The sequence below is a fragment of the Mytilus trossulus genome, chromosome 6 (genome assembly GCF_036588685.1).
Source record: "Mytilus trossulus isolate FHL-02 chromosome 6, PNRI_Mtr1.1.1.hap1, whole genome shotgun sequence".
Lineage (NCBI taxonomy): Eukaryota > Metazoa > Mollusca > Bivalvia > Mytilida > Mytilidae > Mytilus > Mytilus trossulus.
The window spans coordinates 64788686-64932138 of NC_086378.1; the positions used below are offsets into that span (position 1 = coordinate 64788686).

Consider the following 143453-nt stretch of genomic DNA (forward strand, 5'->3'; position numbering starts at 1 on the left):
GTTACAATTTATGACAAAAATAAGCAAAGACCCATCAAAACAACATCTGATAAACAAATTTAATAATACTTTTAGATATTTGGATGATATTTTGGCTCTCAATAATGACGACTTCAGTATGTATATTAATGAACTCTATCCTGGTGAACTTACTTTAAATAAAGCTAATATTAAAAATTACCACTGCCCTTTCCTCGATCTTGATATCTATATCACTAACGGAAAGCTGAATACTAAAATTTATGATAAAAGGGATGATTTTTCATTTCCTATCGTTAATTATCCGTTTTTAGATGGTGACGTTCCCTTGTCACCATCTTACCGTGTTTACATATCTCAACTTGTACGATTCGCTCGTGTATGTAACAATGTTTTAGATTTTAACGAGAGAAATGTATGTATTACTGAAAAATTATTACACCAGGGTTTTCGATATCACAAACTAGTCAAAACATTTACTCAATTTTATCATCGGCATAAAGACATCATTCGTAAATATAGCTCAACATGCAGACTTCATATACGTTCAGGTATTTCACATCCAATTTTTTATGGAAATATTCTTTATAAAGCACAAAGGTGTCAGTATTCACCTCAGAAACTTACAAAACCTTTGAATAGACTTACAGTATTAAGAAGGGATATAATTACGATACGGTTGTCAAGTCATTAAAGATTGCATATTTTGGCGTTAATATTGAGTCACTGATAAGGTCTTTGCGTCGGAACTAAACACATGTATTCTAAAAACAGTTGTTGGCATGACACGGGTTATGTTCTTCTCATATATGTTATGAGGGTATGATACTAAACCCCTAACGGGACGGATTGTGCCTGATGTTCATATGATGAAATCATAATCTTTCAGTCAGTTTAATTGAAGTCTGGAGCTGGCATGTCAGTTAACTGCTAGTAGTCTGTTGTTATTTATGTATTAATGTCATTTTGTTTATTTTCTTTGGTTACATCTTCTGAAATCAGACTCGGACTTCTCTTGAACTGAATTTTAATGTGCGTATTGTTATGCGTTTACTTTTCTACATTGGTTAGAGGTATAGGGGGAGGGTTGAGATCTCACAAACATGTTTAACCCCGCCGCATTTTTGCGCCTGTCCCAAGTCAGGAGCCTCTGGCCTTTGTTAGTCTTGTATTATTTTAATTTTAGTTTCTTGTGTACAATTTGGAAATTAGTATGGCGTTCATTATCACTGAACTAGTATATATTTGTTTAGGGGCCAGCTGAAGGACGCCTCCGGTGCGGGAATTTCTCGCTATATTGAAGACCTGTTGGTGACCTTCTGTTGTTGTTTTTTTATTTGGTCGGGTTGTTGTCTCTTTGACACATTCCCCATTTCCATTCTCAATTTTATATTCGGTCGACAATGGTTGATTGTTGATTTTTATATAGGTATTGTATTTTAAATATATTTCATTGTAATACCAATGTACCATAAATTGTTAATATCTATAAAAATATACTTCATCTGATTAAAAGTATTTAATGTCAATCCATATCGAATCTATTGATTACGAAAACTGTTACATGGTATTTCTCAAGATTTAAACTTGAAATTCATCAAATACTAAAAATTAAAAAAATATCATTAACAAAATGACCTTAGCACTGGTAGAACATGCCAATTCATTTATGTGACGCATCATTGACGATGGTATAAAGAAAATAAACCACAATTAATGTTGTAAAAGATATATAAAAAAGGATGAGAGAGGGCAATGTACATTTAGCTAACATTATAGCAAAGGAGAGGGTGGCACAATATAAAGATCCTAAAGGAACATCCAAGCTCATGAGTCGAAAATAAACTAACAACGTTATGGCAAAAATGGAGAGACAAGCAAAAGTACACAAAATACAATATAAATAATCAAAGATCTAGCAATACGAACTCCATCAAGCCCAAGGACACGAAGAAATAAATGAATAACGACAACAACTGTTGTTAGAGATAGAAAAAAAGAGATGAAGGGGACTATGTAGATAGCAATAATAATTAAACAGACATTATTGGTGGACAAGGCAAAAATGTTCTTGGCAAAAAAAAATTTCTATTAAAAATACATTTGTTCTCACAAGAAATTTTACAAGTTATCAGCTTATATTGCAACTTCACAATTTTTTCAATTTACTTCGTATACAATATGTTTTGATATTTAATGAGATTAATTTTCATATCCGATTAAAATCTTCAAAAATATCGCTATAACTTAAAATACTACACAACATAAGCCAAAACAAAATTTATATGATTTAAGAGTATTGATATAAGCCTGAATTCACAAAGAAGTCAACCACTTTTGTGCATTCTTTAAAAATCTGCGTTTACAAATCTTGGATAAACACTTTATATATATTGCTTTTCTACATTGTATCAACGGTATACAATAAAACATGTCAGTGTAGCCATCAAGTTAGACGAGGACATTGATTGTTTTTGTTCAGATCAAATGATATTTCGCATAGTTTTTTCTTTGCTTCTAAAATAAACATAGTCTAGCTTCATTTATCGTGGAGATAATTTAACCCGTATGAATTAATCACGATGAGAACAGGAATATCGGAAATCTGATCGACAAGTCAATGACAACCAGATTTATATGTCAACTTGAGCCATCAACACGTAAGAAAGGTTCCCACTAAACAAAATCCAAACAAATACAGGAATGCTATAATACATGCTATATAAAAAAATAGACGTAACGATACTTGACATCTTTACATTATTTGCAAATGAACCACCCATTATTTTTACCTCGTTTTTTTTACGTTTGTATTGGTTTTGAACATTCAAATATTTTAGCCTCGAGAATTATGGAAATAAAACCTACACTGCATTTGCTGAAATGCGCATCGAGTACACAAACATACTAGGTTCTATTCATGTTATTTTTTACACATCAATTTATACATGTATCACCATGTTTTGGAAAATAATGTTCTTCAATAAAAGAAAACATTAACTCTGATTTTCAAAACGTTTCTCCGTATTTGATTTATAATGCTTCAATCTCAACAATAATAGCGTCATGCTTCAACATACCCCAGTAAAAAACATTTTAAGACGTAGCTTTGTTTCTTTATCTGAATAATACATAAAAATAAAAATGACAGCTTTTACATAAACGATGAAGCATTGACTTATAACTGTATTGATCAATGTTATAGTTATCTTAGAATCTTCATAGCGACATGTTATTTAAATTCTGAAGGCGTTTTCAATCAAATATGTCTGATATGAAGGAAACACGCTTTATTAAAAAAAACATGCAGAATGAAGGCTTATATTGAGATACTTCGAACTTTCAGTAGACATAAATAGTAAACGAGTGTTAACTTTCGCGTTTATCCCCGCGTTAACGTGAAAATGGCGCGGTTTATAATTTTGAAAAAAGGAAACGTACGTTTACAAAATTAATTGTATAAATGTACAAATTTTCAAGTTTTTATGATAAGTTACGCAAATAGTTAAACCGAAAAGTAACTTGTGTTTCCTTTCAAGTGCAAAAAAAAAAGAAAGAAATACACTTGTGAAATATGTGGTAAACGTTCGATTATTATTAAGTACATGTAAACACAACTTGTGGGAAGACATTAGAAATTTTCATTTTGACCGGCTAAATGTAATTATAGTAAACTCGAATATTTAAGTTAACTAACGAAATATGCGTTTTAAAATATGGACATATATGAACGGGCAAACTCATCAAGTAAAAAAAGTTTAACAATAAAATTAACAAAGAAACAAATAGGTAAGATCTTAATCTACAGCAACCAACAGCAACTTTTGAATAGCAAGTCAATAGGAGAAAAGGCATAGAACATATGTAACGAATGTGGCGTAGTGAAACATGTTTTTGAGCACTCAATCTTTATGTAACCTTAGACAGTGATATAGGAAGCACAAAATTAAATCAAACTTAGTAAATCGGTTACAAAAGACATTACTCAATAGAGCGATACAAAGCACAAAAAGAACACCTAATATAAAACAATTGAAACAAAGCACAAAAAGAACACCTAATATAAAACAATTGACACAAAGCACTCAGCGTACTCGCAGTTTTGTTTTAATGAAATGTGAATTTGTTTAATATCATACCACGTCAAACTGTAATATTTATCCTTAGATTTAACAATAACAAAGGACAAACATAAAAAGACAGCTAAATAATGAAACGTATTTGTATTAAGATTGCAACGAGAAACTATGAAACTTTGAACATCTTAATTGAGGTATTTGGTTTTATTTATCAAAAAGATTTTATTCGGAAAAACACGGCACAATAGTACAAGACAATTACATTATTAAGTTATTTAATACCAGTACTAAATATTTAATGGAAACAATCAACTTAAAAAAAACTGCTTAAAAATTCATGATCATTCACCGCATGCAATACTTTTACAAATCAATTTGTTGTGTACAGATGTATGTACTGTGTGATAATTTGATCTTTTATTTTCTATAGTTGTAATACAAGATACATGCATTATTTGATTATTGCAGTTTTTAAGGGAAAGTGATGTTAAGAGATTTTCAAATTCAGTCAACCAGGTTATAGACACATTCACATGATGATTGTATAATTTTCTCATTCCTCTGACATAGGCTGAAAATTTTTCCGATATAACGAGATTGTCAACAGCCAAGCGATATGCTGTTTCAGTCAAGCGCTTTGACTACCAATTACACAATTGTTCACTTGTCCTAAGAATTCAAATGACACTGGTGCAGGCAACAGTAACAGTCATCTTACTGCTTTCAACCTTTCACAAAACCAATACCCAAACCTTTTTTTTTATCGTATGATTACTAATATTTAAAATTTGAGTAAAGCAGTCCTTTCTCATCAAGTGTCTTCAAACTTAATATATACGTTTTAAAGATAATCGACAGTTGATTTGATACATGTTTTTCAAGTATATTTTTAGAATACCATCTCAATTACTTGCATTGCATACATTTGTAGAGTTCACACTCAGTTTTTATGTGGTTCGTGATGCTTAGCCTTTAGTTTTCTATTGTGTGTCTTGTGTGGGTTATTGTTTTTGTGTTTATTTATCTTTTTTCGTTTTGCCATGGCGTTGTCGGTTTATTTTCGGTCTGTGAGTTTAAATGTCCCTCTGGTATATGTCGCCCGTCTTCAAAAAGTACAACAACAGTCATGAAAAAAATACATTTTTTTTTATATCATATCAATAGCACCATGTATCACATATAAAATTCAATTTTGTAAAAGCACTCAATGATTTTTTTGGTCTCGTTTATTTAATGTTTAAAACAGTAGTATGGAAAAAAAATCATTTAATCAGAATCATCCATTATATGTGTTTGTCTAGTATAAAGACAAAACTTAAACAGTCTTTCTAACAGTTTATAATATTTTTTTACAATAGATTCAGAATTGCGATATTTCGTTTGCACTAACTAATTCTTGTTTATTCTTTTATTAGAGATGAAAACGTCTTGAAAATTTAAAAATAAATTGCATATATCATAATTTTTTACGAGCGAATGGTAAGAATAATACTACCTTAGATCTCTAGATAGGGCTGACAATTGCCTGTAAAATTATCCATGATTTACTCTTTTTAAACTCAGTCATGTAACAAATGTGTAATACCCGTAAAAATTACCGTTGCAGTATAACTTTAAAATCACTTTCCTATAAATGTAAATATCCAGTAACGATCAAAGTTAATTGTGATTTTTTTCTTAAAATAGAGACGATATGTTTGCAAGAACGCTGTTCGGGTTGTTGTCTCTTTGACACATTCCCCATTTCCATTCTCAATTTTACACTCATTATTTTATATGAATGCAAAAACCAGATAGTACAAATGTAGATAATAGATATCAAAGGTACCAGGATTATAATTTAGTACGACAGACGCGCGTTTCGTCTACATGAGACTTATCAGTGACGCTCATATCAACATGTTTATAAAGCCAAACAAGTACAAAGTTGAAGACCATTGAGGATCCAACATTCCAAAGAGTTGTGCTAAATACGGCTAATGTAATTGATGCCTGGGATAAGATTTTTTTTCTCGCAAAATTCAAAGTTTTGTAAACAGGAAAATTAAATAAAAAGGGCACCACCTGAAATTATAGGTTTGGGCAAAAAAAAACTAGATAATAGCATGCAAAGCACAAAACAAAATTTGAGCAAATAGCACTCTACAAACGCCCCAACATTGTAAAGATTGAGCAACACGAACACCACTAAATACCGTGGGCGGTCTTATGTGTTTTGTTTACATATCGGTCATCTTATCAATTTAAAGACAAGAGCATCGAAATCGGAAAAATAAAGACAGGTTTGCCTAATACGGAGAAGTCAATCAATGCCATGGATAGAAAAAGCAGTACATATATAGAAAAGTAAATTATCAATGATAAATCACATGAAAACACAATTGATGAGTACAAAACGTTTAAAAAGTAGCAGTTATCTCAGATGCTTCGGAAGGGTAAGTCTTTTTCAATGAACTTAAAATTTTAGTCATTCAGTGGAAATGATGAGTTTAAAAGCAAAAACTTTAAAATATGGTTTCAATATATCTCATATTTATAAAATTATTCAAAGCTCAACTATAGACTAACATTACAGATATTTCAATCTTTGTCAGGTTTCGGCCATTTTATTTGATTGAAGTCTAATGGAAAATTACGCCAAAACAAATCAGGTGTTCACAACATATTACAAAACAAATACGATAAGTTTACAAGAACCTTAAACCTGTAATTTGATATAAGTCATAGCTCATTGTTGATTTGGTTATTCTGTGCTCGGTTGTTGCTTTGATTTATTACATTTGTTTGTTGATGTATAGTCTTCGATTTGCATGTAATGAATGAATATCATGGGAGTTCTACTATAAAACGATAAAGTGTTAATCGAAAAAAGCCGTATCAAGCATGACATTTATCAAGTTTTTTAAGATTACAGAATCTCGTGGGTCATCTTGATGGGGTTGATATTTTACATCTTCGTTACCTTAGTTTCACGAATTAGTACACATACACTTGTTTTTTTTTAGAACGAGTATAGGAGTATCGTATTCATAAAAGCTATAAAATAAAGGACGTAACATATAACTCACTGGTCTAGATTTTTATTCCGGTATATAAAAGCAAAAGACAATTAAGCAATAATAAAACATTATTTCTCTTCGTGAATTAAACGAACAACTTAATGTTAAATTTCGAATTTTGGAAACATAATAATCACAAACAATTGTTTTGAAGTTAACTCAAATAGTAGGTCTGTACTGGTCCTGAATAGGTATTAAACATTTGCCACTGGACGTTTTTGTTAGCTACCATTCAAACAACACTTTAATAACACATATATATGTTATGTTATGAAAGAGATCTCTAGGATATCGAATTTAACAGCTGTTAGTAGTATTTTTCGCGATTAAGGGGCAGATTAAAATCAATTATCGGACAAATATTGTCCATCGATAATATAATCTTCATTTTCATCAAAAGGAAATGTCGGAAGTATTTAAATGCAACCAATCGATTAACTGAAAATGTAAAATCATTATTCACTTACACAGAGAGAAGCTTAGACTTTGTCAACCAATAAAATGTCAGCTGAAATCATATCAATCAATCAGAGAGCAGGTACATTACAGTTTATTGAAAAATATATCGTGAAATTGCCGTTATTAGACTTGTTGTAAGATTGTTATAAATATTGAAAGATGTTGATTTTTATGAATGGCTGTTCAACAATTCAAATGATATAAATTCTTTGCGGACATAGAAATATTGAATGGAAATATTTAGGAATATAAAGGGAAATAAACTAGCGACTTATTAAAGAAAATTATGCATCATAATTTGCAAGAAGTTGAAGAAGGAAAACTAATGTATTTCGATAAAACGAAACGTGTTCCAAGTCCATTGATTGGAGATCATAATTTCAGTATGTACAATGAAAAATGTATTAATCCAAAACCAAGAGCACGATCCACTTCTATGAAGAAAGCTAAAAATAAGACGTTTGAAAGTTATGAAATTGATGGAATTCGACCAAGAACAAGCAGTTTACCAACGAAAAATAACTACAGGAGACCTTTAATAAAGAACTTAAGAACAAACTACGAAGACCAAGATCACGATTTGTATAGACTCAGAACTTTTGAGATGACATCGAAAGGCATCGTCAACCGTGGGGATTCCATCAAGTCTCGGAGTACAAACAGTATTGTTTCATCTGAGGGTGATGGATATGCCGTGTCAATTGGATCAAGTTCTTGTTCACAAAGCAGTTTAGCTAATAGTGATGGTTCTTTACAAAAATCTAAGCCTTATAAGATTGTGATACTGGGTGCCTTGGGTGTTGGGAAATCTACAATTGCCCAGCAGTTTTTGACATCGGATTATCGGTTCGATATCAGCATCGGTAAGTCTTTCTAAAATATCTTAAAGTGCTATGACATTTTATATTATGTCTTTCAATTTCAGTATGTGATACTTTTGGTTCAGGCTGTTTGGCACCTATAAAAAAGTTTAAACCCACTGTATTTGGTTGCACTTGTCCTTACTCAGGACCCTGATGTTCAGTGTTTGTTGTTTGGTGATGTGGTTCATAAATGTTTCTCGTTTTTTATATATATTATACCGTTGGTTTTCGTGTTTGAATGTTTTTACACAATAGTATTTTTTTCTGGAGTCCTTAATAGATGGCTGTTCCGTGTGAGTCAAAGCTCCTTGTTGAAGAAGTACTTAGACCTCTAAATGGTTTAATTTTACAAATAGTAACTTGGATGGAAAGTTGTCTCATTGACACTCATACCACACCTTCTTACATCTGTCTCAGATTTTGATTTCAGTTTTACTAAATCTTTAATGTTCGTTCATGTTTTAGAAGTCTTTATAAAACTACATTATTTGCATTACACTAGCTAAACTCTTTTAATGTGTAAGGACATACATAACGACTATTGCTCGATTCCAAAGAGATCGAGTTACAATTGGTGTTTAGTATCCATTATCAGAGTAATTATTAATATTTTATATTTTAACATTTTATGACAAGTGCATCTTGCCCATGATATAACATATTTTTAATATTGAACATCGATTATTCTCCAATGGTATCATGTAATAAATTAGCTATTAGCTCGAGTGCTGATATACAAAGGCTACAAATGAGTTAAAAAAATTATCCCTGAAACAAGAATGTGTTCATAGTACACGGATGCCTCACTCGAACTATCAATTTCTATGTTTAGTGGACCATGAAATTGGGGTAACAAAAAGTTGGCATTCAAATTAGAAAGATCATATCATAGGGAACATGTGTACTAAGTTTCAAGTTAATTGGACATTAACTTCATCCAAAATTACCTTGACCAAAAACTTTAACCTGAAGCCGGACAGACGACGGAAGGACGGACGGATGAACGAACGATCGGACGCGTAGACCAGAAACATAATGCTCCTCTACTATCGTAGGTGGGGCATAAAAATCATTTAAAAATTATGCTCAACTTTTACCCACATAAATCATATTATCCTTTATTTAGTAGTTTCTTTTTCTCCTCGTGTCTTTTCACATAACTTGAATGCGCATTTTGTATACAAAATAATTTACTTTAAAAAATGCTTCATATACATGTCGTAAACTTTGCTTTGTAAAGGTGTTATTTTGAAATCATTCTGTCTTATTCTCCTACGTAATACGTTAAAAATTCATTTGCCCACCTACATTAGAAATTGTCTTTGAAAAAAATAATTTCATCTCAAAAGGCATTTCTTGTAAAATATCAAAATTCTGATAATCGCTTAAATATACTCTTTACACAGCATATTTATCTATATTTTACCATGATTACATGTCAATTTTGAGAGATCTTCTAATTATCAAAGATTTATCACCAGTCTTGTAGTGTGAACACCTTTGTATTCACATACATTATCAAAGATATGTCCAATGTCTGTAATTGATAAATTGACAAATGCTGGAAACTGCTACATAATTCCAACAGTATTAGATTTTGCATAGGTCTTCAAAAGTCAGAGCAATTGGTTAAATGTATTGTAATTGTAATACACATTTTTAAGCTTTCAATTCAATATCAATAAAATATTTGCTAAATGACATAAAGCAAACAATTGCCAATCAACCAGAAAAAACAAGTGCAATTACATGCAACTAATTTCATAAATAGAAAACAAAGATAATCAGAACTTGTTTAGACATTTATTTGCATTTTGGAATAACTAGAAGTTGATGCAAATGTAAAAACATTAAAGCTATTTACTAAAAGAAATACCCAAATTAAGCCAAAAAAAACAATTGTAAGTCGTAATTTTTCAATCTAAAGTCACAATTTGTAAAAGTAAACTATAATGTACATTTGCAACCCAAATAACGTAGAAAATGACATCCTGTATCAAGTTTTTATTACTGTTAACACAAACACATTCGCATTTTATGTAGTATACATGTATTTGCTGTGGTCACTTACAACTCAAAGGGAATTTAAACTCATAGATCGAAGACAAACTGACAACGCTTTTGCGTAAAATGAATAGACACATAACAGTCAACAAAAGCACAAACCGACTAAACAAAAAAATTTAACAAATCTCTTTGACATAAAATATAGTTAACTATAGACATCCACTTCATTTGCACTCCGCGGATAATTGTTTAATAGGTAATCATATCAAATCTTCTTATTTTTTGTTTATCGATACGACAAAGTGAGAGTAATTTGTGTTTTTTTTTGTGAATTATGTAATTACTTCACGTGATAAGACTTGAAAACACGTGTTATGTTTTATTCATAGTATGTAAAGTAAGCAAATGAAGTTAGTTACCTCCCGTTAAAATGTTCATTTCAATTATTTTGAAATATTTGAAAAATAAAACATATTTACTCTTTTAAACTTATAAATTCAATAGAGTGATGGAATTTGTATATACAAATGAAAGTAACATATCACGAGTTGCTTTCTTTCAAAAGTTTAACTGCAAGAATTATAAATAAATAATATCGCAACTAGCATTATTTTGATTTTCATAAAATGATTCATTTCAAGATATAGGTTGCGCTCTTACCTAATGAAGGTAACTGAAGGTTAGTGCGCCAATCTTTCCAAAGTTCTGGTAGGCAGTGGTGTTCTCGCCGACGGAGGAGAACCCATTACTGCTTTAGCCGTGCACCTTTTACAAGGTGTATTTTCTTATGGGTTAGTAATAGCCCTAAAGAATTTACTTTGGAACGGATCCCTGTCTATCTTTCTACTTTTTCATTCTTTTTTTTTTTTCTTTCTTTCAATCTTCGTTTCAATCTCTCTTATTTTCTATCACTGTATATTTTTTACACGTTCTCTCTCTCTTTTACCTTCAGTTTTACTTTAATCTCAATTTTTTTTCTCTCAATCTTTCTTTCTATCTCTGTTAGTGAGTGTGACAGAGAGAGGATGAGAGAGAGAGAGGATGAGAGAAGAGAGAGCGGATGAGAGAAGAGAAAGAGGATGAGAGAAGAGAGAGAGAGAGAGGATGAGAGGAAGAGAGAAGAGAGAGAGAATGAGAGAAGAAGAGAAGAGAGAAGAGAGGATGACAGAGAGAGGATGTAAGAGTGAGAGGATGTAAGAGTGAGAGGATGTGAGAGTGAGAGAGGATGAGGAGATGAGAAGATAGAGAGAGGGACAGTAAGTGAGTGAGTGAGAAAGAGAGGGAGAGTGAGTGAGAAAGAGACAGAGTTAGTGAGACAGTGGGTGCCTGAGAGAGACGGTGAGTGGATGAGAGGGTGAGAGGATGAAAGACGGTGAGAGAGAGTGAAAGAGGGTATGAGAGTGATAGGGTAGGAGAGGCTACTAGTGTGAGAGAGGGTTTGAGTGAGAAAGAGTGAGAGAGAATGCTAGTGTGAGATAGTGTTAGTGTGAGAGAGTTTGAAAGAAGACTGTTAGAGAGAGAGTTAATGGATAAGAGAGGGTGAGATTGTTTGAGAAAAGGTGAGACCTAATGTGAGAGGGTAAAAGTACGATATATTAAAAATCCCACAATACACGAGACTGCGGCGAGAGAGTGACTTTCGCAAATACGTGTTTTCCAGTCTTATCACGTGATAGTTAACATAACTAGCAACAAAACATAACATAACTCTCACTTTTATGTATCTATAAACAAAATATAAGAAGATGTGACATGATTACCAATTAAACAACTATCCGCGGAAGTGCAAATGAAGTGGAGGTCTATAGTTAACTATATCTTATGTCAAAGAGATTTGTTAATGTTATTTGCTTATTCGATTTGTGCCTTTGTTGATAGGTGTCTTTTCATTTTACGCAAAAGCGTTGTCAGTTTGTCTTCAATCTATGAGTTTAAATTCCCTTTGAGTTTTAAGTAACCATGGCAAATATACCACATTAAAGGCCACGAACGTGTGTGTGTTTACAGAACTAAAAACTTGATACAGGACGCCATTATTTACATTATTTGGGTCGCATATGAACATTATGGTTTACTTTTACAAATTGTGACTTGGATTGGGAAGTTCTCATTGACACTCATAAAACAAATGATTTCAACGAATAATTACAATGGTGGAACATTCATAGTTTACACTAGACAACGAATTGGTAATGGTTCAACACCACTGATCAGACAACGTTAAGCTCTGACGGATTTTTACGTTTTGTTCAATTCATCTAGGTTTTTAAATAAAGACAACACACATGTAGTATACCTCTGTTCAAAAAATTTAACGTATGCGATGAATGTTATTATAGGACAACTTAGCGTTTACACATAATTATCAATGTTGCAAAGCTTGAATAAATATAAACAATGTTCTGCAAGGGACTTAAATAATACATTGTCAAAGTCTTGTATGTGAATCATATACAGTTTTGAAAATCTATTGCAAAAACAAATATGGAAATGTTTCGCCCAAACTAAATAACAGCACACAAAGCACAACAAAGAACATTTAAGACTAAGCAACACGAACTCCACTACGAGTAAGGGGTGATCTCGGATGCTTGGATGGAAAAGTTTATCCCTCTCGTGATATGGTAGCAGTCGTGGTTATCATGTATGTACGAAACCGGTGACAAGTCTAATTTGATAGGTCACATTCTTGAAAAAAATGGACGGGGTTGTAATTTAAGACAATTAGAACATATTAATCGTCATCTGAGAAGCAGATTTCACTTAACGGTCAACCAACTCGTGATGGTTACCGTAAACCTTACGAATGGGTGCTGTTATACAGTTACTAAATAATAAAAATTGTTTACATTTGTTTGTGTAATGTTTTCTGTCAAAGTTTAAGTAAGTGGATAATTTACAATTTTTATATTTAAAGATCAATAAATTAATGTGAAATTTCTTTTTGTGACTTAAACAAAACTGACAGCTGTTTTTGTATTGTTATTTTATGATATTGGTTTTGTATTATTATTATAATGGCTCCGATATCAATTTTGTCACGCATTTACAGCAAACACCAACAAATATCTATTTTCTACTTTTAAGATGTTTGTACGTTTAGCATGTTTAGTTCTCTATTAAGTTGATGTTTACCGCACATATCATTTTATTTTAGTATGCTCACCGTAACTACAAAATAAGAGTATATAGTCGTTGCTATTGTCGTCCGTCTGTCTGTCTGGCTGTTTCTTCAGTTTGCTTGCCTTATTTGTATGAAAATTCTAAAAACAGAGATAGGCTAAGAAGTTTATGACTACTGCTTGTTAGGTCAATAGGTCAATGTAAAAGGTAACTGTTACTAAAGTTTAGATTAAATTTTTAGGAAAATGATATCCAGATGGTACATTTTAACTTTTAAGAAAGAAACTTATACCACCGAAAAATATTACAAAAAGATGGAGTAACATTGGTACCGTTTGTTATCATAAGCCTCGTATCTTAGATGAAATTTGTTTTAAACTTTCATAGCGGGTATACAGCTAAGTATTCAAAGAGCTTTTACCATCGTAAAGAAATCAAAATACTGAAACAGAATATGTTGATTTTCGCAAATAATAGTATAACAAATGTTCTTTAATCAACTGATAATGTCCATATATTGTAAACTTATACGTATGGTTTCCTTAAGACAGCAATGATCTAACATTTTATGAGGATTAACAAACATAGCATATAAAAATCATTGTGATTAGACGAAACCCGTGAATGCTGTCAACAGAATAGCGGAAAGTTACGACCTGATACAATCACTGAAACTTCATTTCTGACTCAAGTTAAGAATCCAAAAATAGAATTGTTTATACGGATATTCTTACGCGGGTAGATAGTATGAATGAACTACAGTCCTGAAAAATAACATATATATACAACTTTGACATACTGATATTTTACTATAATGACAAGATTTTTGGTGTTTTGAAAAGAGACAATATGAAATAGAATTATTTTGAAATTTTCTCCTTAGAAATTATTTGGTCAGATCTCTGAACTATTAGTTCAGTATGAAATTGGCATTTATTGGTAGCATTATTTAAAAAAAAAATCAAAAAAGAAACAACCGATAATTACAAGATCGTTTATGGTTTCGCTATCGTGTTCAACATTTTAATAACGAAGATCTGACATCCAGTTCACTAGATGATATTTGTTTGAGTGTATAAAACATCCACGAAATTCGCTTAAAGGACCAGATAATATGGGATACCTTTTGATGGAAGTTTTAACGACCTTGACCTGCTATATATAGCACTCGCACGGTCGGATTAGGTGTAGCTAAAAAGAGCATACAAAAAATAGCTAGACAGTCTACTCTAAAATATGTCTGAAGGGATTCGAAATACTCTATAATAATGATTCCACATTTATTGGGGTCATTCTTTGTTACGTTAACTATTGCAAGTGATGAAAATGAACTACGTATTCATTTGAAAATCCAACACATTTACAAATCCCGCGATAAAACTGACTAAAATTGTTATGGGGTTTTATAAAACAGTAAACCTTGCATAGTCTATCTACAGTAATATTCTTGCAAACATTTATTATATTATATAAATAAAATCCTAACACGGTTATCCTGCAAATATTGTTTAGATTATAATCTAGTTTTGATATAAAACCTATGTATGATATCGATATATCAATCGAACTTTCTATCACCTTTGCTAAATAAACAGTATTGAAGTATAAAGCCTGGTATAATAAATTGAAATGTTTTATTAATGAGTTAACTGTTTAGCAACGATGTACCACATTGCTTTTTGAATAGCGTGAACGGTACATTACACATCGGAAATTAAACCATGATAATCTACGACAAATTTTATAACAGCAAGATATTGACCGGGAAATGAGCGACAGAAAATTGATACTTAAGTGATAAAATGAATATTATATCTTGATATTAGGAAAATTTGCTTCCTTTTTGTATATCCCATCAGCATGCAAACGTATTGTTTTCAGTTCATGTGAAATTACTCTATAAAGTACTGCAGTCAAAAATAAGTTGTTTATCTGTAGCAAGTATCGAGTATCATTATCAGCTATTTTCATTACGATCTTACAAAATAAACACAATATGTTTATATCAACTCTCGAACTGACAATTACTTGCGTATTAGTAAACTATACATGGTCTGTAAAAATTAAGTAGCTAAAGATTACTCAAAATTTTCATTCTTTTTTCTTTTTCAATACATTTGTGCAAACATAGATAACAGTGATTTTCTGGATTAAAGTAATGCATACAACGTGAATGCACAAAACAGCTTGTAACACGGATATGAAAGAAATCTTTTATATTTCAAATGAAGCTTGAAAGGCGTTTAGTTTCACACTTGTGAGCATTACGCTTGATGCATAATTGAAAAATCATCTTTTATTTACACCCAATTTACAATTACCTTGACAAATCTCATTACATGTACTAGCCTTGTTTGTTGTCTGCTCGACTGTCTTCTCTACTACTTTAGTGTCTATTATTGTCCTTTGTACCCTAATGTATTCTTTAGACAATTGTTTAGTAACGCTTCGAATACCGGCAAAATAAAGTTTGTTTGGTGTATAAATCTCATCAGTTACTCGATTAGTCTTTGTTGCCTATTCATAGTTGCTAATGAATTACATGCAACTATTAAGGACACTTTTGATTCACGTTAAAATGTTTCATATTTTGTCGGGCCCTTTAAAACTGACTGCAAGGTATCTGGGTCCAGTTTCACAAAGCTGTCTTAGGATGGTTTACGACATATATAAGTCTTTAAATTGGTCGTAAAGTTAGGACTACGCGAGATGTGTCTCATGATGGTCTTAGGATAGCAATACGTTTATTTATAAAAATTACACTATTTTTATGTCAATTTTTCAAATTGTGTTAATACTATTTAACTTACTTATCTCCTTTTCTTTCTTGCAACTAGATTTTTATAAATTGACGGACTACTATGATCTATGGTTAGGACTTAAAAATGAATAACCTCGCCCAAACCGCATAAAAATGTATAATTTATCCAACACAATGCAGTAAATAATGGAGTAACAAATAACCTAACGTTTGCACGTCAAAACCGTACAAAGTTGAAGATATATTTTCCTCAGAAAACAAACACCTTCCCCTAAACATAGCAACTGGTTGTCCCCTTAGTCTTTTCATTGGCAATCTTAGCATATCTCCTTATTTGTATACGTCTTTCAAAGAACCAATGCAACAAATTGAAATATACCATAATTGAAAGACAACGGGTATTCTGATCCGTGAAAGATACTACATACTGCACTATGTTAAATAAAAAGTACGACAATGAAGATCGACGAAGAGGTACGGGTAGATAGTAAACTATATATGCTAATTTCATATTATTTTATATATGACGTTGGCATACAGATACTAGTATACAGACATTCATAATGGACTAACATATTCTTTTCATCTAGAAATAGACTTAACCACATTCAACAGTAGGGGAAAAGACTATAGAGTTACACAAATGTGATTCCAAGGTCACGCACACGGCAAAAACCCTTCATGGGTCATTTGGAATTAATTGGTTTTATACTTTAGGTCTTCAATGGATTTCATGAGATTGATTTGGAAAGTATTGCTTACGTCTCGGAGACGCTGTTGACATGAACTTTCACTACGGTAGATTCGCCGCAAATACCCTTATTTTTGTTGGACACCCTCATAAAGATTTATCATATCAACTTAACTTAAATTAAGTAAAAAATTTACACGTGATTCTTTTCTGAAGTGTATTTTCTTAGGGGAATGACGATTGTACATAGGTCAATTGAAGATAATTGAAAGTATAATAGGAAAAAGGAACTTTGCATGATAGCTTATTTATAAATCTGACATAAGGTGAATACTACATGTACTATGACCAAACCAGTTAGATACAATAACATTTCGAAAGAGGCTATTTATAATATAATAATGACTTATCAACTCATTGAAAAGTTTATACAGCCAAATTAACTAATTATCTGGTATTCGAATCGTTACTAAATGAATTTATAAAGAATTCATTGGGGGTACAAAGAACACTAATAGACAATCAAGTAGTAAAGAAGACAGTCGAGCAGACTAAAACTAGGCTTGTAGAGAGATTTGTCAGGGTTATTGTAAATTGGGTGTAACAAGAAAATTTAGCCTATGATTCAGCATAAAATGATACTATAAAAACAAACATTTACATCGCAATGCAGAATGTATCCATCAACACCACGTAGACATTTTTTCTAAACATATAAAACTTTTTACCGATTTTTAACCTTAATGACTATTAGAATCTATAGTTTGTTGGTTTGAACATTGAACAGTGCAACATATTACAATGCAAACACTTCCGGTACTCTTGGGGTTCACCTACTACTCTGAGTGGTTTCGTCTTACTCAATCTCTGTTTTTGCAGGGCTTGTTGTATTTTCATAACTCTTATTGGTGGTCGTTGAATTTTGGTTTGACTTGTTTGTTTGGATGTATATAGCGGTCGGACAAGCTTGGTAACGACTAAGTTCTCCCTATTATTCTATCATTTAAATACTTGTTGGTGTTTTAAATTTGTTTGTAGTTGTTTTACATATGCTTTATTTTTTCAAAAGGATGGTTCTCTGTTTCGTCTGATATCAATCAAATATAATGGTTGTTACAGGCAAACTTTCCCCGGTTTTGGAAGGTTTCGTGTTACTTCATCCTAGTTCTCTGTATACTGTGTGTCGACAGTTTCATTTTTATAGCATTTCCTCAAAAAAAAATTTTAAGATTGCCCTCTTTATATCATCTGACTATTTTTAAAACAACTAGTTGCTTAAAATACACTCATAATATAATCTTTCTCTTGAACGCTCATTCAAAACCTCATTAGATATAAAAGTTAATATCTGGGCAGGGAAACAATTATTGCAATCATGTCTAAGAGAAATCCAAAACGAGAATCTTTCTAAATGTTCTTTCCTGCTAATTACCAGTCTATAACTCTTATCGTGTCGCCTTTTGGACACTCGAACAGACGGCTGTAATCTTGATGACCTTGGAAACAATATTTTTTTTATCAACATCTGAGATATATTTCTGACAGCTCTGGTGAAAAAAGTTGTCGCTTTCATTTGCATCATATATTGGTTAGCTTTTAACAAGTATATAATGTCATTTTTGATAATCAGATTTTAATTTAAAAGGCAAATAAAACCTTTTAGTATTGCATAAAAAACAGTAAAGAATCATATAATAGTAACAATTGAGTGTTTAAATAGTCTTTGTTTTTTAAAACAGAACTTAAAACTTTAGAAATAGGAAAAACCGACTACACAAAAGAAAAACGACAAACCAACGTCAACAAAACTGTAATCATTTTGAAAAAACCCATCTACTAAAAAAATTACAGAACACTAAAATCAAAATTCAAAAAGGGAAATCGATATAAATTTAAATTAAAAAAAACCCTGTCAAACCATATCTCGACTATATCAATCATATAAATGAGAATATGATTTTGTTTCTTTTTCTTCTTCTCAAAAATATAATTGATCGAAATTAATAAACAAAAAACACAAGATTAACCATGGCCAGATGTTCCTGGCTTGTTACAGGCGCAAATTTGCAGCCGAGTTTAACATGTTTTGTAAGATCTGAACATTCTTCCTTACTTCTAACAAATGTGGAATAACAAACACTTATCAATTCGAACAGTTCGATGCAACAAAAGGTAACAGAAGAAACTAAGATAAATGACCATAATCAACATAAATTAACAAAGGACTACTGTCGTTTACTGACAAGCCAGCTCCTGGCCTTAATTAAACTATTAAAAAAGATGATGTCTTTCTCATATTAGAATCAAGCACAATTCCCCCCGTTATTGGGTTCGATATCCTATCATTCTAAACTATACGAGAAGAAAATAACCCGTATCGTGCTAAAAACTTTGCAAAGACCCGATGAGTGAATCTTCTCGAAAATACCAGATTCATGTTGCTTATTATTTAGTTTTCTGTGTTGTGCCATGTGTTCTATTGCTTTTTCATATTTAGCCAAGGCGTTGTCAGTTTATTTTGGACTTATGAGTTTGACTGTCCCTCTGGTGTCTTTCGTCCCTCTTTTATATTGACCTGACAACAGTATCGTAACTATATCACTTCTGAATAAGTCTGTTTACGGTTTGGTAAGTGAATATTGATAAATTGGTGCTTGTTTAGAATTTTACTATGAAAAATGGAAGTGAAATACCTGAACGTATTAAAGATGTCTGCACTCTCCTTTATATTTTCAAATAATATCTTTGTACCGATGATAAAGTTTAATGAAGGATTTGACTGGTTTGTGATATTGAAAACCCTGGTGGAATAGTTTTCAGTAATATAGAGTTTTTAACCGTTAAAATCAAAATCATTGTTACATACACGAGCGATTCGAACAAGTTGAGAGATATATATATTTATATAAACAACTTAGTATGGTGCCAAGGGGACTTCACAATCTAAAAATGGAAAATTCACAATATGAAATGAAGTATCATCTATAATATATACGATGTAGAAAACACGATCTGATTCATTCGTTGTTCACAAGATAATCCATGATAAACTTCTACAGTCGAGAATCATTGACAAAGGATGACTGATTTTCCAAAATTGACTTTTTATTCCCCAGCAGCGATATACAAGCTGACATTGTTTATTGAATATGTTTGTCGCAGCTGATACCACACGTCAGTCTGAACGTAATAAGCCAAGGCCTTTCTTGATAGAATATTTTTGACATAGACAGCGGTTTATAACTCAATTTAAAGCCTTGTTTCCCATTTGTACTGACGATATCATGTCGATCACTTAATAGTTGTGTATATCTACCCATTATCGTATTAATTCCGAGAAATAACCTTATTAGATTTCAAAGAAATTCGTTTTCACAAGTTTTCACAAAATCTCCAGCAAACGTGAGATTATGTTTGTTTAGTTTTTTGATACATTTTACTCCTATTGACCGTGCCCTAATTTTCAAGTTAGTTTGAAAGTTTTTATAAAATCAATCTACATTAACTTTCTGTAAGTAATTTCGAAATAGCTATATCGATTAATTGAGAGATCTGAACGTGAAATATCTTTATAAATTTACTTTTTTTTCTTTATCTCATTAACACGCATCTTAAATTTAAAAAAAAAATGTGTTGAATTCTTACAGCGTTACACTATAAAAAAACGTGTTATCTCTTTGCTAGCTCATTAGGTTTCGACTCGCTCAATACTAAAAGCTTTCATAAGATAACGCAAAAACGCCATGACAAACAAAGGATTTTAAACAGCATTGTCTTAAATAGGATCGACCTTGAACTTTCTGAATATCGATACGTTTCATTTCTTTGAGGTAAAAGAACAATACTGCTATAATCGATTCTTGTTTTATATATAACATTTATAAATATGAAAAAGTGCACCATAGTAAGATTCGAAATGGTGTAATTTTTTTATAGGAAAGAATCTATACTAAATTTTGACTTTGATTTTCTTAACTCAAATGGCACGCCAAATTACCGCCCTTCATGAATCTGGGGTTTACTTACATAACTTAGGCCGTTTGTTTTCTCGTTTGAATTGTTTTACATAGTCATTTCGGGGCCTTTTATAGCTGACTATTCAGAATGGGCTTTGTTCATTGTTGAAGGTCGTACTGTGACCTATAGTTGTTAATTGTTGTGTTATTTTTGTCTCTTATGGAGAGTTGTCTCATTACCAATTATACCACATCTTTTTTTTTTGTATTTACTGTTCAGAACTGACTTTTTGGATTTAAAGTTAATTTGTTCGCTTTTGACGATGCATGATGCGTCACACAAGACATCCGAAAAAAACATGTTAGAGAAATTACACCATATTCGATCATTGTAAGCTTCAGTTTATTACAAATATTACAGACAAGATAATTGAATGTCATTTAGCCTGATGACAAGTTACTTTCTAACAATTTACAGACTCCTTAGCAATAAAGAGACCTGGCCAGTTTCGTATTGCTCTTTTAAGAGCAGCCTCACAACTTTACTATAGTTTCTGACTGAAAAAAAAATCACCAAAAAAACATATATTTATTTACTTTTAAAATTTGTTATTTGGATGTAGAGTTTTCTCAGTGGCACTCATACACCAAATCTTCCTCTATCTATATAAAATGATTACATTGTGACTTGACTCATTTTCACGCATACCATATCGTCTAATGTATAGCAATCCAAAAATAGTTTTAAACATTTTTATCAATATCAGATTCTGACAATTATACCATAAAACAAATTTGATCAGTTTTACACAATACGATACACCATAGAACTTCCTTAGAGCATTATAAAAAAAAATCCTAAATTCAAATGTTCCTCGTCATTTTGAAAACGATCGTATGCTCAAGACTTTAACAATACTTGACAAAGTTTAAGAAAGACATGTAACATAATTTAAAGGAATTAGCTAGAGATGAAATTTACATGGAAAAATATAATAATCGAAAAATTTGAAGTTTAAAATTTATTTGTAAATAAAAGAGATGGTACATACGATTACATTATAACATCGAAATGCAATAAAATGTGGTTAGGAAATCAAAACACATATTTTTTTTAAATGTTTAACATTGAAAGGCATATTTGGAACTAAGATAACACATGCCCCACAGTATGGATTTTGCGAATGGTGGGTTTGATTGCTAATGATAAGTACGTCAATTGCCTTTCCAGTTAACAGAAGATATGACTACTTTGTAGTTTCATTCAATTTTTTTTTTTACAATTCTATAAAATACGACTCACATTAATTGGAAAAAAATATTCGTTCAAAAAAGTGCACAAACAAATGCAAGCTATAGTGATATATGAGATCAAAGACAATTTTTTTTTTAAACAAAATAATCAAACTGGTTACTCATGATTAGTCACGATTAGCATCAAAGTTAAGATATTCTTCATAACCTACGAGTGATTTCTATCTTTAAAAGTTCAAGTGGAACCTAGCTATAAATCATTCATATAGGGAAATTTCAATTTCCGATGTACAGTTATTTTCAGATAGATGCAGCATGAGTTGTTTATCTTAAATATTGATAAACACAAATACAAGATTCGATTGATTATCGATTAATATATTCCACGTATGAATCATACTGTGATCGAGCGTCACTGATGAGTCTTTTGTAGACGAAACGCGCGTCTGGCGTAGAGGCTAAATTTGGTCCTAGTATCTGTGATGAGTTTATTTATTCATTGGTAATTCAGTCCACATTTTGTTATTTGTCTTTGCATCCTCAAATGTTGTTTACTAATCGTTCGAGCAGATAAACTTAATACTAAAAACAAAGCAAACAAAAAACAAACAAACATAAAAACGAGAAGGACAGGGCATAGTTTCTTTAAGGCAAACAGAAAACAGAGTTAACGACAATCTTTTAAAGTGGATCTTCAAAATGTATAACTTGATTATAAAATTCTTTTGTGCATATTTGCTTTGATAACTTTTCTTTATACTCAAATTTTTATTCTGAACTTCCACAAATTATTCAGGTTGAATGTTAGTTGATGATTTCCCAGCTTTCTTTTTGTACGATTCAAGAAATTTTGGGACGTAATTTGGAGAAAATTATGGCGGAGTAGAATCTTGGCTGTATACAGGTGTGTAGACAAACAATTCATACACAAATGGATAGACACAAATCTCTAACACAGTGGTAGACAAACGTGTATTGTACAGAGATACAAATCTGTCTTTAACAAGGGTTTGGATAAACATTTCTAAGACTGATCTAGAGGTGTAACAAACAAGATATGTAATATGATTAAACGCCCTAGGGCAATATTAATAACTTTTTAAAATTTAAATACATCGCGATCATACTCAGATTAGAATTTCGTCAAAAGATGTGAAACAGAATAGAAAGATTAATATATATTGACAAATTACAGTAAATAGTGCATTTGCATTTATACTGTATAATCTTCTTCCAATAAAGAATGTCGTCAATCAATCATAACTAATTCTTAAACATGCAATGTGCATTGTATGTGTCTGTCATTGATCTGCAGTTTTGCAATTGACTTGATTGTACTGACTTGTATGATAATTGGTTTGACCTGTAAGATAATGATCGATTCAAGGGCAAGACGTCATGTTTTTTATTTTTATTGATGTAGGGATGAATAGATTATACTTTTCATCCGTTTCGGGGTATACATTTTACAAAAAACTAAAATTCTTTCACAGCTACTTTTGCATATGTACTTTCTTTGTACTAAAAATCTGTAGTACTGGAAATTTACTTTTAATATTCAGTACTATTTTGTTACTTTAAAATTATTGTAATATTTAGGTACCTGTATTTTGCAGTATTTGATTTGTACTTGAAATTTTGGTACGACAGATTTTTCGTTACTACTGTTACATTTTTAGCATTTTGAAAGTTTTTCTATTGCAAATCTCTTTAAAATATGATTTTCAAACATGGAATATTGTATTATTTCTGTACCAAAATATTTAGTACAAATTAAGTACTGTAAAATACAAGTACCTAAATATTACAATAATTTTAAAGTAAAAAAATCGTACTAAATAATAAAAGTAAATTTCCAGTACTACATATTTTTAGTACATAAATAGTACCTATGCAAAAGTAGCTGTGTAGACCACATTCGAGTTCATCTGTCACCATGAAAAACTCGTCAATTATGCATACCTTTGTGACGTCATTTACCAAATTGAGGGGATCGGCTGTATCCCTGCACTATTAACGTGTATCAAGCGTCTTAGTGATCGTTATTGTGAAGGATAAACTTGAAATGAAGTTTTGTTTTAAAAGTACTTAATCAAAATCCTCAAATGACAGCAGTGCTGATTGTCAATTATGAGAATTTAATTTACCGAATAGTACGTGTTATATAAAATTATAGTTTTCCAACCACTCGCTAAACATTGAAACAAAAGTGACAATGACCCTAAGCGCACGAATGATGTTGACGAAAATGCATTGAACTCGAAAGTTGTCTGTTGATTTATTCCACACAAGTCCTTGAAAATTTAACTAATAAATTGCCCTTACATATTCCTGGTCTCTATCCAAAATTAATTGCCTTAATTAATTAAATAGTATAATTATACATCAGTATGAATTCACTCTGCTATTCCATAAGTAATGATGATTCAAGAACTTATATGAACCTCTTTTAAGGTTACACGTTTTTTGTATTGTTGATATGTACATATTAGGTATAACGGGATGTATGGTAAACATCAACAAAACACAAAATTTAGAAAAAAAATCGACACAACTTAAACACAGAATATGACGAATATGATGGAATGTTAAAAAGCAAGATTTTCATTAATTTGTAGGATTTATGTAGTTGTGTTTGTACTTTTTTTTGGTACCTCACTAAAAACGGTAATTAAAATTAATTCGTATACCAATACGAGGATTCAAATATATAATGCATATGGCATGTATGGCTAAACACCTACATTATAAATTTGACCATGCATTGCTATTTTAACTATAGATTCATGTTTAATGTTAGTATACATAAATATTTGTTCTATATATATGGAACGCCGGAACTGTCTTATAGTGTAAATATTTAATGTGTTATGTCGCTTTGCCTTTACGTCCTGTCATTTCTTCTTTATGTTATGTGCAGATGCCTTTATGTCCTGACACGGCATCTCTGTGTTATGTCAAATTAGTAATTTGTTTGGTCAAACAAATGTATGATATGTCATTGCTAAACTTTGTTGTGTAAAATATGCATTACAATATGCTGTAACTACTATATATTCTGTGAATACTTCGGAACTTTATGATCAATCACCTTTACATTCTCTCATATTTTATCTATGTTGTGTCTATTCTTCTTTTACGTAGGTCAGTTTATAATTGCGTCCTGTCTCAATTGTTATTGTTATGTCAAATGTTCTAAACGTTTTGTCGTGATACACCTTTGTTCTATGTAAATCTCATGATATTATAGTCTTTTGGCGTTATGTTGTGTTTATTCAGATGTATCTCTAGTGAAAAACATAATACATCATGGTATAATTCATATGCGTTTTGCCGTAGAGTAAGGACTCTCTGTGAGCATTCATTTCGTCATGTGCAAATGCCTTTTACATTATGTGCAAACAACTTATACGTTTTGTGCAAACCTCGTTTACGTTATGTGCAAACATTGTTTACCTTATGTGCAAACACCATGTAAGTTATGTGCAAATACCTACTACAGTATGTCCAAACATCTATTACGTTATGTGCAAACAAGTATTACTTTATGTGCAAACACCTATTACGTTATGTGCAAACACCTTTTACGTTATGTGCAAATACCGCTTACATTATGTGCAAACACCATGTAAGTTATGTGCAACTGCCTATTACATTATGTCCAAACATCTATTACGTTATTTGCAAACACCTATTACTTTATGTCCAAACACCTATTACGTTATGTGCAAACACCTATTACGTTATGTGCAAATACCGCTTACATTATGTGCAAACACCATGTGAGTTATGTGCAAATGCCTATTACATTATGTCGAAATACCTATTACGTTATGTGCAAACACCTATTACGTTCTGGTAAACGCTTTTTTGACCCAGATTTAAATAAAACGCATCAATGATATGCATTTTGAAAATGAAGAAAATTAAAAATTTTACTTTTTTAACAAACTGTGGATTTTCATAATTATATTGAATGGTGTAAAAAGGCTATATGCATACTATGTATTTAGTTTTATGGGAAATTATTTTGCTCCACATTAAAAGTGTGCGTTATGCAAACCACATTAAAAGTTGTGCGCTATGAAATAATTATATTGAATGGTGTAAAAAGGCTATATACATACTATGTATTTAGTTTTAGGGGAAATTATTTTGCTCCACATTAAAAGTGTGCGTTATGGTTGCATAGCGCACACTTCAGGTGACCCGCCCCTCTTATCTGACAATTTTTTTTAAAAACTCACAGGGATGTTGGAAACATTTGATCCGATTTTCGATCAGACAGGTAGACGGGTGAAACAAAAAGCTGCATTTTCGGTAAAAAAAAACCTGTTTGTTTTTATATTAAAAACTGCCTTATCCTGTATCCACAATAATGACGCATACATATATTAATCTTTAAGAAAGGGTTATCAGCCTTGTTTAACCTTCACTGGCCATACTCAAAATTAAATTCCGCAACTTGAAACTCCAAATAGTGACTTTCATTTATCCGTATTTCGTCCGGTAACTTTTCGAATCGTGTCATCAAGAACGATACAAAAAAATACATAATTTAGTAAATTGTTATTCTTTTCTTCTATTATTTTTTTTATAAGTGATGTACATATTGTTTCTTTTGTTGTCTATAAGAATAAATAGATAATTTCGTTGCTAAAATGGTCATCATAACCTAATTTTTCCTTTGAATTTCAGAAAATACTTACTATCTTTTAAAAAGGATGTGGTGTGAACGCCAATTAGACAATTCTCCACGAAATACCAAATGACATGGAAATAAATAACAATAGATCCCCTTATGGCCTCGATTTTCGACCTGTTTCTAAAGCTCGTACAAATAAATTTTACGTTTACCGACAAAGGACATGGATTTATCTATTTGTTCAATATTTCAACGAATATCGTCGTATAAATTAGAAACATAAACTTATTTTCTGAACGGAGAGTCTTAAATTCAATGAATATTACGGGATATACGGTATAAACGGTAAGCTTCGATGCGTTTAGTTATAAGCGGGAATGGTTCGATCAATATAGCTAAATACACAATTAAGCCAAATGTTCATAAAATGAATTTGCTGCACATCATCATTCTGACAAATCTTATTTAAAAAAATATAAAGTTTCATACAAATATATTCTATTGGATTTCAATGTTATCATTCTAAAATATGTTTTGACAGTTTCTGTAAAATATTGCCATTTTTGTCGAGCCTTCCACAAATATTCACTTTGTGGTTAAAGCTTTTGAAATTGTAAAAACTTTCTTAAACTACATAAATGTATACTGGATTTCTTCCAAACTTGGACAGAAGCTTGTTTATGATCATAAGATACATGTACATGTATCCTGAATTAAAATAAGTAGAAATAAAATATTTTTTTTCCCGTATTTTACTTATAAATAAACTTAGATTTTCTGCCAGGAAATAATACATTTACACTGTGAAGCAACACATTCACTCTGTGGTTAATGTTTTTAGAATTTTAATAACTTTCGTATACTCTTTTGGATTTGTACCAAACTTGGACAGACGCTTGTTTGTGATCAAAAGCTAGTATCTGGAAAGAAATTTTGTTAAGACCTGTGTTTTACTGACGAATGGACTTCCAGTTATCATTACAGTCTGAAGTTCTTCTGTAATTTTCCTGCTACTGGTTATAAATTAAGAGAGTTCACTTGTCATGTTTTGTATTAATGGAATTTCGGAACCCTCTTGTTCATCCGTTTAAAGCACCATGCAACAATTGCCAGGTAACTCCCAGTTTTCAAGAATCTTAAAATGTGCAGTATGTCATTGATACGATTCGAGCTCTCAAAATGAATCAAGATAATATAAGGACAATAAGACATTTGTAAAAAATATAAAACCCTTGTTATGTTTTGTTACTAGTTGAGAACATCTTTATGTTAAATATATGAATCAAAGCACTAAAGTACTGAACATCGGATAACCGCAAGTTCTTGTGGACAGTCACAAGCACTTGTCCCAGAAAACAAAATCACATCTCTTTACCTGAAAGTGACGTTAAAGTACAGATAGATAGTTTTTTCTGCGCGTGGATGATAAATTCAACCTCATCGCAGAAGTCATAAAAATCAGTAAAGTCTGGGTTTTTTGTTATACATTATTTTAATATTTGTAAATTACAGTTACATGTATATATAATTTTCATCCATTTGTATATCATTCTATTGCACTATATTAGTTATAGTGCTGTGCAAGTGCATGGTGGACACTCTTCTGTAATATTTCGATTTTTGTAATAGATTGCATTTGAGTGGGCATTCATATTTTGCAGCAAAACATTCAATGTCCCACGAAAGAGGAAGCAAAGACAGATAACTCTGCATGTGATATCGCAAACGTTCTTGAGATATTCTTCCGCATGCGGTAACACACTTTTTCTGTACGTGTGTATAAATATTAAAGATTTGTTTACTTTATTTATGTTTCTCTTTATTTATGTTAAAATATCTTCGTCCTCAGACAATATAATCTGAAAAGACGTATATATTATGTGTTGAACTTGTCAAAAGTCTATAATAAATAAATGTAATTTGGCGCCTCAAAAACTATATGTTATGATTATGTATGCATGATATGGCGACCTATGAAATGCCCCGCTTGGTGCAGTTTGAAAAGAACATTACATAAATAAGGCCGTTAGTGCTCTCGTTTGAATTGTTTTGCATATTCTTTTCGTGGCCTTTTATTGTTGACTATGCGATATGGGCTTTGCTCATTGTTAAAGAACTTACGTTGACATTAAGTTGTTAATTTTCCGCGTCATTTTGGTCTCTTGTGGAGATTTGTCTCATTGGCAATCATACCACGTCTTCTTTTTTTTATATCAACTTATTTTCCGTTCACATTTTCCGTAAAGAAATGAGGTTGCATTTTGTTATTTACATGTAGCTTTTTTTTTGCTTCGAATGACAGGGCGGACCTTTTAGTTTCAGTCGACATACACGCTATCTTGAAATAATTACTTTTCACATATAAATTATGTTTGTTTGCTTCATGATGTGGCTGAAATTCAGCAACAACTATTGGCTTACATGAGATAAATATTTACAAACTGTTCTCTTCTGAGGATATTAAGCTATCAAATGCCGGAAAATTAACTGTGTGTATTACATTTCATATCAAATGTAATTAATTCATGGTCGTTTTATTATGCATATATATTACACACTGAAATTGAAAATTGAAATATCAATCATTAATACGTCTTTACTTGCATTGCTAATCTGCAATATGTAGACGTTACGAGCGATGTTCGTGTCTATAAGCGTAACATACGTTATCGCTAAAATCGGACGTTTTTCATGGTTTAGACGCTACAAAAATACTTCTAGAATGAGTAAAGTTAATGTACCTGTCTGGTTAGGGGAGGGTTTGGATCCTGCTAACATGTTTAACCCCGCCACACTATGTATGTATGTGCCTGTCCCTAGTCCATGTAGTCAGGAGTTCATAATTCAGTGGTTGTCGGTTGTTTGTGTGTTACATATTTGTATTGCGTTCATTTTAAATAAAATACAGCTCTTAGTTTTCCAGTTTGAATTGTTTTACATTGTCATTGCGGGGCCTCTTATAGCTGACTATACGGCATGGGCTTTACTCATTGTTGAAGGCCATACGGTGACCTATAATTATTAATGTCTGTGTTATTTTGGTCTCTTGTGGAGAGTTAATTGTCTCATTGGCAATCATACCACATCTTCTGCGGGACCCCAATAACGGCTTTAGTTGTTCTCGACAATTGTCGGTATGGTGGCCTTATACTTCAAATGGAATATTTATGCAGTCTTTGAAAGTACCAAAAAAATAGTTTTCACAAGAATAACATGACAGGTACGTAACTGTCAAATAAGCACCTTTCAAAGCAGAAAAAAAATTGATAAAGACTATTGATATTAGGAACGATTTAAAAGACATTGTCTCACGATCTATACTCCCGAGTTCTGCCCTGTTATTCGAAGCAAAAAAAAACTATATGTAAAAATCAAAATGCACCCTTATTTCTTTACGGCAAATGTGAACGGAAAATAAGTTGACAAAAAGGAGACGTAGTATGACTGCCAATGAGACTACTCTCCGCAAGAGACCAAAATGACACAGAAATTTACAATTTTAAGTCAACGAACGGCCTTCAACAATGAACAAAGCCTATACCACATCGTCAACAATAAAAGGCCCCGAAAACAATATGTAAATACAGTTACTTAGTGTCGTTCAAATGTTTTCCGCAATATTTAAAAAATCTACCACAGACTGTATTATTTCGTTCCCGCGAAAAAAAAATCTTGTCTACTTCAAAAAGCCCCCGGCTGCGTCCTAATGTCCCTTTCACGAAGTTTTGAAATATTATTTTTGAATAAAAATTAGATATCCGTGTTTGAAACAAATGTCGGTTTAGTAACATTCAAAACCAGTTGCTTGACTTACATGTATACTGAACCGAGAATATAAAGTGATAGTACATTAAATATCCGGCAAACTTTCTACTCCGTCTACCTCTATGTCGATAAATGAAAGACACATACATAAATATCTCGTTGCGCTGAAGATAAGTTTGCAACCGTACTTTTTGGAATAGTCTTGAATTATATTACAGTGCTAATATTGTATAGATAATAAGTTTTCTTTCAAACATTACTATGCACGGAACTGATGTCTAGCGAATTTGTCTTAAAGTTCTCTAAAGTAATTCAACATGTTACCCGATCTAGTGTATTTTCTGACAAGTGTAAGTTTTTTCTTAGTTTTTACAGTTATATATTCGTATCGTTTCAAAGAAACATTGGGAGCATCATCCGAAACATTCTTCGTCCGTAAATTTTAAAGAAGACTCTTTAATGTTATAAGATAGAAACGCAAACAAAAAATGCTCGTGCAATTACGCACCCAAGTTTTACTCGTTTAAACTTGCAAGTGTTGCACTCAATTCAAAATTTGCGAATAACAATAAAACATTCAATCTGTTCCGGGTTGAGGGCAACATTTATCAATATCATAGAATGATAAAAATAATCAGAAAAATCAGTAACATATAGATAAATCAAATCGTAGTTTAAAAAGTATCTCTCTATATATGCAGCACAATATATGCACCGACAATCGACTAAGTTGTGCGCTTGTTCTGTGTGTTTTTATGGCACTGCGTTTTTTGTTTCGTTGACTATTCAAAACCACGCTAGGTTGCCGCGGACATTACCTTGAACAAGAACTATCTTTAAATTTAAATTTGAGTATATGTTTAAAACTATCATTTCGATAACCTTCAGAAGCACAATGACTTAATGATGCAGGACCTCTTTAATTAAATCTCCATCTGAATGTAACTACAAGAAATTCTATACTAAGTCTGGTTATACTAGGGCAATAATATATAAGAATATTGTGATGTCACCTAAACAATTTATTTGTGTTCAGTATTCTTGGTCCTCGTATCTTTGTGTTTACATTCACCAAAACCCCACGGAAATCTCACATGCGTAGGTGCGTTCTAAAAGTCATGTACGTTCGTACAACAAAGTTGACATTACAAAAATTATAATTATCCCGAATAAACAGCTGTCATGGATGCAAAGAGCTATTGGAGAAACAATTATTTTAATAAAAATATAAATCTTTGTAAGATCTAGTTCAAATATTTATAGTTTTTCACTTGCTTTCTATCACGATATAAATAACGAGACGTGTTTTCAAACACAACCAAATCATCCACCATGAGATCATTGTGTCCAATCACAGAAAGTATTTTCGAGCATGCGTATTCTGTTGCCATAGTTAAGCGTCCTTAAGTTCAAAGATCACAAACAGAAACTACACCGACTACGTCGGAAAAAGAATACAGCGAAGTAATTCAGAGCTTTTTAGAAATCTAAAACTTATAGTTTTCAAAGTGTATATCACTGATGCGTTTTGTTTTTATCTGTGTCAAAAAAGCGTTTACCAGAACGTAATATGTGTTTGCACATAACGTAATAGGTGTTTAGACATAACGTAATAGGTGTGTGCACCTACGTAATAGATGTTTGGACATAATGTAATAGGCATTTGCACATAACTTTCATGGTGTTTGCAAATAATGTAAGCGGTATTTGTACATAACGTAATAGTATTTGCACATAATGATGAAGTTTTTATACATAACTTAATAGGTATTTGCTGATAACGTAATAGGTGTTTGCACATAAGGTAAACGATGTTTGCACATAGGGTGAACAATGTTTTCACATAAGGTAAACGAGGTTTGCACAAAACGTATTAGTTGTTTGCACATAATGTAAAAACCATTTGCACATGACGTAATGAATGCTCACAGAGAGTATCAGCTGTACGGCAAAACGTATATGAATTATACCATGATGTATTATGTTTTTCACTGGAGATACATATGTATAAACACAACATCACGCCAAAAGACTATAATATCATGAGATTTACATAGAACAAAGGTGTATCAAAACAAAACGTTTAGAACATTTGACATAACCATAACACTCGAGACAGGACGCTATTATTAACTGACTTACGTAAAAGAAGAATAGATACAACGTAGATAAAATATGAGAGAATGTAAAGGTGGTTGATCATAAAGTTCCGAAGTATTCACAGAATATATAGTAGTTACAGCATAATGTAATGCACATTTTACAGAACAAAGTTTAGCAATGACATATCGTACAATTTTTTGACCAAACAAATTACTAATTTGACATAACACAGAGATGCCGTGTCAGGATATAAAGGCATTTGTACATAACATAAAGAAGAAATAACAGGACGTAACGGCAAAACGACAGAACACATTAAATATTTACACTATAAGACAGTTCCGGCGTTCCATATATATATGTTAAAACAACTTATGTTGCATATTATTTATGTATTATATAAAACTCTTTAACGGTTTTTTAACGGTAAAAAATCTATTTATATCAATCGATTTTTGAAATGAAGACAAATAATATAGGTAATCCACTTATTATCATGTTAAAATTTCATATCTCTGTCATGGCTTAGCACAAACAGTTTCTACAGCTGATCAATAATGTAAGACTTTCCAGTACATCACTACGAGATAAACTACTTTAAAACTACTTTAACGTTAATTAAGTGTATTATGAAGATTGTTTTAAAATTGTCTTAGTTGATACTATACACCAGGTTTTTTTTTCCATCTTAATTTCTTAGATAGAGACTTGCTACTCAAATTGAAGCTATTTTAAGTTCTAAGTGGTGGAGTTGAAATCATTCCTTCGTACATTTTAGGGTTGCATTCACGAGCTGTTTCACGCTCATATAATATATTTCATAGATTATAGCGGATATGTTCTTAATATAATAATTGCAATCCCGTCCTTTTTATATAACAAATGTGACATTTCGAATAAAACTTATTACTGGTTTGATTTAACTTGAGCAACACAGCAGTTGCTTTATGTAGAGCAGGATCTGCTGTATTAAAACGCAAATGGTGCTTACCTATCCGGAGATCATCCACAGATTTGGGCGATGGTCGTGTCGCGCAGTCTTTAGTTTTCTATATTGTGTTTTAGTAATTTTGTTTGTCTGTTTGTTATTTTCTTTTTTAGACACCGCATTGTCAATTCAATTTCGACTCATCATTTGGAATGTCCGGTCTGCTGCCGTTCGCCTCTCCCCTAGATTAATGAATTTTGCACACATAATCAAAGTAAAAAATTAACTACAAGAAAGTGCATATTGGTGATTTTGAATCTGTTCAAAGTTTTGATTTGTCTACCCTGTATACCACATTGCCTCACATTCTCATTAAGAAAAAATTCACACACCTAATTAAATGGGCATTTAAAAAATCTGAATGTGAATATATATGTTCAAACTCTTTTAGGTCATTTTTTAGTAGCAATAAACAAAAAAAATATGTAAATTGGACATGCTTTGATACTATATATGCCCTGGAATTTTTACTAGATAACATTTTTGTTCGCTTTGGCGATTCCGTATATCATCAGATTACCCGAATTCCAATGGGGACTAACTGTGCACCACTTATTGCGGACCTCTTTTTGTATTGTTAAGAGTTACAATTTATGACAAAAATAAGCAAAGACCCATCAAAACAACATCTGATAAACAAATTTAATAATACTTTTAGATATTTGGATGATATTTTGGCTCTCAATAATGACGACTTCAGTATGTATATTAATGAACTTTATCCTGGTGAACTTACTTTAAATAAAGCTTATACTAAAAATGAACACTACCCTTTTCTCGATCTTGATATCTTTATCACTAACGGAAAGCTGAATACTAAAATTTATGATAAAAGGGATGATTTTTCATTTCCTATCGTTAATTATCCGTTTTTAGATGGTGACGTTCCCTTGTCACCACCTTACGGTGTTTATATATCTCAACTTTTACGATTCGCTCGTGTATGTAACAATGTTTTAGATTTTAACGAGAGAAATGTATGTATTACTGAAAAATTATTACACCAGGGTTTTCGATATCACAAACTAGTCAAAACTATTTACTAAATTTTATCATCGGTATAAAGACATCATTCGTAAATATAGCTGAACATGCAGACTTCTTATACGTTCAGGTATTTCACATCCATTTTTTTATGGAAACATTCTTTATAAAGCACAAAGGTGTCAGTATTCACCTCAGAAACTTACAAAACCTTTGAATATACTTATTAAGAAGGGATATAATTACGATACGGTTGTCAAGTCATTAAAGATTGCATATTTTGGCATAATATTGAGTCACTGATAAGGTCTTTGCGTCGGAACTAAACACATTTATTCTAAAAACAGTTAATTGTTGGCATGACACGGGTTATGTTCTTCTCATATATGTTATGAGGGTATGATACTAAACCCCTAACGGGAAGGATTGTGCCTGATGTGCATATGATGAAATCATAATCTTTCAGTCAGTTTAATTGAAGTCTAGAGCTGGCATGTCAGTTAACTGCTAGTAGTCTGTTGCTATTTATGTATCATTGTCATTTTGTTTATTTTCTTTGGTTACATCTTCTGACATCAGACTCGGACTTCTCTTGAACTGTATTTTAATGTGCGTATTGTTATGCGTTTACTTTTCTACATTGGTTAGAGGTATAGGGGGAGGGTTGAGATCTCACAAACATGTTTAACCCCGCCGCATGTTTGCGCCTGTCCCAAGTCAGGAGCCTCTGGCCTTTGTTAGTCTTGTATCATTTTAATTTTAGTTTCTTGTGTACAATTTGGAAATTAGTATGGCGTTCATTATCACTGAACTAGTATATATTTGTTTAGGGGCCAGCTGAAGGACGCCTCCGGGTGCGGGAATTTCTCGCTACATTGAAGACCTGTTGGTGACCTTCTGCTGTTGTTTTTATATTTGGTCGGGTTGTTGTCTCTTTGACACATTTCCCCTTTCCATTCTCAATTTTATATTCGGTCGACAATGGTTGATTGTTGATTTTTATATAGGTATTGTATTTCAAATATATTTCATTGTAATACCAATGTACCATAAATTGTTACGTATCGTTATACCTAATCATCTATGTATTATTAATATCCATAAAAATATACTTCATCTGATTAAAAGTATTTTATTTTCTTCTTGAGACGAAGAGATTTAGAATCTTTTGATGGTTGAAACGGAAAAAATTGCACACAGTGGAGTTAACAAATATATGGAAAGCTTATCCGTTGTGATATAGGTTTATGTTTCACTTATGTCAATCCATATCGAATCTATTGATTACGAAAACTGTTACATGGTATTTCTCAAGATTTAAACTTGAAATTCATCAAATACTAAAATTAAAAAAATATCATTAACAAAATGACCTTTGCACTGGTAGAACATGCCAATTCATTTATTTGACGCATCATTGACGATGGTATAAAGAAAATAAACCACAATTAATGTTGTAAAAGATAAAAAAAAAAAAGGATGAGAGAGGGCAATGTAGATTTAGCTAACATTATAGCAAAGGAGAGGGTGGCACAATATAAAGATCCTAAAGGAAAATCGAAGCTAATGAGTCGAAAATAAACTAACAACGTTATGGCAAAAATGGAGAGACAAGCAAAAGTACACAAAATACAATATAAATAATCAGATCTAGCAATACGAACTCCATCAAGCACAAGGACACGAAGAAATAAATGAATAACGACAACAACTGTTGTTAGAGATAGAAAAAAGAGATGAAGGGGACTATGCCGATAGCAATAATAATTAAACAGACATTATTGGTGGACAAGGCAAAAATGTTCTTGGCAAATTTTTTTTTCTATTAAAGATACATTTATTCTCACAAGAAATTTTACAAGTTATCAGCTTATATTGCAACTTCTCAATTTTTTCAATTTACCATAACTTCGTATACAATATGTTTTGATATTTTATGAGATTAATTTTCATATCCGATTCAAATCTTCAAAAATATCGCTATAACTTAAAATACTACACAACATAAGCCAAAACAAAATTTATATAATTTAAGAGTATTGATCTAAGCCTGAATTCACAAAGACGTCAACCACTTTTGTGCATTCTTTAAAAATCTGCGTTTACAAATCTTGGACAAACACTTTATATGTATTGCTTTTCTACATTGTATCAACGGTATACAATAAAACATGTCAGTGTAGCCTTCAAGTTAGACGAGGACATTGATTGCTTTTGGTCAGATCAAATGATATTTCGCATAGTTTTTTCTTTGCTTCTAAAATAAACATAGTCTAGCTTCATTTATCGTGGAGATACTTTAACCCGTATGAATTAATCACGATGAGAACAGGAATATCGGAAATCTGATCGACAAGTCAATGACAACCAGATTTATATGTCAACTTGAGCCATTAACACGTAAGAAAGGTTCCCACAAAACAAAATCCAAACAAATACAGGAATGCTATAATACATGCTATATAACAAATAGACGTAACGGTACTTGACATCTTTACATTATTTGCAAATGAACCACTTACCACCCATTATTTTTACCTCGTTTTTTTTACGTTTGTATTGGTTTTGAACATTCAAATATTTTAGCCTCGAGAATTATGGAAAAAAAAACCTACACTGCATTTGCTGAAATGCGCATCGAGTGCACAAACATACTAGGTACTATTCATGTTATTATTTACACATAAATTTATATCACCATGTTTTGGAAAATAATGTTCTTCAATAAAAGAAAACATTAACTCTGATTTTTAAATCGTATCTTCGTATTTATAATACTTATATCTCAACAATAATAGCGTCATGCTTCAACATACCCCAGTAAAAACATTTTAAGACGTAGCTTTGTTTCTTTATCTGAATAATAAATAAAAATAAAAATGACAGCTTTTACATAAACGATGAAGCATTGACAGATAACTGTATTGATCAATGTTATAGTTATCTTAGAATCTTCATAACGACATGTTATTTAAATTCTGAAGGCGTTTTCAATCAAATATGTCTGATATGAAGGAAACACGCTTTATTAAAAAAAACATGCAGAATGAAGGCTTATATTGAGATATATTTTTTTAATCATCTGGATTCCTTCTGTACTGTACAAAAGCTTGCTACTAACCACTCAATGTTTTATATAACATAGTATTTTGATAGCGGTTTTATCCAGGTACTAAAAGCACCTGAAATAATTTCGCCGCTGAGAATAATGCAATATAATGAATACACGAAAATTGATTTACAGTTGACTAAGAAAATAGTACAATTTAATCTCTCTGGAATGAAATCATGTCTTTGATAGACAGATTATTCAAACTTGAAGGATCTGCCGTTGTTTCAATCATAAAGTTACCAAACAGGCGATTATCCTGATGGGAAGTTCGTAGCTACGGTTCAGTGCAGTCCAGGCGTAACATATAGACGGGTGAAAAAAGTTACGCAGCATTTACTCGCATGTACGTCATATCAACGCTACGTTAACTTCGAACTTTCAGTAGACATAAATAGTAAACGAGTGTTAACTTTCGCGTTTATCCCCGCGTTAACGCGAAAATGGCGCGGTTTATAATTTTGAAAAGTGGAAACGTACGTTTACAAAATTAATTGTATAAATGTACAAATTTTCAGGTTTTTATGATAAGTTACGCAAATAGTTAAACCGAAAAGTAACTTGTGTTTCCTTTCAAGTGCAAAAATAAAAGAAATACACTTGTGAAATATGTAGTAAACGTTCGATTATTATTAAGTACATGTAAACAAAACTTGTGGGAAGACATTAGAAATTTTCATTTTGACCGGCTTAATGTAATTATAGTAAACTCGAATATTTAAGTTATCTAACGAAATATGCGTTTTAAAATATGGACATATATGAACGGGGCAAACTCATCAAGTAAAAAAAGTTTAACAATAAAATTAACAAAGAAACAAATAGGAAAGATCTTAATCTACTGCAACCAACAACAACTTTTGAATAGCAAGTCAATAGGAGAAAAGGCATAGAACATATGTAACGAATGTGGCGTAGTGAAACATGTTTTGAGCACACAATCTTTAAGTAACCTTAGACAGTGATATAGGAAGCACAAAATTAAATCAAACTGTGTTAATCGGTTACAAGAGACATTACTCAATAGAGCGATACAAAGCACAAAAAGAACACCTAATATAAAACAATTGACACAAAGCACAAAAAGAACACCTAATATAAAACAATTGACACAAAGCACTCAGCGTACTCGCAGTTTTGTTTTAATGAAATGTGAATTTGTTTAATATCATACCACGTCAAACTGCAATATATATCCTTAGATTTAACAATAACAAAGGACAAACATAAAAAGACAGCTAAATAATGAAACGTATTTGTATTAAGATTGCAACGTTAAACTATGAAACCATGAACATCTTAATTGAGGTATTTGGTTTTATTTATCAAAAAGATTTTATTCGGAAAAACACGGCACAATAGTACAAGACAATTACATTATTACGTTATTTAATACCAATACTAAAAATTTAATGGAAACAATCAACTTAAAAAAAACTACTTAAAAATTCATGATCATTCACCGCATGCAATACTTTTACAAATCAATTTGTTGTGTACAGATGTATGTACTGTGTGATAATTTGATCTTTTATTTTCTATAGTTGTAATACAAGATACATGCATTATTTGATTATTGCAGTTTATAAGGGAAAGTGATCTTAAGAGATTTTCAAATTCAGTCAACCAGGTAATAGACACATTCTCATAATGATTGTACAATTTTCTCATGCCTCGGACAAAGGCTGAACATCTTTCCGATATAACGAGATTGTCAACAGCCAAGCGATATGGTGTATCAGTCAAACGCTTTGACTACCAATTACACAATTATTCACTTGTCCTAAGAATTCAAATGACACTGGTGTAGGCAATAGTAACAGTCATATTACTGCTTTCAACCTTTCACAAAACCAATACCCATACCCTTTTTTTATCGTATGCTTACTAATATTTAAAATTTGAATATAGCAGTTCTTTCTCATAAAGTGTCTTAAAACTTAATATATACGTTTTAAAGATAATCTGATTTGATACATGTTTTTCAAGTATATGTTTAGAATACCATCTGAATTACTTGCATTGCATACATTATTAGAGTTGACAATCAGTTTTTGATGTGGTTCGTGAAGCTTAGCCTTTAGTTTTCTATTGTGTGTCTTGTGTGGATTATTGTTTTTGTGTTTATTTATCTTTTTTCATTTTGGCCATGGCGTTGTCGGTTTATTTTCGGTCTGTGCGTTTGAATGTCCCTCTGGTATATGTCGCCCGTCTTCAAAAAGTGCAGCAACAGTTATGAAAAAATTAGAGTAAAATAAGATAATACAAAAATGTTTATATCATATCAATAGCACCATGTAGCACATCTAATATTCAATTTTGTAAAAACACTCAATGATTTGTTTGGTCTCGTTTATTTAATTTTTAAAACAATAGTATGGAAAAAAAATCATTAAATCAGAATCGTCAATTATATGTGTTTGTCTAGTATAAATCGAGAAATTACAGGAGTGCTACTATGCTTTTCATGCTCAAATTCATGCATTTTAGTCTTTAAAATAGTTGTTGTGGTATCAAATGTCTGAAAGACAGAACCTAAACAGTCTTTCTGACAGTTTATAATATTTTTGTACAATAGATTAAGAATTGTGATATTTCGTTTGCACTAACTTACTTTTGTTTATTGTTTTATAAGAGATGAAAACGTTTTGAAAGTTTAAAAATAAATTGCATATATCATAATTGTTTACTGAGCGTCACTGATGAGTCTTATGTAGACGAAACGCGCGTCTGGCGTATAAAATTATAATCCTGGTACTTTTGATAACTATTTACACCACTGGGTCGATGCCACTGCTGGTGGACGTTTCGTCCCCGAGGGTATCACCAGCCCAGTAGTCAGCACTTCGGTGTTGACATGAATATCAATTATATGGTCATATTATAAATTTTCTGTTTATAAAACTTTGATTTTTTCGAAAAACTAAGGATTTTCTTACCCCAGGAGTAGATTACCTTAGCCGTATTTGGCAAAACTTTTTTGGAATTTGGGGTCCTCAATGCTCTTCAACTTTGTATTTGTTTGGCTTTTTAACTATTTTGATCTGAGCGTCACTGATGAGTCTTATGTAGACGAAACGCGCGTCTGGCGTATACAATTATAATCCTGGTACTTTTGATAACTATTTACCAGCGAATGGTAAGAATAATACTATACTAATCTCACTTTGATAGTTTTTCATATGTGACGTCATGCTGTTTCTAAATTTCATAAATTTAAATGTGGCATAACGTTTGTGCCGTTTCGCCATCGTATGTGACGTCACATGTTTTTAATTACGTTGACGCCTGGACTGATTCGGGTGTATCTAATCTGTGTTAAACTTTAATAGCATTATGTATTCGGGTTCAGTTTTCTGTAATAAGTTAATACTTCAGTTTCATTATGTATATCTCTTTCATATTCATTTGTTAAAATTTACTGTTTGCAATAGCATGAATTGTTCTATATAATAAGGATGTTCTTATCCCGGGCATAAAAAACAATGCCGTATTTGGCAAAACCTTTTCAACTTTTGATCGTCAGTGCTGTACAACTTTGTACCTTTTTCACTTTCGATCTTTTATTTCTTGGCGTTATGTATTCGGGTTTAGATTTCTGTAATTAGTTAATACTTCAGTTTCTTTATGTTAACTCTTTCATATACATTTGATAAAATTTACTGTTTGCAATAGCATGAATTGTTCTATATAATAAGAATGTTCTTATCCCGGGCATAAAAACAATGCCGTATTTGGCGAGACCTCTTCAACTTTTGATCTTCAGTGCTGTACAACTTTGTACCTTTTTTCACTTTCGATCTTTTATATCTTGGCGTTATGTATTCGGGTTTAGATTTCTGTAATTAGTTAATACTTCAGTTTCTTTATGTTAACTCTTTCATATACATTTGATAAAATTTACTGTTTGCAATAGCATGAATTGTTCTATATAATAAGAATGTTCTTATCCCGGGCATAAAAACAATGCCGTATTTGGCGAGACCTCTTCAACTTTTGATCTTCAGTGCTGTACAACTTTGTACCTTTTTTCACTTTCGATCTTTTATATCTGGGCGTCACTGTTGATTTTTGTGTATACAAGGCGCGTTTTTGGCGTATTGAATTTTAAACCTGATGCTTTTTGTTATCTATTAATCATATTTCTTTGTCTAATATGTTCTCCTATTTATTTGTATTGTATTCCTGTAATATTATGTTGTCATCTCAATGTTATATTTAACTTTGCCATTAAAGTGCGAGGTTTGGCATGCCACAAAACCAGGTTCAACCCACCACTTTTATTCCCCTTTAAAAGTGTCCTGTACCAAGTCAGTAAGATGGCCATTGTTATATTATTGTTCGTTTATGTGTGTGTTGCATTTTAACGTTGAGTCGTTTGTGTTTTCTCTTACTTTTGAGCTATTGAGATAAGACGTGGCACGGTACTTGTCTATCCCAAATTCATGTATTTGGTTTTCATGTTATATTTGTTATTCTCGTGGTGCTTTGTCTGATGCTTGGTCCGTTTCTGTGTGTGTTACGTTTCGGTGTTATGTCGTTGTTCTCCTCTTATATTTAATGCGTTTCCCTCGGTTTTAGTGTGTTACCCCGATTTTGTTTTTTGTCCATGGATTTATGAGTTTTGAACAGCGGTATACTACTGTTATTATAAGAAAATTATCTACCTTAGATCTGTAAATAGGGCTGACAATTGCCTGTAAGATTACCCATGATTTACTCTTTTTGAACTCAGTCGTGTAAGACCCGTAAAGATTTCCGTTGCAGTATAACTTTAAAATCACTTACCTATAAATGTTAACTCTCCAATAATGATCAAAGTTAATTGTGATTTTTCCTTAAAGTAGAGACGATATGTTTGGAAGAAAGCTGTTCATACAAACTCATTATTTTATATGAATGCAAAAACCAGACAGTACAAATGTAGATAATAGATATCAAAGGTACCAGGATTATAATTTAGAACGCGCGTTTCGTCTACACGAGACTCATCAGTGACGCTCATATCAACGTATTTATAAAGCCAAACAAGTACAAAGTTGAAGACCATTGATGATTCAAAAATTCCAAAAAGTTGTGCTAAATACGGCTAAGGTAATTTATGCCTGGGATAAGAATTATTTTATTTCGCAAAATTCAAAGTTTTGTAAACAGGAAATTTATAAAATAAAAAGGGCACCACCTGAAATAATAGGTTTGTGAAAAAAAACCTAGATAATAGCATGCAAAGCACAAACCAAAATTTGAGCAAATAGCACTCTACAAACGCCACAACATTGTAAAAAATTCTTAAGATTGAGCAACACGAACACCACTTAATACCGTGAGTGGTATGTGTTTTGTTTACATATCGGTCATCTTCTCAATTTAAAGAAAAGAGCATTGAAATCAGAAAAATCAAGACATGTTTGCCTAATACGGAGAGGTCAATCAATGCCATGGATAAAAAAAGAAGTACATATATAGAAAAGTAAATTATCAATGATAAATCACATGAACACAAAATTGATGAGTACAACACTTTTTAAAAGTAGCAGTTATCTCAGATGCTTCGGAAGGGTAAGTCTTTTTCAATGAACTGAAAATTTTAGACATTCAGCGGAAATGATGAGTTTAAAAGCAAAAACTTTAAAATATGGTTTCAATATATATATCATATTTATAAAATTATTCAAAGCTCAACTATAGACTGACATTACAGATATTTCAACCTTTGTCAGGTTTCGGCCATTTTATTTGATTGAAGTCTAATGGAAAATTACGCCAAAACAAATCAGGTGTTCACAACATATTACAAAACAAATACGATAAGTTTACAAGAACCTTAAACCTGTAATTTGATATATATCACAGCTCATTGTTGATTGGGTTATTCTGTGCTCGGTTGTTGCTTTGATTTATTACATTTTTTTGTTGATGTATAGTCTTCAATTTGCATGTATTGAATGAGTATCATGGGAGTTCTACTATAAAACGATAAAGTGTTAATCGAAAAAAGCCGTATCAAGCATGACATTTATCAAGTTTTAAGATTACAGAATCTCGTGGGTCATCTTGATGGGGTTGATATTTTACAACTTCGTTACCTTAGTTTTACGAATTAGTACACATACACTTGTTTTTTTTAGAACGAGTTTATGAGTATCGTATTCATAAAAACTATAAAATAAAGGACGTAACATATAACTCACTGGTCTATATTTTTATTCCGATATATAAAAGCAAAAGACAATCAAGTTATGATAAAACATTATTTCTCTCCGTGAATTAAACGAAAAACTAAATGTTAAATTTCAAATTTTCGAAACATAATAATCACAAACAATTGTTTTGAAGTTAACTCAAATAGTAGGTCTGTACTGATCCTGAATAGGTATTAAATATTTGCCACTGGTCGTTTTTTTAAGCTACCTTTCAACCAACACTTTATTAACACATATGTATGTTATGTTATGAAAGAGATCTCTAGGATAGCAAATGTACCAGCTGTTAGTAGTATTTTACGCGATTAAAGGGCAGATTAAAAACAATTATCGGACAAATATTGTCCATCGATACTATAATCTTCATTCTCACCAAAAAGAAATGTCGGAAGTATTTAAATGCAACCAATCGATTAGCTGAAGACGTAAAATCAACATTCACTTACACAGTGAGAAGCTTAGACTTTGTCAACCAATAAAATGTCAGCTGAAATCATATCAATCAATCAGAGAGCAGGTACATTACAGTTTATTGAAAAATATATCGTGAATTTGCCGTTATTAGACTTGTTGTAAGACTGTTATAAATATTAAAAGATGTTGATTTTTATGAATGGCTGTTCAACAAGTGATATAAATTCTTTGCGGACATAGAAAATATTGAATGGACATATTTAGGAATATAAAGCGATATAAACTAGCGACTTATTAAAGAAAATTATGCATCATAATTTGCAAGAAGTTGAAGAAGGAAAACTAATGTATTTCGATAAAATGAAACGTGTTCCAAGTCCATTGATTGGAGATCATAATTGCAGTATGTACAATGAAACATTTATTAATCCAAAACCAAGAGCGCGATCCACTTCTATGAAGAAAGCTAAAAATAAGACGTTTGAAAGTTATGAAATTGATGGAATTCGACCAAGAACAAGCAGTTTACCAACGAAAAATACTCACAGAAGGCCTTTAATAAAGAACTTGAGAACAAACTACGAAGACCAAGATCACGACTTGTATAGACTAAGAACTTTTGAGATGACATCAAAAGGCATTGTCAACCGAGGGGATTCTATCAAATCTCGAAGTACAAACAGTATTGTCTCTTCCGAGGGTGATGGATATGCTTTATCAATTGGATCAAGTTCGTGTTCACAAAACAGTTTAGCTAATAGTGATGGTTCTTTACAAAAACCTAAGCCTTATAAGATTGTTATATTGGGTGCCTTAGGTGTCGGGAAATCTACAATTGCCCAGCAGTTTTTGACATCGGAATATCGGTTTGATATCAGCATCGGTAAGTCTTTCTGAAACATCTTAATGTACTGTAGTATTGTATAGTGTGTCTTTCTATTCTGTTATGTTACACCTTTTCTTCAGGTTTGGTGAAATATGGCTCCTCTTAAACGTTTAAACCGGCTGCATTTGTTTGCACCTGTCCTAAGTTCGTAATCTGAATAAAATGTTCAGTGGTTGTTGTTTGTTGATGTGGTTCATCAGTGTTTCTCTTTACTTTTTTTATATATATTAATCCGTTGGTTTTCCTGTATGGATGCTTTGACACACTAGTAATTTTAGGAGCCCTTAATATGTGGCTATTCCCTGTGAGTCAAGGCTTCGTGTTGAAGGAGTACTTTGCCTTCTAATGGTTTACTTTTACAAATTGTAACTTGGATGGAAAATTGTCTTTAATGGCACTCATACCATATCTTTTAATATCTATCTTATATTTTAATTTCAGTTTTACTAAATCTTAAATAAGTATTCGTTTACGTTTTAGAAAGCATTAAATAACTATTATATATTTATGATTTTTACGTACCTTTTACATGACAGGTGTTGAGACACTCTAATTTTTTTTAAAGATTTTGAAAGTTTGTTTCACTAGTTTTGTACTCACATACACTACCAATGATACGTTATTTTTCTGTAATTGACATAATCATAGAAAATGCAACATAATTCCAACAATATTAGATTTTGCATATTTCTTAAAAAGACTGAGGAATTTGTAAAATGTTTTGTAATTGTAAAACACAGTTTCAAGACCCCTAATAAGCTAATAGAATGCTTAATACTGAACCTGCTCTTTTGATTAATAACTAGTTTGTTTTCTGTTTGAATAGCAATACGGTATTTGCTAAATGACGTTGAGCAAACAATTGCATGCAACCAATTTTATAAATAAAAAATAAAGAAAATCCGGAAATATCTTGTTTATTTTATTTTTTTGAATTTCGGAATAATTACGTTCGGAACAATAAACACAAGTATAGTTTGGAATTTCCTTATCTAATCTTTAACTCATTACATTGAAGTTGATGCAATTGTTAAAACATTAAATCTGTTTACTAAATGGAACACCCAAATTAAGCAAAATGTTAAATCTTTTTAAGTCGTAATTTTGTCATTTAAATTGTTTTACGTTGCCTTTTCATTGCAAACTAAGCTGTATCCGTTTCATTTCTGAAGGCCGGACGATGACCATATAGTTGTTTATTTCTGTGCCATTTTTGTCTTTTTTGGAGAGTTATCTCATAGTCAATTAAACCACATCTTCGTGTTGTTATATGTGCAACACTATTTGCCAAATATGATGGTCAACTTCACGGATAATTTCACCTATTTTATAAATAAAATTTAATGTCCGTCTAGTGTAAACTTATACGTATGGTTTCCTTAAACAGCTATGAACTAACATTTTATAAGTATTTACAAATCCAAGCATATAAAAAATCGTTGTGATTAGACGAAACCCGTTGATGCTGTCACCGGAAAGGAGGCAATTTACGACCTGATACAATCACTGAAACCCCATTTCCGACTCGAGTAATGGATCCGTAATAGAATTGTTTTTTGAGATATTCCTACGCGTGTCAAGAAAATGACACAACTTCAGTCCTGAATAAATATATAAAAACTTTGACAAACTGATAAATTATTAGCATGACTAGATTATTGGTGTTAAAGCGATATGAAATAAAATTGTTCTGAAATTGTCTCCTTAGACATTATTCGGTCAGATATTTAAACAATAATGTCAGTATAACATTGCCAATTACTGGTGGCATTATAAAAAAAAAAGCTGATGACAAGATTGTTGTGTGTATGTAGATCGTGGACAGAGGGTATTTATCCGTTTTACACATGCACGATAGACCAGTTATATAATCTGATAATGTTGGGTAGCTAAAAAGAGCCTTTACAAATTAACACATTTACAATCCGCCCTTATTTATGCCTTCAAACTACTCTGTAATAATGATTCCACTTTTATTGGGATCATTCTTAGTTACGTTAGCTATTGCGGATGATGATCGAATGTCAGTTTTCACTAAAAAATCGAACACATTTATCAATTCCGCAATAAAACTGACTAAAATTAATATGGGATTTTATAAAACAATAAACCATGCATAGTATTGCAGCAGTACAATGCTATATAAAATCTTAACACGGTTAACATGTACATATTATGCAGATTTTAATTTAGTTTTGATATAAAACATATGTATGTAATCGATATATCAATCGAACTTTCTATCACCTTTGCTGAATAAACAGTGTTGAAGTTAAAAGCGATACTGTACTGGTATAATAAATTGAAATGTTTTATTAATGAGTTAGCTGTTAAGCAATGATGTACTAATTTGCTTTTTGAATAGCGTGAACGGTACATTACACATCGGAAATTTAACCATGATAATCTACGACAAATCTATAATGGCAATCTATTGACTGGGAAACAAGCGACATACAATTGATATTTTGGTGATAAAATGAACATTATCTATGGATAATAGGGAAATCTACTTCCCCTGTTTTATAACATGTAAAAGCATTGTTTTCAGTTTATCTAAAGAAACTTTATAAAATACAGCAGTTTGAAATAAGTTGTTTATAAATAGGAAGTAACGAGCAACATTATCAGAATTGAGCTTAAATATTGTTTTGTTTGCATAGATCGAAACACAATACGTTTATGTCATTCCTTCGAGCCGACCATTACTTATAAGTATTAGCGAAGTATAATGCATATGGTCAGGCACAACAATAAGTAGCGAAAATGCACTCAAGTTGTCATTATTTTCTTTATATAAAAAAATGTGCAAACAAATAAAACAGCGATTTTCGGGATTAAAGAATCACGTGAATGCACAGACCAGCTTGTAGCACGCATTTGAAACAAAGCTTTGATATTTCAAATGAAGCACGAAAGGCGTTTAGTTTCACACTTGTGAGCATTATGCTATATGCATCATTTAAAAATCATCTATTATTTAATCAGACAATCTAGAATAGGATTCAGCATAAAATGATATAATAAAAACAAACACTAACGACTCAATGAAGACTGTGACCATCAACACCACGAAGACATATTTATGTGACCATATAAAGCGATTTAACCAATTTTTAACCTTAAAAACTATTGCAATTTATGTTTATTTGGTTTAACCATTGAGCAGTGCATCAAGTATCACATTAGTATAATACTCCCCCGAATTGTGTTTAAACTGAGGATATACAAAATGAGGGGTAACGACAGTATATTTAGCGAAAACATAAACGAAAGGCATCTTAAGATCAAAACGCAGGTTAGAATTATACGCAGGAACCAATACCTTCTCCGCATAATCTTACAAACCCCGAGTCTTAACAACTTGTAAAGAATATTAAATACCACTTGAATTTTAAATGTAATTAATACCACTGAGGAGGCTAACAAATCCGGTGTCACTCATACAGCTGGTAATGCTGACACCTCCGTAACATGTACACCTGGAGTTCATCTGCTGGTTTTGTGTTACTCCATCTCTATTTGTGCAGTGCTTGTTGTCTCACCTCAATTTTTTGTTGGTCGTTGTATCCCGGTTTTTTAATACACAACTTTTGAGTTTAATAATAATTACTTCAGGTTTTTTTTTAACATATTCCATTTTAAAAAGGTGTGAGTGTTAAGAATCATGACGAAAGATGGTTTTACATTTCGAGAATGGATACAATTTGAAGATAATATTGTTGAGCGTATAATGTCTCTAGATGACTATTTGGCAGCACCTATATTTTCGCTCGTTTTCGGAAGGTTTTCTGTGACTTATATCTCTGTATATTGTGTGTCGACAGTTTAATTTTTTAATTTACATTTCTTCAACTAATTGTTTGAGATTGCCCACTTTATTTCATCTTACTATTTATAAAACAATTTTTAAAACAATCAATGATTTATATTACACTCATTATCTTTCTATTGAACGCTGTTTTTAAAACTCATTAGATATAGAATTTGATATCTGGGTAGGGAAACAATTATTGCAATCATCTCTAAGGAAATCCAAAACGAGAATCTTTCTAAATCTCCTTTTCTGCTAATTAACATAGCTATAGCTCTTATCGTTCGTCTTTTGAACACTAGAACAGACGGCTGTAATCGCAATGACCTTGAATTCAATATCTTTTTTACCAACATCTGAGATGTATATCTTACAGCTCTAATGAATTGATTTGTCGCTTTCATTTCCATCATACATTGTTTAGTTTTAAAGGGACACTAGCTACGAGATATATAAAAAATCCTAAGCATGAAGTTATGAAATCTATAAAGTTTTTTGTCCAATTATTAATAAAAGTTAAATAGAAATATAATAATTTGTTTTTATCAGCTATAATGGTTCAATTTTTCAAAAAAGCTAACAAATATTGATAATGAATTATTCACATGCAAATGAAAACTCGACCTCATTGAATCTGTATTAATGTGCACTTTTTTTAGCCCCGTAGAAAGAGATAAAATACGCATGCATTGCCCGTGTGTGGTTGTTTAAAGGGGGAAAAAATGTCAGCATTGGAAGTGAAACAAAGGTAAATAATTTGATTGACTAATTCGATCCACCAAAAAATCTTATTCAAGGTAAAAACGACGATAACATAAATTTAGAATTATAAAACAAAATTTAACAGACCTATAAAAATCTAATTGCACGGGTTGCTTAATCTATTTATATCTCTGTTTATGTTTACATCGATTATATGGTCATAGAAGGTCAACTCGATAGTTAATTAGATGGCGTCTTGGCTAAAATTCTAACGGAACGGTCTTATTGAGACCATGTCTTGTAAATTGTTTATTATATACTTTTGATGGTTTGGAAAAATATTTTACATTGTTATAAACAATATTTTAGAATTTGAGTCAAATCGGTGAATATGAATTTTGTAGCTAGTGCCCCTTTGAACCAGTTTATAATGTCATTTTTGATAATCATAGTTGAAATTGAAGGGACGTTAGTTTAGAAACGTTAAATTTTTTTTTTTTTCTAATTTACAAAAACAAAAATTTCGAACTCTACAAAGAAAATTCGAAAAGGGGAAATCAATATGAATAAAGACACCAAACATCCGACTTTTTGATATTCCAACCATTTTTTTTCTAGCATTATTAAATTGCAGATTTTAATATATATGATGTATGTTTCTTAAAACACATAGAACTGATTGTTTGGATACATCTGACTGGTTTATGAGAGTTGAACCGCCTCCCTTTACCTCTAGCAATGTGGAATAAGACAGAAACAGCAATTAGCGCAGCAAAATCCGTTTAAAAGAGGTCAAAGTTCGATATGAGAAAAAACAAGGCAAAAGGACAATGATCAACATAAATTAACAAAAGACTACTAGCAGTTACAACTAAGCTTCAGACTTCAACTTTACCGAATTAAAGATCATGTCTTCATTATAGGAAAAATTAATCCCGTTGTGGGGTTTAGTATCATAATATCGTAAGATAAACTAGATGAGCATAACCAAAACAACATTTATTTAGAATAAAAGTGTATAATAAAGACCCTATGCGTAAATCAATATCAATTCCCCAAAACAATGCCTTTAATAATGACATGACAACCGTATCGTAAGTACAATCATTCTCTATAAGTCTGTTGAAAGGTTTGCTAAGTTTTTGAGGTGAATGCCGATATGTTTATGCTTTGTATAGTATTTTGCCCTAAAAATGGATGTGAAATACTTGAACGTAGAAGATGTCTGCACGTTTATCTTTATTTCCAATTATAAATGTTTGTACCGATGAAAACATTTAGCGAATGTTTTGACAAATTTGTGTTATCGAAAACCCTTGAGGAATACATTTTTCAGTAATATAAGAGGTTGTATTCGTTAAAATCAAAACCGTTGTTACATACACGTGCACGTTGAATAAGTTGAGACGTATAAACGACATAGAATGGTACTAAGGATACGTCACCAGTTAAACATGGAAAATTCACAAAGGAAATCAAATACCATCTGTTTTATATTATGTTGTATCTAATTCATTCGTTGTACACAAGATGACCCATGAAAAATGTCTACAGTCGAGGATCCCTGACAAAGGACGACTAATTTTCTTACATTGATTTTTTCCCCCAGCAACGATATTTAATCGGACATTGTTCATGGGATATGTTTGTCGCATCTGATACCATACGTCAGTCTGAACGTTATAAGCCAAGGCCTTTCTTGATAGAATATTATTGACATAGACAGCAGTTTATAACTCAAATTAAAGCCTAGTTTCCCATTTTTACTGACGATATCGTGTGGATCACTCAACAGTTTTGTATATCAACCCATTATCGTATTAATTCCTAGAATAGACCTTCTAAGATTCCAAAGAAATTAATTTCCACAAATTTTCACAAAACTTTCAGCAAACGTGAGATGATGTTAGTTGAGTTTTCTGATACTCGTATTGACTGTTACCTTAATTTCAAGCTTAGCTTCAAAAATTAGATATACTCAATCTACTTTTATTTCTAGTTAGTTCTTTCGAAATGACTATATCGGTTAATTGAGAGATCTGAACGTGAAATATCTTTCTAATAATCTTTTTTTTCTTTATCTCATTAACACGCATCTTAGATTTGAAAAATATAAATATATCGAATTTTTACAGCGTTACACTAGAAAAAACGTGTTATCTCTTTGTCAGCTCATTAGGTTTCGGCTCGCTCAATTCTAAAAGCTTTCAAAAGATAACGTAAAAACGCCATGAAGAACAAAGGTTTTTAAACGTCATTGTCTTAAAATAGGATTGACCTTGAACTTTCTGAATATAGAAACGTTCTTCTTTGAGGTAAATTGCTATAATCAATTCTTGTTTTTCTCATCGATAAGAAAAAAAGGGTTTCATAGTAAGATTTCGAAATGATGTAATTTTTTTATTGGAAATAATCTATACCAAATTTTAATTGTGTTTTTTTTATACATGTAACTCAATTTGCATGCCAATTTCCATCCGTCATGCATCTAAGATTTACCTGACCTACTTTGCAGAACCTACGTATTGGATTTGTAGTTAATTTGTTCTCTTTTGACGATGCGCGACGTGTTGACACTAGACATCCGCAAATGATAAACTTAGAAAAAACTATATCATATTCAATCATTGTAAGCTTCATTTTATTATAAATATTACAGACTAGATATTTCAAGATCATTTAACCTTATGATAAGTTTCTCTCTACCAATTTAGATATTCATTAGTCATTTAGAGTTTTGATTAGTTCGTATCGCTTTATCAAGAGCAGCTTCCTAACTTTGCCACAGTTTTTGACTGAAAAAAACCCAACCTAAAAACAGATTAATATTTTTACATTGTGACTTGGATGAGAAGTTGTCTCATTGGCACGTATACCAGATCTTTTAATGTTTAGCAACCCAAGAATAGTTTTGAACATTTCTAATCAACATCAGACAGTTATACCCGGAAACAATTTTTGACAGTGTTTACACAAAACGTTTCATCACAGTACTTCCTTAAACAACTTTTGACAGTTCTACTACTAGTTGTAGTAAAGAATGGAGGTTCAACAGCATGATTGCATCTATAAATTGGAGGGGGGAGGGGGGGTGTGTGGAAATACTGAACTCCAACGAAATTTCAAATCGGAATGGCAATATTAAAACCTCAAACAGAACAACGAATCGAAAATTAATACAAGTCTCAATCTTTTGACAAAAATAATAATGAATTTTTTAAAGTTCTAGAACTTCAATATACAATTTATTGAATAAATATTCAAGGTTCATTCCTGCAAAAAACATTGAATTTCCGTTGTTAATTTGATGAATATATTTGCAAAATTGACATAAATTACAAATAATGTGTTGAAAAAAAAATCAAAATTCTTCGTCGTTTTGAATACAATTTAATATTTTATCAATACTTTGAAAAAGATTTAGATGGATCTGGGTTTTTTTTGTTTTTTTTTTTTAAAGATATAAGATAAAAATGACAAACATTGAAAATTTATTTCTAAGGAGTGAAATTTGAAGTTTTAAATTTATTTGTAAATAAGAAGATGCTACATGTAGATACCATTACATTATTACATTTGTACATCATAATGCATTAAAATGTAGGTCAGAAAACAAAACACACATTTTTCTAAAACATTGAAAGGCAAATGCGATGAAAACACTAGAACTTGGATAACATATATGATCCACAATATGGATTTTGCGAATGATTGAGTAGGCTGCGAATAGTTGCAGAAGATATAAATACTTTATAGTCTCATTCACAAAAACATTTTTACAATTCTATAAAATACGTCTCCCATTAATTGGAAACAAATATTCGTGCAAAAAAGTGCAAAAGCAAAGACAAGATATAGTGATATAATGTGATCAAAGACAATATAGTTTAAAACAACATAATCAAACTTGTTACTAATAATTAGTCACGATTAACATCAAAGTTAAGATATAATTCATAACCTACGAGTAATTGTTATCTTTAAAAGTTCAAATGGAACCTAGCTATAAATCATCCATGTACTAAAATTTAAATTTCCGATGTGAAGTTATTTTTAGATTGATGCAGCATCAGTTGTTCATCTCAAATATTGATAAACACAAATACAAGATTTGATTGAATATCGGTTAAAATATGCACTTCTAATGAATCAAACTGTGATTTCATTGATAATTCATTCAACATATTCATATTTATATCTGATCCCCAAATGTTGTTTTCCTATCTTTATGACAGGTAACTTAGACACCTAAGTATTGAAACAAAGAACAAAACAGAAAATAAACAAACAAACAAACAAACGAGGAAGGACTACACAGGGCAGTATTTCTCTACGAAAAATCGAGAACAACACAGTAAATTTAGCGACAAACTTTTTAAGTGGATCTTCAAAATGCAAAACTTAAAAACAGAATTGTGTGCATATTGTCATGGGAAATTTTCAACCTCTGAAAAAGTTTAGTCTGTCTGTTCACGAATAAGTAAATAAGAACGTTATGCGTCGATTTGGGACTTTCGAAAATTCCCCGGGGACTACTTATCAGACAATAGTTTATTGTTGACTGAAGAACTTACTGTATAGTACATACCTTTTATGCTTAAGATTACTAAATTCTATATACATGAAGTTACAGTTTTATAAGGATCGAAGTGATAGTATGTGGATAATTTCATCGGGTTTCAAGAGCTAATAATATATAAATCAAAAACACGTTATCCCTACAGTGGCTTCCATTTGTTACGATTAAAAGATTTTGGGAGCGTATTGGGAATACATTTTTGACGGAGTAGTATCTTGAGTGTAAACACTTTTTTAAACAAACAATTCTTCTACAAATGGGTACATACATGTCTTTCATACCAAGAGGTAGACAAACGTATCTTAGACAGAGACAAACAAATATCTCTTAAACAAGGATTTAAACAAACGTGTATATTACAGAGGTGTTACAGTCCAGATATGTAATATGATAAAACGCCCTTGGGCAATAGAAGTTACTTTTAAAAATTAAATACATCGCAAACATAATCAGATTCGAACTTTGTCAAAAGATGTGAAACAGAATAGAAATACTTATATATGTTGACAAATTACAGTAAAGAGTACACTTGCTTTTATTCTGTATAATCTTTTTTTCCAATAAAGAATGTCGTCAATAAATCATAACCATTTCTTAAACATACAATGTGCATTGTATATGTCTGTCATTGATCTGCAGTTTTGTAATTGACTGGATTATACAGACTTGTAAGATAATTTGTCTGACCTGTAAGATAATGATCGATTTAAGGGCAAGCCATCGTGTTTTTTCCATTTTTGTTGACGTAGGGACGGATCTAGTAAAAGATTGAACTTTTCATCCGTTTCTACGTATACATTTTACAAAAACTAAAATTCTTAAAAAAAACACTTTCGAATTCATCCGTCACCGGGAAAAAACTCGTCAAGTATGCATGCCTGTGTTACGTCATTTACCAGAAAGAGGGTATCGCCTGTATCCCTGCACTATTAACGTTCATCAAGCGTCTAAGAAGTTTGTATACGTACTTTGTTTAGGTACCTCAATAAAACGATACTTAAAACTAATTCGTATTCAAACACGAGATTCAAATATGTAATGCATATGGCATGCATGGCTAAACATCTAAATTATAAATTTGACCATGAAACGCTATTTAAGTGTGTTTAATGTTAGTATAAAATAAATATTTGTTCTATATATGTTAAAAAAACAACTTATGTTACATATTAATTATGCATTATATAAAACTCTTTTACGATTTAGGTCTGTTGACGGTTAAAAATCAATTTTTATCAATCGATTTTTGAAATGGAGACAAGTACAATAGGTAATCCACTTATTATAATGTTGGAATTTCATATCACTGTCATGGCTTATCACAAAGAATTTCTACAGCTGATCAATAATTTAAGCCATTCCAGTACATCATCAAGAGGAGAACTACTTCAACACTGATTTAGTGTATTTTGAAGATTGTTTTAAAATTCTCTTAAATAATACTATATATCTAGGTTTGTATTTCCTATCATGATTTCCTAGATAGAGGATTGCAACTCAAAAAGAAGCTATTTAAAGTTCCAAGTGGTGACGTTGAAATTATTCCATTTGTTTATTTTATTGATGCCATTAAAAAATTGTTGACCATTATGGAATATGTTTCATAGATGATGACGTACATGTTCTTAATATATGAATTGCTATATCGTCCTCTTTTCACGAATGTGACATACCGAATAGACTTATTACCAGTGTGTAGCAACATGGCTAACACAGCGGTTGCTTTATGTGGAGCAGCATCTGCGTACACTTACGTAGCACATGAAATCTTACACAGACTGTGTAGGAGTAAGTGTCGCTTAGTCCTGTTAATTTATTATTTTTTTTATTCGGCATTGTCAATTTTAATTCGACTAATTGGTTTAAATGTTTCGTCTGATATTTTTCTTCTCTCTATTAAAATAGTGAACTACAATAAAAGAGAATATTCGAACTTTGATTTTATGTTGTATTATGTTTCAATAAAAGTACATTGACTGGAAATTGGGAATGTGTCAAAGAGACAACAACCCGACCATAGAAAAGACAACAACAGAAGGTCACCCACAGGTCTTCAATGCAGCGACAATTCCCGCACCGGAGGCACCCTAAACAAATATATATACTACTTCAGTGATAATAAACGCTATACGAAACTCCAAATTGGACACAAGAAACCAAAATTTAAAATAATACAGGACTTACAAAGGCAAGAATCTCCTGATTTGGGACAGCCGCAAAAATGCGACGGGGTTAAACATGTTTATGAGATCTCAACTCTCCCGCTATACCTCTAGCCAACAATGAAGAAAAGTAAACGCATTACAATACGCACATTAAAACTCAGTTCAAGTATGTATCGTTATGCTTAATCATCTGTGTATTTCTAATATCCATAAAAGTTCATCTGATTAAAAGAGAAGTCCGAGTCTGATGACAGAAGATGTAACCAAAGAAATTAAATAAAATGACAATAATACATAAATAACATCAGACTTCTAGCAGTTAACTGACATGCCAGCTCCAGATTTCATTGTAATAACAATATACCGTAAATTTGTATGTATCGTTATGCTTAATCATCTGTGTATTTCTAATATCCATAAAAGTTCATCTGATTAAAAGTATTTTATATATCTTCTTGAGATGAAAAGATTTTGAATCTTAATGATTGAACACAGTACAATTAACATCCATATAGAAAACTCATCCGTTGTGCCATAGGTTAGTGTTTCCTTTATGACAAACCATATCAACATGATCAAACCTATTGATTAAAAAAATCTGTTACATGGTATATGCATGGTAAAACAATCAGGTTTTAACAGGTATCAAGATTGGAACGTGAAGTTTATCAAATACTAAAAACAGTTACATATATTAAGTACCATACCGTGCTTTTCCTTGTTTCCAGTAGCTAAAATACTCAGATGGTACCAATTTGAAAAAAAACCATCAGTGTCCCTTCAATTTATGATTAGCTCAGGATTATAAAATACTGGGAACGAATAATCACACAGATTGGCACTAAGGCACACTGTTCCAAAGTTTTACTTCCAAGGGTATATATTTTGTTGCCATTATAATTTTTTGAAAAGGAACGTGAATTTTAGTTGTACAAGATGGAACAAATGAGAGAGAGAGAGAGCAAAAGAGAGAGATACATATATAATTTGGTCTGTTTCTCTTTATCAGATGCATTTGGTTTGGATATGAATGTTTTACATTCAATAATTAACAGGTTGATCTATTTATTATATTTTATGATAAATTAATGTTCAAACTTATGTATCGTTATTTGTGTTTACGCGTAAGTATGAAAGACATATGGTATGATCGAAAATAAATGGCAAATAAAGAAAAAAGACATTAAAACAGAATACAAACAAAAAAGGATTGAAACACACGAGTCCCGCCAAGAAAATAGAAAAAAGAAACCACAATAAAGGAGTATTTCCGGTAAGGACAGATTTTGTCCATAAATTTCAGGTACATCTGACAAAAGATTTTGACCACTTTTAAACTCTTAAGTGTCTATTTCATTTGAATCAATTAGTTTATGTGAAAGATTTCAACTGATTTGGTCATTAAAAACGATCCAATTCAAGCTCAAATATGAAAAATCTTCCAAATATGCCCCAAAAAGTTTTAAATTTTCAGATGTTTTTTAGTCAAAAATGAAAGTGGCCGCATCCGAGTTCATCCTTAACTTTCATCATGTTTATATATGTTATGTTTTATCAAAAAAGACAACTTACATTCAAATATTAAGGATGAATACGAATTCGGCTACTTTCGTTTTAATGCTAGATTTGTGAAAATTCAGTAATTAAGCATGACTTAATGGGGCTAGTACCTGATATATGTGCAATGTATTGTCAAAAACAGCCCATATTTATGAAGCAAAAGCATTCTACTATCCAATTAATAACTTAAAGTTTACATTTTTACAATTTTGTAAAACAACTATTTTGGCGCGAAAAAGGGGTCTTACTGGACTTACTACTTTTGATATGAATAGGAAAAGAGACAGAGAAAGAGAACTCGAGGAGGCGGTCAATTACAAAAAATGTAGATTGCAAAACATCATAAATAAAAAAAATACATTACTATTGGTGGACGGAAAACAAACCAATTCTTAGTAAATTTTAGTAGTTTAATTATGAGTGGTTTATTTTGCTAATTACACGTATCCACAATAAATCTAACAAATTATCGGCTTATAGTGCATATTGTCTGAAAATAGAATTTTTATTGAAATATATGAAACTCGGAGTTTTCATTTGTAAAAATTCAAAACAATTTTGAAAACTGTGATAAGACCTATATGAAGAACCGGAGGGAAACGCATTCTCAATGCCATTTTTTGTTCACATAGTTGTTGACTAAGATATTAAAAATTTTTAATAAAATCTGGTTGAAGATATTAATTTTCGTTTTCCATTCATTTACTTAAAGATATCGGTACAATTTGAAATATCCCAAAACACAAGCCAATAGATAATTTATCTTATTTAAGTGTATTGATTTAAGCCGAAATTCACAAAACAATCAATCACTTTTGTGCATCCTTTATCTTTCTGCGTTTACAAATCTTAGACGAAAACTTTTGTTGTGTTGATTTTTCTACATTGTAACAACGGTATGCAATATAAAATGTCAGTGTAGCCTTCAAGCTAAACGTGGACATTGATTTTTTGAATTGTAAGATATAAGGGTAGTTCGTATAGTTTTTTGTTTGCTTCTTGAATAAATACAGTCTAGCTTCATTTACTTGTCGGGATAATTTAAACCGTATGAATTAATCTAGACGAGAACAGGAACATCGGAAGTCTTATCGAAAAGTTAATGACAAACAGATATATATGTTAACTTGATCCATTAACGCGTAAGAAAGGTTTCCACAAAACAAAGGCTAACAAATACTGGAATGCTATAATACACGCAGTCTCATCACTTTGACAACTTTACAACCCATTATTATTTTTCTTAGTTTTTATACATTTTTTTATTGGTTTTGAATATTGAAATATTCTAGCCTCCAGAATTATAGAAGAAAAACTGTATTGCATTTGCTGAACTGCGCATCGGTTGCAGAAAAATATTAGGTACGGTACTGTTCATGTCATTATTTACTCATTCATTTGTATCACATTTTTTTTAAAATAATATGTTCTTCAATAAAAGAAAACATTAACTCTGGCTTTTATACTATATCTCCGTATTTGATTTATAGTGCTTTAATCCAAACACTAATAATGCCTCAAGGTATCCGGTGTATAACATTTTAAGACACAGCTTTATTTCTTGATCTTTACATAATAAATTAAATCTTTCAAAAATGACAGCTATTACATAACCGATGAAATATTGGAAAATAACTGTATAAATCAACGTTATATTATATTTTAGATTCTTAATAGCGACATGAAATTGAAATTTTGAAGGCGTTTTCAATTAAATCAGTCAGATAAGAAAGAGACACACTGTATTGAAAAGGATGCAGAACACAAGCTTAAATTAAGAAAAGATCTTTTCTCAAAAAAGTCATACGGATTCTCCGTATTGTAGTACAGCTTGCTGCCTACTACTCAATGTTCTATATCTAATATTTAATGTAACATAGAACTTTTAGACGACAGTCTTTATAAAATCGCCCATAAGACATATAATCAAAAGTTTAAGTTTGATCTGTTTAATTGATTGTGGAAAGGATTACTGAGCTGCTGCAAAATAACGCCCGCGATGTATAAATGCAAAAACAAAATTGTCATTATTTGTCATTGTAGTTAGGTAGTAGAAAGATAAAAAAATCTCATAACTCCTGTTAATAAGGAAAACAGAAATATACCGCTGTGCAATATTCATACATCGATTTAACTGAAACCGAGGGAAACAAATCAAATATAAGAGGAACAAATTTTCAAAACTTATGTAGTACAATTTAGAACGAATTCATGAAAAATGTAATCACTCGAGCTCTTGAATAACATTTTATTTTCGAGGCACATTCACTTTGGTATCTTTCGCTCCTCTATCAATACTCATGTATACTGCCCTCGTTTTTTGTGAGCAGTCAAAATGCGTTGACTATATATTTCTATGTCATATACACTACATGACCCGATATCACTTTTCCCCATGAATATTTGAATTATAGTTATTGTCGGAACTATTTAATTATGCATAACGATATCTTCAACCTTTCGTTGGTTCCAATGTAAACCACAAAGCATGGAACGCCTCAAGCTCATTTGTTTTACAAGTTTTGGAAAAAAATATATCACTTGTTATTTTTTTTTGTATAACCTATAACTTATAATGTTTCATGTTTTTTGTTGATATTTTAGTCAATATTCCAACGACATGACTGAGTAGACCGACACAAATAGAACAATTTATTATATAAAACAATTGACTCAAAAAGCCAATATAAGATTTCTTGCAGTTGTTTTTTGTTTTGTTTTGTTGGATAGTTAATAACCACGTTCAACTACATATCTTACTGCAATATGTATCCTTAGATGTAATAAAAAACAAAGGACAATCATTCAAACTCAAAAGACAGTTAAATAATGGAACAAAGTATTTTTTGTTATTGAAATTGCAACATAAAACCATGAAACCATGATCATCTTAATTTGGCTATGTGGTTTGATCTATTTAAAGATTTTATTCTAAAAAAAACACGGAATAGTAGGACAAGATAATTGCATTATTACTTTATTTAATACCAGTACTAAATATTTAATGGAAACTATGAACTTAAAAAAACTGCTTCAAAATTCATGATCATTTACCGCATGCAATACTTTTACAAATCAATTTGTTGTGTACAGATGAATGTACTCTGTGAAAATTGATCTTCTATTGGCTATTGGTTATAATTTTAATATGAGATAAATGAAAAATTTGATAATTTCAGGTATAATTACATCTTATGTAAGAATCCGGGGTTTTGATTGGTTGATAGCCAGTGTATTTTTCACCTATTTACTGTTATCAAATGAATATTGTTCATTTTTAACTCCGCCGCGGTATTTACTAAAAGGATATGCCTTTTTTACCCTCTCTGCCGTAAATTTTGCCAAACAATACTCTATCCGACTGGACGCTTGTAACGTCACGATCATCAATGCGTTTTAGTACATTAACATTCGGTGTAATTAAACAGATATATCATGTTATTGAGGGGTATTTGCGAAAAATACCCCTACTTAACATGATATATCTGTTCAATAAATGGCATTGATATATATTAAGAGAAATTATGTCTATCAAATTAGAGGCATATTCTGATGATGATTTTGCATATTAGTAAGGCCTCTGAAATATGCTGAAATTCGTCATGATATTGTGAAAGGGTAAGCGATACGCTTTGTAGTTTAAAAGATAGTGCTACATATACAAAAAAAAAGAAGTAAAATAAGAAAAAGAAGTAAATGAATTTTAGTGTTAGAACTAGTTGTTACATGTATGACATTAAACGTCTGAAAAATAAATTTAAACAGTCTTGCTATCAGTAACTTATATGTTTGTGCTATAAATTACGTATCCTGATATTTTGCTCGCACATAAATGACAACCTATATGTGTTTACTGTTTTATAAGAGATAAAACATCTCTTTAAAAAGTCTAAAATAAATTGCATTTATCATAATTGACTACCATCGAATGGTTAGAATAGCACTACCTTAGATCTGTAGATAGGGCTGAACATTGACTGAAAGATTAACTATGACTTACTATTGTTGAACTCAGTCGTGTACGAACCGTTAAGATTAACGTTGCAGTATCATTTTTAAATCGATTTCCTATAAATGTAAACTTCCCAGCACCGATTAAAGATAACGGTGTTTTTTCCGCGGAAAGGGAGTCGATATGTTTACAAGAACGCTATTCATACAGCGGCATTGTTTTATATGAATGAATGGGCACGATCTGAAATTGTCGGTTCGTGAAAAAAACAATTATTAACATGCATGCACAAAAAAAGAATTCGAGCAAATGGTAGTCTACAAAACAACATTGTAAATAATGATCTTAAGTTTTTGCAGCACGATCACCACCAAATATTGGGTGATATTATGTGCTGCAAAAGAGTAGAAACATCTTTCACATGTAGCCCCCATTGTCTAGAAAAACTGAAATGCAAGAACATCACAATGAAAAATTCAAGAAAGTTTTGCAAAACACGGTTAAGACAGTCAACTTCAACTGGTAGTAGCCCAAGTGTTTGTAAAATTTCAACAAAGATACCAGGTTAATAATTTAGTACACCTTATTAGACGGAACGATTCTTTGGTTCACTCTACCAAGCTTATCTATTATTACATGTTCTTGGATTAATTTGCATATCTCATAAGTGCAAATTGGAACCACACTTTTTTTTGTCGTAGAATCATCAAATTTGGCAATAATGTACCTCTGGGGATAAATAACACAATACAAAAATAAATTTGGTATGGCTCGCCCGGTTCGGCAACTGGAGCGAAAACAGTGACAAAATCCTGTAGGATATTTTTTTCTCCCATAGGATTTTTAAAAATCCTACAGGATTTTGAGAAATCCTATAGGATAAAGTCATAATCCCGTAGGATATTTTAAATATCCTATGGGATATATAAATCCTATCGGATTTATTTATCCTATAGGAAAATTTATCTCCTATGGGATAAAATTAATATCCTGTGGGATTCAAAATCCTGTAGGATTTCACAAAAAAGTGTTAAATCCGATAGGATTTTTTTTATCCTATAGGATTATCATGAAAGACTTTTTGTCAGAAACTAATGTCCCTTAGGATATTTTTTTCTCCTAAGGGATTTATTTTGTCCTGTGGGATGTTTTTTCTCCCATAGGATATTTTTTTCTCCTACCGGATTTTTTTCTCTCCCTTAGGATAAATTTTGTCCTGTAGGATATTTTGTTTTCCCTTATGATTAACTTTGTCTTATAGGATTATTTTTTCTCCCATAGGATTAAATTTTGATATGTTTTGTCATCTAAGATGGATTCGTCAGTTTTGTTGGTATTTTACAAACGTTAACAATTGTTGCTAATAGATATTGATAACTACGTAGCTGCTACGATATTGAACTCAACCTTTGTATTTAGCCTAGCTGCTAAATAGATATTGAAACCAGGGTTGGGTTCAATATCGTAGCGGCTACGTAGCTGCTATCAATATTTATGTTACAACTAGTCTATAGCTACACATTCAATAGTCAAAATCTACGTAGCACTTCGTAGCTGCTACGATATTGAACTCGACCCATCTACGTAGTCGCTGCGATATTGAACACGACCTTGGGTTGTGTTCAATATCTTATCGGCTATATAGGGCTAGGTAGATTTATGACTATTAAACGGGTGGCTAGCCTACCTGCTACATAGATATTAATAGCAGCTAAGCTAGATACTCGTTCAATAGTCATAAATACGTCGCACTACGTAGCTGCTACGATATTGAACGCAACCCTGAAAAGGGTCGTTATAGTTTCCATAATTATCGAAACGGATACATGGAAATATTAATTTATAGGATTCTGCAAATCTTGCCTTCGTATATGGTTTTCATGATATTAATTATTAATGGGTCTAATTAATAAATGTTGTTTGTTTTACGTCCTTTGGCAAATATTTCATGTATGTTCATAACGAGAACACATTAATTATGCATACAATAGGTAGGCTTTTCATAGCAAATATAAAAGGTCGACTGAGAGAATGGACATGGAACTTGTAATGGTAATGCAAAATGAGGATATATTGAATAAAAAACAGAACTGCCTCAATTAATTGTGCAAGAGTACCAAATGCGCAGAAGTCTTCTGTGCATGAAATCTATGCTTAAATCGACCATCGTTGTTCACGTACAGTTTTCAATAATATCAATTGGTTAAATGCATTTTGATGGCTTAAATAAAAGGGAGAGTTCTTTTAGATTGGATTATTTATTGCACTTTAGTTTTTTTTATTATGATACTATATTTGTCTGACAGCTTCAGATTTCTCTTGGTTATGTTTTTGCACTTAGTGCGGGAAATCGTGGGTTCAAATCCCGGCCTGGTCAATCCAAATATGTCAACATTTAAAATTGCTGTTCCTCCGCTAAACAAGTGGAATTAATAATTTAATTACACCTCTCCTCCATTACATGATATATCTGTAAAAAAGAGTGGTATGCTCGAGTGGCTAAATGATGTCTTAATGCGGAGTGTTACCTTGTGAACTAGCGCGTTACAAATATTTCTCGACACTATCAGTCTAGAACAGGGTTCATATTTAGTATAACATTTGGAACTTGAATTTGTCTCTGGGCAGGTATGGATATAAGGCATATTCAACGTTCATTATGTATCTACTAAATCGTTAATAAATAGAGAAGTATTTTCTTTGTACTGATTTTTATTTCATGTACTTGGTTTGATTTCCACGAATTGATATTATAAAAATGGTATGGTTAAACTTTTCACAAAATATGTATGTGCCTTTTGTGATATTTTTAATGGCAGGTAATATGAAATTAGCTCCTTACTTCATTTATACATGGAACGGGTTTTTTTTGGCTTGATAAGGTGTATAGGGATCTCTCTATAAAAAAAAAACAAATGACTGTAAAAAAAACTTTCAATATCTTGATTGTCTGTGTTGTTGGGTTGTTGTCTCATCAATATTTACTCTTATTCCCTTTTTTCGAACCCAAAGGATAGACTTGAGCACAGAAATATTGTCCACTCTTGACTTCATCAGCTCGGCTTTCGACTTAACCTTGCTGAAAAAGTAAAACCCCCTCCCCCCCCCTATTCCTACCAACGTGAAAATTAGTTAACAGACTAAAATGGCCACTACGATGCTTTATGCTGTTGCTTTTTAATCACTGCCTATTGCAGATATAAATCTCGGTTTTGGACAGAATAAAAAGTAGATGTGGTTCGATTGTGAATGAGACAACTTCAAACAAATGCTTTCCACCAAGGTTCACATGAAGCTGATGAACGCAAATTTATATAAAAAAAAGAAGATGTGGTATGATTGCCAAAGAGACGAATGACATATAAATTAACAACTATACGTGTAGTTCACCTTACGGCTTTCCACAATGAGCAAAGCTTTTGTATCTAATTTTATGTAATATGATTAATGTATTGCCTTGTGTCGTTTCTTTTGTTTACTAGTATATTGAATGTCTCTGGTGGTATGAATCTTACTTCATGAAATTTAAAATTATACCCTTTTTCAATAATAGGCTACCGCAATAAAGATATAAGCTTAATAAAATAATTATTTCAGATTTCCACTCTTTCAGGAAATGTCATACGGGACAAGGATGAGTTTTAATGGCGAAATTTTTTTTTTAAACAAATGTGCATGTGTAAGCTGTTTTGTGATGTTCTATTCTATCAGGAGTTTCAGAAAAGGGGGAATAGAAACAATTATGCCAAAAAACAGTTTAACTTGCGAAGCTTTCTTTGGTATTCAATGTTACAAAAATAGTTATTCTTTTGTAGATTTAGAACTTGGAACACAATTAAAAAAATGTCTATTGAAATTGGTAGATGGCAAAATAGTTAAAGAGAACGTTTTGTTTATTATATATATACTTTATGTAAAATTAGGTGAAATTGAGGACGAGTTTCATTATAAAGTTGAAACAAAACGAAAAGTGTATTTAACATTTTTGTAAATAGCTTCTCAAATATTGAATTGATTTTATCAAAACAAAAAGTATAAGATCAAAAATTAAATTTTCTATCAAGATTCTTTATTTCTTATAAAACCAAGTTAATGGTACAATGAAAGATATTTTTACATATAATAACATACAGATTTTGCGCATGACAAGTTTGCACAAAACGAGCAACAAGAATTAGAGATTGGGGATCAACTTGGAGAACATACATCCATTTTGATAATTCTAATTAATTTACACACATATTTCAATACACGAATATTTTTTTAAATAAATAAAGTGCCGGATGCATATCTTTAACTTGCCTTGGGTATACTTTTTATGTCCCTATTCGTACAGGAAGTCCTGTGTTGTTATTTAGACGTACCGATCCACAATATCTGACACACATTTACAAAACAGGTCATTTGTAATATAAGCTGGAAAAAATTCATAGTTTTAGAATAAAGCGGAGCATCGCAATTGCGTTAAGATAAATTAATATCTAATATCCTACCAAAAGATATTGGTTTTTGTTTTCAATTCTTACTCAAATTTAGATATAGAGTTGACACTGCAATGTTTTGTATCAGGTTTATTCCACTCATTTTGCATTTGCCTGTGTTCTATCCTTTTAAAAACCTTGCGGTGAGGCATGGTTTCTGACATCAGAAAAATAAATGAAGTATAGGCCACTGGACGTTAAGCAACCAAGTATTAAAGGGAAACTTCGCAAAAAAATCTAAAATTGATATTATGTTCATTCTGTATAAAAATGCTCAAATTCATGAATATTAAAGTTTTAATCTGATAGATAAGAGATCAACATCGATTTTAAATTTAGAGTGTCAATTCTCTGAGGTCGGCCATTTTGTTACCTTCACCGAAATGCACCCAAGATATGTCTAAGGACCAAAACTACAGTAACCCGATGTAGTCGTAATTGCGTGTCGATATCTTGTCAATCGTACGGTTGTTTTTATCCGACTAGTTAACTATAACTAAGTTGATACGGAAAATTTTCTTATCTTTTTTTTTATTATCCACGATCTGTTATTTTTAACAATAATGATAATATTGGAATTAGTTAAAAAGTAAAAATTTCAAATCATAAATAAGTGTTCTGTGAAACTTGAATTGTTTTCGGAAATCTAATTAGTTCATAATTCTTTTATGTAATAAACTTTATTCAAATAAATTAGGATCTTCGCTCCACTGATCACCTGCATGGCTAAAGGTATTACTCCCTAAGGTATTGCAGGGGGGGTGACACGTCCAGGTATTCAAGCGATTTTCTGTCGAGCTTGCAAATTCATGCATCGTTTCACTTCTTAGGGTATTGATCAGTGTACACGGCCGATAACTTATAACTTTCCATTTTGAACTATTAGGTGTATAATATGCATCTCTATCTTGCGTGTCCGAAAGTGATAGTATATACTAGTCATTACTAAACTCATACGCTTGTTTATGAATAACATTTCTGATGTAAAGAAAATCATTTATAAAAATATAGATAGTACCTAAAAATAAACAACAGATTTGTTGAAATAAAGATCCAAATATACATATTTTTTGTCAATGGTGAAGGACAGATCGGACCAAACCAGAAATTTTGATTTTAAAAAATGTACGCACTTGTCGACCATTCGTATATACGCCAGGATGAAAAGTCACGGAACTATAGCGCAAATTCAAATATATACATGTATACATTGCACATAAGAAAGAAACATACATTTTGTGTAAATTGGAGTAAAAGTTTTGTTAGTAGACTAGTCCACGTATGCCAACAGTATGTAATCATCAAATGTCGAAAGACTATTGTATACCAAAAGAAGAAGAAGAAGAGATTTAAATACAGGTCGATAATAACTTTCTTTGGCTCATCGAAGTTATGGACATTTATATATTAATTAGATTGTTCTCGAATAAAGGAAGAAATTCTTCATCATCGCAATTGTTCCGACATGCATGTTATATGTACGCAACTGGACGTACACTAATAATCCCTAAGGGATGTAAATAAACTATAGAGTATCAAAGTTTCAAATCAATTTCGGGATTTATTTTCTTTCTTGATATTCAATGACAGCAATTTAAAGAACAAACCGCTTGTCCGCTTTGTGGGTATTCTTGCCAGTTGAAACAGACTTATAATAACATTAAACAATAGGGAAAGATGAAATTAAATTCATTCTGTTTTTTTATACATGGTTGGTCAAATAGCTAAAGTATTATATATAGTTGCGGTGTGAGACGAAGACTATTTTGTAAAGGACATTCCCGATTATGTATAAATTTTATTGATGGTTTTTTTTCACACTTAAAAGCATATACATGTATGTTCGTAAATTTCGATTCCATTCCAAAAAGATTCTTAAATTTTCTTTAAAAAAAAATATCAAATATCTGAAGTATTCGTGCGTTGTGATTTGAAATATTTTGATGAACACATTAATTCCTAAATAGGTAATTAAAGATAACTTTGGATGGACTAAATTATATAATTGCAATTGTTAATGATCTGTTTGAAATATTAAAGGCTGCCAATCCTAATCTAAAATAGTACAATTTATAGTTCATACACTCGTGATTAGAAGGCTATTTTTATTTATGAATTTATACTTCAATTAAAATAATTAAGTATTTTATCGTTACTGAATTAATTAAAAGTCATAATTCATTTAAAAGTGATCTAAATGCTTATGCAAAATATAAAAATATACAACAGCTATCCAGTTATTGTGCGACCTTATTATTCCCGTTAATTATTTTTTTTTTTTTACATTTCTGCAGGGACGTCTTTATAAGTCCTTGATTTCTGTGTCTATAACTTTGACTGACTCCCGTTTTCAATTCATACGAAATGTTGTTCACACCTTTAAGCCAATAAACCGTGACATCTAGATTTCACTGAATGAGGATCAAAGGATTAGAATTACATAATGCTATTCCTTTAATTACCTTGAGTTAACCGACGCACTTAACATTCTTTAGGTGTCACAAAACAATACACATTTTATTTCCACCGTACAAGCAAGTGAAAATGTTTGCTGGAATGAAGCAAAAAGGTTAGAACACAAACGTGTATTTTTATTACACTATTGATCATGTCAATTCATATGTTTGTTTAAAGTATTTGTAGAAAAAATCATAAAAATGTTCTATTGTATGAATTAATTTTATTATTAAAATTCGTTGCAAAATATCCACACGATCTAATTTTAAAAGTTGCATGGCTATCACCTATTTTTCGTTGGTTAATAGCTACACCAAAAGTCGTCGATGCGCTTTAAGGTTACAATACACCATTAGATTTTATGGGCGCAGCCATTTTATTAGCATAACATGGTATTCAGAATTAAGAGTATGGCTAATCCTGATTGGTCGATATGTGCGCCCGTTCTTTTTTATTTTTAGAGACTTTGTGCAGTCTGCTTTATACAAAAGGCAAAATAAAAATTATTCCGTAGCCCTGAAGGCACTGAGATGACTTTTCAACGCTAGGACAAGACACGTATTTTTAAGGGCAAAATTGATAGGCATGGGAGATAAGTACAAAATACGCTAAGAAAAGCAACGCGAACCTATATTTTTGGGACCAAAAAATACTGTCCTAATAACTTTTCTTTGATTCTAGCAAGGTTTCATTAAGAAAATCAACTTTCTAAAGTCTGTATCTCGAAAAAGGCTACCATTGTCGCCTATGGGGAAATTAATTGTTTATATCAATCTTAAATCGCGTTATTAGATGGTTAACGAACAAGACTTAAATGAGATATTTTCACTCCCGGCATGCATCAAAGACTTAAACTACGTCACATAAGTCAGGAAGTTTCAAGAAATAAAATTAATAATTCCCAATTTTCTCCTTTATTAGATTTCATAATAAAATAAAACTTGGTGAATATGCTTTTTTATGGTATTATGAACATAATAAGATAAAAAGTGAAAAATCGCGAATTATCCCTTTAAACCTCAACTTTCCGTGAAGTGTGTACAATTATTTGTATTTTTAAAATAAAAAAAAAGGATAAACATTTCCAAAAACTGAAAATATTTGAGAAGACGCTATTACCTTAGAAGTAAAAAAAAAATACCAGACAGAATAAACACGGCAGAAACAAACAAACGAAAAAAAAACAAGAGAAAAATTTGAAATACCATATACATGTTAAAATCGATATATACAAACGGATTATAAACGGGGCAGGGTTGAGCGAACATGAATTTCTACTAATTACACTAAAGGTGGCAATCAACTGATTGAAGCACGTGTCGAGAAAATATTTGATAACTTTCTAACTAAAAATGCGGTACGTCTAAACACTGCTAAGGACTCCTTAGTGCACTAAGGACTATACAATGCCACTAGGGACTAGAAGGACTACTGTTATACGTGTTATTTTTGCATATTCTGTTAAAGATTGATATTTAATGCATAAATTTCAAATTTTATAGAAAAATAATCATAAATAAAAAAGATATTCAACATTTTCTAGGCACGTGCCCATTTTTCTTTGATATACCGAAAATCAATGAACCGATTGACACGTGCCAAATAATATAACAACTGATTAAACAATCATATATTCTTTAATTTAAGAAATTGACAATTGTATCGAAAAGATTAATACTTGATTATCAAAATAAAATGTGTTGTTCTTATCTAAAAGTTAAAATGATTAAAAGGACAAATAATTTTGCTTTTGTTTCATTTATTTCCCGACATAGTTATTTGCCATAGGTTTTTATGTTGATGCGCGCCAACTAATAAGTAAGAGTGTGGTCAGCTTGGTAAAATGTTTATGTAAGAGACATAAAGACAAAATGAATATATATATTTATAACTTTTTTGTTTTTATTTTAATTCCGACATAGATGCGTTACGAGTGGCTTCACTAAAACATGAGTAAATTCTGAAAAAAAACACTATAAATCATGATTTTTATTTGTCCACTTTCTATTACTGCTTTTTACGTACTAGTTGCGAAAAATGATTGAATTGATAAAAAATCATGTGGCGTCCTTGTGATTTATCAAAACCACTAGTGTTCAACCAGTTTGATATCAGTTTACAAAGGCGGTACTTATTAATTTGAAATTGTTTGACATTTGTCTTTTTTTTTCTTCTAAAAGTAAAAGAAGTTTAAAATAATCATCTAACGAATTTTAGTCAGATTACGTTTTATTTCTAATATATGAAAGAGAAATGTTTTTCAAAATGTTCCACAGTGTTTAGTATATTATTTACGAATAATTTCCTGCATTTGTTAATTCAAAGTTAAAGATATAATGTTGAGAGTGCTTTGTAAAAATTACTCACTGTTGAAGGCCGTATGGGTAACTTAAAGTTATTAATTTCTGTGTCATTTTGTCTCTTGTGAATAGTTGATTCATCACCAACCCTACCACATTTTTTTTTATATTGGTTGCAAAAATTTATTATCGTATTGAACTCGTTTTTGTCCAGAAATATATTGCTCAAACGTGTTCTTCATATGATAATAAAATTTAAAAATGAACAATAGCATACGCACAAAAACATGATTTCTGTCTGAATCCGTCTGTTTTCTTGTAGCTTGCATTAAATAAGTTTGGTTACATGTAGTAAATATTTTTTATCAGATGGATTTTTTTTGTCCCCAAATACATTGCTCAAACGTCTTCTTATGTAAATTAAAAAAAGGATAAAATTTTGAAAAAGTACCATAGCAAACGCACAAGGGTGGTTGCATGTAGTAAAAAGTTTATTATCTTATTGATTACGTGTTGTCCAGTAATACATTGCTTAACGTCTCCATATAAGAAAATAAATTTTGAAAATTGCACCACAAGAAACAAAATAATGTGTTTCGGCTCCATACCTGTTCGAACGCATGTCCGTCGTCGCCCGTATTCTGTCATTTATTAATATATGAACATCAAATTAAAAAACCTTCAATACACTTGAGAAAAAATACTTCTTCATTCTGAAAAAAACACATTAATAGTATTTCAACAACAATTCTTTTTTTTACCAATGTTGTCCATTAAACACAACAAATACTATGATTCCCGTGTAATCAGTTATGTAATATGACACGTGTCAAACGGTTCATTGACTTTCGGCACATCAAAGAAATACGGGCACGTGTCTAAATAATGTTGAATATCTTATTCATCTATGATTATTTTTCTACAAAAATTGAAATTTATGCATTAAATATCATTCTCTACCATAATATGAAAAGAAATTGCATGTAACAGCACCCCATCTAGTCCTTAGTGGCATGTTATAAGTCCGTAGTGCACTAAGGACTCCTTAGCAAGACAAGACAAGACAAGACAATTTATTACAACTTAGGCACACGTATGGTGCTACAAGAGGATAACAAGTATACATCAACAATTACATAATTATACATTTGCAAGCAAGACAAACAATAAATAAATTAGCGATATCATACAATAGAATTAAAATATATAATAATTGGTTAATTTGTTTTGAAATAATTTGAATTGTAGGGTGAATAAAAATGTATTTTAATACTACATTGTCATACAGTATACAAATTATGAAAATATCTTATCTAAATGTCTCAAAAACGAGCACAGTTTTGTTAGAACTGGTACATTACAATGTGACAATAGCCCAATAAATTTTAATTGGGAAGGATTCTTTGTGTAATATGTAGGTATATACCTTTCTCTTAATGACATAATTTGTTCATTGGTACATGTAAAAAAATAATGATATTCGTCACCAATTGTATTTGAATCGCAGTGGCGGCATATACGATCATCCTTTGGTGTATTTTTCCACCGACCAACCTCAATAGGGATTTTGATATTTGAACATCTAAATTTACTGTATATATAACGATCTGCCACTTTAAGATTCAATAAATATTGTTCTAAACAAAAAATAGTTTTGTATGACGCATAAAACTCCCCTCTTGACGAGTTTGTCATATCAGCGAATATACGCTGTCCAAATTGGTCAACTAATCTTTGTTTTATTTCTTTTTTAATATCTGAACTTTTTATACCACCCTGTGCATTCCAGAAAAAAGAAAATCCTGTATCATCTAGTACTTGTTTTAGAGAAGATATCCATTTAAATGAGTATTGGCCTGAAGTATGCAGGTTATACATTAACTGATACAAAATCCCGGATAATTTTCTACTACCGCTTTGCACTAATCTTGCCCAAAAGCAAAGTAATTTAGTTTTTATATTAATGATAAGAGGGAATCTGCCAGTTTCCCCATAGACCATATAGTTTGGTGTTGTCGATCTTACATTCAGTATCTTCTTTAGGAAACTTAAGTGTACCTTTTCAATCATGTCAACATTCTCATGACCCCATATTTCCGAGCCATAAAGTAAAATTGGAGAAACCATACAATCAAATAGTCGAAATTGCAGATCTGAGGGAATTTTTACATTTCTTAACTTGTAGTATAATGCGTACAGTGCCTTTTGTGACTGTTCAACCAGTTTTTTCTTTGATAAATTAAAATTACAATTATATCTTATTAATAATCCCAAATAATTATAACTGTCCGTGAGCTTTAACTCCTCGCCTCTTAACATAAATCTGTATTTATTTTTGCGCTTCGCCTTCTCAAACACCATTACTTTTGTCTTATCGATGTTTACATTTAGTTTCCATTTAACACAGTATTCATCAAACTTATATAACATTATTTGTAAATCGTCAGCTGATTCTGCCAGTAATATTGTATCATCAGCATATAGTAATAAAAAAATTCTAATATACATGCCAAGTTCACTTTGACAGTATTCATTCACCTTTTCTAAGCATGTTATATCATGCTGAATAAAATAGTTTTCTAGATCATTAATAAAAAGAGAAAACAGAAAAGGCGATAAGTTTTCACCTTGTCTAACTCCAACTTCGCACGGAAAGAAATTTGAACAATCCAAATTATGTCTAACACATGATTTAATATTAGAATAGAGGTTATAAATAGAGTTGAATATTTTGCCTGTTATGTTACTAGAAATAAGCTTTTGCCACAGCCCTATCCTCCACACCGTATCAAAGGCTTTCTTGAAATCAACAAATGTACAGAATAAACGTTTTCCAGAGAGTAGATAAAGTTGAATCAAACAATATAAACTAAAAATATTATCGAGCGTGGAGTGACCTTTCCTAAATCCCGCTTGGCATTTTGAAAGAAGTTCAATTTCTTCTGCAAATTTGTCTAGTCTGTTATTTAGTATAGCTGTAAATACTTTTCCTAAACATGATACCAGTGTTATACCTCTATAAGAGTCCGGATCTTTAAGATCTCCCTTATTCTTATAAATGGAGTTTATTATTCCCTTTGGCCAAATTTCGGGTATTATCCCTGTGTCGAAAATGAAATTGAACAATTTGACGTAAAGAGGTAAACATACAGACACTGAATTTTTAATATACTCGTTTCTTATTCCATCATAACCAGCGGCTTTATTATTTTTTAGAGTCTTAATGACTTTGATAATTTCTTCATCGGTAATGGGCCCATTTAAAATTTCATCAAACTCATTAGTCTGAAAGTTAGGTAATTGAAACTCTCCCTCTTCATTTACGTCACTCACATTGAGCTTCTTAAAATGTTCATACATTACTTCTAGAGAAATTGAACTTTCCTTTTTTCTTTTCGGAGAGAATCTATTTAAAACTTTCCAGAATTCTTTCGGGTCATTTTTTGATATATTACGAAGCTCCTTTTCAGTCTTTAACTGGTATTTTTGAAAACAATTGTTTATTTCTTTTTTATATTCCTTACTTGCTCTTTTCAGTGAATTCTTGTTATTTATACTTTTCTGTTTATTATATTTATACTTTGCCGAGTGAAACTGTTTTCTTTTCAATTTACATGATTTACCAAACCATGGTTTATTACCCTTTTTGACCCCATTAGCTTTTTTCATAGGACTTTTATTTACAAAAGTTCCAAAAGAATCTGTAGCTGTCTGAGAATAAAAATTTGTTAAACTAGCTATTACTCCGTTTATGTCATGATCATCTTTTTTGAAAGATTCCAATTCATTACACAAATCAAGTATTTTTTTCTCGTTCATTCTTACATTTTCTGTGAATTTATTTTTATCTTGTTCAATCCATTTTATTGAGGTCTTTTTATGTGATTTATTTTCCTCTACTATTTTATTGGCCTCTGTTATTAGTTTTACATGTATGCGATTGTGTACATCAGAGAATAATGCATCAAATGGAATAACCTTGAACTCCTCAATATTCTTAAAAAGATTTGACGAAACTATAAAATAGTCAATTAAACTATTGTCTTTCGTGGTAGCCTTTCCTATACCCTTATCTTCCCCGATCCTTCCCGCTGTTATATACAAATTATTTTTCTTACAAAAATCTACTAATTTATTACCTTGAGAATTTGGACGCATTTTATCTTCTGAAAATCTTTTAAGTGGAATTTTTAATGAAATTAGATTTTGATAATCATATAAAAAATCAATTAATTCGTCGTTTAAATTTTCATCTAAAACCTCTACCAAATTTTCATCTGGAACGACAAAATCAATCAGGGTTCCGGTTCTGGCATTAAAATCGCCAATAAGTGAACACAACTGTTCATCATCTCTAAGTGTTACCATCTCCCTTTCTATTTCATCGAAAGCATCTTTTGACGCATATTTACTATTTTCAGGTGGTATATAGACACAACCGATAATCATATTTGATTGATTAGAAATATTATTGAGTTGAATCCATTGAACAAATTCACAGTCGGTTTTGATAAACTTGATATGTTTTTCTATTGATTTACTATAAATGACTGAGATGCCACCCGATTTTTTCTTGAATTTTTTCCTACATTTTGAAAAAGAAAGATACCCCTTGGGCAAAGATAGCATATCAAGATCATCAATTTTTGATTCAATACATACTAGAATATCGTAATTTTGAACAGTTTCAATGAATTCGGGGATAATCAATTTAGATTTTAAGCCACATACATTTATACAAGAAAGTTTTAACCCCCCTGATTCATAGTTTAAAAGTTCTGTTGAAACCTTGTCTCTTGTAGCGGCGTAGTCCTACATATATCTATTCTCTTCATTGTTCATATCAGATGACTCGGTTCGCGTTCGTTTAAACGGTCTAGGTGGTATTGGAGGGCTTCTATTGATTTGCTGTTGACTGTTTTTTAACAGGGCACCTCTGTACTCAGATTCTGTATTCTGTTCTGATCCTGTATTTTGGTACTGTTTTCCGTTAATGAAAAGTTTGTCTCGGATCAATTTAACTTGCTTCCCATCTTGTCTAGCTTTTTTAAGAACCGGGTACAATTTTTTCCGTCGATTTTCAATCTCTTCGGGGAATTGTTCATTAACGCCAAAACTCTTTCCTTTTAATCTTTTCGTGTTTCGTAGCACCGCTTCCAAATCTTTTCTGTACAGAAACCTTGCTACAATAGGTTTAGCACCATTGAGTCCTGGCTTGCCAAATCGGTGGACATTTCCAAGTTCAACGTGGAATTCTATTCCTAGTTCATTATACATGAAGCTTCGAAGCTTTTCTTCGCAATTTTCATTTTGGTGAAAACCTAACCCAGAGAATATTAGATTGTTTTTCATTGACCTGCACCTTAAATCTAGAAGGCTATGTTCCATTTGTTTGATATGGTCTTTCAGGTCGTCATTATCTATTTTCCTTTCGAGTTCTTCGTTTCTACTCTTCATTTTCTCTATTTCATTTTTGTTGCCCGAACACCTCTCAATGACAGTGTTAAGCAGTTCTCCTATATCTTCCACACTTTTTTCTATTAGTGAATTCCTTTTAATTATATTCAGTAAAGAAGTTTCAATTTCATTGATCTTGTTGCACATTTGGCTGACAGATCCATTCATTTCATCTATCTTACCAAGCTTATCTTCCAATTTCTGTTGCCGCTCATCTATTCTTTCTAGGATTGTCAAGATTTTATTTATATTTGAAGCACTGTCAGATTGTTCCATTGCTTTCTTGCTTTCTTCGATGAGCGATTTTGTGTTAAGAGCCATTTTGTATATTTTTAAGGTTAGACAATGGTTACCAACGTTATCTTCTATGACGACGTAGCGACCTTAATATGTTACCGGATTTCTTTTCGCGACAAACGTTATCTCTATAAAAGTAACGAATTAGTCATAATTTATCTGTTTTAGTGATCGTTCAGGTAAAAGTAGGTCCTTATCTAATTCTTGAACACTTTTCAGACTTCTAGCAGTGTTTAGATCGACGCACCCTAAAAATTACATAATTATAAAATTTGATTTATGATTTTTTACAAAGTCTTTTTCTAGATGCCATATCCGTTGTGATAGTATCATTCCATCAGGTCCTTAGTGCACATTTTTGTTCTTAGTGAACTAAGGAGGTCCTTTGCAGTATTTCTACGAATCACATGATTTACATGTATGCTGAGGGAAAAGTCGCACATGTTTTTATTAGTAGGACGAAAGTCACAAAAATGTAATCCAATTGTACACGTTGGGAAAAAGTCTGTGAGAAAGGTTTAAATATTTTTATTTAACATCTTCATATTTTTATCTGCGAAATCATAATTTCGCTAGCCGTTAAGACGGAACGATATTCCATACCGCAGATACCATTTAATGATAGACTTTGTAAATTTTTTAGTTCGAACTGTGTGGAAAACAAAATACATGTTTTAAGGCTCTGTCCCGTTTATATACAGACTTCCGATATGAACTTTTTCAAACATCACGTGAACATATTAACTTTGACAGAATGAACACAGAGAAAAGACGCAGTGCTCATATGAACTGTAAATACATACAAAAGTTTTAAGCTCGTACAATAAATAGTTTTTTTATTAGAAGAAAAAAGTGTTCATGAAATTATGATTTACAAACAATATATCTTCAGTATTATTTTTGTCTTTCTTTGTGCATATTTGTTTCTTACATAAAGGTTACTGTGAAGTGTTTCAAATAAAATCCCAAGTTTATATACCTTTATTTTCTTTTGCAAAGATAATTTTATTATAATATCTATCATCAGAATATTAGCATTTTAATAAAAAATTTATTCGTAAATTTTGTTACTTATATCAGAGACATATAATACATATGTATTAAATGTCTCTGCTTATATTAAATGTGGATATTATTTTAATTTCATCAAAGATTTACTAAAAAAATCCTGGATTTCATTGATAAAGATGTGTGTTGTAACTAATTCATAATTGTATATATTTTAATTAATTTTATTGTAAATTTAGTGTCTCGTAATTTTATGAAGGCTGGCTATCGATCTTTGTTTTAACTGTAAGACCAATGTGCGACACTATAATGAAATATGATGATGTATGGGTTTTTCTGTCCGACTATCCTGTTTGGGTATTGCGGACTTTTTACTTAGTGTCTGGTTCTGTTGACCGTTTTGCCTTTACTTTACTTCTAGGTGTGTGATAAGGCGTATCTGGCCGTTCTAGGATCAAAAGAGCTGATGTAACTGCCTCTGGAGATGGCATCACTAGTGGCGATGTGTGAGGTGGTGTTGTCCGGAGCAACTTGGGATCGTCTAGGTCGAATCCCTCGTCATAGTCGATCCGGCATCGCTTGCCTCTGTCTTTGGTTGGCTGGAGGTAGTATTGGCGATGGCATGCCTTCCTGGGGTTGTACGGACTGATGACAGTGTCCGTCTTGATGCAAATGCCCTCAGGTTCCCCTTGATACTTTGTGGGTACTATCTCCCTGCTTCCATCTCTAGCTGTTGTGGCTTCTGTTTGTTGGTTCTGGTCTACCTTGGTGGTGTGTGGTAAGACCTCAGCCGATGTCGCAGCAGTGCTTTTGGCCTGCACCCACTGGTTGTAACGCTTTGCGTCCCTTCTTTTGGTGGATGGGGGTTTACTTTTCAGGGCCGGCTTGGCTTTACCGGAGGATACCTCTAGTTCCGTAGCCTTTGTCCACGTTAGCTGTACAGTCACCTGGTCAGTGCTTGCCGAGAACTTCCAGGCAGGTACCTTTCCAGTCAACTTCATGGCTGCTAAAAGAGCATTCAATTCATCAGGTATTTCCATAATGATTGTCCAAAAAGTGAGTGAGTAGTGTTGAGCTGAGATCTGTACGAATACTTCAAACGCGAATGTTTAACTATTTGTGGTGATTAGTTAAATAATCATTATATTCATCTTTTATATTTAATCTCAATTACCAGATTAAAATTTCACACCTAATTGAACATTGAAGATGTACGCTGACCACTATGTGTATATACCAAGAAACTGCTAGGTGTGAAAATTAGATGAGTCAATTTTATGAGGACCTGTACGGGGGTCCTTAATTCTATAATTGATCAGTCTTTTTCTGTGTTCTTAATATATAAGCACTTCGTCATTCTCTTTTCCTTATTTTTTCTCTATGTTTCTGTAGTCATTATTTATTTTCCTTTATTCGGCACTTTTAACCCATTATTCTCTATTCATCGACCCCATCCTGACCCTCATTTTTAAAGAACCGTTAGAAAATACGTCTCGAATGTGGCAGCATACATCACAGTCCACGACATTATAAACTAGTAAGGCACAACCTTTGATTAATAAACTAGAATAAATATACTAATAAATTTTAAAGATAATATATATTTTTTACAATTTCGTTCGTCCGTTTTTTATCGACAAATGGTTCAGGGTTTTTCCGCAGTTTTAAGTAACGTTATAATATATATATATTATAGAATAGCTTAAAAGCAGATACATATATTTATTTCGTGTCAAACCATTTCTTGGAACTTGTGAAGCTTTTTATGATAAATGGATTTTTTTATTTTTCGATTGACCTATTGATATCCATAATTTGTTTTATAAAGTTATTAAACCAATTGAAATACCAAACACATGACGAAAAAACGGTCGCCAAAAACGTATTCATAGTCAAACTGTTTGTACACACGTGCGTGATAAACGGTCCATGATTGAATGATCATGAATTTCAATCGATTACACAGATTGTAATCAATATTGAACGTGGCACGTGTCGATGAAATATTAATTTTGTAATTCTTATTAATTATTAATATAAAATATTGAATTATTTATTTTGAAATAGTTTACTTCTATAATTCATTCCTTAGTGCCAATTATATCATATCGTCTGGTCCCTTGTACTTGCATCACTTTTTATTAAAATTTTCATCAGAATCTTTCGACAATTTCGATCACACAGATGAAGCTTTAAAAAGTTGAAAAATATTTTCACGAGTCAAACAGTTGACGTGCTTTCTTTATCATGTTTAAGCATGCGAGAATGTTTTCTTAAAAAAATCTAAGAGACACAGAAAACGTAATACTACTAGTTTACGAAATCATTAAATTTTGCATAAAGATGATAACTCTAACTTAAAAAAAACGTTCAGAAATATGAAACTACAACTGTTTAAACAAATTTTTAGGAAAAGATGGAATTCCTTCTTGAACAAAATACAAAACTAGTAAACGGTGAATGTATATGTACTACTGTAGACTTTGTTATGATGACCTTTAACTTAATAAATATATATTTTTTATTATTTCAATCAACAGGTAAACCTTAATTAATTTTTTTTTCCGGAAAAGTAAGATATTTATTTGCGGAAACGTAATTTTTTTTCTTCCCCGGAATCGTCATTTTTTTTTTCTCTGGAAAAGTAATACCAGAGACATATAATATTATATGTCTCTGGTAATACCAATTTGCGGAAACGTAAAAACGCCGCTACTAATTTCGGAAAAGTAATGCACGAAAATGCGGAAACGTGAAGTTGGATTTTTGGGAGAAAAAAATAACTACTAAAGGACATGTTAGCGCCGACATGAGTTGTATGAAAAGATTTCCAAAACAACCATATCATTAAGAAGGAATGTTTACATGCTATACTCTCGTACTAGTATTACACGGTTCTTGTGGCGTTCACCTTAGACACACATCGTTTTAACGATGTTTAACAAGAATACCCATATTTAGTGGACAAGCAATTTATTCTTTTTTTCTGTTATTGAATACCGAGAAAGAAAATAAATCCCGAAATTAATTTGGAACTTTGATACTCACTAGTTTCTCATCAAAATATTCACAATTAATGTTCGTCCAGTGGCATATATAACAATCTTATTTCTATATGCAATCAACAATGAGCAAAACCCTAACCTTATAGTCATCTATAAAACCCCGAAATGACAAATGTAAAAACAATTCAAACGAGAAAACTAACGGCCTGATTTATGTACAAAATGTGAAAATTCCTTGATAACCTAAATTTTCTTAATTATTTGCCTACAATATATAAGTCACTGTTTAAGAAAAATAAAAGATAAAATTCTTGGACTATTATATTAACGTTAGTATAATAGTCCCAGAATTAAAGTGTTGATAAAATAAGAGCCTCACATTTGAAAGTTTTAAAACATTTCGAAGATAAAAAAAAATATATATACAAAACAGACTTTTTCGTTCATATTGTAACAGGAATAAGGCAGTTAGTTTTCTCGACTGAATTGTTTTACATTGTCATTTCGGGGCCGTGTATAACAGACTATGCGGTATGGACTTTGCTCATTGTTGAAGGCCGTACAGTGACCCATAGTTGTTTATTGTTGTGTCAATTTGGTCTCTTGTGTTCAGTGGTCTCATTGGCAATCATACCACATCTTTATTATATATTTAAATCATTTTACAAGACATAAAACTGTTATTTTATTGTGTGTTACTGTTGCAGACAATTCTTTTCAAATATTAAAAACTATTTTAATTCTATGGAATTTTGCATTTGCACCCGCTTGAAAAAAATAAAACCATATAAAGAAGCAACATCGAAATTCTCTGTTCTTAAAGCGGCATTTTCACATGAGTAAAATATAAAGTCAACGTTTGAAACTTTCCGTGGAACAACGTCAAAATCGTTGTTTTATAAGGAACGTCGTGTAACGCTAAGTGGCACCAATACCGTGCATAACGTCAATATAAATCTGTGATTTTACTATGTCCACAATTTCAATGAACCAAAGCAAGTTAAACATCGTCCTGTATCCTGGGAACATGTTCCTGCTGTATCTAAATCAAATTGGTTCTCTTCTTCTTCTTCGTCTTCTTCTTTTGGTATACAATAGTCGATCGACATTCGATGATTACATACTGTTGGCATACGTGGACTAGTCTATTTACAAAACTTTTACCCCAATTTCTTCAAAATATATGTTTTTTTCTTATGTTTAATGTATACATGTATATATTTTAAATTGCGCTATAGTTCCGTAACTTTCTACCCAGTCGTATAAACGAATCGTTGACAAGTGCGTACATTTTTTTAAATCAATATTTCTGGTATGTTCCAATCTGTCCTTCACTTTTCTGGTATGTTCCAATCTGTCCTTCACTATTGACATCGAGTATATATTACATTTTCCCAAATTCAACCTTGGAAAAAATATTAAAATAGATTGTAATTTCATCAAATCTTATTTTTCGGTATTATTTATATTTTTATGAATTATATTCTTTACACCAGAAATGTTATTTATAAACAAGCGTATGAGTTTAGTTATGACAAGTAAGACAGAGTTGTATATTATACATCTGATAGTTCAAAATGGAAAGTTATAAGTTATCGGCCGTGTACACTGATCATTACCTGCAGAAGTGAAACGATGCATGCACTTGTAAGTCCGACAGGAAATCGCTTGAATACCTGGACGTGTCACCTCACACCCCTTACAATACCTTTGGAAGTAATACCTTTAGGCATGCTGGTGATCAGATGAGGGAAGATCAGAATTTATTTGAAATAAGTTTATTACTTTAAAGAATTATGAACAAATTAGATTTTCGAAAACAATTTTCACGGAACACTTATTCATGATTTCAATTTTGACTTTTTACTTAATTCCAATGTTAACAGTTTAAAAACAACAGACCATGGTAATTTAAAAAAATGCAAAAAATATAAACGTATAAAGTTAGTTAGTCGGATAAAACAACAGTACGATTGACAAGATATCGACACGCAATTACGACTACATCCTTATTCTTTCAAAAAGAGATTCCCAGGCAACCTCAGAATATAAAGTTTCAGGTTTTGTAAATATAAGTAGACCTGTTTCTATTCTTGCGGCCTCTAATTGCAAATTTTCTAATTTCCAAGGATCCGTGTTGAAGGCTGTTCTTTGACCTATTCAATTTTTAAATAAAATATGTTTAAACTTAACGGAGCCTTGGCTATAAAAAGCCTCAAATGTTGAAGGCTATTCTTTGACCTATTAAATTTTTAATAGTCTTCAAATTTCAACAAAATTCCGCGTAAGGGACGACAACTTGGAAATTGAGATAGGTTTTTATAAAAAAAAAAAATCAAAGAGAACACAGAGTGTGTAAAGTTTTAAAATGTTTGATGGATAGGAACATTTTTTCTCCATGGCCAAATCAACTGTAGTATTAGCACTCATACCACTAATTATATTTATATCTATTTTCAGCATAGAATTTCTCAGTTTGTTATTGTCGACATTTCTATTACATTTTCTTGATAAAACTTTTTAATACATGAATAAACATTTTAACAAGCTGACCATATTCTAATTTAAGAGTTGGCGCCCATCAAAGCCATGCACACGAAAATATTTATAGGAAGAGAAATAATATATAAATAACATATAGCTGAGAGGGTTCCAATCTGCTCTATCACCCTCTCAGCTATGTGTTATTTAATTTAATATACTGAATTTTCTGTTATTACTGTCGATTTTTTAAAATATAAAGTAATAAACTGTGACATCTTGTACATAACAATCCGTATTTATAAATCGCACATTTGATCAAACGTCTCCGTGAATGGTAATAGAGTATTTGCCATAGGATAGTGTCGTATTGAATAAAGCGCGCACTTGATCAAGCGTCTCTGTGAAGGTTTTGATAGAGTATTTGGCATAGGATAGAGTCGTATTTAATAAAGCGCACACTTGATCAAGCGTCTCCATGAAGGGTAATAGAGTAAATTGACACCCTCGTTTTAGCCAATCAAAATCTGGCATTTTGACATGAAGTATAATAAAACAAATTAAAGCACAATGATTTGTCCTTTAAATCTCTGAAATTATCAGCAATAATATTTTTTTTTTAAGTTTTAGTTACGAATGATATTCTTGCCTTACATGTTGATGTGTCAGTTGTCAGGGATGCACATAGACCTAGGTGAACAATACTGTCTTTAGTTACATCTAGTTTTTAGTTCCATAAAATTTCAGTTATTGTCAAATTTTGTTGAAGAATTTATTGTTGAAAGTTAATGTAAATGTTCAGTTGCAAATACTACATGCATATTGAGGACACAATCGAAGAAGTATGGTTACTGGCAAATCTATTCAGGCATCTCCACAATAAAAATATCTTCACGGAAAGAAAGCTATACTCAATAAAAATCAAAAACACTTATGTACGATTTCTCAAAGTTGTTTAAGTAATTGTAGTGTATTGGATATACCCGTTGGACATATGTTTCTGTCTTGTCATTGCTTTCAATGAAAAGCTGGTGGTATTCTTAGCCCCAACACCATGTGTTGTTTTAAAATTGCTTCTGATTTTATTCACAGTTTTTATTCAGATGGTGTCACAGTCATGTCTCAGTACCTAACAAGTCGGTTGAGTACAGGAACCCTGATGAGTTCAAAATGATGAGTCCTCTATGCAGAAAGAAAATTCCGCACATAGAGGCGGGCCTCTTTTGGTCATTAAACAATAATGTGTAATAGTTCAGTGAAATGGTTGCTAGACTAAACACTAAAATGCACTTTTGAACTTAAATTGAAAAAAAGCACATGAGATTACCAAAGGATAAAGGTTTCTGCTTTGAGTCAGGCGATGAATGTATACTCATGACTTTTGATATTTCAACCGGCCCCTATTCCTTTAGCAAATGAGGAATAAACAACCACAATGCATTAAACAAGAGAAAACTCGATTTAAAAGAAGCAAGAGTCAGATGTAGAAATAGGTAACAGAAGAAACTACGCAAATGGCAATAATAAACACAAAATAGCAAACGGACCAGTAGCAGTAACTCAATGCAAGCTCCATGTTTGAAGTACACTTATCGGTAATTTGTATCATTGGTAGAAAAATTAATAATTCTTAAACAGTAATATCTGGGAATATTTGGTCTGCTCCAATAAAATAATATCCTTACCTACTACAAAAACATATAGAACTATTCTCTGTTCTTTGGTTTTGTTCACAAATAGATTTTTCCCTAATAAGATATTTAATTCTCCTATAGGATACTTATTTCTCCTATAGGATATTTCTTTCTCCCATAGGATTTATTTCTCTCTTATGAGTTGCTTAGATCTCCCATAGGATTTTTAATCTCCCTTAGGATTTTTAATCTCCCTTAGGATTTATTTATTACCCTTAGGATTCTTTTTTATCCCACAGGATATTTTTTCTGTAATGAAATCCCTTAGGATATTACTTAATCCTATCGGATATTTTTAATCCCATGGGATTATTTTATTAGACTAATATCCTGTAGGTTAAAAAATATCCTATAGGAAAAGCTTTTATTTTTTTCTAAGGGACTTTTTTAATCCTAAGGGAGAAAATATATCCCATAGGATATTTTTATTCTCCTAAGGGATTACAAATCCCTTAGGATTTAAATATCCTGTAGGATATAAAAAATATCCTATGGGATTATGACTTTATCCTGTAGGATTTCTCAAAATCCGGTAGGATTTTTGAAAAATCCTATGGGAGAAAAAAATATCCTACAGGATTTTGTCACTATTTTCACTCCAGTTGCCGAACCGGGCGAGCCAGATCAAATTTTTTTTTGTATTGTGTTATTTATCCCCAGAGGTACATTATTGCCAAATTTGATGACTCTACGACAAAAAAAAGTGTGGTTCCAATTTGCACTTATGAGAAGTGCAAATTAATCCAAGAACATAATAAAACGTTTGTATGATAAAAGGCTTATAATTGACAACACCATACCACAAATTCGCCTAAAAAAATGTTGAAATATACTCATCAGGTGCTCGATCCAAATCAGAAAATCGCAAATTTTGAATATGAAGGGGACGATGTAACATTTCCCGAAGTAACGTTGTCGCACTGAACGTTATTTCCCGCACTCAACGTTATCGTCAAAAATGCATTATTTAATTATGACGCGGGTCTTTTATAAGATTTCGTTATCGATAGTTAATAAACTTTCATCACATTTATTATGTATATATGTAAATGAGATAAGAATTAATTGGTACAAGAATTGTTACTAAAACCTTGTTATTTTTCAATTTAGGATCGGAATTATTAAATTATTTATATAAAGCACATAAAAATTTTTTTTTTTTGCAGTACAGCAAAATACATTTGAAAGGAAACAATAAACTAAATGTGAAAAGTTTATTAGTCATTTATTACATCATGCTAGCTTATCATAAATCAATCAATGTTCAGATTAGCGTTCTACTATCTTGCTAATTGATTAGATAATAGTTTTAAATAGACAAAAAATGTTATAAGGCACGACTGAACGCAGATATGGGCAAATATGTGATTTTAATTACAGTTTGCCCTAGCCTCTGCAAAAACAAAACAAAAAATCACAATGCTTTTGAAATAGGGATATGTGGTTTGAATGTCATATATGACAACCATCTAATAAAATTAACGGTACCAATTTTCTTGCACCACATGTAGACTGTAAACCTCTACGTGTGTACAAACACTTGAATGTAGTCAGTTTTAACAAATACAGTACAGTAACCGGTTCAATAACTGTTGATAAGTTCATGTTAACAAGCCATAGATAAAGTGTTAAAAAAAATACCTGAGTACTGCTATTCGATTTGATATAAGGTCATTATGGTATAATATATCATTAAAAAAATATCATATTCGGGTAACTGTAAAAGTATCTCTCGTTTATATTTTGTTATGTGTCGTCTGCGTCAAGTTGTCATTAGGAAAATGTCGATATCACGTGGTCCGCTTCACACTATTAGTCCTTGTTTTCCTAAAAATGTCTTAAAATATATTTTTGGAAGAAAGTTGGGTAGTTCCAATCTTGAAAACCTGAATACATTGACGTATTCTTTACAATGTTGCAATAATTGACTATTCATTTATTACGTCATTTGCATGTAAAATATACAGTGAAAGATATCAGACGACTTTTGCTCGTGTAAGTTAATCCAAAATGAATTTATAAATTCGTTCTTGTTAATTATACAGATTTTGTGTGAATAAAGTATTTTAAAGAGTAAAATATTTAAATTTTCATGTCTGCAAAAGTTATTTACTTACCACAAGCAGGATCATTTGGTCTTCAGAGTAAGTTTTAGATGCTTCCACAATAAAATAATATTTTGTACGCAGAAATTTGACGAAAACTAACGGTATAATAGTTATACAAGTGATCAATAATTATTGTTCGGGCTATTCAGTGTCAGATGTAACGTTGATTTATTACATATTCCTGATGTATTGTCGTCATATGTTTTACAAATAAATGGATATCTTGGGATTTCTACCTCAAACATCAAACAATGTCAATCTGAAGAAGCCACATACGGCATGATATTTTTCATGTAGTTGGATTACTGAATCCTTATTTAGGGTTATAATGTTAAATTGCGAATTTACATTTATTTTTAATGTCACATGAAACGAGTGAGTGTTGAAATATAATGTTTATCCAATTCTTGAGCCAATGCACGTATATATCATAAACGTAGTCAAATGTGCACGATTTTATCATTATTTTCGCAAATATATCATATAATCGTCATTTTTTTCTCTCTGATTGTTATGATTTTACAAATATGGCTGCTCATTAAATGCCGTGTTTTGAAGCCGAGCTTTACCGATTGTCACCTTATACAGTCAGGGGCGTTACTTAAACAAGTAATTATTTTTAATTACTTATATAAGTAATTTTTTATTTTAAAAATAATAAAATTACTTAATAGAGTTATTTTAATTTTCAATAGAAACATAGACTAAATGTAGTTTTCATGATTTTAAACAACATTTTATATCATAAAATAAAGAATTTATCAGATTTGAAAGGAGTATAGAAATAAAGGGTTACTTTGAAAATAATGGCAAAAATATTACTTGAATAAGTTATTTTAAACATTTTTGAAAAAAATAGCAATTACATTTATCTAAGGCACATATGTAATTGATTTAGGTTACAAATTATAAATAACTTCAGGTCTTAATTAATTCACAAGTATATATCTATTTATATCAGTCTACCTTCAAGATTTTAGAGGAAAATGATAATTTAATAGTCCCAAGAGACCAATCTTTGACCCAGAAGCGTCGGTATGAAAGATAAGTGCGTCGGAAAGTTAATTAGTGTTTCAGAAGAATTAGTTTTTATTTATCAAGGGAAAAATAACCAGATAACTGGGAAAATTATGTAAAGCTAGTAAAATCTGTATTCATGGACACTTATAAACATAATATTCAGAAAAATAACTTATTTAAGTTATATTTAAATTAGCCTCGTTTTCAACATTACTTGTATAGGTAATTTTAATTGTTACTTGTTTAAGTAATGCCCCTGACTGTTATAGTAAACAAATCACAAAAAGCATGGATATTGAGCACGTGTTTAACATGTATAATCAGATATTTGTTTATTTCAATGACAGATCCATGCGTATTGCGATCACCGGATTTTTACGAGGAGGGTTACGCTCGGGTCACTATGCATACGGAAAATATGTCGGCGAATTGCTTCCTGGAAGCAAACAATTAAAAATAAGGAAATTTCATCTAAATGTGGACAAATTAAAGGATTTTCCTCAGAAAAAAGTCGATGTACATAAGTTGTATAATGAAAACTATCAATTTAGTTATAAAAAACATATGCACATTTTTTTTTAATTTGATGTTTCTTATGACTTTAAGAAGTGCATGAAATAAAACAGTATAGCTGAAGTAGAGCTTGTTTTGTGTGATATCAATGTCCTTTTCGTATAAAGGTTGATATGACTTAGATTGAGGTAAATAAATAAAACATTCAAAGAGGAAAACAACAGTTTACGATCATGTTATTGCTGATATGGATTGTATTTAGGATTGATATGTTTCCATTACATCTTTGGACACTCAGATGTTCAATAATTTACACCGGTGCCTGAAACTATGTTCTATACTCCCATAACAACACTGATGATCAAAAGACATAATCAGTCTAATGAATTTAATGTTGCAGGTGTAACTCTTCCTGTCTTCTTAACACATTTATCATCAATACCAGGATCAAATTGTGCTAGTGAAACGCGCAATTTGTCTTAAAAAACTTATAATTGACATTCGATTAAAAAAATATAAAAAAGGCCACAAAATTCCTCAAAGTTGACAAGAATGTAGAACCAAAAATTAAGAAAAGATTTTAGTAGGATACAACTAAGGTATTTTTTTTGGCGGGGAGAAGATTAATTGCATAACCTTTTATACATCAATAACTTTTTTGTAATCTTAAACTTTTACAAGAACACAGTTATAGCAAATGTGATTGGAAATACACACAATACGGAAACAGGAATGGATTTTTTTTCTGTTCTGTCGAAATTTGTGTGTTGATTATGTAAATATCCATCAAACCATTACTCCCCTTATAGTCCTAAAAAAAATTGTTTGTTTGTTTTCTATTCTTGAAAATAAAGGGCGTTTATGAGATTTTTTTCATATTTTCCTAGTAAGGTTGTTCAGCTGATAATCATAGACTGTATATATTAAATACAAATACAAAAAAATGCATATGAAGACATAAATAGTTATAAAACTATTGTAAATGACGCAGTAAGATAAATCTTAATCATTAGCTTAATTTCATGTAAAGAGGAATATTAGTATACAGTGGGTTGAATTAACGTATCTGATTTCTAAGGTTCTATATATTTGATCCGATTATGCTGCTGCAATTCATTAAGAATTAAAAACAAGTCCTTTGATATGTCTATTTTCAATGAATTTAAAATTTCAGTCATTCGCCTGAAATAATTAGATCAGATTAAATAGGGTTTCAATTTATCTCACGGGAGATAATTTGCACATTCATAAAAATCATCAAAACTAAACTAAGGACTATTATTACAGAGATTTAAATCGCTATCAGTATTTGGCCATTTTGTTTGGTTAATTATTTGACACTTTCTTATCTGAAAGCTTTTATAAAAGCTATTTCCTCATATGTTATCTTCAAATTCTATGGTACAGTTATCTTTTTATCACACAAAATTGGATTTTCTATACATTATCTATACAAAATGTGAAAATATGGCACAACATGTAGCGTGAAAAAACACCTAGTGACCTATCTTTTTTGTATTCAATTTAAAAAAAAGCTTGATAAAAACTACAGTTTGACAAATTATTAAAATATTCTCCTGATTGTAAGTAAGCCCCAATCCAATTTAAAAGGGAAATATATCTTGCTATATTTATTGATTGAAGATTTGACTTTGGGATTTTTTTTTATTTTTTTTTGTGGGGGGGGGGGGTAATTTAAAATTAAATCTACCGAAAATTTCATGCTATAAGGTATACAAGAATAATGTACATAAAATCCAGATTTTGTAAATGAATCCCATCAAACTGAAGAAATCATGTTGGTCCGATTTCAGCGTCTTTAGAAACCATTATAATGAAACTAGGTTCATTGATGAATAATAATTGGGTTCTTTGCTCCGGTATAATATACAACAAAAGCCCTCCAACCCGAATCCAACCTCTTAAACGGCAATGTTCGACAGCCTTGGTCAGTATACATGCGCAGTAGATTCAGATAAAATGATTTCATTTTTATATTCGAATTCATATTAAAGAAATCTTTCGATTGAACATATTTAAAAGAGGGACGTAAGATTCCAGAGAGTTATTCAAACCCATCAATCGGAAACAAACTGACAACGCCAAAGCTAAATAAAAAAAGACAAACAGCCAAAAAAAAATGAACTAGTTGAAAATTGAAATAAAATAACAATATTTATTAGGGGCAATGAAAATGAGAAATGGTAGGAAATTCAAACAACAAATGGGAAATTATGCAAAACAAAATCAAATGTTCACAAAATATTACAATACACACAAGATAAGTTGACAAGAACCTAAAACTTGTAATTTGATATAAGTGACAGATCATTGTTGATTGGGTTATTCTGTGTTCTGGGTTGTTGCTTTGATTTATTACATTTTCTTGATGTATAGTCTTCGTTTTGCATGTAATGAATTAATATCATGGGAGTTCTACTATAAAACAACAAATTGATAATCGAAAAAAAAGTATCAAGCATGACATTTATCAAATTTTAAGATTACAAAATCCCGTGGGTCATCTTGTCAGAGTTGATATTTTACAAATACGTTGCATACAGGTTCAGGACACATATACTTGTAGTATCTAGTATCTATTATTTGTAATTGACACTATAACATGTATAATTCGGAAGAGTAGTAGTTAAGGAACAAAATAAGCTAAACCAATTGGTAGAATTTGGAGCTCCTTGTTGATATTTGATTTTTAAATAAATGGACTGGAAAGGCTCAGTTGGACTTTTGCTATATATTTCCATTGGTATTTTCATGGTCTCAAATCAAAAGGAAGGAACTATTGCATCTGCATAAATGATTTATATAAGCTTTGGGTGTCAAATAATTTAACCACAAGCATCCCTGAAGAGGCATGTATTGTCGAAATACGCATCTGGTGTAGGAAAGTTGGTACCGTCAAGGTTATTGGTAAATTACCTTGTATGAGCTATTGAAGTCCTATATGAAAGAACAAATGGGTGTTATCGGGCAGAAATTTTAACGCTGAACTGTAGAAAACCCCATTATGAATTCCAACAAAATCTGACACAAATTCCTTACCGTCACCAAAGTACAGTCATCCATTATCTGAACGTAAGCAACGAGAAAAAAAAACAACATCAGTGTCAATTGTACTAAATACAGGCATAGTATCTAAATAATAAATAGTTACATAGTATGTTCGTGACCTGATACGATATACATGGCGTTACTCTCATCCCAAAATGGAATTTTGGTTTAATAATATATCGTATAAGGTCACTAGGACGTAACAAATTTGCCTTATAGTCTATCTAAACATGTGCTATTTAGACAAATGTCATTTCAAAGTGATAAAGTCTTCAATACTTATTATACATAACCAATTCAATTGGTCTGTACACAAACAAATGCTATTAGAACAACTAGTTAGCTTTATATTACCATGTGTATATATTATCATAAATTTATAATATCAAATTAAATAAGCAGCATTAGTAAATGTGGGTAACTAAGTCCTTACAATTGAATAAAGTAATATTCATTTTAGTAACAAATTGATTTAACGTTGATTTTTTCAACATTTCATGATTATGGAGACACTATTTTCACATTCAAACATTTTACAAAAAAGTTCAAATGCTTTATAAAGGTTCTTATCATTATTTCTCACTAAACAATTTGTCTTAAGGATGTTCTTAGGTGAGGTTAGGTGAAAATTTAAAAAATCAAGAATCTAAAATGGATACGTTAAGCTTTTAGAGTATTCTTTAAGGATAAAAATATCGAAAGGTCATGAAACCCTTTTTTGAGGTATTTTAGATTTTAAATATGGCGGGAAAAGACTGACTCGGACTTTTACCTTATGTTTGCTCTAGTATCATATATGGGCCCTAAAACATAAAGAAAATTAAATATCTTCTAAAATTTGGTAAATGATCTTCCATACAAAGCATGGTAAAATAGTTTGCCCCATAACACCCATTATTTTTTTTCATACAAGACTTAATAGCTCATGAAAGGTCAGTTACCAAAATTATAGAAGATTCTTCAGTTTCTTTCTTTTGTTTCGAGAACAAATAATACCAATGCAAAAATAAAGTAAATGTCAGAGTCAGCCTTTTCTCGCCACATTTTAAATCTCAAATATCTCGAAAAGGAGGTCCACCTATCAACATTTTCAGCTTATTTTAATCCTTAATTGATGCCCTGCCAGATTAAAGTATCAATTTTAAATTCTTAATTTATAATTTTGTTTCCTAGCTGCACCTAAGTACATCCTTAATATAGTATTTAAAAACTTCATCAAATTGATGAGATGCATTGTTTTATAGTTTTATTATTATTGCCATGTGTAGAGATAAAACTTATTCATGTCTGAATAGCAAATGGTTATAAACTAGATTAATAGGTCATGTCTATACATTTTGTACCCACACATTGTTTTACATCTAAAAAATGGTCTCCGCAATCGTAGGCGTAATTAAAATATAAACTGTTGGCCAAAACCCCAGCCAATCTATATCACAGATTTTCTGGAGAATACCATATTAAACATTTCTTTCTGTGGTGGAGGAACTGTAAATAATTACCCAATCATCTGAACGTTATCAAATGGTAAATGCCATTTTATTCCATAGGAATATAATACATGTAATATTTCCAACAGAAAGTACCAAAAAGTACATACTGCATAGCAATATAATATTTCCCACAGAAAGTAACAAAAAGTTAGCGTGCAATAAATTCTAATATTGCACTAGTGCAATAAATCTTCAAAATTCATGCTGTCATCAACGAAAAAATCTAGTTTAAACCAATTTTTTACTTTCTAATATTATATTGCTATACAATAAAAGGGTTATTGCATGAATATGTGGGAATATTGTCACTCGTAGAACATATTTTGCACTCGCAACATAAAATTTTACCCGGTACAATTTTCTCTAACATTCATTCAATTTCAATAACCCTTTATTATTTGACTGATGATAAGTGAAAAGTTCTTCTTTGATTTATCAGTATTATACTTTAAATTCATTGTATTTTATGCAATATTCAAGCAAGTAAAATTAATGATGTACCGATAACATTTTTTTTTCTATCAGACTGTTATTAACCTAATGATTGATCTTATATAAAACTTTGTCCTTTGCAAGTATGGATACTAATAAATTGAAACTTTGACTAAATTTCATGTTAGGCGTTTATAGCCAGTTTCATAAGAAAACATTTGCCACAGTGCGGGACTTTTATCATATCTTACGTTATTAAGAAAGTATACTGTTGGTAAATTAATTTTGTAAATTCCAAAATTTAAATTATAATTTAAAAAAACAGATTTATAAATCAAATGATTATCCATTATTTACTGTATTGTTGTGTGATAAACAACATTATAACACTCCACAACAGTTTTGATGCCTAGTTCCACAACAGTTGGTCCAACAATCTCGACAAGACACACATTTTCTCTGTTACATTTTATAAGCCATCTTTTATGGTTATTGAGTAAATCCGATAACAAGCTAAGGTCAAAATCTAGGTCATGACCTTGACTTTTGACCTTAAGTCAATTTTCATGGTCACGTGAAATGGTGATCATTGGTGATGATCCTAGGTGGCAACAACGTACAGATTCTGAGTTTTAGTGGCCACCCGACATTGGTTAATTTTCAAAGGGGCATAACCTTACCAATGAGTCGTTGAATCTTTTCGATCCAACTGTAACGAAGACCCAGGGTCTGTTCCTGAACAAATTCCACCCTATGTATTTTTTTCTACCTATTATGGTTATGGAGACCTTTGACCTTGACCTCATTTTATTTTTTTTGGACCAAGGACCTAAAGTCAAAAGAACCTAGGCCTCTATCACTTATGGTTCTCCAGTTAAAAAGTCATATCACTTATATCAAATATAAAAGGGAAATAACTCTCATATGGAGTCCTATAATAGCTTCAATCAAAATAAATCAAATCATCCTGAGAATATAACAAGCAATTTGGTAAAATAAATTTGTCGGTTTCTTATACGGTTGCGAAGATTAAGCAATAACAAAAAAACAGTGTTTGGGGATATAATTCCTACATGGAAAAGATTTTTGTTACACGGTGTCAGTTTCAAAAGCGTATAAACTGTTCGATATCATATTTCAAATATCTAAGTAACATCTTGCGAAACAAAAAAAAAACAACGAAACAAACAAAAGTTGGCGGAAGAAAAAAAAATAATTAAAAACCAATTGTTCAGAGAACAATTGAAGTTCTTTCAAACAGTAAGAATCTATTTAAAAATGAAAATATTAGAATTTTATTTTAAATGTCAGTTGCAGCATCAAATGACGGTTTATTGTACGCTTATTCCAAAAAACATATGGTTTCTATATAAAAAAAAAAATTAAAAGGGAGATAATCTTTTACTTCCGGTTAAAAAAGTTTACTTACGGTATTGTTTGATTGTTGACTTGACACTGATTCCAAAAATAAAGGATTCTTTATACTTTTACATTGATTTAGTACAAACAAATCTACTTCCGGTTTTCAAAAGGTCACTTCCGGATGTCTTTTTTAAGGTCACATTGATTACAATGAAAATAAGAGATAACAAGCCAAAATCAAAATTTTAATCATGATCTTGAGCTTTGACCTTGACCTCATTTTCATTTTTTTGGACCAGGGACCTCAAATCAAAATACCCTAGGTTTCTATCACTGATGGATGTCGAGTAAAAAATGTTTATCACTTATATCAAATATAAAAAGGGTAAATAACTCTCATTTGGAGTCTCAGAATAGCTTCGGTCAAAATTGATCAAATCATCCTAAGGATATAACAAACAATTTGGTAAAATAAATTTGTCAGTTTTTTATACGATTGCGAATATTAAGCGATAACAAGGAAAACAGTGTTCGGGGAGATAACTCTTATATGGGAAAGTGTTCGGTTAAGCAGGGTCTTTTTCAAAAGCATATACACTGTTCGATATCAATTTTCAAATATCGAAGCGACATATTGCGAAACAAAAAAACAGCGAAGGAAAAAAAATTAGGCGGAAGAAAAAATAATAATAATCAGAACAAAAGCTATAGGTCTTTCAACCGAAAAGGTTGAAATACCTTATAATCAGAAGAAATACACAAGGGGTTTCCTTATAATTAAAGGAAAGTCCTTTATAACAGAAACACAAACACGAAAGTAACAACACTTTTAATTTGGAAAATACAGTGTCAAAACATAAAAAAACATAAAAATTTGGAAAAAATTAAATAATGTTTTTTCAATGCTCACCACACGACTTTCTGATATAACATTTATTATTTATGCTTTCGATATAAATTTAAAACAGTCCAATAGCTAAGCACTGTGAAATGTAACCCTGCTCGTCCATCCGTCTGGATGTACATGCATGACATATATCCTGCTACATTTCTGGAACTACAGCTTTTATAATATGTTGACTATTTCTACAAATTGTAGAGGTGTCCATGTCTGTGATATGTTTTTCTCTCTAAATTCCCCAAATGCCAGGTATTGGGACTTTTTTGGGTACTGGATTCATAAAGATATCATGGTTTGTACGGCATTCCCGTCCTTTATTTTTGAGCTACAGTTTAATATTTTATCTGTAATTTAATTTATTATTCTGTTAAAACGAAGGTTTATTTACAATAGTATATTCAATGATGTGAATGAATAGGCGTATATGTTCGATGTTTATGATCATGTATTAATACCGTATAAATCGTAAAGCCATTGAAAGAACAAACCATAAATGTTCTTGTTGACAGCTGTAACATTTGTTTTTATTCACAATAATTTAAAAGAGACTGGACTCGAGGGTTGAGTATAAGTTATTATGCAAATACTGTCATCCGTACGCGTAGATTTCTAGTGATTGCCAACAAAACCCTTGCTAAAATAGGTGTCCGTTTGCAAATCCCTGCTAAAGTGTGAAGTCCGTTTTAAAGTTGTATTCTGTAATCACTGGAGATAATACCATAGTTCTGGATTAAAGATTGAAACGGAAATTTCTTGTTTTTGTTAACATCACATGTATTTACTTTTTATAGCAACATCACTAGCGTAGTAGAAATACAACTCAATTAAAAATGCAACGGACGTCATGCTGAGATTTTAAAACTTATTTCATGATATATTTTTTTCAAATGTGGCAGGGAGTTGAGTGAGTGTCCTCTATTGTGCTAAAACTGCGTCCTTTTGGTGAAAAAGCGTCTCATGTGGCAATCATACAACAACTCTTTATTCAAACGTTCACTATTAAATAGGAAAGATATGAAATATCAATAGTTAATGTGTTTTATATTTTGCACCATGAACAATGTCTACCGTTTCAAAGTAACCGTGTTTTAATAATACAATCTTAAATATGAAATGCTATATAATGTATATGTCATTTATTTATCTCTATACCTATCAATAAGGTTATCAAATGTTGATCCATTACGACTATATACAAATGAACAGGGTGTGTAAGTTCTACAACGATGTATTATTAGTTTTCACCGATTGATGCATTTACTATAAATGAGAACAATGCATCGGCGATCAATTTATTAATTCCTAAATTTAATTCTTGGACATGAGCGTTTTTCCCAGATTTAGCACAGAAAATGCATTGTTTATATATGTCAATTTTAGATTAAAATTAGATTCAAGGGACAAGAAACGGAAATCCCTTCTAGATTTCATGAAGGCATGAAAATAAATATGATGATGGCCTGCTCTTCCAATATTGACTTCTGTTGAAATTTATGTTCAGTTCTTTTGTCGATACAAATTCCGATTTTTTTATTTGTATAAAACTCGTATAATGCCACAACAAATATATTGAAATAAACATGGCATAACCTAGAACTGGACGAACACAACCAGTTAAAATAAATTATGAAACAGATTATTAACAAAACGCATGACAATGGAATTTGTCTGAATCGAATGGTTTTATCGCAATACGTCTGGAGAATCACATACAACATGTATGTCCATATGGTTATATGACTCTACAAGTAAAATATAGATCCGATGACATGTGTATGTATCTGATGATCTCAGACCGTGACAACAAGACGGAAGTTAGTTTAGACACAAGTCACATAGAGTATCGGTTAGACAACTAATAATGGTGATCGTAAAACTGGTATCAATTCTTATAATATGTACAGTGTCAGAAGCACATATAATGCGAACATACACGAGTGTAAAATTTAAGTTCACATATGCATTTGCCATAATTTTGGACAGAAGTTATATTTCTGTTTAGAAATCGAAATTTGTAGATTCCAGACATTTAACGATGTTCTTGGCAAAATATTTTTGTTAGATCTCAAACCGTCATAAAACCCTTTAAACGTCAATGAGACGAAGTTTAATAAATCAACGTGATAAACAAATATTTACGGGAAAATCACTTTCCTATAATACCGGTATGTTAGATAATAAAACACGCTGAAAAATAATAAATATTACAAATTTGGCTGTAAAACATGTTTAGTCTATTCAAATTGTGATAGAAATAATAATTAATACCCAACAGTCTCTAAAATAACTTAAGTTTTGCTCAAATTTCGAGTAAAAGAATTCAATAGAGACTTATTATTTTCCATGGTAAATATTCTCATTTATGCCTTAAAGTATGAGTTCACGTGTTAAGTTCCTATCTTACAAATTTTTCGATCGTATAGTAACTTTACATATAATGATATAAAACAAGAAAATGTTTAACGATTACCACTAGAGACCGAATAACACTGATGTTGACTTTGTTTTCATAAGTTTGTTATTTATAAATTGCCATAATCTCTTATAACTGGCGTTTCTATCTTTTTTTTCAAATTTATTTCAGATAGTCAACAAGAAAAGATGGTTTCTGTTCTACTAGACGCAGAGGAATCAACAATGGAGTTCGTTGACCTCGAATCAGAATTGGTAAATTTGTAAAAATATTATCCTTCATCGTTTGTGTGTATTCTGAACAAGTAGAAACATGACCATAGCTATGATTCAATAATAGAGTTAAATAGAGTAAATGAACACAAATGATGGACATTTTCCCCATTTGGTCAAATTAGACATAAACAATAGCGTTATAATGAATGCGACAATTGAAATAATATGTTTCCGTTCTTATTATTGAGATGTCAATAACCCTAGTGACATCGACTTAATAATATTTATCTTATCATCTAGAAAGTAATCTATAGAAGCACTAAAAGAACACCTCAGTACAATATGTTTGTAGTTTTTATATTTCATCCGTTGTATAAAGCGAGCCTATCTTTACATTTCTATATAAGTCAAGCTTATCATTGAAAACCAGAGTTAAAAAAATGCTTGTACCTAATCAGGAATATGACAGTTTATCTCCAATTCGTTCGATTTGTTTGAGCTTTTGATTTTGCCATTTGATTAGGGACTTTCCGTTTTGAATTTTGATCGGATTTTCATAATATTGTGATTTTACTTTTTATTACAGAATCACAAAATTTGAACAAAACAGTTGCAAAAAAAATAAAATAAATAAAAACGATCTTTCAGTACAACATAGTAAAAATAAAAAAAAACTCTTGAACAAGAACACATTATAAGAATTAGTTATTTTTAGGAGATCCGAAAAGGGAATCTTTTTTGTTTTGTTTTCACGGAAGCTCCTGTATGAATTCTATCTTATATATTGAGGAGGTACAAGTGTTCAAAAAAGAAATCAAGATTGGTGTGTAGAAATGCCGAACGGCTCATGAAAACAATGTGAAGGAAATAACACATACAATTTAAACACTTTACACATGTTCTCGCTGCTTGGTGACCTTCTTTTGTTATCTGCTCTTTGGTCGGAATGTTGTCTCTTTAACACCTTTTTCCTTTCCATATTCACTTTTATCATCAAAAACATCAAGCAAAACATGGCGACGAGACAAAAGAACGGTAACAAAATTTCAATCTAAAGACTGAGCAACACAAACTCATCCAAATCTTCGACGGATACAGGTTCTTTGAATTGGTTAGAAAGTCCAGTTTCAAATATGACTTGTTGAGTTATTGATTTTAGTACATAACTGGTGATAAATCCGGATATATATAAGTCACAATCGGGGAAAAACATTGTATGTTTAACAATTAGAGTATAGCAGTGGCCAACTGTCAAAAAGACATTTCATAACGACCAATATACTCATGATGGCATCCGTAACATTTTCGAAGAAATTAGCTGGTTCAATACATACATTGATTGTAAGCAGCAAATCAAGAGAGGAAATGCAAGCTATATAAATAAAGGCAACAGTTGTATACCGCTGTTCAAAACTCGTAAATACATGGACAAAAAACAAAATCGGGGTAACAAACTAAAATCGAGGGAAACGCATAAAATATAAGAGAACAACGACATATCACTAAAATATAACACACACAGAAACGGACCGAGCATCAGACATAATCCCGCCAGAACAACAAATATAACATCAAAACCAAATACATGAATTTTGGATAGACAAGTACCGTGACACGTCTTATCGAAATTAGCATTTACACTCAAAAATAAGAGAATATCGTACTCACTTGGAGACAAACATTCCATATTCCGGCTGGAATGCTGCTCATAATAAACGGGAAGCTCACAGTTGTGAAGATGAAATCATCTGATTAGTTGAAAAAGTAGTTTTTTCTTCACCCACCCTCATGCATCTTTAATGTCTATATATATGGCAAAAGATATTCAGAGTAAACAGTATCTTGTGTATCCTTTATGTCAATTTGATTGGGTTAGATATTTCAACAGGGTCATTAACCTTTTTTCATAATGTTTTAGTTTAAGGACATCATCTATGTTGCGGAATGTGAAATTAATGAATAAACATGAACTAACTTTTAACTGGCTATTAATTAGTTACCTTACATGTCAGAAGCTCCCATACATGTATATATAATTGCAGCTTCAAATAACATTTCGAGATACATATCTCGTACACAAGTAGACTTGCAGTAAAGCGCAATTAAGATAATAAGTCATTCAAATTAGAGATAATGATCACAAATTTGTTGCACAATCAACAACATTGAACGGTTGATTATCTAACAACTTTTCCTTTCTTTTTAATTAACAATCACGCATTGCAACGTTAAATTTAGCTTGCAATCGCCCCCTTCATTTTTATGTGAATCAATATTGATAAAATTATTTCGTAACTGTTACATATTGAAACTAATTTATATCTTTGAGACCATGTTTTATGTCAAGGAAATATATAATCGACAAACAAAAATACATTTCAATTACTCTTTCTCATAAAAGAATCATGAATGAAGACTTTTTATTAAGATCATGAAGGAAATCTTCAACTTTGATATCTTGAAATACCGTTTAATTAGTTCTGCTCAACTTAATAGAAACCTTTGTTGGCAGATTTATTCCTTAACAATCTAACGTTTACTTACTATAGGCATATATGCATAGTGGATGAACATTTTATGGCCGTGTAAGGCCGTACGATGACCTGTTTATACTGCTTACATATATATCCTATTTCTCATTGTCTCATTTGCGATCGTAAACCATCTATTTAGTTTCAAATGGGGGTTTATTGTATTTTTAAATATTTGTACCTAAACTTATGTATTTTAAACTTGAGATTGGTTCTTAAATGTGTTAATTGCAATACAAAGTTTGCTTTATCAAAATGTTGACCTCTGTACCCTCATTATTACCTATTATGTTTTTTTTCTCATATTGGAGTCAGTGATGATTTTAATGCGACTGTCATACAAGTGAGGGGTTTATCTATGTATAAAATCAGGTTTAATACACTATTTTCTACATATGAAAATGACTATTTCAAGTCAGGAATATAACAGTTATCCATTCGTTTGAAGGGTTTGGACTTTTCAATTTAATAAGGGACTCTCCGTTTTTAATTATCGGCGATGCTAGGTATTTTTGTTATTTTCCTTTATAAAATCTATAAAACAAGGAAAAATTTTGATTTCAATTGATTGATGACTAAACACAATTATAAATCATATTTGACTTTTCTACTTTTTTTTTAATATGACGACCCTTTGGTATGCAAGTACTCGCCTATTTACAATATTTATATAGCGCATTATCTAATTTAAAATTACTCTAAGCGCTTAACATAAAACAATCAATGCAGTTAAAAAAAACAAAAAGGTGTTAAACATTAAAACAATCAATGCAATAAGAATGAAATAAAATTTTGAAACACATATGAATTTAAAAAAAAAAAAAAATCTACAGAAAAGTTAAAAAAAATCATTATCATAATTAAAAGACATATTATACTACTGTACAACGCAAAGAACAAATAAGCGTAGTACTTGTTTAATCCTGTTATTTATAGTCTTGTAAGAAATGTAATTTTTTGGGGTTTTTTTAGTATTTAACTATGGTTTTTCAGCATGAACACGTGGAAGGAGAATTCGATTGTTATGTAGTGGTTTTCTCCATCGATGATAGAAATACATTTGACAGAGGTGTTGATATTTTATACAATCTTCGTCACGAAAAACACATTGGCTCTGCTATGATTTTAGTTGGGAATAAAAGTGACCTTGTAAGAACTAGAATTATACAACCAGAAGGTAAGTATTTACTCCGGGAATAAAATACCATTGATACTAAAATTTGCTGATGAATAATCAACAAATCACGATTTACTACGAAGTTTATATCGCTTATTTAAATAAGTGCTATCTTACCACATGGTATGGCTCAATAAGAAGCACGGTCCAGCCACAGGAAACGAAGATTGAATGATATTTTATTAAAACAAGTGAAATGGTGCTCGAACGATGTGTTGTTGAACATGGTCAAATTGATGTCAATTCATGTTACAAGTCATTCTAAAAATGTTATGTAAAACCACGTGAAATGGAGCTCCAAAGATGCGTTGTTTAATCACGTGAAATGGAGCTCAAAGATGTTCTGTCAAACCACATGATATTGAGCCCGAATGATGTTCTACTAATCAACGCGAAATGGAGATCTATAGATGTTCTGTCACACCACGTGACATAAAGAGCGTATGATGTTCAATTAAAACACATGAAATGGATCTCCATGAATTTGTTGTTAAACAGTTAAATGTAGAATAATTTAAAAGTTCGTTGTGTCTCGCGTTTTTTAAGTTTGAAAATTTGAAAATTTAACTGTCTCGAGTCACTCGATGCAGTGGTAGAATCTATATATATCCTATAACTACAATAATACATTTGAAAAAAAGAAGATGTTTTTTGCTTGTCAATATTACAATAAGCTTATATGTAAATGATTGTATCTTGAATTTCGTTAGCCGGTAAGTGCCTAATATCAAAATTTTATGCTTTTGAAATTTTCCTAAGATAGCTGTGAATTTGAAATTGTGCATAATCCTTGCATTTTAGAAACCAAGATCAATTGGATTCGCTAGGTTGGATATGAATTTCGAAGGGTTATGCTAAGCCGTAATAAGATCTGTTCTTGTTATCTTGTTTAATTAAGTACTCGAAGGATTTGGTTATTAAATACCAAGGTTGTCAATTACTGCTGTACAGTATGGACTTTTTTTTTAAAATATCATGGGTTACACACTACTGAATACATGGAATAGTGATTTTGACACAATGCTTAATTTTATATATGATATCAATTATTTATTATATTTTTAGAGGCAAAACCGGTTGCAGTACAGTACGATTGTAAATTCATAGAAACTTCAACAGTGCTCAATATGAACATCGACGAACTCTTGGTTGGAATATTGAAACAGATTAGACTGAAGCATAAACAAGAAGGAAGGGAACGGTTATGTGGTACGGATGTCAGTTGTATTAACAAAAGTAGAACATTGCTGACCAAACTTTTTGGAAAAAACGCATTATCAAAATCATGTGACAATTTGTATGTCTTGTAAAACATTTCTTTTGGAAGCGACATATTACATCAAAGGTTATATCATTAAATGCTTAAATATAATTTTTTGACTCATGCGGTAATTTGTAAATATGGGACAACTATATTTTTGAAAATGTCATTGTGAAATTCAATGTTTTTCGTTTTTTTCTGTTGTTTTTTTTAAATATAATATTGGGAAGCTGAAATAATCTCTATAATTTTGCAGTAAAGTTTTATTTTCAATAGATACTCATTGTCAACTTTAGATGTTGGGAAGATATGCGGCAGACTATTTCTACCCGATCTACCACAGAAACTCCAGAATGAAGTCATTCTGATATGAATAACGGAACAAGTCGAGAAGAGGAGGATCGTTCACGGTACTAGTTGGGTCCCATCGGAATACCGATTGCATGTTGAAAACACGTCATCTAAACCTAACAAAAAAGTTGTCAGTCAAGCATCTTCAGTTGATAAGTTCAGTTTCTGAGAGTTGCTTGTTTGAAACAGAGATTGTTTTACAAAGTTAGATATATCCCTCTCTAAAACAATACAAATATTTCAAAGTTTGTGTATCAAACAAAACGTCTAATTCCATTTATAATTCGTTCAGAATGGAGAATGTTTGTGTTCAGTTAAGAAAAGTCAACTGCTTTAATGTTTTTCTAAGATGAACGATTCTGTGATTGTATGTACTCTTAACTTTTTTTTTAGATTTTTTCACTATCAAGATCTGAATCACAACATCTTTCGAAAAGGTAGTTCCACAATAAATTTGACCCAGCTTTGATTGCGGATTGATTTAAGTACTTTAGAAAGAGTTTCCGTGGAGTACTTAGAAGATCAAGCAGCATAACATGATATGTAAGGACTCTTTATGTCATTTAGGTATCAAATACAGCGAAAGTAGATTAAGTTCCCTTTCTTTAGTTGAAACTCAAAAGGAACATAGAACAGGCCATTCGGGGTCAACAGTAGCGTATAAGAAAAGTGATATATACCACGATATTTGGAGACGGTAAATATTATGACGTCGCGATTGTTTTCGTAAAAGATAACGATAAAAACTTAGTTTTTTCTTTAGTTTGAGTATAACATGGTAGTACGATTTCGAGTCAACACTGTGTAGTCAATTGTATTTTATTTCTCTTTAAATATGCTTTAATTAAATTTTTTTTATGTTTTTCACTTGAATATCATGAAAAAGAACGTTGAAATATTGACCAAAAATTTAGATAAAAAAATTTAATTACCTCTAAACACTAACAGTACTTCTTATCCCCATGCACTTATAAAGAGGATAAGCGAAAGTAGGTCATATGTCTTGTTTGTATTCAAATAAGATTGTTATTTAATTATAATGATTTTTTTCTAAATTTTTGACCTTATCATGATTATGTCTGAAATAATTTAATAAACTAAAAAATGTACTTTAATTTATTTATTTAATTATGTTAAATCGCAACTGAAGCAGTATAAGTAAATGACATGATTGAATTTCTTTGTAGTTTACAAAATGAATATTGGGAACAAAAATTTGAAGTGACATTTTGTTTAGAATTATCTGATGTGGCGACTAAATCAAATAATATTTTTAGTATTCAATATTAATCTAATCTGGTCTTTTCTGTAAATTAAACAAATATACTTGAAATATTACGTCAGAAGTAGTTAAGATTTTAATACATTTGAAAGATTTTTTTGAATAATGTAATTTGTAATAAAGAAAAGACTTTAAGAGAGGCAAACGATACCAAAAGAGACATACAAACTCACAAGTCGAAACATATGACAACGGAAGGGTTGAAAAGAAGAAGACCAACAGAAAAAAACATATATAAAAGTATACAAAACACAACATAGAAAACTCATGACGGAGCAAGCAACTAGGGTTGATCTCAGGTGTTTCGAAAGGGTAAGCAGAGCCTGCTCTACATTTAAATGGTTAATTTCTAGATGCAACATGTGCAAGTCATGATATGTGGCAGACTTAACTGTGTATGTTGTAAGAACATGTTTTATGTCTTAAATGTCAATATAATATTGAAATATTTTGTATGGCATTTTATATGTTAAGCGGTCAGCAAATGTATACTTATTTTTGAATATATTCTTTTAAAAAAAAAAATATGTAGTGCATGTCAATTACTCATTTCAGTAATGCAGTATTCATATTTTGTTGAAACAGAGCTACACATAAATGTAAAAATAAACTTAAAAGAATTGATATGATTTATTTTTTCAAAGATCATCCTGAATTTTTAAAAGTTTGTCCAGAAATTTGCAAAAAGATTAAATATCATTTCTTTCCATATGGGAGTCCATTGATGGGGGCGAGTTCATTTTATGAAACGATCCTTCGGTTATTTTTATGAAGTCAAACAATATCACGTGATGACGTTTTTATCATCAAATTAAATACATTTTTCTTTAAGTATCTCATTTGGGATTAATTATAAAAACTTTTTACTATTCTATTGGCATTAACTTTTACAAAAAATAGCATTTTATTACTTAAGTTTGCATTTTATAGAATGTAATTTTTAATATTAAGATTATGAATGAGATAATGTAGATAAAAGGGAGAGAAAAAACAATAATATTGCTTCATTCCAACAACATGCTTAAGTGTACATAGTAGCTACCATATTAATACGCATTTAGTTACTTTTGTTCTGCATTTTAAATAACTATTCTGATAATTCATTTAAAGATTATGTAAGACAAAAGGAAAATCATATGGTCTAAATACTCGTTCGGAATGGCCTAATGCTATTCGGTCGAAGTTGCAAATTAAAACAATACAAATTTAAAGGGATTATGAAAACACGTGCATCAATTTCTGAATAACAAAACATTGCTATCTCGTTTTTGATAGGAATAATTCGTACTTTGAAAAAGAAAAACAACATACAAGCTAAATCTGATTGGAACAAAAAGTTCGCTGAAAATGACATCATCAAGATGTGTGAATTCTTAGTTGACAACATATTTGTTACATTCAAAGGACACATTTTTCAACAACACTATGCATGCCCATGTGAATCAGGTGCTCTTTTTCTTGATAATTGTTATCTTCTTGTATGATGCAGACTTCATACAGGACCTACTAGAGGCTAACACCATTCATTAACTTCCTGTTCCACCATACACATGACCTCTCACTGAACATGCTGAATAGCTCAAAGTTTGATAATAAGTTGAAGATTCTTTTTAACAACTGATATTTTTAAGTTGTTGCCTTCTTCTCAGAACCAACGTTTGATCTTTGATATATCAAGCGATTCTATACATGCGTTTATGGTCATACAATGTTATCTCGTTCGCAAAGATAAACTCTTGACATAGCAACACCAAAAAAAAATGGATAATGAAAAAAAGAACAGCTAAAACTACACTTTGTAAGTTTTTTTGTCAAAATATTTAATAACTTATTTTCGATTTAATAAACAAGAACGTGTGTGATATTGATGTAGAGATATACCGACAATTGCATGTTGTGTACATCGGTATATATATATTCTATTGGTGATCGCATACTTTTGACTTATAACATTCTACTGGTAAAATGATATTGGATACCTAAACTAAATGTGTGCCTATATTGGCAGAAAAGGTAAAGATACAGACGCAGAATGATAGGACAATACGGTGATCTGTATCAAAAATCATAGGACATTTTAGCTGGTGTGGTTGTATAAGTAACGGTATAGCTACTTATGGGATGAGACAGTTAAAGGTACCATTTTAGTCTTTGGAAATGTCAGGACATAAATTCGGTCTTGGCATAATAAATGGGATATTGTGAAAGTGAATGTTGCTTATGAAAATTAAAAAAAGTCATTTTGGAATTAATCTGCTGAATTGTCAGCAAATTTAATGGTAGGGTTTTATATGCAATTTTTTTAAAATCTGTTTGTTTACGGATTTTAAAACATTGACTTTCATATTCTTTTGTTGATACTTTTAATTGTGTTTTAAGCGCTAAGTGTAATTTTATATTATATCTTCGAGATTAGGTTACACGCAATAACCTTTTTCAAATTTTTCGCTTCAAGCATCACTGGTAAAATTGATCTCATAAATGTAACTATCTGCGATACTGTTAATTAACCTGATATCGCTTCGTTAAGAGTTCATCCGGTTTCCCCAGTTCTTTATTTTGTTATCTATATATCAAAACGGATAAACGAGCTGTCGAAATAGTTTTGAAAATATGCACAGTACAAGCTATACCTGTTAAATGAACCAAATGTGACCCGTGTCCTAATTCAATTGTTTTGAATTTCTGCCTCCATTCACTTATCTATTTGTCAAATTTTGTTTGTACGTATTATAAAAGCCTCTTTCGCTTTATGTTAAGTAACGTGTTCGTTCTCTTATTTATATAGAATATGAAATTATATCAAGATTTAAATACATGCTATACAACCCTACGCAATGTCAATTTGTAGAACTGTCATATTAAAGGTTTAATATTAAACACAAACGTCACGATTTAATCAGTCTATATTACACCTCTGTCCACTAATTTGGTGCAACATACAATATTTATCAAGATATTTATGAAAGGTGTAGGCTAAAAACATGTAGAAATAGATTAAAATGGGAAAGAGAAATACGCTGCAAAAGGACAGTAATAAAACGTGATTTGAACATATTACAACCAACCGTTAATAACTTGATGTAGGTTGGAAAATAGTTCAACTACCTTATAATGTATTGCTTTTATTTATATAAGTAAAACGATTATGAAATAAATCAGAAATAGGTTATGTAATGTAAATAGTTATGCATTTTAGTTCTTCATTTCCCGTTTAAATGCATGGAAAAGGAGTGAAACATTAACAATACATCGCCTTTAATCAACCGGTAAAAATAATGGATTGAAAACAAGTGGAGAGAAGTTATATATAAGCAATAAACATTTATAACATTATTTTAAAATGAGGTTAAAAATAACAAGAACAGTCTTCGTCTGTGATTCCGTGTGTGTGTTGGTGTGTGTGTGTGTGTGTGTGTGTCCTTTCCTGCGTCCATAACATATAGTTTCTGTTCTAAAATTGTTCTACTTGGCTTGTGTAACACACAAGTAAGAAACCAAAATATTGAAGGGCATGGTCATAACGTGGTTCAACTTAGTCGACCCTGTAAATGTGCTAAATAAACGTTTAATCTCACTTAATAAAAAATAACAATTCAAAAACCTTTTTTAGCACATAATGGTATGGGTTTTTATCATTGACGAAGGCTTTATGGTAGCCTATACTTACTACCATCAAGTACTGAGTGATATTTAGTCTAGGATGCATGATATTTTCAAATAGTTGTTATTGAATTTTAATATCCGTCGATAGCAGCAATAACTCTCACGTAAGTACTTACAAACTGTATAATCTTTTAAGGAATTCAAAAAATAAAATAACAGCAATATTAAAATCCGTTCTCCTAGCATTTTCTTCCCATTTAATCGTACGATGAATAACTCTGTAATGAATTTTAACATAACCTTGTCTTCTGTTGCTTTCAAAGTCATTTATTATGTTTTCTTTGATTACTTAAAAAACAAACTAAATATTCAAATCATCTTATATATTACTTTAGTTCCATTTCCAATACTACGTTTTTTCTTTTAGTTAATTTGTTCATGGAAATCATATTACCGATGTAAAACATTTTATTATCGCATAAAAACTTAATATTGTACATTCAACTTCTTTAAATCCTTTTTATCTGGAAAATGACATTAAATAAATTACAAAATTATGTTCAAAGAATTAAATGCCAGTCTTAATAACCTAAAATAAGCACTACAATTTTTTTCGATTATACTAGTTATACGCATACAACCAACATGTTTTCAATATACAGTAGGCACAAGGAGGAATTTAAAATTGAATACATTCTAATGTGTTTGCATTGATAATATCAAAGCAGAATGTTGCATGTATGCACATGTCAAACTGCAAATGAAAAGCAATTGATATGAATAAAACGTTTTTATAGTCAAAGTGTATTCTAAAATAGCCTTCCACTAATGCATTTATAATGTTCCAATGGTGAGAGTGAAATTAGGAATTTGTGTTTAGAATTTAAACAATTGCTCTTAAAATGTTTTCTACTTGTCACAGAGAGAGTATTATTTTGTAAAGTTTCATCCTCGTCATTGAATTATACAATCCTTTATAACTACTATACTGTTATAGTGTTTGGTTGTTTACGACAGGTGCCAAATGAGAGGCAGGATTGCCTCACCAATATGAAGCATCTGAGATCACCCTTAGATTTTGGTGGGGTTCGTGTTGCTTAGTCTTCGGTTTTATATATGTGTTGTTTTTTATATTTGTCTGTTTGTTTTTGGCAGTGTCAGTTTCTGTTAGATTAATGAATTTGACGGTCTCTCTGGTACCTTTCGTACTCTCTTTTGTATCTCATATAAAGCTATACTATATGAATAATTCTTTACAACGGTAACGTATTTGGTGGGGTTCGTGTTGCTTATTCTTTAGTTTTCTTTGAATTTTGTTTTCAACAATGTTAGTCATACTACTGAATACGTGTATAAGTATACAGAACAGTACCTTAGTGTTCATAATTGTCAATTAACTGTAAACAAAACTTAGAATTTTTGAAAAAACTAAGTTTTGTCTACTTCAGAAATAGATTACCTTAGTCGGATTTGGCATAACTGTCAGGGATTTTGGTCCTCAATCATCTTCGACTTCGTACTTTATTTGGCCTTTTTATCATTGTTTTATTCAAGCGTCACTGATATGATAAGTCTTTAAAGACAAAACGCGCGTCTGGCGTAAATATAAAATGTTGTCCTAGTATCCATAATGAGTTTATTTTAATTTTTACTGAATTAGTACATAATTTTATTTAGGGGCTAGCAGAGGACCACCTCGCCGTGTTGAAGACCTGTTGTCTATACTTTGGTCGGGTTGTTGTCTCATTATTATATTCCACATTTCCATTTTAAATTTCACGTTACCATTTTTAATTGTATGCCCTATAGTTAAGTGATGTTTTTATACCAACAAAATGACGTACAATGACTCACAGAATTTTCAACAAGACATCTTTGGTATATGTCCCTTGTATCTGAACAATAAGTATTGATCAAGGTCATCTTCATTGATATTTATATGACTAAATATCTATCTATCTATATTAAAACATATGTCGGTCACTTTATGTTCATGGAGTTATGTATTGCAAACTATTTCAATTACAAATACATACTCAAGGAAGGTATTATTCAAACCACACATTAAAACAACTAGAACTTTAGAAATAATAACCAACTATGAATAACGGTTTTAAATAGTTATAATATATGACAAAAATAGAAAAGATATATTCAAATTTACCAGTCGAAGACAAACTGACATACTCATGGTGAATGAATTCAAATTCAACCAAACGAATTAAAACCGTCTATAAAACACACCCTCAAACATTGAAGAGGGAGCAGCACAAACACTTTTAAATACTGGTAGGTATATACTGGTCAGAATATGGCACTCGTGTTGCTATGTAAGTAAAAATAGGGTGATGCCACATTTTAGTAAAAGAGGATTGGATTGTGGTAACGACTATTTGGACATAATTATCCCTCATCACGGTATACTCAAGATGGTTAAATGTGTTATTTATCGTTATTCAATAATACTTTTTCGTTTGAATTGATTGACCTTTTGTAATGTCGATATATTTCAAAGTAGACCATACATGCAATACGGTATGGGTTTTGCTTACTGTTGACTCCTTTACGGTAACATATTAGTGTATGCATAGGTTTTCTTTATTAAGGAACTGGTGATAAATAAAACACTTGTAAATCCTACATATACACTAAGTACGCTTACGAAGCAGGAGATCCTGGAAAACCACAAATCGGTTATTAGCTCCTTTGGTGTTAATTCAAAGGATAAAGACCAGTTTCTTCCATCCTTATACAGGATTCCTAAGCTTCACAATAATCCTTATAAGGAACGGTATATTGCAGATTTTTCCAAGTGTTCCACTAAACCCCTTTCTAAGGTTCTTACTGCCATACTCACTGCAGTCAAAGACGGACTTCCGAAATATTCCGAAACGGCATGTTCAAGAAGTGTTGGTAATCAGACCTGGATACTGAAAAATTCAAAAGAGTTATTGGTGAATTAACAGTCTCAATCAATTGAACATTGCACCAACATTTAAACTTTTGATTTTTTAACTCTTTATACCACTATTTTCCATATTAAATTTAAAGCTCGACTGAAATAACTCGTCAGCGTATGTTTCTTTCAAAGAAAAAAGGGCACTAGACGTTTTGAATATCTAGTTTTTGGCTGGAATTCAGCTTACTTTGTAAAAAATCATACAGAGTCATGGAGAAAATATACCGAAGAGGATATCACTGCCATAGTGGACTTTTTTTTTGACAACATATTTGTTGAATTTGGAGGTTTGGTCTTCTTACAGACTATTGGAATCCAAATGGATACCAACATCGCTCCTCTACCTGCCGATTTATTTTTATATTCATATGAAGCAGAATTTATTCAAGGGCTTGTACAGAAAGGAGAAACAAAATTAGCCCAGTCTTTTAATTTCACCTTTCGATATATTGATGATGTAGTGATTCTTAATAAAAATAGATTCAGTGATTACATACATTTAATATATCTTAGTGAACTTGTAATTAAAGATACTACTTACACAGATAAATCTGCTTCATATCTATCCCTTTTCTCGAAATGACTACTGATGGTAGGTTGAATACCAACATTTATGACAAACGCGATGATTCTAATTTTCCTATAGTCAACTTTCAATTTCTGTGTTCCAACAGTCTAGTGACACCAGCATATGGAGTATATGTGTCTGAATTGATACGTTACTCTAGAGCTAGCTCAAAATACGTTGAATTTGATGAACAAGGAATACTGCCTTCTCAAAAGTTGCTAAAACAGGGCTATGAATCAATTAAAATAAGGTCATCACTCAAGAAAGTTTATGGTCGACATCATGAGCTGATTGGCCATTATGACATAAAAAAAAGTGTGTCAGAAATCATATCTGATATTCTTCCTCAGTCATGATAACCTTCCATCATTACCGAACTGAACAAAGAAACAACACGACGGGTGCTGTATATGATGCAGGAAAAGCTTACCCTTCCGGAGCACCTGATTTCATTCCCGGTTTTTATTGGAGTTCGTGTTGTTTCTTAATCATTATTTATAACTGTTGATGTAAATGTCCTTTGGTTTTGTCAGTCTTTGTTTACTCCTTGGTTTTGATTGTTATTGTCTTATGTCGGTTCTGTTGGATACATGTCGTATTGACAAACATACTAAATCTCCCCAATTGAATGACACCATTTGTCTCTAGAAAGACATAGCAAGTGTATGTTTCGTTTTTATTTGTTTGTTTAATTTAAGTAAAAAAACAAAATTACAAAGCTCCAGGCAAAATTCTAAACGGAGGTTCATTCAGCAAATGGCAAAATAAAAAACTCATACATATACCAGACGAAAAGATAACAAATCGTCATATTCCTGATTTGATACAGGCATGTTTCTAATAGGAAAATGATTGGTTTTATAGCTAGCTGAACCCCTCACTCATATTACAAAAAAAAAATTCGATTATATTGACAACGATGTGGGAACAAAAAAAACCCAGACATAATAGGAAAAAAACTAAAAAGTTGTTGTATACCTGCCAACAAGAAAACATTCCAACAAAGACCCATGAAATGGGACGTTTAAAAACAAATGTAGCGTACTGTAGATGGCTTTTAACAATAAACACAACTCAATGAAAACAAATTAAAAGAATCAATGTATTTAACTGTTACGTAAATAATTAGAATTCCTAAGAGGCTTAGAACTCGTAGACAATATGAACCCTCTTAAAGGGGACGAAATAACGGTTTCAATTTGGAAATTGTATTAAATTAAAATAAGACACCCCTGCAACTGTATTATATTTAGTTATTCAAGAGGTTATGGTAGTAATTATTTGACTTTAAAAAATATTAATGTTTCATGGAAGCATCACATTTGAGCATTTTACTTTAAGAAAGTGATAGGAATTGATGTGAAGCGTGATAAACTGACATTCACGTCGCACGTAATCAAAATTTATGATTATGTTTTTTTTTGCATTTTTTGTTTAATATAAGTACAGTAACAAAATACCAATCTCCGAGCAAAGTTCTAAATGGAAAGTCCACAAGACAAATTGCATTCAAACATATATCATTCGAAAAGATAACAATTGTCATTTTCCTGATTTGATACAGGCATTTTCCTATGAAGAAAATGGTTGATTAACTTTGTTTTACAGCTTAGCTAAACACCTCACTTATATAACAGTCGCAAAACTACACAATGACGCCATATCATAACACAGTGCACAGAATATTGTTGGTTTTGTCGATGAAAAAAAATTGTATTCTTACCTTTTTTTCTGAATTCTATAGTCGTACTTCTTTACTTTGGAGCTTTACAAAAAATGTTTTCATATATTAGAAAAATATATATAAAGACTTAGAAATACTTCACATGATACAAAACATTCATTTGCTAAATCAAGCGCTCAATTTCAATTCTTCTAATTGCAAGACGATTTCTAATTTCAGATTTTATATCCTTAATGTTACGATTGTTAATACTAAAATTAAAATCTTGCAAAATAATTACTTTTCAACAATTTTCTAAATGTACCTTTGTTAAGTTAATTATCGTCAAAAGTAATTTCGCGTTTCGATTTATTTCATTAATTCATCCCTGAACCATAGAAGTTAAATTGCTTTAAAAAAAATTGTAACCAAAAGTGATGAGCAATCTGTCATAAGTTTTGTCTTTCGTATCTTTTGTAGAAAGATTTCCTTAGAGATTTCAAAATGAATGATTGCAAGTATTTCCAAATTTTGTGAAGCTTTGCGTTACTTTAAAAAGAAATAGGAATACACACACTTGTTTTCACGGGATTATAATTGTATGGTGACTTTTTATTTAAATACATTTTCCAAATTGGAACTGTTTTTTCGTTCTCTTTAACATGTTTAAGATAGTGTATATTGTCTGCATATTATAAGGAAAAAACGTAAAAATAAAATGGTATTTAACTTAAACGTAAATATGTTAAAGTTCCAAGAGGCAATAAATAATCCCGTGCAATGGTATCATAGTTAGTGCTGCAATAGCTTATGAATGGTAGCTGAATTGACTTAAATTCATATAAATCTTTAAATTGAAGTCATAGTTCATCTCTTTTATGTTATAACTAAATGGCTAGTTTTTATTAGAAAACTTATGTTCAAATACTTTTTTTCTCAAGTATCATTTGCCCAAAAAGAAGAAATGTACTTTTGTTTATTGTTTTCTTCCAGGAAATAATTCGCCGATATGTTTAACGTATGCAGTGCACTCGGTGTGACCTTTTTCGTAAAAATACGGTGATTACAATGCACATGGATATGTCTTTGATGTAAACTTTTAGGATCTTGCTGTACATGTTATACACATACTCAATATCTATGATATTTTGCTTACAAAGGTGACAATCGGTAAACTACTGCTAAAAACTAGACAACTAATTATCTGCCATAATTTCACATCATAAAAGACCCCAAAAAATATTTTGGGACGATTATACGATATGAATGAGTAAATTATGATAAAATCGTGTACAGAAGACTACGCTTATGACATTTACATGCATGGGTTCAAGAATTTGAAAGAAAAAAAAAACAAATCACGAGTCAATCGTCCCATTTGACTTAAAAAGTTTCTACATGTTATAGAAGCATCACATTTTATCACTCCACTTTGAGAGATGCCAACATTTGATGTGAAACGCAATAAATTGGCGTTCGCGCCTCAAAGTTTTATAATAAAATTTATTTGATTTCATCAGGTGATGGAACCGATTATGACATTTTGACTTACTGTTGATTCGCATTGCGGTTGATGTATCGGTACCAGAAGAGGCCAATCATGTCGATGCACAACGTATGGCTTCTTTTGATAGCATTTTCTCAGTTTTTGGTTATCTACCCTGATTTTAATCTTCCAAACGGTTTGATGGTCTATGAAAAATACTGTGTCAAGGTGAATATGAAACACCTAACCTATTTAAAATTAGTTAAAGACCATTTCCTCAGTTTTTGGTTATCTACCCTGCTTTTAATCTTCCAAACGGTTTGGTGGTCTATACTGCCTCAAGGTGAACATAAAAAAACCTAACCTATTTAAAAAGAGTTAAAGACCAAATCGATTAGTTGTTGTTCAAAACTATCGTTGCCGTTGTAAGACCCTATTTTATGAGGTTATTTCGTTCATCTTTTTCTTCTAAAAACCAATTGACATTTTGTTTCTGTAAAAGAGGAAGAGATATAAAAAGAAAATATAAATTATAGAACTCCATCAGGATGATTTTTAAATTTTACTGCTTCATGATTAATTATTTTTTATGGATAAAGGATTGTTATCTGATAAATTACAAGATAAAGGTCGATTTTAAGTAGTATGATGATCAAGCCAAGGCAGAAATATAATCCTCGCATTTCATACAGCAGTTATTCAATTCTAAAAAAACTAAATCATCTTAAACATGTCTATGCAAATATATGGTAAAAAGCTTCGAAACACGTAGAAAATAAAATTGTTTTTTCAAACCTCCGTTTCAAATATTTCTTTACCGATAAAATGTATATTTGTTAATGACATGTGTAACATAAACTCATACTTTATAAAACTTGTAAGAGTATTTTTTTTCGATTTTGGATTGTTGATTTAAGGCAGTCCCGTAAAAAGATTTGATCAATATCTTATTTCATATGTGTGACCAATTGTAAGCAGCTTATACAACATTTATGCTTTTGTTTGTTGTTTTTGTGGCCTTCAATATCAATTGATTTTTCTGTAAAAGCCTATCCCAGGTTTTTGGGGTGGCATTTGTTGTAGACATCCGAAGTATATATTGGCAGCAATAGACCTTTTATCCCTCTCTAATGAATGGTTTCAAATTTAATTTTGTCATGCCAGTTTCTTTGTATTTCGTCATAGATGAGGGTTATCTGTGTAGACAGAGATGTGAATTATACAGTTGTTTTACATCACCGTCATGTGATATCTACTGGATAGTTGTTTTAATGGGATTCATACACCATCTCCATAATTGATTTTTGTCTTGAGTAGCACAGTGCAGAGTATCTCAAAAAAATATTTTAGGGGAAATAATAAGACTATCTTGTATTCTATGTAAGAATTAAAAAAAAAGAAAGATGCAAGTTTATAGATTGTTTGTACGGCGATTACATTTTTTTGAGAGGTCTCCTAGTCATTCTTACAAACAATACAGAAACTTCTATATATCAATTACTATAAAAATATCTATAAACAAAAATCTGATTTTTTAATAAAACACGTTTTAAATTAAAAAAAATTAACGAAAACGAATTCCAAATTTATCGTTTCGTTTGTCACATATTACGGTACTGAGATGACCGCGTTTGTCAGATTTTAGTTTAAAAATACAGCAGAGAAAATTAATGTCTGTTGTCTAATTCATGTTTATGTATTAATGGAACCCAATCAGAAAAGTTTGCACTGTCAATGGAAAAAACATCATCACTATACATGTATCTGAATGTGAAATTAAATAATCTGTTATCGTGTTTGACATGTGTCTAACGGAACTGCGCCTTTTTGTTTTCTATTTTTCTTTCGGATCTAGACGAGTTCTTGTGTGAAAATAACATAAAGGGACTCGAAACAATATCAACGCATTGTCAAGAACATATTGGACTATATTTACAATTTTTTATCTTATTCTATGCAGATGACACTATCATACTTGCAGAAACAGCAAGTGATATGCAAAATACATTAGATATGTTCGAATTATATTGTACACAATGGCAACTGTCTGTGATCACATATAAACAAAGATTATGATATTTTCAAACAGAAAAGACAAAAGAAACCACTTTCAAATCAAGTGGTACTGATATTGAAATAGTACATGTTTATCCTTATCTAGGCTTGTTGTTTAATTGTAACGGAAGATTTACAAATGCCAGAAATTTGTCTGCCTCTTGTTACAGTGTAAACTGTCTAGAGTGTTAACAAAGTTGTAAGTTCTAAGACTCTATGAAAATGGGAAGAGGTCAGAAAGGAGAGGCGCACACATAATAATTAGATATTGGTTAAAGCTAGAAACCCTTACAAATTATTTATTATGACATCATTGCAGTGTAATGTCCTGATATGTAGCAGCTGTTTGTCTCTCCTCTTTATGTTTTATTTAGCAATAATCGCCATAATAATCATACTACTTTAATTACGTTTATGTAGGACATTGGCAGGTAATAAGAAGTTCAAAAACCAAGTGTATGCTTTGTATATATGCTTTTGCAATATAATACGTTATGTCCGCCTTTCTGGTAAAGGGATAGATACGCATGTTTACATCTTACTAATCACCCTTCATATGCAATATGAAAGGTTTACGCCAAATTCATTATTTTCAGATATCCTGATTATAATAAGCGGATTTCAATATGTGTACAGGTGTAAAACCACCATTGATTTTCCCCTTTTAGTCCTTGTTTAATTTGCACTTTTCAAAAAATTGTGTAGAATTTATCGTTGTTTCAAATAATAAAATACTTTGCATGAGTAAACTTTTATCCTGTCCAGTTCTATAGAAAAAGTTTCACATAACATTTCATTGCATATAAGAAAATAAACATCATTGGAAGTTAACCAATCAAATTTCTCCCCTTATTCTATCTGTGTACAAGGTTTAGTCACCATGTAACCTCAAGATTACAAAATTTTCTATAGAAATCACAAATAAAACATAATGGTGTTTTAAAATACCCAAGACATATGTTTATGACACAGAAATAGTTGTACTGCAATAAAAAGTAGGATTAATTACCTACAACGGTCAAATTCAATGGAATATTTTTTTAGACCTACTTTCGTATGCAACCGGATGTGACGTACCATGATTTGGTGGTATTACACCTACAATGTATTGTAAAGCTACGAATATATTGTACTACAAATAGCTTCGTAGTGTGGATAATCTGTACCACAAGTTAAGGTCCGAACATCTAAATATCCGTTTTAACTAAAATGGAAATGCAGATTGTTCAATTTTTTTTTCTGTTTAATAAATGGTTCATGAAGTTTGCATTTAAGCATTGATATTCCATATGTGATATGTATTTGAGTCTTCAAAACATGAGCATCCGGAAATATTGTTACTAGTATCAAATGAAATTTATCAAATTTTTTAAAGGTTTGTAATGTCATCTATACTTTTAGAAACGAATTATTGGAAATTGAATGTTGCAACATAATGCACAATCAAACATTAATATGGTTACATGAATAATTTTATCATCATGTGAATACATGTAGTCATGTTCGTAAAGTTGACGTGATATGATTTTGCAATTTGTTAAGGACCATTTTATGTTTGAAACTCTTCTATGGTATATATAGTGTAAACTTGTAACTATGACTGTTGATAGTTGAAAGGTATTAATATGTCATCGAACTCTGTAATTGTCTATGATAATGTGCATAAAATCTGTTAATATACAACCAATTGACATGATGTTATTAACTCGTATACAGTGGTATTACTACGAAGAGGTTAACATACAAAGAATTGTTTTAATAACCCTTTGACATGTGTATCCATGTTTCTCTTCATGGCTGTAACACAAACTAATATAGCATAAACCATGTACGACAAAGTAACAATACAATTGCGTCCGATACAGTTTGGTAACACTAGGTGTTTGATACGTTTAAAACAAAATCATCCTAAACAGGTAATGCGTTGAGGAGATTATGTTGAAATATATGTCTTGAGTTTGAATAGTCTAATAATTTTTGTCCGATATTTGCTTTTGACCGATAATTTTGCATTTTGTTCGACACTTTTGCTATGTTGACATTGCAATGGACTTAAAGCAAAAGTGTCGAAAAAAAACCTAAATTATCGGATAAAAAGCACACCCGGACAGAAAGAAACGTATCAGCATATAAATAGAAATCTAAGTATGCGTGATAATTACTTAAACATATTTTGTTTAATTCAGTTTAAAACAAACCTGTAGAAGAGCATCAGTATTTGGTACATTTTATGCTAGTTTAAAGCGATGATTTGAACATTTCTGATATAAATAAAAGAGAAGCCATATATACAACAGGGATAATTAAACCAATAAGGCGATAAGGAACAACAATTGTCATGACAAAATAGCACAACATAACACAAAAGACAGACATCAGTATACGACACAAATCATTAAGACTCAATATTGAGCAACATAGACCCCATAAAAAAACAGGAATGATCTCATGCAAATCAAAAAGGTCAGACGCGCCAAATGAATAAAGTTTCCTTTTTATGTCAAAGCACTGATGCAATTTAACTTCTGGTAGACTATTACATATAGTCTTTGGAGCTATAATCAGCAAAGAAGTCCGGGCTTGAAACCTTCACGGTATATGTATGTTCTTCCTGGCAATCAGCAATTCATCACACAAGTAAGTTCTTCGGTATCCATATTAAGTTCTTTTCTGGTTTAGTCAATTCATCTACGTGTGATCAAGTATTGGAGTTTAAGTATTTTGATCTCGAGTATCATTTAAAAGTAATTTACTGGTGAAATTTGCATCCTGTTCAGTCAAATAGTAAATGTTAATGTTTACATGATCTGATATTTCAGAACGCACATCTAGATCTTTGTTTCTATAAACCTGTGGAGCCCCAAATATTGATCCAAGTTTTGTTCTATCCTGACAAATAGTGGTATACGCTCCCCAGATGGAACGTTATCCACATTGTGACTATCAGATTCGGGTAAAGCAAACTTTCTCTACTCTGGTCATTGTCAACAGAATTGGCAAATAACTGAAAAAAGTGTTTCCAACTTCACATTAAAGTTATTTTGCATTTTTGTCAATTTCTCATCACAGACTGCCTGTAATGCATCTTTCTTTGATGTAAGTTCCTTTTTGCTTACTTTCTCCAAACTAGAAGTTCTAGCACTGGACTTACTACTAGATATCTTCTTGAGTTTGTCACCTGCAGTATCGGTAGTCAAATTAGAAAATTCCGGTGCCTCTCTGCTGTCAGAATCAAGCCTGGCATCATCGCCTATCAGAATTACGATATGTAAACTTGTTTTATTCTTATTCAATATACACTAACATTAATTGATTTGAACAAATAAACACACGAAAGTCTTTTTGTTTGTAAAAACCAAAACATTGTTAACCCTTGATATTACTATTTTTACTTTCTGGTGATAATAGTCAAATACCTATTTTGAGAGTTTGACATAGTGGCGACGTTGAATTAAAGTTTTCCGATTGAGTCGGAAGTTTCGTCAATTTCAACGACGAATTTAATTTCAAACAGTTTGTAATAATTCAGGTCATACAAAAGATAGACTATTAGTATTGAGATAATGAAACCCGGTTCTAGCAGTCATCAAACAGCGGTATGGATCCCTAGACATTAAAAACTAATGTGTTGTTTTATTTGGCAGATGTACAATTATTACGTCTTCCTTTCTGAGATGTACAAACCACTGAGCTAATAATTTCTTTATATTCTTTCATTCCGGCAGCAGGTATATGAACCAGGGACTAGAAAATAGAACTACTTTGTCAATTATTATATCAAATCTATAATTATTTATTTTCCTTTCTAACGTTAGGCGAAATAAACTAGAGGCTCTAATTTGAAAGAGCCTGTGTCGCTCACCTTGATATATGTGAATTAAACAAAGGAAGCAGACAGTTCATGACAAAATTGTGTTTATGTGATTATGATGTGTTTGTACATCTTACTTTACTGAACATTCTTGCTGCTAACAATTATCTCTATCTATAATGAACTTGTCCGTGTAGTTTCAGTGGAAAATGTTAGTAAAAGTTTACAAATTTTATAAAAATTGTTAAAAAATGATTATATAAGACAACAAATTCTTAGGGGGTCAATTGACCATTTTGGTCATTTTGACTTATTTTTTAGTCTTAAATTGCTGTACAATATTGCTGTTTACAGTTATCTCCATCTATAATAATATTCCAGATAATAACCAAAAACAGTAAAATGTCCTTCAAATTACCAATTTAGGGGCAGCAACCCAACAATGGGTTGTCTGATTCATCTGAAAATGTCAGGGCAGATAGATTTTGACCTGATATGTAATATAACACCATGTCAGATTTGCTCTAAATGCTTCGGTTTTTGAGTTATAAGCCAAAATCTGCATTTTACCACTATGTTCTATTTTTAGCCGTAGTGGCCATCTTGGTTGGTTTGCCCGGTCACAAAACACAAATTTTAAACTAGATAGCCTAATAATGATTCTGGCTATATTTGGTAAAATTTGGCCCAGTAGTTTCAGAGAAGAAGATTTTTGTAAAAGTTAGCGCCGGACGACGGACGCCAAGTGATGAGAAAAGGTCACTTGGCCCTTCTGGCCCGGTGAGCTAAAAACAGAGTTAAAATTTGCAAGTACAAGTGTTATTTCAGATAACACTTACAAAATAATAATAGTTATATGTTCGTCCATAAGGTTCATTTTCTTAACATTCTTCATATGCATTCATGCAGTTATTATAAAAAAACAATTCAATCTTCTAAATAGCACTCTGAACTTGTTTTGTTTCTTATAAAATATATGTCTACATTCACAATTTTAACAAAGAAACACATGACAGTGTTATTTCTATGACTTACGTAACAGTGTTAACCATTGGTATTACTTTAAATACTTCCTGGTGACAACAGTCAAAAATCCTTTTTGAAAGTCTGGCATGTTAATAACGTTATATCAAAGATGTCTAAAGGAGTTGATAGTTTCTTAATGAATATAGAATTAATCAACGGAGAATTTTAATTCAAACGGTTTGTAATAATTCATGTCATATAAAAGATAGACTACTGAGATAATGAAACCTGGCTCTATCAGTCAGTAAGCAGCGGTATAGACCCCTAGACATTACAAACTAATGTGTTGAGTTATTTGACAGATGTATAATTATAACTTATTTTTTTCTCAAATGTCATAGTGGTCACAGACTACTGGACTAACAATTATCTTTAGATATCCACCAGCAGAAATGAACTAAGTGCTAGATATTAAAATAATAAAAATCTAAATCTAAAAAATCAAGTGATATTGTAAGTCTTTTTGTATCATAAAGTCTACTATTCTTGTTGTTCTGAACACAAGCGCTGATGAATCATTTGTAAACGAGAAAATTCAAATACAAACCATGGTCAAATGTACAAAAACAAATCAAATATGAGGTTTACAGTGCTTAGCTTTTCAGTTACATGATGAATTCGTTTTCCTTAAAACCTTCATCAGACATTTAAACAGTTATTTTGAAGTAGAAAAAAATTGAAATTTCCAAATAACACTCTCAATTTGTTTTATTCTAATTCAATATACATTGACAATTGATTTAACAAATAAACACACGACAGTCTTATTTTTGTAAATAACGTAATAGTCAACCTTTGGTATATATATATATTTACTTCCTGGTGACAATAGTCAAAAACCTATTTTGAGAGTTTGACATAGTGGCAACGTTAAATCAAAGTTTTCTGATTGAGTCGTCGTAGCGATTTCAAAATTAATCAACGACGAATTTAATTTCAAACGGTTTGTAAACATTCATGTCAAACAAAAGATAGGCTAATGATATAATGAAACCCGGATCTAGCAGTCATCAAGCAGCGATATGGACCCCTAGACTTTAAAAACTAATGTGTTGTTTTATTTGGCAGATGTACAATTATTACGTTTTCCTTTCTGAAATGTACAAACCACTGAGCTAATAATTTCTTCATATTCTTTCATTCCGGCAGCAGGGATATGAACCAGGGACTAGAAAATAGAATTACTTTGTCAATATTATAACAAATCTTGAATTATTTATTTCCTTTCTATCAGTAAGCAATATAAAAAAAAATGGAGTTAAAATTTGCAAGTACAAGTGTTATTGCAGATAATAGTTTTCCGACATGCAAGATATCAACCCAGCAATGTTTTGCTATAAGAGGTGTGGTATAAGTGCTAATGAGACAACTCTCAAAGTTGAATCGTTTGTATGATTTCAAACATTTCTATCATAGAGTTTTTGGTGATCAGTTTTAAGAATGAAGTGTTGTAAAGTATAAAGCCAACCCAATACGTTGTTTACTTTCTTGATTCAATACATTTTGTAAACGACTTGTAAGCAGATACCGGCATATTGGGAAGATATAATTGAATTGGGAATCCTACAATTAGATGTTGCATAAGGCTGAATGGTACTTTTTGTATCCTAAAATAACACTTGTACTTTTATTCCAAAGCACTTTATGGATTTTACATTTATAAAGATTTTTTGCAGAACTGATATATATGGAGGAGGCGAGTTTACATTATTACTACAAGTTACTTCTACAATGTAGGTGAATATTTTAAGATGTTGCAACAATATGAAATATGGGATTTTCATACACAGTAGAGAACCACAAAACTAGCCTGGTAAAAAAAAAACATACAAGAAAGTATTACATATTTTAGACAAAGCAGTTCCTCAGCAAAGACGTAATTTTATCAAAAAGTGGAATGTTTTACCAATTTTGGAATTAAATGAAAATTAAAAGAAATAGGATCACAATAAAACCAACTGTTAAGAGTTTCTTTGGAATGTTAAAAGAATACATATGAAATAATGTATGATGGTATATTTCCCCTTGTTTCACAGTTTTGAAGTATCTGTTTTAGCACTATACTATCGGAAACCAGACGTTTTCTATTACGGAATTTGAAATATGATAGTTTCTTCCGCTCGAATCAGGATAATGTAATATTTTGAAATTGAGCAAAATATCTGTGAAGGATTGCAATTAATTACAGAATTAACATTGGAAGCAATGGGACTTTCCGTTTTGAATTCTGCTTTGAGTTCTTTTTTTCCTTTTGAAAGGGTTCGTTTTCCATGAAAGAAAGTTAATTTACGGTATGTGTCATCTATAATAGAAACAAACTTCAGTATTTACGGTAAAACATATTCATCTTTTTTTGTTACATTTGATGGATCATGTAAATAATCGTTTGACTCTAAACATATATATCATGCACATAATACAATAAAATAAATTTAGATTATTACGTAAAATGTACAACTAGATATATTTTAATTTTTGATTAAGTTACAACTTATACCAAGAATTGCAATAAATCACATCGACATGATCCTCCGTGGAATGATACATAATATATGATACCAAATTTATCATTGTTAGGTTTTCAGACTTTCAAAATTATAAAAAGCCTGTGAGCAATATTGTTTTACCAGTTCGTTGTTACGTATTATATAAGACCAGCGGTAGGGGGAAAAGATCGCTGAAGTGATTTATGTTCGAAGTTAAATACTAAATAAAATTCAAGTATTTTTTTCAAGAATGTTTAAAAGTTTCAATATGTCAAACCAATTATTCTGACACGATTCATGCTTACTGTTTCAAATTAGTGTTCGTTAAAGCTTTTAATGATGACAATTGATTGCTTGCAGGATTATTTGTTTTCAACCTCACAAAACGATTGATTGCTATTTATTTTAATTTGATTTTAAGAAAAAATCTCGTTTTGTTTTAATGTTAAATTTCTTATTGATACATTTTTGAAATATTCTCATTGGAATGCAACAATAGTATAAAAAAGAAAATGTGATATGATTGCCAATGAGAATAACTGTCCACAAGAGACCAAAATGACACAGACATTAACAACTTTAGGTCACATTTCCCCGGAACGTTGGATTAAATCCGATCGAATATGATTACGTGTTTATAAATTCCGATAAACACAACTATACGCCTTGCAGGAAGTTTCACCCATTATGCAGAGAAACTTATTCCTTTTTGTATACCCCTGGACACGGTATAAAATATATGGTTCAAGTCCATTTATTTACATGGATTGTACCTGTTTTATAATTCGCGAGGGTTATAAACGTAGATGTGCTATTTCATTTGTAGACAATATACATGCTTTATCAAAGATACGATTTTTAAGTTTTATATAGAAGTTTCGGCAATGATCAATAAAAAAAACTGGTACAATACATAATCAGTTGAACGACAGTAGACACCTTAGATCTACAACAGTACAAACGTGACACATTTCTAGTGCAGTGAGACATAAAGACATCGTATGTGTTAATCATTTGACGATAAAACGAAAAAGCACTTTAAGCTTTTCAAATTGTAGTCATGTACTTAACCGTTTGAGTAACACATTATGTATCGGAAATAAGCAGAGAATTAGCATCTGGAAATGTCAGATGACAGTTCACTGACCACCAAATTATCGATAATATTGATAATATAGTGAAAATAGCAACTTGACAATTTCTTAGTTAAAAAAAATACTACTCGATAAAAATAATAACAATCGAACAGATTCATAACAATTGTCATGACGTTTAGATGTTGAATATGGTTGCTGTCTATTTTACGAGAACTCCATATCTACGTTCATCCATACTTTTTAATCAATTTCATAGAACTATTTTTAACTTTTACCAATATTTTTGTTTTTATAAATGTTCCAATAAAAATATCATAAAAGGTGTCAATTTTTCTGCACAAGATGCGCATTTCGACAATCAATGGTGCCTCAATGATGCTCGAGGCCAACACATTTGAAAATCCACACAGTGTTTAAAGAAGAAGAGCTATAAACCAAAAAGGACAGAAAGCATTCATCTGATTGACGCATATTTATTCAACAATCAGAAAAAATCAATCTGAATGACAAACAGATCCTTCATTCATGCTTCGCTGGATCTGAAATAACTCGGTCCCACTTCCGCTAACGGTACTTTTCGAGATTCTTTGATTTGTCGTAGTCAAACAAACCTTAAAAAAAATGTTGATATTTAATATCTGTCATTTTCATTTAGCCTCAATTTCTGCATTATAGATTTTCTCCTTTCTCTCAACAATTAAAAAAATGTATCACTACTGGAGCACAAGATTTCTACCTAGTTTTGAGGTGGGGGTTGTTTTGCTCAAACTGTAAAATGTGTTCTGTGAAAAAAAAAATGGTACTGGTGTGTTGTCTTTATGTACATTTCATTTTTCTTATCATGGTATTTTTTGGTTTCAAAGAACTTATGATTCGCGATTGTTCCGTGATATCTACTCTCTTATGAATTTGTAATCAAATTATACCATTTTATTTTTTGAACTGAACTATTATTCCTACAAACTGATTAAACAGAACAAAACCACCATATAAAATGTTTATAAAAGGACCCTGACAGGTAACAGGTTAAAAAAAACGACCAAACCAATACTGGGTAAGAACAATAAACATATTTTAAAGATACAGGAATCCTTATCATTCTGAAATTCTTTTTATAACAACTTTAATTAAAAAACATGTTTGCTTCGAAGCCTTAGATTCTTGTTTTCTAAAGAGTTGACAAAAACAGAAAAGACAGAAGCCAGATGTTGTCAATGATAAATTTATTTGCGTTCATAAAAGCCTACGTTAGATTCAATTATACGGTCGGCCAGATATATCTATGTGTCAAACTGACAACAACATATTAAGCTTTATCATTACAGGATTGCAAAATTACTTTAAACATTAGCAACCTTGAAATGAGACACATCATCCTATTCACTTTTCTCGTGAGGATAAAAACAAATTATCTTGAACCAACAAGGATTATTACTAGATGGTGAGAAATAATAATCTGGATATTGTCAAATGTAGCAAAAGATAAAGCCTTAATAAATAACAAATATTTGTTATATTTAATTTCTACATTGTTTTTCTTAGAACCTAATGGCTTTTATGGAGAATAGAAATGTGGTCAAACTTCTTTTAGTCTTGTCAGTTTCTTGTCAATCTATGAGTTTGACTGTCCCACTGTAATCTTTCGTCCCTTTTCTTCCGCCAGGCAGTTAACCTCATGATCAGGGGGCATCCATAGTACTGTTAATGATATGCACATAGTTATCAAAGGAACCAGGATTAAAATTTAGTACGCCAGACGAGCGTTTCGTCTACATAAGAGTAAGACTCATCAGTGAAACTCAGATCAATATACAGTGGACCAATAACACCACAGAATACCACAGAACACCATAGAACACCACAGAATACCACAGAACACCACAGAACACTAAACATATACCACAGAACACTCAAAATATACCACAGAACACTCAAAATATACCACAGAACACTCAAAATATACCACAGAGCATAAAATCGAACAACAATACAACTTAAATATGCAACATAACATGTAGTTGTAAAGCCAAATAAGTACAAAGTTGAGATGCACTGAGGGCCATATATTCCAACAAATTGTGCCAAATACGGCTATTAAAGGTAATATATTCCTGGGATAAGAAAATCCTTAGTTTTAAAAAAATTATATAATTTGGTTCACAAATTTGAATTTTGTGAACGGAGTTACACTTACCTGATAGGTTTACGAAATTGGATATTCTCTCCGGTATTTGGTCTTATATCGCTCAAGCGCTTAGTTTATCTTTATAAAATCATCTACATCTATATCAGTTAAGCGCTTAGAACCTCAGTTTTCTCCGGCGCAAATCCAGCTGAATTCACCAAAAGAAATTACTGAGGGGAGGAGGTGGGTAGTATAACAGGTAAGTGTAACTCCGTTCACAAAATTCAAATTTGTGAACCAAATTATATAATTTTATATTCACTCCGTTACACTTACCTGATAGGTTTACATAATTGGATACAACCAGAGTTTTAAGCAGTACTTTGTTCTGTGGTTGGTAGTAATTTCTTGTTCAATTTATATATATACACTGTACATTTTTAAAACAATAAAATCACTCCTCATTCAACAATTAAGATAAAACGCTTGGTTCGAGATTTCTCAAATAGAATTTCGTGAAAAATAGACTCTCTACTCCAGTCTGCTGCTTCCATGATGGATTTCATAGATGAACCATTAAATAGGGCCCATGAAGGACCAATAGCTCTTCTACTATGCGCCTTGACAGACTTATTTTTGTCATTATATGCCATTTGGATGGTTTGGACAATCCAATTTGAAATTGTCTGACTAGAGACCGGGTTGTGCGGACTGTTTACACCTAAAAACAGTTTACTGTTACTTCTGTCACAATTACGGAAGTTATCTGTCATTTTCAAATAATAAAACAATGACCTTTTCGGATTCAATAATTTGTTGTCCTTAAAACTTGGAACAAATATCTTTGAACCATTATTTCCAGGACGATCCTGCTTTGAAATGCCTTCTCTAATGAAAAACACACCAGTACTATGTACACTAATATTACCATCTCCTATTCTCAATGCTTGAAGATCACTACAGCGTCTGAAAGTAGTAATAGCAAATAGGAAAATAGTTTTCCAAGTAACATATTTTAAAACACTGTTTTTTATTGGTTCAAATGGACTTTTTTGTAACATGTCTAAAACTTTCAGAAGATCCCATTCCGGTAAAAGTTTAATTTTAGGTGGTCTTGAATTGAAAACACCTTTTAAAAGTCTTATTATGTATGGATGTTGGCCTACATGAATTTTTTTCTATAGGCGGTAAGACTGTAGATAACATGGACCTATATCCAGCTATTGTTCTATATTGAAGTCCCTTAGTAAACAGACCTGTCAAACAATCTGCTACCTCTGTCAAAGAGGCAGTATAGGGATGAATTTCTATTTCATTACACCAGCTACAGAATTTTGTGAATTTGCCAGAATAATCTTTTTGAGTTCCTGCCCTCCATGAGGCCGACAATAATTGTCTAGTGTCCTTCGAAAAGCCTCTCTTTTTAAAGAGTCTGTTGATAGAAGCCATACAGTTAGATTGAATATTTCTGGATTTGGATGATAGATCCGTGATTCTGGCTGGTGTCAAAGATTGTTTCTGATTGGAATTTTTAAAGGGTAATCTACTAGTAATTTCAACAGGTATGGGTACCAAGGTCTTCTTGGCCAATGTGGTGATATTAGAAGAATTTGACACCTGTACTGGGACATGTGTTGTAGAATTTTTGGTATTAGGCATATTGGGGGATACGCATACCCGAACAGATTCTGCCATGCAGTTGACAGTGCGTCTAGAGCATAAGCTTGATTGTGAGGAAACCACGTGCAAAAAATCTGAGTTTGTTTGTTGTGGATTGATGCAAACAGATGGGACAATACCCCTAATGCGCCTTGAAATGAGGAACACAAAAGTCACGTGTAAACAAAAAATCTCTGTGTAGTGATATTTGACACATTTCTATGATAAATAAATGACCATTAGTGTTAATTTAGAAAATAAGGGAACACAGAATAAATGTGTAAAAACCATGGAGCTATGAAATGTGTTCAAAGTATTAAAATTTTAAAGAACTTATTGTGTTAAAATTGGGATTTTTTACCATGAGTAGCGACATCGCAAAAGGATACTCGGGGTTTGCTAAATTACGGAAAAATGAATCACACTTCGTACCCCGAAAATTTAACCACATATGTAAAAATGTCTCAGCTTCGAAACAAGCCATCATACATATACAAGTTTACGATATGGGCTGAGCAACAGAAGAAAACGTTACCATTACGGCCTATGGAATAACAATTGCGCATATTGCCCCAGATCTATTTTTGGTGACCCTAGCTTTAGGAATATTTTTTGGACTACAGATTTTTCTAGTGTTTATTCTGTGTGTCTTATTTTGTTTCTCGACAATAAATCTGCTAGAATGTTCGCTTTGCCCGCAATGTGGGCTGCTTTCAATTGAATCGGATGATCGATTGCAAAATTCCATAATTCCCAAGTTTTTAGACAAAGCATCATTGATTTGGTCCCCCCTTGACGATTGATGTATTGTACCACCGTTGAGTTGTCGCAACGTATTAATACATTTTCCCCCCTCAATTGGGATAAGAAGTGTTTTATCTTTCTTATCACTGCTTCCATTTCTAAGCAGTTGATATGGAGTTTTTTCTCCGATATTCCAGGTTCCTTGTGCTATCTGAGTCCCCATGTGACCTCCCCAACCCACTGATGTTGAGGCATCCGTTGTCATAGTGACATGGGTTCCCTAATGTTTCAATGATCTCCCCTTTTTTATGTTGGTTTGATCTAACCACCATTTTAGATGGCTTCTTAGATGTGCAGTAATTGGGACTTTGAACTCCAGATCCTGAGAAACTGGTTTCCAAAATTTTAACAGATGTATTTGAACAGGTTTCATGTGTAATCTTGCATTTGGAATTATTTCTAAACAGGATGACATTATCCCTAGAAAGTGAAGAAAATCTCTGGCTATTACTTGATTTTGAAGGATCATTGCCTGGGATGAAGCTATTAATTTTGACGTTCTTTTCTCTGTTGGCAAAACGATCCCCAGATTTAAGAGAAACATTGCCCCTAAAGATGTTATCTGTTGTGATGGATCCAAAGTGGACTTTTTTAAGTTTATTATGAATCCTAGTTCGACAAGGAGATTACGTACTAATTCTCGATCTAATATTAATTGACTTTTTTCCTGATTCAGAAGGAACCAGTCGTCTAGATAGACAATCAGTCTTATGCCCCTTGACCTTAAATGGGCAGCTACTACTGCCATAATGTTTGTCAAAACTCTTAGGGCTGAGGTTGGACCGAAAGGTAGAGCCTTGAACTGAAGAGCTCTTCCGTTTTTAGACAAAACCTCAGATATTTCTTGTGTGCTTTGTAAATTGGGACATGTAAATATGCGTCCTTTAAGTCCAGACTGATTCCCCAATCTCCTTGTTTCACCAGATTGAGAACCGAAGAAAGGGAATCCATTTTGAAATGTTGTTTTCGGAGATACTTGTTGATGGGTTTTTAATTTATTACTGGTCTCATGTCCCCTGTTTTCCTGGGGACAAGAAAAATGTGCTGTAAAAACCGTTTTCTATTTCGTTCAGAGGTACATATTCTACAGCTTCTTTTTGTATTAACTCTCTTACTTCTGTATCTAAAATATCTAGATCTTTTGCAGATACACAGGTGTATTTTATTCCTGTGTTCTTTGGAATCTCTAAGAATTCCAGTTTGTAACCCTCTTTTATAACAGAAAGCACCCATTGATCGTCTGTTATTTGTTCCCATTTTTTCAGAAAATAAATTAGACGTCCCCCAACAGATATCTCCGGATGACAAGCCATGATATTGCTAACCTTTAAATAGTCTTTTTCTTTGTTGTTTTTCCCTGGTTGCCCCATGAGGGACGAAAAGTAGTTCCTGCTTTCTCAAACTTATTTTCACTCTTGTCAGGTCTTGAAACAGTGCTTGTTCTCTGAAAAGAACGCTGAGTATTTGGAGTTAATTTAAAACTGTTCTGATTAACATTTTGTTTTACACGTTTTGCTTGCCAATCATTAGAAGCAGTGTTTTTTTCTTTTACCTAGAAAAGACATAGGTTTATTTCAAATATGTAACTCAGAAAGCAATTCCTTAAGTTGTTTGTCTTTTTCTATCCTATCTTTCAAGGTTTGTTCAAACCTGTCACCGAACACTCCACTGCTTGAAAGTGGTAAAGAAATTAAAAAATTTTTTAGTTCCTTTGTGTCATTTAACCCAGTATCTTCCATTACTAGTTTTCTTCTAATAAGGTGATGAAATGCACCTGCTCTTGCAACCTGATCAACACTTTTTGTTGACATAGCAAAGATATCGCGTACTTGTTGTACTGCACTATCCATATTCACCTCTTTGTCTAATAATGTTCTAATAATGTAACTAATGCCTGTTGCACGTAAGACGATGCAACAATACCCATTTTAGCAGCAGCTTGTCCTTGATCAGCCAATTTTTCTACTGAGTTTAGAAAAGTTGTATATAAAGTATTTTTCTTATTAGAAACTGTGAAGCTTTTTGACCATACTTGTTAACTAGTTGGTCTGATGTAAAGCTATCTAGACTAGGTATATCTAAATGTTTTTCAGAACTTTCATGAACTGGGAAACACAACTTATATTGCTCATTGTATGCAGTTATCTTTTCTGGTTTTTCACAATGCCATGATCCAGAGAGAATATCAATCTGACTTTTGTCTAAAACAAGGCCAACTGACATAGAAACTGATTTAGTTTTGCCGTCGTCACCAAATAACTGATTAAGATTGTCAATACCAGAGTCTGTTTCCTCCGTTTCTTGACACTTTAAATATTTACTGAACCTGTCACGGAATAGAAGTTCCTTCATAATATAAGTTCCAAATGGAAAAACTATTCTGGAATATTATTCCACAGGAATAAATATTACAGTAGATGTTCCTAACGGAATAAATAGTATAGAATATATTTGTTCCGACAGGTACAGGTAATATGACATTGTTTACTGTGGATTCATTAATATTCGTTAGATACCAATTTTCGTGGATTTCGTGGGGACAGGGGAACCAACAATTTCAATGTTCAACGAATTACTAATTTCCTAAAGGAATGTATGCAGACTTTGCCGAAACCACGAAATTAAATATCCACGAATATGCAAGTTTTCTTCAAACCACGAAAATTGGTACCCACGAAAATAAATGAATCCACAGTATAATACAGTTTCCACTGGAACTTCTGTTAGGTGGAACAAATATACGTTGACAAACCTAGCTACAGTATTATGGTTTTCATTGTTACTTCTCATTGAAGTCCCATCTTCTTCATCTGAGAATAACCCAATGTTAAGTCTCCCTGAACGGCCTGGTGCCAGAGACATAACATCTCCATGTACATTTTCCTCTGCATCATTATCTGTAGGCAAATCAGGAGTTTGTGTTTCTTGTAAAGGTCTGCGCGCTCCCGAAGAGCCGCTATCCCGTTGATTACAAGTAGAAACATTTTATACCTGCTCACCCGAAGTGCCAGGGTTTTGACTAGTTTCCATAAAATTACATATTTTATCTAACCTTGAATCAAATTGGGTAAACCTGCTTTCCCATTTATGTTCTAAGGCGTCTAGCTGGTCGTCCTTTTTCTTAGTAGACATGCTTTTGCTCTTCTTAGACGAAGAAGAAGAACGAGTACGAGCCGCCATCTTTGTCGTTTCGTTTGCGTCAGTTGACATTCCTGCAAAACTTCGTCTTCGCTATTTGGACCGTTCATAGCGACTTCTGCCATAATGTTAATTATTTTAATACTTCTCAACTCATAAACTAATTATTTCAATGTATTTTCTCAGAGCGAAAACACGACCGGCTGGATTTTAGCCGGAAAGAAGTCTTAGGTTCTAAGTGCTTAACTGATATAGATGTAGATGATTTTTAAAAGATCAGCTAAGCGCTTGAGCGAGATAAGACCAAATACCGGAGAGAATATCCAATTATGTAAACCTATCAGGTAAGAATAACGAAGTGAATATAAAATTAAAAGTTTTGTAACAGGAAATATTTTAAGATGACCATATAATTGATATTCATGTCAACATCGAAGTGCTGACTACTGGGCTGGTGATACCTTCGGGCTCCGTCAAACTTCTTTCAGTCTTCTCAGTTTATTATCAATCTATGAGTTTGACTGTCCCTTTGTTATCTTTCGTCCCTTCTGCTTCTGCAGTAAACCTTATAATCAGGGGGCATTCATACCACGGTTAATGGTATGTACATACACAGTCCACGTTCTGTTTTAATCGGAACGCTAAATCCGAGGTCGTATAGTTACATGAGGCTATCCATACTTATTTTTAAACTTTAAGAAACACACGAATTGTTTATGGATAAATAGGAACGGCAACATATCTAACACTCTATTATACGTTTGTGAATGACATTTTTGCCATTCTTTAAGGAAACAGTTATCGTTCAATAATGTTATGTTCACATGTTTCTGTCCTTTTCTACATTTATTTTGTTTACTCGATGCATGTTTTTACTTTACATGCACGAGTCATGCGCTAGTCAATGCGCAGTTGACAAATTACAATTACAGTAATAAAAAGGGTTTTTAAGTTTGGTATGGATAATTAAAAAATTAGTAAAACGATTTTTACGATTTCTACTGGGTTTTGTTTCTATAAATTTCTTAAAAGCATTGCACTGTTACAATGTTTTATTATCCGAATTTTCAAAACAAAACGCTAAAATTCATTTTTTGTTTTCTTTTTATGTACCTCAAAATTCAAGAAATGTCGTGTTCGCATGCTTATTATCTATTATCACTAAATGCTCGAAATCCCTTATTACTCCATATTATTCATTATGTGGTATTCGGGTGATTTTTCTCTTTTTAATACTTGTATAATACATTTTTTGATGTTTTTTAAAAAAAAAAAAAAATTGATTTAGAACATTTTCTGATGCTATTGTGAACAATCTTTCTTTTAAATCTAGTTTAAAACGTCTATGCACTTTTAAATCATATCACTTGAATAAGATTGGTTGCTGTAACTGTATTGATAAATATTTTTATCCTCCGTTAACGATTTATTTCATCAAAGTCACGCTCTGATGTCATATTTGTTGTTGATACAACTTAAATTTGTGCTGAAGACACATTGGAGGCCTTCGGCTGCCTTCTGCTCATAGGTGGGGTTGTTGTCTCTTTGATACATTCCCCATTTCCATTCTCAATCTGATAGATACATTTATCATGTTCATGTCCTTTCAATGTGAAGTGTTATTATTTGAAAATCATTTATAATTTTCCCCACAATATTTAGCATAAGTATACCGATGAGAATTTCGTCAGCTATGGTTTGACAAGGATTAAACAAAAGTGTACACAAACTATTTGTGCTGCAGGTGTTAAAATATTCATTGTCAGATAATAAACTAGACTAACTATAGTCTGTATGTTTAACAATTTATACAAAGTCTCTTATGATTTAAATTAAAATATTTGATTTTTTCGTTATTCACAAGACCCAATTAGAAGCAAGGGCAAATAATTCAGTTATGGATGTAACGAGACATCTGATTGGCTGACTTTATTTTGGTTATCAGCCCATAGATATAATTTACGCTTGTGACTGTGACGTCATCAACGTATTTTCGTGGATTTCTACGGTTTAAAATTTAGAATTCAATTATAAGAAAATACTGTATTTTTTTCTGTCTATTCGAAATAACATAAAAAATGTGGTGCACACTGTTAAATAACCCGCTACGCGCGTTATTCAGTGTGCACAATTTTTTTTTATGTTATTTCTTCATAGACAGAACAAAAATTACAGTCATTCCTTAACTATGCTTGGTATACTAGTATTTATTTTTAACACGTTTAGGATTTTTTTTCTATTGTAAATGTGAGACAAACGATACATGAGGGACATTCAAACTCACAAGTCGCAAATAAACTGACAACGCCATGAGTAAAAATGAAAGAAAAAAACCAAGACAAACCTCAATAGAATACAAAACACAGCAAAGTAAATAAGAGATAGCAACACGAACCCCACCAAATACTAGGGGTGATCTCAGTGACACCCGTCGTATTACTCATGCAAGTAGAACCCGGTAATAAGTCTAATTCAGTAGGGCACATTTGGGGAAAGGGAACTGGGTCAAAAACTATAATTACTGTCAATTTAAACCAGGTTTAAACACAACCCTTACTCCCACTTCAACACTAGATGATTTGCTCGATTACTTCTTTTTATCATACATGCTGTACTGCAGTCCGATAGTAGGATCTGGTGAAAGTGATCATAGATAAAAAAAAAAAAAAAAAAAAAAAAAAAAAAAAAAAAATTGGAACAATCTAAGACAATGTTCCAGATTCTCATTTATGTTTTCTTTTTCATCAATATTATTTTGTTGTTTACATGAACTTTTTTTGTAAAACTTTTTTTTATTTTTAATCAGTTTCTCGTTGTCTTCATTTTATAAATGTATTTTAAAACATTTTCTGATGCTCTTGTGAACTAGCTTTCTTTTAAATCATTGTATCTAGTTTCAAACGGTTTAGTAACTTTTAAATTTCGCCATTTGAAGTAGATTCAGTCCTTAAATTGTATTTCCCCTGTTGAAGCGATTAAGGTCATCGACGTCAAGTGTATATCAAATGACTTTTGTGTACTTATCATGTTGAATGTCTTGACAATTTCAAGAAAAAAATATCCTTCAATGAAAGGTTAACATGTTTTTGTATTTTTTCCCTTAAGCAAAAAAAAAGTTGTAATCAAAGTCACGGTCTGCTACATAAAAATCTTATACTTTAGTTACATTTTTTATAGTTTAACTTTTAATGTGCAATCAAGGAGAAAATCCATCAGCTCACGTTTAGCAAAGAATAGAAAATGTGTGCACACATTGTTTAGTGCTTCAGTTGTAAAAAATAGTCATTTATTTACATCTTTATTGCCAAACAATAAACTATAATTGTAGTCTTATTGATAAACAGAACGCTCCAAGTCTTTCATGATTTAAAGTAAACCATTTGTTTTTCCTCATATACATAGAACTAGTAGCAAATGTAACATAAATATAAAAGCACAAAACAATTCTGTTCTGGCTATGTATGTCGTGTTTTACCAGATTTTTATAACGTTTCGGAACTTTCCTAATTATTTAGAAATCCATTAGGACTATTGATTATTATCATGGCCAATCAAAATCATGTTTAACTATTAAAATAAAAAAAATACTTCCACTTGAAAGTGACATCTTGAATTGTCCAGTGTTATATCAAGTCTACAAATATGTTGATGTCTCCGCGCTCCCCCACTACACTCCCCCCCCCCAAAAAAAAAAAAAGAGAAGAAGAAAGACGATATACAAAAGGAGTCATCAAAAGTACTAGTCGAAGAAAGTTCATAAAAAACTTAACAAAATATGAATGCTAACAATTGTATTGGTTAATTCAGGGGTTCCGGAAAGATTTGCAGTTCCTGTTCCGCTTTTTGAAATAATGTTGAACATAGTCGAAAAAAACAAAATCGTTATGTATCAGATTTAAGCAACTAAAGCCTACCGTTCGAACAATAAGCAACGCATACCGTATTGTCAGCTATGAAAGGACTGAAATGACAAAATGTGTAACAATTCAAACGAAAATTTATGACAATAAACAATACACGGAAAATAAATTTGACATACCGCAAACATCTACCAAGTGTCCGACTCAAGACTAGGGGTAAGAAAATATTGAACGTGGTGGGGTAAAACAAGTTATTGTTCGATCATTCTATAGCCCAGTGGTGTTACAGTACAACACAAGAAAAATGAACTTATTTTTTTTCTGAATGATCAATCAGTCCGGATAAAGCAGGAATATATATATATCTCAGTAGCATGGGTTCGAATCACGGCGAGGGAAGAACAAAAAATTTGCGAAAGCAAATTTACAGATCTAACATTGTTGGGTTGGTGTTTAGACGAGTTGTATATATATTATCGTCATTATGTATGACCACATTTGTTCATAAATGTAAAGCAATACATAAATCTAGAAATTTTATAATTAATTTTATCAAACACAAAATCAAATTGAATGTTAGTGCAGATTAACTAATAAGATCTCACTATGATTTTAAATTGATATCCTTTAAGAACAAAATAATCAAAGAGTTCACATGGATTGTATCTAAACTAACGGGCTTTATTAACAACATGATACATAACATTTTTATAACCGTAACAGATAGAATGTAATTTCCCTCTTTTGATAAGGAACTGTACAGTCAATCTTCAAACTAAAGTCTGTGTATCTATAATCAAAGAAGTAAGTAAACTTTTTTTAAGGTTTTAAGTCATTTTGGTAACGAAATTCATGAGACTTAAAAAGTAATAGATTACTTCATACATTGATGGCTTCCTTTTTACTAAAATACTTATTAAATAGATAAGCTCTTGCTCATGTTTCCCTAAATATATATATTAATAGTCGAACAATTCAATACAAAACAAAAAGTAAAGTCTGTGGTTTTTATGCTCTCGGTTTGCTTCACAACTGTTATATTCTGATTAGTAATTGCTTGAAGTGCTATTATATTCTTTTTTTTCTCTCCAAACAACCGAACTTTATACGTATGTATTAGTTGTTTTTATAAAAGTGTTTACGGTCTGTAAAGCAATTAGTCACATTGATCTTTCAAATATTTTGAATCTTGAATCTTGAAAAGGAGATTGAGCAGGTGTTTCTTTTTTTTTACGTTAAACCTTATCAACTTAACAGTTATAGCTATTTTTATTGTTTATAAAGTAGCAATCGCGGTAAATTGTTTCAAAACAAAATGACCTCGGTTCTCTCATTTCTTTATTTTCGAAAAGAAGAACTTACTATTTTAGGATTAATTTGTTTTCAAAACATTTCATATATCAAAATATTGTTATTTCGTCAAGGTCTGTCGATTTTTCTACTAATAACGGTACTGTCATAAACTTGTTTTGTCTGAAAGTTGTTGTTATCTTACAAAATGTCATTTGTTGGTAGTTTTTTTCTTGTTTTAGAGGTCCGTATTATTTTTTGGTTTAAGTATCATTTTTGTTTATTGGTTTTTCCCCAACTTTTAAAAGAGACATTACCCTTGAAATTCGTTTCACCGATTTGACTAAAATTAGTTTAAAAACGTATATCCAAATTATAAAAGTCCAAAGGAAACCATTAACGAAACAAATCATTGACTATGATGAATCAGAATTTCGTGTATGACATATCATTAACACCGAAGAACGTATTTTCTGTTATGCCCTGCATTTTTTGTATGTTTCCCCTAATAAGTGTTGAAGTATTAAACTTGAAGGAAAGTCTGTGTAAATAATTTTGTTCCTTGCTTTTTTTTTCTTTTTTTTTTTAAAGTTTAATATTTTTTCTATCGATACCCTAAATGGGAATACATTGTAACTTAGTTCCAGAAGACCTGTTTTTGACCAGCAGTAAAACCCCTCCTTGAACAAGCATGAACTATTGGCCACTGAACGTTAAACAAACAACAAAAAAGCAATGTCCCATTCGTCGTTATTACATTCACCTATGATACATTAATCCAGTCAAGTCTTTCCCTTTACTTGAGAACCCTACTGCAATAGTTTTTGTTACTATTTATCATATATGTTCTATCTTTAACTTACACTGATGTGGTGACAAATGAAGATGAAAATTCTGTCAATTTGGCAGTCAGTAAATCTGTTTGAATATGATAATATATTAATTGAAATCATATTATAGTACATGGTATATTATTATAGACACATTAATGTTTTATGTTTAAAAGACAATTATCCACACAAAAATAATTGAAATGAATTATACTTTAAATATTTCAATACATTTTGTCCTTTTTTTTGCATTTTCTAATTATTTTTATTCAGAGTTAAACACGCAAGATTCCGTCCTAGACGTGATGAAACCAAGTGTTCTGGACAAAATCTAATGAACACAAGTGTCTTAATGAACACAGCTGTCTTAAGGCATTTTATATATGAAAAGAAATCGTGTAAGTGATATCTTTGCGATTGGTTTACTTCCGTCTTTAAATTCAATATTTTCTCTTTTTCTTACGATATCAAAACAGCTTAACAATAATATAATATGTGATAAAAGGATGTAAAGTATTATTTACCAACAAAAAATACGAGAAAGTTCACCGCAAGTTTACCTTCAATGTTATTATCCTACTACAGGAAGAAACAGATTTCGTTGAACCGCAACTCCTCTGAAACCATGCAAAGTCGGAAATATTTGTGCGATTACGTATATAGATGTAGTGATTTGTACTTCCTTTTAAAATTTGTCTTTGAAACACAGAAAACGCCACTTCTTGAAAAATTATTCCTATTCGGAAACGTGACTTACACATTCGTGCATACTCAGTTGACGAACTCCCCGCGAAATTTAAAAAAAAATCTTTATTTCAACACTTGCCCAATTGTATCGAAATTTCGTGGCCATCTTCTAGTATTATATAAATGAATAACTCGTACGATGTGACTAGTGATTTTAAATCAAATTTCGCCTTTAAGTTAACAGAATCTAAATAAATATGAGTAAACTGTACACCAAACTATAAATGATATAACGTAATTGGCTGTATTTATATGGTTAAGGACGTTTTAAACCTGTCACACAACGTTGGTGTACGCTTTTGAAATTATTACCCTTAAATGCATTAGTTTTGGAAACGGCGAGTTGTCTAATCAGATGAGAAAGATAAAATTAAATTTATCAGTACATATTTGAGTCAAAACGTAGAAGATAAAATTGATCTGGAATATTCTTACAGTTCAAGAGTGCACGGTTCATTTCTATGTGTAAAACAATAAATAAATCGCACACCTATTGATGTGTCAGATTCCTATCGCACGAACTAAAGTTGTTAGCGTCTGACTTCATCCTGAGCACGAATTTTTGTGTAATTAAAATATATTTCAGACACATACATTTCTAAGGAAAAATTAAATATGTTATCCGAATGCCTATGCACACATTTACTTTACAAACTCATAATCATCACACTCAATCTTACAAATTTAAATAAAATTGAGAATGGAAATGGGGAATGTGTCAAAGAAACCTAGAGCTGACATCATCCGAAGTCCACCAACGGGCGTTCAATGAAGCGAGAACTCCCGCAACCGGAGGTGTCCTTCAGCTGTCCCCTAAAAAAACATGTATACTAGGTCAGTGATAATGGACAGGGTTAACATGTTGTTTTTTTTTTAAATTTCAACCCTACCCCTATACATCTAGCCAATGTAGAAAAAACAAACAATAAACAATACGCATAGTTAAACTCAGTTTAAAAGAAGTCCGAGTCCGAACTCAGAAAATGAAACAAAAGAAAATAAACAAAATGACAATAATACATAAATAACAACAGACTACTTAGCAGCTACTGACATGTCAGCTCCAGACCTCAACTAAACTAATTGAAATATTATGTCTTCATCATATGAATATAAGGCACAATCCCTCCTGTTAGGAGTTAGTATTACATGTATTCCATTATGAAATATACAAGTAGAACAAAATATCGACTCAAAACTGAATGTTCTCGAAAAAGCGAAAATTTCACTTGATGCATTAGAATTTCTCATCTCACTATTTTAATTGCATTCGCTTTAAAAAGAAAAAAAAAGAAGAAGATACGGTATGAGTGGCAATAAGACAGCTCTTTACAAGTGAACAAATGACACAGAAATTAATAACTACAGGGTACCGTACGACCTTCAACAATGAGCCAACCCCATACCAAATAGTCAGATACATGTACATTGCACGAAAGACCGAAACAATGACATCTTTTTACCATTTTTGTGAACTATTATGTAATATGTATTTTTAAAATATAACTTGAAAAAACTTGAAGCTGGAATCCTCGCAAAATTCATTTCAGCGATCAGTTATATTACATGTATCTGTATATCTGTCGTAGTAGATCATACATCTTGCAGATATTGAGTTGTATTTTTGAAGCCAAATTAATGTCTTTAAATTAATAAACACTTTTCAAAGGTTAAACAAGATGTCAAACTTTCATCAAGTAAAAGTACAAGTTAAATTCTTCACGTCAAACCAGATTTTAAATCTTTTTTTGTTGCTAAATTAAATTGATTCGTTTATATTATTTGACTTTCAAATTGATTGATCACTGGTATTTAACATCAAAGGAAATATGTTATCTAAAAGCATTATACCGAATATTTAACATTCAAATCGCGATTCCTTCTTTTTTTTACATTGCGCATTCTTTGTTATTTCTTGTTTAAAATAAAACTGAGTTAGCATTCAATTTGACAGTTTGTTTTATTTTTATCTAATGCGCTCAATTGTGATGTCCAAAACTTATGCAAAATGATATAAAACAGGATTGCGAATAAGATAACTTTTATTAAAGACAAAAGGACAACGATAATGGCCATTAACAGCTAGGTCAGCGAACCAACTTCAACAATTCCTAAAAGTATATACATGTATTAAGCTATAAAATAAAGCATTTACTGACACGAAATTATCTCATAGGCGGAAACGTGAAGGTGAAAGCTGAAACAAGCTTCTTTTCATTCTCACAGAGAAGTTCCAGAATGAAAAAATGAAAACAACACTTTTATCTATTATATAAATTGCATGCGTCCGACGCTTTTTTTTCTGAAAATTCTTTTGCATGAATGAGTTACGGATATCGTTGGCAAACTAGTTATTCCCATAGAAATGGTGATTGTCAGTTGAAAAATACGTGCGTAACGAATATATCGGATTTGTTGGCTGGCAGTGAGAGTAAAAATTTAGAAATGACATCATTGTAAAATCATCTTTTCCCGTTCAATCAGTTGAAAAGCCATAACATGCATTACCAAAGACAATAATCAGGAACCTTTAATGTTGTGGTTGTTGTTATACATTGTTAGGTGTAAACCACCACATCATAGTACGTCACATCCGGTTGTATACGAAAATAAGTCAAAAACGATATTCCCTTGAATTTGACAGTTGTAGGTAAATAATTCTACATTTCATTGCAGTTAAACATTTCTGTTTCAAAACATATGTCTTTGGTATTTCAAATCACTATTATTTTGTATTCGGGGTTTCAATAGAATATTTGTTATCTTGAGGTTACATGGTTCCTAAACCTTGTACACACGTCAGGTTAGACAAGGGGAGACATTTGATTGGTTAAC

The 143453-nt window shown here is 31.4% G+C and overlaps 2 protein-coding genes across 2 annotated transcripts; one reads left to right on the top strand and one right to left on the bottom strand.

The window, feature by feature from the left end:
- The first annotated feature begins 7862 nt into the window (after positions 1-7862).
- LOC134722908 (GTP-binding protein GEM-like) lies at positions 7863-103914 on the top strand. Its single transcript, XM_063586542.1, has 4 exons — positions 7863-8439; positions 98763-98845; positions 102331-102514; positions 103580-103914. The coding sequence occupies exons 1-4, from the start codon at positions 7863-7865 to the stop codon at positions 103822-103824; spliced, it is 1089 nt and encodes a 362-aa protein (XP_063442612.1). The 3' UTR covers positions 103825-103914.
- A 27059-nt stretch (positions 103915-130973) lies between these two features.
- Positions 130974-132066, bottom strand: LOC134722909 (uncharacterized). Its single transcript, XM_063586543.1, has 2 exons — positions 131869-132066; positions 130974-131777 (listed from the first exon to the last, which is right to left on the bottom strand). The coding sequence occupies exons 1-2, from the start codon at positions 132064-132066 to the stop codon at positions 130974-130976; spliced, it is 1002 nt and encodes a 333-aa protein (XP_063442613.1).
- Between the last annotated feature and the right edge of the window lie 11387 nt (positions 132067-143453).

Bases quoted from the DNA above. Each gene is read 5' to 3' on its own strand.
- LOC134722908 (XM_063586542.1), top strand. From the start codon at position 7,863: ATGCATCATAATTTGCAAGAAGTTGAAGAAGGAAAACTAATGTATTTC. The intron at 8,440-98,762 runs GTAAGTCTTTCT...AATTTATTTCAG, and splicing joins TCGGTTCGATATCAGCATCG to ATAGTCAACAAGAAAAGATG. The intron at 102,515-103,579 runs GTAAGTATTTAC...TTATATTTTTAG, and splicing joins TAGAATTATACAACCAGAAG to AGGCAAAACCGGTTGCAGTA.
- LOC134722909 (XM_063586543.1), bottom strand. From the start codon at position 132,066: ATGGCTTGTCATCCGGAGATATCTGTTGGGGGACGTCTAATTTATTTT. The intron at 131,778-131,868 runs GTAAGAGAGTTA...TCTTGTCCCCAG, and splicing joins TAGATATTTTAGATACAGAA to GAAAACAGGGGACATGAGAC.